This window comes from Ovis aries, chromosome 1, assembly GCF_016772045.2.
Source record: "Ovis aries strain OAR_USU_Benz2616 breed Rambouillet chromosome 1, ARS-UI_Ramb_v3.0, whole genome shotgun sequence".
Classification (NCBI taxonomy): Eukaryota; Metazoa; Chordata; class Mammalia; order Artiodactyla; family Bovidae; genus Ovis; species Ovis aries.
Genome location: NC_056054.1, coordinates 17,445,993 through 17,577,342, shown reverse-complemented (window position 1 = coordinate 17,577,342; position 131,350 = coordinate 17,445,993). Strand labels below are relative to the sequence as shown.

Here is a 131,350-nt window from a genome sequence, read left to right as displayed (position 1 = left end):
CATGGTGAACTCCCTAGAACCTGTCTACACCAAAGGGGAGTCACTTTCCAAACTGTCTTCTGGGCTGTTTATCTTTAATAACCCCATTAGTGTCATGACAAAGGCCATGCCTTCTTGAGGCTCTTAGAAAAGAGGAGGAATCCTGACCCAGTGAAGTCCAGGCAGAGAAAGAAGAAGGTGGAACTGGGGGAGAGCAAGGTCCCTGGGGAAGGGCTCACCATAAACCCCTTTGGCTAAGAGAAGGACCCTGAAGAAACAAATCAGGGAAGAGCAGAGGCAAGAACAAGGAAGCAAAGGGCTCTTTGCTGGCCTCTGCCCATCGGATATAAAACTGAGGCCCCAGGGGCATGGAAATCAGCTGTGCAAAGAGGATGAAGTAGGGGGAGAGGAGGGTAGAGGACGGAACCACAGACCCAATCTGTAGTTTGGAGGGAAATTACTCCCAGCATTTGGATGGGAGTATTAGGCAGAAGAGAAAATGTTCAGAGAGAGTTTTTTGTTGTAGAACTGCCACATGAGGTTCTCAATGACAAAAATCTGAAATGAAATCTGAGTGATTTAAGTTGAAAAGGAATTTGAGGAAGACCATCAGGAGGCTCACAACACTGTCAGGAATGTAAGTGGGAAGATGCCAAAGGAGACCTGTGACCTGAGCCACGGCCGAGCTCCTGCCACAGGGGCAGCCCAAGAGATGGCAGTGTGGCCAGGGAATGCTGCTTTGGCTATTGGGACCACCACCATGCTCTTGTCTACTGCTGCCAGAGCTATTTCTGTCTAATGCTTTTTCATTTCCCCCAGATTCAAAATCATGGATGGGAGCATGCTAGCTGAGCCTAGGTCAGCACCCACTCACTGGCTTCAGGGTCAGGGAAAGCAAGTAACCAACAATACTCTAGCTTTTGGAGTGGGGAGTGAAGTATTGCCTTTCATCAGACCTTACTGTGGTGGGTTCTCCAGGCACAGGAAGCAGGTATTAATGCTGGCAACCAAAAGGCAAAGGCAAGGTAAGCCCCTAAGGGAAGGACAGGGCACAGACCACCTCTGCCATGTGAGCCACTGAACCTCTCTGAGTCTCACTTCCTCAGCTGATCAATCAGGATAATACCCCAGCATATCGTGGCTGACGGGATTAGAGATCGTGTACCTGGAAGCACCTGGAGATTCGTATGTGCATAGAGCATGCAGGAGGCCTTTGCCTCCAGTGCACTGAGAGAGGAATTATTCCCAGGTTAAGGGCGAGGACACAAAGCTTAGTGGGATAGAGTGACTTGCTGCAGCTTCTACAGCCAGGCGTTGGAAGAGAATTCACAGCCAGGACTGCCTGACTCAGAAGTCCAGCTCTTGCCACAGCACAATGCTGCTGGTCTGGAGAGAGAAATTGTTAGTGCAAGTTCCTGTGCCCGACACTCAGTGAGGCCGAACTGAAACATCAAAGTTTGGAGCAGAGAAAGGTTTATTGCAGGGCCATGTAAAAAGATGGGGGCTCATGCTCTAAAAAGCCCTGAACTCTCCAAAGGGTTTCAACAAAGCATTTTTTAAAGCCAGGTGTGGGGCAGAGGGCAGGGGCGGTTGGGTTGCCAGGTCTGTGATCAGCTTGTGCACAGTTCTCTGACTGGGTGATGGTGAGATAACACGTGGTGTTACAGGGGTTAACATTAACAGTTCTTAGGCTCCAGGAGGCCTGGGGCTATATGCTCATGGTCATCAAGTGGTTAATATCTTCCATTTGATGGGGAGCCAGGGGCTCAGATCTATAAAGCAACTCAGGAAATATGCATCAAATACTGTTATTTAGGTACTTCAGGGGCTTTCCTGTGGCTCAGACAGTAAAGAATCTGCCTGCAATGCGGGAGACCTGGGTCTAATCCCTGGGTCAGGAAGATCCCCTGGAGAAGGGCATGGCAACCCACTCCAATATTCTTGCCTGGAGAATTCCATGGACAGAGGAACCTGGTGGGCTACAGTCCACGTGGTCACAAAGAATCAGACACAACTGAGCAACAAACACTTTCACTTTTTTTGTTTTTTCAGGCACTTCAGAGGGAAGCTAAAGCAGAGAATATGAGGGAAAGGCCTGTCCTAGGAAGGCTCCATGGGGTCCTACTTGGTTACAAAATGACTGGCCTGAAAGAGATGGGGCAAAATTTAGACCAAGAAGACACTGAGGCAGGCAAGGTGGTAGGAGCCTATGAGGGCAGAGATGAGCATGGGCTAGAATATTATCTCTACAAAGCTATGCTCCCTCATTTCCTTTCTACATGCTTTCTTGAGGCAAGAAAGAAAAGAGTGGAGTAGTGACTCTTAAAACCAATAGCCTCACTCCAGATCTCTACTACAAATTTCAGTGAGTAACCTTTTCAATTTCTGCATCAAAACCTGGGAACACTCATAGAAGGGTGAGTGCATAGAACAGCTGTATGTAACATATGCCTGAACCAAAGCAACAGTTGAGAATGACTCCAGTAACTCCCAAGAGGTAAAAACATGCCACATTCTACCCCAGAATGTACCGCCCACACAAGCCACGTGGAGGTCTAACTCTGGGAATCCCAAGCCGAAGCTTTACTCTACAAGTATGGGGAATCAAATAAAGTCTCCCTTGGAATCCCAGGGCATGACATCTTCTCTTCCTGCCACCAGGGATCTTCTTAGAACCCAGGGAGTACATCATGGGCCAGGTGCCAGAACTGTAGATTAAGAAGCAAGCTAGAACTTGGAATTGGGCCCCTTCAGATGCCAAGAATCTGTTAACAGGCCTCAGGGGAAAGGATGAGGAAGGAGAGGTGGAGGAGAAGGAAGGGGACCCAATCAGGAACAAAAACTCAGTACCTTTTCACCCTCCTTTACCAAACATTTTATAGTTGGTCTTCCTGCTTGACAGAGAAGGAATTGAGGCTGTGCGAGTGAGAACAATTCAGCATGCAAGTGTAAGCACCCAGACTAGTTGGTCACAATAACAGCCATCATTGTTGAGTCTTACTTACATGTATCACATACATTCATTTTCTAACTGAATCCCCACTCGATCCCCCACAAAAACCAGGCTCTATGAAACAGGCACAACTATCACCTCCATTTCACAAATGAAGGAATTGAGAGGTAGAAAGCTTAGTTTGTTTAGCTTTTATTTGGCTGCACCAGGTCTTAGTGGTGGCTCGTGGGATCTTCATTGCTACACTTGGGACCTTCTTTGCAGCATGCAGAATCCTAGTTCCTTGGCCTAAACTAGGATTGAACCTGGGCCGCCTTGTACTGGGAACACAAAATCTTAACCAACAGACCACGAGGGAGGTCCTAGAAAGCTTGTTTTGCTCTAAGTTGCATCTGACGCCCTGCATGTATTCAAATTTTTAGTTTCACATGTAAATTACAGAACTATGGATAGAGGTTTGTGAATTGTACAGGAGGCAGTGATCAAGATCATCCCCAAGAAAAAGAAATGCAAAAAGACAAAATGGTTGTCTGAGGGGGGCTTACAAATAGCTGAGAAAAGAAGAGAAGTTAAAGGCAAAGGAGAAAAGGGAACATATACCCATTTGAATGCAGAGTTCCAAAGAATACCAAGGAGAGAGAAGAAAGCTTTCCTCAGTGATCAGTGCAAAGAAATAGAGGAAAACAACAGAATGGGAAAGACTAGAGATCTCTTTAAGAAAAGTGAAAATAACAAGGGAATTTCATGCAAAGATGGGTACAATAAAGGTCAGAAATGGTATGGATCTAACAGAAGCAGAAGATACTAAGAAGAGGTGGCAAGAATCCACAGAAGAACTGTACAAAAAAGATCTTCATGACCCAGTAGCCATGATGATGTAATCACTCACCTAGAGCCAGACATTCTGGAATGTGAAGTCAAGTGGGCCTTAGAAAGCATCACTACGAACAAAGCTAGTGGAGGTGATGGAATTCCAGTGGAGCTATTTCAAACCCTGAAAGATGATGCTGTTAAAGTGCTACACTCAATATGCCAGCAAATTTGGAAAACTCAGTAGTGGCCACAGGACTGGAAAAGGTCAGTTTTCATTCCAATCCCAAAGAAAAGCAATGCCAAAGAATGTTCAAACTACTGCACAATTGCACTCACCTCACATGCTAGTAAAGTAATGCTCGAAATTCTCCAAGACAGACTTCAACAGTACGTGAACCATGAACTTCCATATGTTCAACCTGGATTTAGAAAAGGCAGAGGAACCAGAGATCAAGTTGCCAACATCTGCTGGATCATGGAAAAAGCAAGAGAGTTCCAGAAAAACATCTATTTCTGCTTTTTTGACTATGCCAAAGCCTTTGACTGTGTGGATCACAATAAACTGTGGAAAATCCTGAAAGAGATGGGAATCCCAGACCACCTGACCTGCCTCTTGAGAAACCTATATGCAAGTCAGGAAGAAACAGTAAGAACTGGACATGAAACAACAGACTGGTTCCAAATAGGGAAATGAGTCCATCAAGGCTATATATTGTCATCTTGCTTATTTAACTTATATGCATCATGCAAAATGCCAGGCTGGATGAAGCACAAGCTGGAATCAAGATTGTCGGAAGAAACATCGGTAACCTCAGATATGCAGATGACACCACTCTTATGGCAAAAGGCAAAGAAGAACTGAAGAGCCTCTTGATGAAAGTGAAATAGCTGGCTTAAAACTCAACATTCAGAAAACTGAGATCATGGCATCCGGTCCCATCACTTCATGGCAAATACATAGGAAAACAGTGGAAACAGATTTTATTTTCTTGGGCTCCAAAATCACTGCAGATGGTGACTGCAGCTATGAAATTAAAAGACACTTGCTCCTTGGAAGAAAAGCTATGATCAACCTGCTGCTGCTGCTGCTACTGCTAAGTCGCTTCAGTCGTGTCTGACTCTCTGCGACCCCATAGACGGCAGCCCACCAGGCTCCCCCATCCCTGGGATTCTCCAGGCAAGAATACTGGAGTGGGTTGCCATTGCCTTCTCCAATGCATGATCAACCTAGGTACATATTAAAAAGCAGAGATGTTACTTTGCCACCAAAGGTTTGTCTAATCAAAGCTATGGTTTTCCCAGTAGCCATGTATGGATGTGAGAGTTGGACTATAAAGAAAGCTGAGTACCGAAGAATTGATGCTTTTGAACTGTGGTGTTGGAGAAGACTCTTGAGAGTCCCTTGGACTGCAAGGAGATGAAACCAGTCCATCCTAAAGGAAATCAGTCCTGAATATTCATTGGAAGGACTGATGCTGAAGCTGATACTCCAATATTATGGCCGCCTGCTGCGGAGAACTTACTCATTGGAAAAGACCCTGATGCTGGGAAAGATTGAAGGTGGGAGGAAAAGGGGACAACAGAGGATGAGATGGTTGGATGACATCACCGACTCGATGGACATGAGTTTGAGCAAGCACTGGGAGTTGGTGATGGACAGGGACGCCTGGTGTGCTGCAGTCCCTGGGGTCGCAAAGTGTCAGACAAGACTGAGGGACTGAACTGAACTGAACTGTAAATTACATAAAAATATCTCCCAGATTCCTTGCAGTAGAAGTGAGCTAGTCCAAACCAGAGCCAGACCTAGTTGCCATTCCCTTCTCCAGTGGATCTTCCTGACCCAGGGATCGAAACCAAGTCTCCTATGGCTCCTGCCTAGCAGGCGGATTCTTTACTGTTGATCCACTGGGGAAGCCCAGTATTATTTTTAAAACCACTTAAACCAAAGAATCAGAATGCTGCTTCTTCCTTTAGCCTCTGTTTGTCTGAAGGGCTTCCATTCAATACCAAGGATGTGACCCTATCTTTTCAAGGTTATAAAAGAAAGAAATAAAATTTCTGGTGATATTCGACAGAGATGTAAGTTAAACTTCAGGAAACACTTTCAACTACGCTCCAGGGAAGGTTGGGAAATCGCTTTCTCTGGAAATGGTCCCATCTTGGAGCCCTGTGAGCATGGGGGTGGAGGACTGAGAATCAGCCACTATGCTCCAGGCTGTTGCGTGCCAGGCAGGTATTGGAACTGAAGCTTCCCAGTCTTATCCAGTGCAATGGAAGTGCTGATTCCTTGATGTATGGCAGTGCTAGAGTAGGTCATTGAGACTAAGGCTAAGTTCCTAAGCTACTCTAAAGAGGACAATTCAACAGGAGAGTTCTGACCTAACAGCCCATTACCACCAGTGTGCCACTCTCTAAGCCAAGAGGAAGGCAGGGAGTGTTTATGGACTGAGTGTGTGCTGAAAGATCACAAAGCCATTCCCCATTTTTAAAATAAGAAAACTGAAAAAGTCCAGAGGAATTAAAAACACAATCAAGGGAAATAGAATAACTTGCCAGTTTGATTTGAAGAATAACTAAAGAGGACTTTTAGAAGTGAAAAACATAAATTAAACTAAAAACATAAGGAAAGATGTATGAGACTGACATGCTGCCTAATGAACAGGGATAGATTTAATAGAAGGTTAGATGTGATTAAAAACATAATTAGCAAACTGGAAGAAAGAGCTAGAAAAAAACTGTCTCTATTTAGATACAAATTACTTAGAAACAAAGACCTAAAAATATGAAAAAGAACTTAACAGCCATGTAAGGTAGAGGGAGAACATTCTGTGTGAACTTAATCTGATATTCCAGGAAAGAATAGATAGACTGAGAGAATGGTGATACTGAAGAAGTAATTACTGAGAATTTTCCAGAATTGAAGAAAATAACAGTCAACCTAGAGTTCTAGAACTAAAGAAATTATATTTCAGTAATAAAGATAAAGTAAGACATTTCCAGGTAATAGGAGCTGATAGGTTTTACAGTGAGCAGAACCTCACTAAACTATCTTCCAAAAGATGTACTTCAGGAAGAATGATTCCAGAATCAGGATGGGGAACACACGTACACCCATGGCTGATTCATGTCAATGTATGGCAAAATATTATAAAGTAATATTACTTTACAATTTATTTACTTTACAATATTGTAAAGTAATTAGCCTCCAATTAAAATAAATAAATTTTTTAAAAAACAGAATATTCCAAAGAGTATTAAAAGCATGTGGTAAAATCTAAACAAATGCCAACTGTGTAAAACAATAGTAACTGTGGCCATTTTTCAGTGTTAAAATTTTTTAAGATAGAACCAAAATCCCAGACAACAATAACCTATACACCAGGAGGAAGATGATTGGAGATGAAATATAATGTATACCAGTAAAAGAAATAACACAGTACAGCTGATCCAAAAAAAAAGTCAAGTAAAGTCACTGCTGTCAAAGATTTAAAAATCTTTAACAAATAACTTACCCATACTATTATCCCCTTTGTTAGTACCAAATTCTTCTGTTGTTTTCTTTCTTTTTTAATTTTTTAATTGGGGGATAATTTCTTTACAATGCTGTGTTGGTTTCTGCTATCTATTTTACACATTGTGATGTATATATTTCAACACCATTCTCTCACTTTGTCCCAGCCTCTTCTTCCCCCACTGTGTCCCACTGTGCCCACGAGTCCTTTCTCTACATCTGTGTTTCTGTTCCTGCCTTGCCAATTGGTTCATCAGTACTGTTTCTCTAGACCCCATATATATGCCTTAATACACAGTATTTGTTTTCCCTTTCTGATTTACTTCACTCTGTATGACAGGCTCAAGATTCATCTACCTCACTCAGTTCAGTTCAGTTCAGTTGCTCAGTCATGTCCGACTCTTTGTGACCCCATGAATCACAGCACGCCAGGCCTCCCTGTCCATCACCAACTCCTGGAGTTCACTCAGACTTACGTCCATTGAGTTGGTGATGCCATCCAGCCATCTCATCCTCTGTCGTCCCCTTCTCCTCCTGCCCCCTATCCCTCCCAGCATCAGAGTCTTTTCCAATGAGTCAACTCTTCGCATGAGGTGGCCAGAGTACTGGAGTTTCAGCTTTAACATCATTCCTTCCAAAGAAATCCCAGGGTTGATCTCCTTTAGAATGGACTGGTTGGATCTCCTTGCAGTCCAAGGGACTCTCAAGAGTCTTCTCCAGCACCACAGTTCAATAACATCAATCCTTCGGCACTCAGCTTTCTTCACAGTCCAACTCTCACATCCATACATGACCACTGGAAAAACCATAGCCTTGACTAGATGGACTTTTGTTGGCAAAGGAATGTCTCTACTTTTGAATATGCTATCTAGGTTGGTCATAACTTTCCTTCCAAGGAGTAAGCGTCTTTTAATTTCATGGCTGCAGGCACCATCTGCAGTGATTTTTGAGCCCCCCAAAATAAAGTCTGATACTGTTTCCACTGTTTCCCCATCTATTTGCCATGAAATGATGGGACCAGATGCCATGATCTTCGTTTTCTGAATGTTGAGCTTGAAGCCAACTTTTTCACTCTCCTCTTTCACTTTCATCAAGAGGCTTTTGAGTCCCTCTTCACTTTCTGCCATAAGGGTGTTGTCATCTGCATATCTGAGGTGATTGATATTTCTCCCAGCAATCTTGATTCCAGCTTGCGCTTCTTCCAGCCCAGCGTTTCTCATGATGTACTCTGCATATCTATCTCACTAGAACTGACCAAAATTCATTCATTTTTATGACTGAGTAATATTCCATTGTATATCTGTACTAAAACTTCTTAATCCATTCATCTGCTGATGGACATCTAGGTTGCTTCCATTTCCTGGCTATTGTAAATAGTGCTGCAATGAACATTAAGGCACATGTGCCTTCTTCAGTTATTGTTTTCTTAGGGTATATGCCCAGAATTGGAATTGTTGGGTCGTAAGGTAGTTTTATTCCTAGTTTTTAAGGAATTCACATTGTTCTCCATAGTTGCTGTCAACTATGAATGAATTTCCATTCCCACCAACAACAAAAGAATGTTCTCTTTTCTCCACACCCTCTCCAGCATTTATTGTTTGTAGATTTTTTTATGATGGCCATTCTGACCGATGTGAGCTGACACCTCACTGTAGTTTTGATTTGTATTTCTCTAATAATGAGCAATTTTGAGCATCCTTTCATGTGTTTGTTGGCTGTCTGTATGTCTCCTATGGATAAATGTCCATTTAGGTCTTTTGACCATTTTTTTATTGTTGTTTTTCTGATATTGAACTCATGAACAGCTTGTATATTTTCAAAATTAATCCTTTGTCAGTTGCTTCATTTACAATTATTTTCTCCCATTCTGAGGGTTGTCTTTTCATCTTGTTTACAGTTTTCTTTGCTGTGCAAAAGCTTTTAACTTTAATTAGGTCCCGCTTGCTTATTTTTATTTTTATTTCCATCACTTTATGAGGTGGGCCAAAGAGGATCTCGCTGTGGTTTATACCAAAGAGTGTTCTGCCGATGTTTTTCTCTAAGAGTTTTGTAGTTTCTGGTGTTACAATTAGGTTTTTAATCCATTTTGAGTTTATTTTTTGTGTATGGTGTTAAGAAGTGTTTAATTTCATTCTTTTACATGTAGCTGTCCAGCTTTCCCAGCACAATTTATTGAAGATGCTCTCTTTTCTCCATTGTATATTCTTGCTTCCTTTGTTACTGATAAGGTGCCCATAGGTGTGTAGGTTTATCTCTGGGTTTTCTATCTTGTTCCATTTGTCTATATTTCTGATTTTGTGCCAGCACTGTACTGTCTTGGTTACTGTAGCACAGGTCATAATGGCTATCATCAAAAAGGACACAAATAACAAATGCTGGTGAGGATGTGGAAAATAGTATGGAGATTTCTCAAAAAAAAACTGCAAATAGAACTTCCATATGACCTGAAAATTCCACTACAAGGTATATATCTGAAAAAAAAAAAACACACTAATTCAAAAAATGCTGTTCATTGCAACACTATTTACAATTGCCGGTTATGGAAGCGACCTAAGTATCCATCGACAGATGAATGGATAAAGAAGACGTGGTATATATACTGCTGCTGCTGCTGCTGCTGGTGCTGCTGCTGCTGCTGCGAAGTCGCTTCAGTCGTGTCCGACTCTGTGCGACCCCATAGATGGCAGCCCCCCAGGCTCCCTCATCCCTGGGATTCTCCAGGCAAGAACACTGAAGTGGGTTGCCATTTCCTTCTCCAGCGTATAAAAGTGAAAAGTGAAAGTGAAGTCGCTCAGTCGTGTCCGACTCTTCGCTGCCCTATGGGCTGCAACCTACCAGGCTCTGCCGTCCATGGGATTTTCCAGGCAAGAGTACTGGATTGGGGTGCCATTGCCTTCTCCGTGGTATATATACAGGGGAATATTACTCAGCCATAAAAAGGAATAAAATTTTGCCATGTACAGCAACATGGATGGGCTTGGAGGGCATTACGCTAAATGAAGTATCATATGGAGAAAGGCAAATACTGTAGGACATCACTCATACATGGAATCTAAAAAATACAACAAATTAGCAAATAAAACAAAAAGGAAGCAGACATAGATATAGAGAATGAACTAGTAGTTACCATGGGGAGAAGGAAGAGGGGAGGGAACATATCAGGGCAGGGGATTTTTTTAAAGGATTATTATGGGGTTATATAAAATCATGTACATGAAATTTTTGAAAATTGTAAAGCACCATAGAATTTAAGGAATCTTTCATTGAATTAAAAAATTTAATAAAACAATTTCCCTTAAAAAAGAAAATAAACCAAGAAAAACAAATACTATATGATATCACTTATATGTAGAATATAAAAAATAAAACAAAGTACTGAAAATAACAAAAAGAAATAGATTTTAAAATTCAGAGAATAAATTGTAGGTTAGCAGTGAGGAGGGGGCAGGGAAGAGTAAGATAAGGATAGAGGATTAAGAGGTAAAAAAGACTGTTTATAAAATAAATAACCTACAAGGATATATTGTTCACTGAGGGTAATATACACAATATTTTATAGTAACTATAAATGTAGTAAAACCTTTAAAATTTATGAATCACTATGTTGTATACCTATAACTTGTATAATATTGTACATCAACTATATTAGCTCAATTTTAAAAAAAATTTAAAGACATGCTAAGGGAGTAGATTAAAAAGTTCTCACCAAAACAAATATATTGCAACTATGTGAGGTTTTGGATGTATTAACCAACATTATCATGGTAATCATTATGTAATAAATAAATCTCTCAAATCATTGTGTTGTACACCTTAAATATATATAACGTTACATGTCAATTATATCAATAAAGCTCAAAATAAATGAATAAGTAAGTAAAAATTAAAAGTCTTTAAAACTTAAAAAAATGAAACTGTTGTGTTTATTTTTAAAAATGATGCTTGGAACACTGGACAGTTATATGTAAAAAAAATGAGATTAGAACATTTCTTCACACTGATGCAAACATAAACTCAAATGAACTAAAGAGCTAAATGTAAGGTTAGAAACCATAAAACTCCTAGAGGAAAACATACACAGAACACTCTTTGGCATAAATTGAGGCAATATTTTTCTGGATCTATCTCCTACGGCAAAGGAAACAAAAATAAACAAATGGAAAATAATTAAACTTAAAAGCTTTTGTACAGCAAAGGAAACAGTTGATGAAAAGAAAAGATAATCTACTTAATGGGAGAAAATATTTGCAAAAGACATGACCAATCAGGGGTTACTATTCAAAGTTTATAAGCAACTTTTCCAACTCAGTATCAAAAAACAAACAACCTGATTACAAGATGGGCAGAAGACCTGAATAGACTCTTTTCCAAATAGGACCTGCAGATGGCCAACAGGCACAGAAAAAGATGCTCAACACTGCTGGCCACCAGGGAGTTATAAATCAAAACAACAATAAAATACGACCTCACGCCTGTCAGAATGGCTATCATCAAAAAGACCACAGGTAATATATTGGCAAGGATGTGGAGGAAAGGAAACCCTAGTATACTTGTTGGTGGGAATATTAACTGGTACAGCCATTGTGAAAAACAGCATGGAGTTTACTCAAAAAACTAAAATTAGAACTACTGTGTGATCCAGCAATTCCACCCTTGGGTATAATTCTGAATAAAACAAAATCACTAATTCAATCCAAATATTCATAGCAGCACTATTTAGAGTTACCAAACTATTAAGGCAACCTAAATGTCCATTAACAGATGAATAGATAAAGAAGATATGGTATGTATATATATAATGGAGCATTATTATGCACCATAAAAGGAAAGAAATTTTGCCATTTGCAACAACATGGATGGAACCAGAGGGTATTATGCTTAATGAAATAAGTCAGAGAAAGACAAGTACTATATGTTATCACTTATGTGTAGAATACAAAAAATAAATGATAATGAGAGCCCGGATGGGAGGGGAGTTTTGGGGAGAATGGATACATGTCTATGTATGGCTGAGTCCCTTCACTGTTCACCTGAAACCATCACAACACTGTTAATCAGCCATAGCCCAGTAAAAAATAAAAAGTCTTTTTAAAAATGAATAAATATAACAAAACAGAAATAGACTCAGATATAGAGAGCAAACTAGTGGTTATCATTTCCCAGGGATGGAGGAGGGGAAAAAAGGGGGTAAGGAATTAAGAAGTACTATCATATATAAAATAAAGATACAAGAGTATACTATATAGAACAGAGAATAAAGCCAATATTTTATAACTTTAAACAGCATAAAACCAATAAAACTATTGAATCACTATGTTGGACATCTGAAATTAATATTGTAAATCAATTAAGCCTTAATTTTAGAAAAATCATCATATTAAAAACCTTAAGCTTAGATAGACAGATAAAGTCTAGACAGACTGAAAAAGGAAGTTCTTGGGGAACTGAGTGCAGAGGTACATTTAGGTTCTAGGAAATTTTTTTAAATGAGCTTTGTCCCCAGGATATCTATAAACAAGGAAGACATTGAAAGTTTCTATAAATTGAGCTAATGGTTAGATCAATAAAAAAAATAACTTACATGGAACACTCTGTATTCAAACTGTGTATGGGTACAAGGAAAGGGAAGGGAAAGGAAACACATATTTATTTAGCACAATAGAATCCACTGTTCAAACTTGAGTCTGTGTTTCTCAGTACTCCCACCCAGCCATGAGGTTCTTCAAGTTATGCTAAGTGGTACAGTTGAGCTTTTTCTGAAAATTAATTAGGTCAGTCCCCAGTGAGCGTCCAAGGCCCAAGTGGATTACCAGATCAAAATGCTATAAAAAATATTTACATTCAGGAGCACTTACTGAGAATGTACTAATTTCCAGTCACTTTTCTGAATCCTGTACATATATATGAATAAGTCTCTCAATAACTGTAGTAGGTAGATACCACTTGGCCCCTCATCTTATGATGAAGAAACTGAGGCATGAGAGATTAAGGAATTTTCCCAAAGCCAAAGAATAAGAATATGGTGACACTATCATTCAAAGCCAGGCAATCATCTAATACAAATTGGATCATAAATCAAATGTGAATTTAAGTAAAAATAAAACTTTTAGCGTTACCTGATGGTGATGTCAGCAAGACAGCAGAAGGTCCAGGCCCTCTTTCCTCCATGGAAACATCAAGTAAACAACAACAGATTGACCAAAAATAATGCTGTGGGAGCTTGAGAAAACAGTCGAGGGTCTTCAGCAACCAGGAAAATACCCAAGTTTTAAGCAGCACTTAAACAGAATATTTCATGGCATTTCTGTGCACTCTTGGTGACTCAATAATGGGGAAGTCACCTAATACCTGGTTCTTACTTTGAACTTATTTACAGTATTCTGGCATGACCAGGGACTACCCAAGAGACTGATTCCTGCTTCTTCTGACTTGAGCTCAGATGGAAACGGTGACAGAGTCTGAATATCAGGCTGCTGAAAGCAGTGGCAGGTGCCGTGGCACATGCAGACTTCAGAGGCACTGCAGACCCATCAGCGGCTGGAGGCAAGAAATACAGGCAGAGTACTACGACAGAACATTTAAGGCCCTGAGAAGAAGCAGAGGTGAGACTCTTAGGGAAGTTAAGACATTTAAAAGCAGCTGTGGGGAGTTTCCTGGCAGTCCAGTGGTTAGGACACCATGCTTCCCCTGCAGAAGCCAGGGGTTCAATCCCTGGTTGGGGAACTAAGATCCCACAAGCTGAGCATAGTGCAGCCAAATAAATAAAAGCAGTCATGAATGCATATGAAAAGCACACAGCTAACATCATATAATGACAGAACACTGAAAGCTTTTCCTTTAAGATTAGGAGCTAAACAAGAATGTCCACTTCACCATGCTATTCGACATAGCACTGAAAGCCCTAGCCAGAGAAATTAGGCAAGAAAAAGAAATAAAACTCATTCAAACTGGAAAGGAAGTTAAATTACCTCTGTTCACAGAAAGCATGACATTATATGTAGAAAAACCTAGATTGCTTGAACTAATAAATGAATTCAGTAACATTACAAGATATGAAACCAACACAAAAATATCAGTTTTATTTGGACTTCCCTGGTGGCTCAGATGGTAAAGCGTCTGCCCACAATGCAGGAGACCCGGGTTCAATCCCTGGGTCAGGAAGATCTCCTGGAGAAGAAAATGGCACCCCCTCCAGTATTCTTGTTTGGCAAATCCCGTGGACGGAGAGCCTGGTAGGTTACAGTCCATGGGGTTGCGGAGTTGGACACGACTGAGCGACTTCACTTTCACTTTTCACTTTCATGCATTGGAGAAAGAAATGGCAACCCACTCCAGTGTTCTTGCCTGGAGAATCCCAGGGACGGGGGAGCCTGGTGGGCTGCCATCTATGGGGTCTCACAGAGTCGGACACGACTGAAGCGACTTAGCAGCAGCAGCATGGCCACAAGAAGGCTGTGATCTATGAAGGGAAGAATTTTTATTTATTTATTTATTTATTTTTTAAATTTTAAAATCTTTTTTTTTTTAAGTTTTATTTTATTTTATTTTATTTTTTTTAAATTTTAAAATCTTTAATTCTTACATGTGTTCCCAAACATGAACCCCCCCTCCTACCTCCCTCCCCATAACATCTCTGTGGGTCATCCCCATGCACCAGCCCCAAGCATGCTGTATCCTGCGTCAGACATAGACTGGCGATTCAATTCTTACATGATAGTATACATGTTAGAATGCCATTCTCCCAAATCATCCCACCCTCTCCCTCTCCCTCTGAGTCCAAAAGTCCGTTATACTCAGCTGTGTCTTTTTTCCTGTTTGCATACAGGGTCGTCATTGCCATCTTTCTAAGTTCCATATATATGTGTTAGTATACTGTATTGGTGTTTTTCTTTCTGGCTTACTTCACTCTGAATAATCGGCTCCAGTTTCATCCATCTCATCAGAACTGATTCAAATGAATTCTTTTTAACGGCTGAGTAATACTCCATTGTGTATATGTACCACTGCTTTCTTATCCATTCATCTGCTGATGGACATCTAGGTTGTTTCCATGTCCTGGCTATTATCAACAGTGCTGCGATGAACATTGGGGTACATGTGTCTCTTTCAATTCTGGTTTCCTCGGTGTGTATGCCCAGCAGTGGGATTGCTGGGTCATAAGGTAATTCTGTTTGCAATTTTTTAAGGAATCTCCACACTGTTCTCCATAGTGGCTGTACTAGTTTGCATTCCCACCAACAGTGTAGGAGGGTTTCCTTTTCTCCACACCCTCTCCAGCATTTATTGCTTGCAGATTTTTGGATCGCAGCCATTCTGACTTGTGTGAAGTGGTACCTCATTGTGGTTTTGATTTGCATTTCTCTGATAATGAGTGATGTTGAGCATCTTTTCATGTGTTTGTTAGCCATCCGTATGTCTTCTTTGGAGAAATGTCTATTTAGTTCTTTGGCCCATTTTTTGATTGGGTAGTTTATTTTTCTGGAATTGAGCTGCATAAGTTGCTTGTATATTTTTGAGATTAGTTGTTTGTCAGTTGCTTCATTTGCTATTATTTTCTCCCATTCAGAAGGCTGTCTTTTCACCTTGCTTATATTTTCCTTTGTTGTGCAGAAGCTTTTAATTTTAATTAGATCCCATTTGTTTATTTTTGCTTTTATTTCCAGAATTCTGGGAGGTGGATCATAGAGGATCCTGCTGTGATTTATGTCTGAGAGTGTTTTGCCTATGTTCTCCTCTAGGAGTTTTATAGTTTCTGGTCTTACATTTAGATCTTTAATCCATTTTGAGTTTATTTTTGTGTGCGGTGTTAGAAAGTGATCTAGTTTCATTCTTTTACAAGTGGTTGACCAGTTTTCCCAGCACCACTTGTTAAAGACATTGTCTTTACTCCATTGTATATTCTTGCCTCCTTTGTCAAAGATAAGGTGTCCATATGTGTGTGGATTTATCTCTGGGCTTTCTATTTTGTTCCATTGATCTATATGTCTGTCTTTGTGCCAGTACCATACTGTTTTGATGACTGTGGCTTTGTAGTAGAGCCTGAAGTCAGGCAAGTTGATTCCTCCAGTTCCATTCTTCTTTCTCAAGATTGCTTTGGCAATTCGAGGGTTTTGTATTTCCATACAAATCTTGAAATTATTTGTTCTAGTTCTGTGAAAAATATGGCTGGTAGCTTGATAGGGATTGCATTGAATTTGTAAATTGCTTTAGGTAGTATACTCATTTTCACTATATTGATTCTTCCAATCCATGAACATGGTATATTTCTCCATCTATTAGTGTCCTCTTTGATTTCTTTCATCAGTGTTTTATAGTTTTCTATATATAGGTCTTTAGTTTCTTTAGGTAGATATATTCCTAAGTATTTTATTCTTTTCATTGCAATGGTGAATGGAATTGTTTCCTTAATTTCTTTTTCTACTTTCTCATTATTAGTGTATAGGAATGCAAGGGATTTCTGTGTGTTGATTTTATATCCTGCAACTTTACTATATTCATTGATGAGCTCTAGTAATTTTCTGGTGAAGTCTTTAGGGTTTTCCATGTAGAGGATCATGTCATCTGCAAACAGTGAGAGTTTTACTTCTTCTTTTCCAATTTGGATTCCTTTTATTTCTTTTTCTGCTCTGATTGTTGTGGCCAAAACTTCCAGAACTATGTTGAATAGTAGCGGTGAAAGTGGACATCCTTGTCTTGTTCCTGACTTTAGGGGAAATGCTTTCAATTTTTCACCATTGAGGATAATGTTTGCTGTGGGTTTGTCATATATAGTTTTTATTATGTTGAGGTATGTTCCTTCTATTCCTGCTTTCTGGAGAGTTTTTTATCATAAATGGATGTTGAATTTTGTCAAAGGCCTTCTCTGCATCTATTGAGATAATCATATGGTTTTTATTTTCAATTTGTTAATGTGGTGAATTACATTGATTGATTTGCAGATATTGAAGAATCCTTGCATCCCTGGGATAAAGCCCACTTGGTCATGGTGTATGATCTTTTTAATGTGTTGTTGGATTCTGATTGCTAGAATTTTGTTGAGGATTTTTGCATCTATGTTCATCAGTGATATTGGCCTGTAGTTTTTTTTGTGTGTGTGTGTGACATCTTTGTCAGGTTTTGGTATTAGGGTGATGGTGGCCTCATAGAATGAGTTTGGAAGTTTACCTTCCTCTGCAATTTTCTGGAAGAGTTTGAGTAGGATAGGTGTTAGCTCTTCTCGAAATTTTTGGTAGAATTCAGCTGTGAAGCCATCTGGACCTGGGCTTTTGTTTGCTGGAAGATTTCTGATTACGGTTTCAATTTCCGTGCTTGTGATGGGTCTGTTAAGATTTTCTATTTCTTCCTGGTTCAGTTTTGGAAAGTTATACTTTTCTAAGAATTTGTCCATTTCTTCCACGTTGTCCATTTTATTGGCATACAACTGCTGATAGTAGTCTCTTATGATCCTTTGAATTTCTGTGTTGTCTGTTGTGATCTCTCCATTTTCATTTCTAATTTTATCGATTTGATTTTTCTCTCTTTGCTTCTTGATGAGTCTGGCTAATGGTTTGTCAATTTTATTTATCCTTTCAAAGAACCAGCTTTTGGCTTTGTTGATTTTTGCTATGGTCTCTTTTGTTTCTTTTGCATTTATTTCTGCCCTAATTTTTAAGATTTCTTTCCTTCTACTAACTCTGGGGTTCTCCAATTCTTCCTTTTCTAGTTGCTTTAGTTGTAGAGTTAGGTTATTTATTTGACTTTTTTTCTTGTTTCTTGAGGTATGCCTGTATTGCTATGAACTTTCCTCTTAGCACTGCTTTTATAGTGTCCCACAGGTTTTGGGTTGTTGTGTTTTCATTTTCATTAGTTTCTCTGCATATTTTGATTTCTTTTTTGATTTCTTCTGTGAATTGTTGGTTATTCAGAAGTGTGTTGTTCAACCTCCATATGTTGGAATTTTTAATAGTTTTTCTCCTGTAATTGAGATCTAATCTTAATGCATTATGGTCAGAAAAGATGCTTGGAATGATTTCGATTTTTTTGAATTTATCAAGTTCAGATTTATGGCCCAGGATGTGATCTATCCTGGAGAAGGTTCCATGAGCACTTGAAAAAAGGTGAAATTCATTGTTTTGGGGTGAAATGTCCTATAGATATCAATTAGGTCTAACTGATCTAATGTATCATTTAAAGTTTGCGTTTCTTTGTTAATTTTCTGTTTAGTTGATCTGTCCATAGGTGTGAGTGGGGTATTAAAGTCTCCCACTATTATTGTGTTATTGTTGATTTCCCCTTTCATACTTGTTAGCATTTGTCTTACATATTGCGGTGCTCCTATATTGGGTGCTTATATATTTATAATTGTTATATCTTCTTCTTGGATTGATCCCTTGATCATTATGTAGTGGCCTTCTTTGTCTCTTTTCACAGCCTTTGTTTTAAAGTCTATTTTATCGGATATGAGTATTGCCACTCCTGCTTTCTTTTGGTCTCTATTTGCATGGTATATCTTTTTCCAGCCCTTCACTTTCAGTCTGTATGTGTCCCTTGTTTTGAGGTGGGTCTCTTGTAAGCAGCATATAGAGGGGTCTTGTTTTTGTATCCATTCGGTCATTCTGCCTTTTGGTTGGGGCGTTCAACCCATTTACGTTTAAGGTAATTATTGATAAGTATGATCCCGTTACCATTTACTTTATTGTTTTGGGTTCAGGTTTATACACCCTTTTCGTGTTTCCTGTCTAGAGAATATCCTTTAGAGTTTGTTGGAGAGCTGGTTTGGTGGTGCTGAATTCTCTCAGCTTTTGCTTGTCTGTAAAGCTTTTGATTTCTCCTTCGTATTTGAATGAGATCCTTGCTGGGTACAGTAATCTGGGCTGTAGCTTATTGTCTTCATCACTTTAAGTATGTCTTGCCATTCCTTCCTGGCCTGAAGAGTTTCTATTTAAAGATCAGCTGTTATCCTTATGGGAATCCCCTTGTGTGTTATTTGTTGTTTTTCCCTTGCTGCTTTTAATATTTGTTCTTTGTGTTTGATCTTTGTTAATTTGATTAATATGTGTCTTGGGGTGTTTCGCCTTGGGCTTATCCTATTTGGAACTCTCTGTGTTTCTTGGACTTGGGTGATTATTTCCTTCCCCATTTTAGGGAAGTTTTCAACTATTATCTCCTCAAGGATTTCCTCATGATCTTTCTTTCTGTCTTCTTCTTCTGAGACTCCTATAATTCGAATGTTGGAGCATTTCATATTGTCCTGGAGGTCTCTGAGATTGTCCTCGTTTCTTTTAATTCGTTTTTCTTGTTTCCTCTCTGATTCATTTATTTCTACTATTCTATCTTCTATTTCACTAATCCTATCTTCTGCCTCCGTTATTCTACTATTTGTTGCCTCCAGAGTGTTTCTGATCTCATTTATTGCGTTATTCATTATATTTTGACTCTTTTTTATTTCTTCTAGGTCCTTGTTAAACCTTTCTTGCATCTTCTCAATCCTTGTCTCTAGGCTATTTATCTGTGATTCCATTTTGATTTCAAGATTTTGGATCATTTTCACTATCAATATTCGGAATTCCTTCTCAGGTAGATTCCCTACTTCTTCCTCTTTTGTTTGGTTTGGTGGGCAACTTTCCTGTTCCTTTACCTGCTGAGTATTCCTCTGTCTCTTCATCTTGGTTATATTGCTGCGTTTGGGGTGGCCTTTTTATATTCTGGTAATTTGTGGAGTTCTCTTTATTATGGAGCTTCCTCACTGTGGGTGGGGTTCTATCAGTGGCTTGTCAAGGTTTCCTGGTTAGGGAGGCTTTTGCTGGAGTTCTGGTGGGTGGAGCTTGGTTTCTTCTCTCTGGAGTGCAGTGGAGTGACCAGTAATGGGTTATGGGACATCAAAGGTTTTGGAATAATTTTGAGCTGCCTGTATATTGAAGCTCAGGGGAGTGTTCCTGTGTTGCTGGAGAATTTGAGTAGTATGTCTTGTTTTGGAACTTGTTGGCCCTTGGGTGGAGCTTGGTTTCAGTGTAGGTATGAAGGCATTTGATGAGCCCCTATTGCTTAATGTTCCCTGAATTCAAGAGTTCTCTAATGTTTTCAGGCTTTGGATTTAAGCCTCCTGCTTCTGGTTTTCAGTTTTATGTTTACAGTAGCCTCTAGACTTCTCCATCTATACAGCACCGATGATAAAACATCTAGGTTAAAGATGAAAAGTTTCTCCACATTGAGGGACACTCAGAGAGGTTCACTGAGTTACAAGGAGAAGAGAAGATGGAGGGGGTAGTTAGAGGTAACTGGAATGAGATGCGGTGAGATCAAAAGAGGAGAGAGCAAGCTAGCCAGTAGTCACTTCCTTATGTGTGCTCTATAGTCTGGACCGCTCAGAGGTATTTACGGAGTTATATGGGGAAGAGGAGAGGGAGGAAGTAGACAGAGGTGACCAGAAGGATAAGAGAGAGGAATGAGAAGGAGAGAGACAAATCCTGCCAGTAACCAGTTCCTTAGGTGTTCTCCACCGTCTGGAACACACAGCGATTCACAGAGTTGGATAGAGAGAGATGGGGGAGAAAAGAGACAGAGGCCACCTGGTGGAGAAAAAGGAGAGTCCAAAGGAGGAGAGAGTGGTCAAGCCAGTAATCTCGCTCTCAGGTAAACTTGGGTAGCGAAGTTTGGGTTTTTAAATGCACAAAATTGACAACAAAAACCTAAGAGCAAAGATTAAAAATCTAGAGTAGAGGTTGGACTTTCAAAAATACAATATTAAAGAAAAGAAGCAGAAGGAAAAAGGAAGAAAGAAAAAAAATAACAAGAATTATTTTTAAAAGAAAAGAAAAACAACAACAACAACAAAAAAACCACCAACAACCATCCAAAGACTATATATGGTGTTTGCCTTAAAAAAAAAAAGTCTTTTTTTAAAAAATAGTAATAGTAGGTTATAGAAATAAAAATTAGAGGAGAAATAGAAGACTTAACAATTAAAAAAAAAAGTTAGAAAAAAATACCAAAAAAAAAGGAATGATTTTAAAAATAGTAAAAATATGTCACGCCCTTCTCTGATGTTGTGGGCCGTGTGTGATCACTTCCAAGGTGGTTCCCTCTGTTTAACTTCTTCTGTTTGCTGGTTTTTTAGGCTCACTAGTTCAGTCGCGCTGTGGGGAGGGGGGATGCTGCGAACAAATAGCACTGTCGTGTGCACACAGTGTCTCAGTCCCGCGTGACCTGTCCCTTCTCGCGGCGCACAAACCACTCCGGCTCTACGATGCTCAGCCGGGAACCATCTGGGGCCGGCCCTAGGCTGCGTGCACTTCCCCGGTCCAAGCTGCTCAGGTTCGGCGCTCAGGCAGCCCTCAGAGGCACAGATTTGGCTGGGACTGCGCTTTATGCCCTTCCCAGGTCCGAGTAGCTCAGGAGTTTGGCGAGCGCGATCCCCGCGACTTGTCGCCTTTTCTGCCGCTGCTGCTCAGCTTTCTGGGTGAACCACTGGTGCCCCCCGTGAGGCAGATGGTGACTGTCCAGCACCCCCAGAAGTCTTAGCAAAGAAGCCTGCTTGCAGTTAGGTAAGCAAAGTCTCTCCGGGTCTGCAATTGCCCCTTTCCAGTCCTTACCGCTCTGGCTGCCTGTCCCCAGCGGGGGATGGTCTGCAGCCGGCTTTTCCGTTCCGTCTTTTGTTCTGTGCTCGGTCCTGGCAGTGTCTTATGTTCGAGCTTTTTGCATAGCTATCCCACAGTCTGGTTTGCTAGCCCAAGTTAGATCGTTCTGGTTGCGCATGGGGCGTTCCTGCCCGATTCTTACAAAGCTCTGCAGCCCGCGCCTCCCGCGCGTCCCTGACCTGCCCCCACTTCCCAATGGTGGATGCAGGCGTCTGTGCTGCTTTTCCGCTGGGGGAGTTACTGTTGGGCTTGCAATCTCTTGGTTTTAATTATTTATTTATTTTTCCTTCCTGCTATGCTGCCCTCTGTGTTTCCAAGGCTCACCACAGACTCGGCAGGGAGAGTGTTTCCTGGTGTTTGGAAACCTCTCTTCTTAAAATTCCCTTTCCAGGACGGGCTTCCCTTCCTGGGACAGAGCTCCCTCCCACCTCCTTTGTCTCCTTTTTCGTCTTTTATATTTTTTCCTACCTGTTTTTGAAGACAATGGTCTGCTTTTCTGGTTGCCTGATGTCCTCTGCCAGCCTACAGAAGTTGTTTTGTGGAGTTTGCTCGGCGTTGAAATGTTCTTTTGAGGAATTTGTGAGGGAGAAAGTGGTCTTCCCGTCCTATTCCTCCACCATCTTTTTCTCAATTTCAGAATTTTTTTTAATTACACTTTTTATGCCCTTTATATATTTCTGTCTCTACCATGACTTCCCTGGTGGCTCAGATGGTAAAGCGTCTGTCTACAGTGTGCAATACTGTGGAGTTTCTGTTTTGTTTTACTGTTTGTTTAAAATATTTTTAATTGAAAAAGTTTTTTACATTTATTCTTTGGTTGCTTTTCGTATTGTTCTTTTTCCTGCCATCAGTTCAATTCAATCGTTCAGTAGTGTCCAACTCTTTGTGACCCTATGGACAGCAGCACGCCAAGCTTCCCTGTCCATCATCAACTCCTAGATCTTGCTTAAACTCATGTCCATCGAGTCAAGGATGCTATCCAACCATCATCTCATCCTCTGTTGTCCCCTGTCCTCCTGCCTTCAATCTTGCCCAGCATCAGGGCCTTTTCTAATGAGTCAGTTCTTTGAATCACATGCCCAAAGTATTGGAGTTTCAGTTTCAGCATCAGTCCTTCCAATGAACGTTCAGGACTGATTTCCTTTAGGATGGACTGGTTGGATCTCCTTGCAGTCCAAGGGACTCTCAAGAGTCTTCTCCAACACCACAGTTCAAAAGCATCAATTCTTCGGCACTCAGCTTTTTTATAGCCCAACTCTCACATCCATACATGACTACTTGGAAAACCATAGCCTTTACTAGATGGACCTTTGTCAGCAAAGTAATGTCTCTGCTCTTTAGTATGCTGCCTAGTTTGGTCATAGCTTTTCTTCCAAGGAGTAAGCATCTTTTAATTTCATGGCTGCAGTCACCATCTGCAGTGATTTTGGAGCCCAAGAAAATAAAGTCTCTCACTGTCTCCATTGTTTTCCCACCTATTTGCCATGAAGTGATGGGACCGGATGCCATGATCTTAGTTTATTGATTGTTGAGGTTTAAGCCACCTTTTGACTCTCCTCTTTAACCTTCATCAAGAGGCTCTTTAGTTCTTTGCTTTCTGCGTAAGGGTGGTGTCATCTGCACATCTGAGGTTCCTGATACTTCTCCTGGCAGCCTTGATTCCAGCTTGCACTTCATCCAGCCTGGCATTTTGAATGATGTACTCTGCATATAAGTTAAATGAGCAAGATGACAATATATACCCTTGATGTACTCCTTTCCCAATTTGGAACCATTCCATTGTTCCATGTCTGGTTCTAACTGCTGCTTCTTGACCTGCATACAGATTTCTCAGGAGGCAGGTCAGGTGGTCTGGTATTCCTATCTCTTTCAGAATTTTCCACAGTTTATTGTGATCCATACAGTCAAAGGCTTTGGCATAGTCAATAAAGCAGAAATAGATGTTTTTCTGGAACTCTCTTGCTTTTTTGATGATTCAACGGATGTTGGCAATTTGATCTCTGGTTCCTCTGCCTTTTCTAAATCCAGCTTGAACATCTGGAAGTTCACAGTTCATGTACTGTTGAAACCTGGCTTAAAGAATTTTGAGCATTACTTTGCTAGCATGTAAGATGAGTGCAATTGTGCAGTAGTTTGAACATTCTTTGGCATTGCCTTTCTTTGGGACTGGAATGAAAACTGACCTTTTCCAATACTATGGCATTAATACTAAATTTTCCAATTTGCTGGCATATTGAGTGCAGCACTTTCATAGCATCATCTTTTAGGAGTTGAAATAGCTCAGCTGGAATTCTGTCACCTCCACTAGCTTTGTTCATAGCAATGCTTCCTAAAGACCCCTTGACTTCTTCGCATTCCAGGATGTCTGGCTTAGGTGAGTGATCACATCATCGTGGTTATCTGGTCATGAAGACCTTTTTTTATAGTTCTGTGGATTCTGGCCACCTCTTCTTAATATCTTCTGCTTCTGTTAGGTCTATACCATTTCTGTCTTTATTGTGCCCATCTTTGCATGAAATGTTCCCTTGGTATCTATAATTTTCCTGAAGAGATCTCTAGTCTTACCCATTCTATTGTTTTCCTCTATTTCTTTGCATTGATCAATGAGGAAGGCTTTCTCACCTCTCCTTGCTATTCTTTGGAACTCTGCATTCAAATGGGTATATCTTTCCTCTTCTTTACTTTTAGCTTCTCTTCTTTTTTCAGCTATTTGTAAGGCCTCCTCAGGCAAGCATTTTGCCTTTTTGCATTTTTTTTTCTTGGGATGGTCTTGATCACTGCCTCTGTACAATGTCACAAACCTAGGTCCATAGTTCATCAGGCACTCTGTCTATCAGATCTAATCCCTTGAATCTATTTGTCACTTCCACTATATAATTGAAAGAGATTTGACTTAGGTCATGCCTGAATGGTCTTGTGGTTTTCCCCACTTTCTTCAATTTCAGTCTGAATTTGGCAATAAGGAGTTTACGATCTCCGCCACAGTCAGTTCCTGGTCTTGTTTTTGCTGACTTCTCCATCTCTGGCTGCAAAGAATGTAATCAATCTGATTTCAGTATTGACCATCTGGTGATGTCCATGTGTAGAGTCTCCTTTTGTGTTGTTGGAAGAGGGGGTTTGCTATGAATAGTGCATTCTCTTTGCAAAACTTTATTAGCCTTTGCCCTGCTTCATTTTGTACTCTAAGACCAAATTTGCCTATTACTCCAGATATCTCCTGATTTCCTACTTTTGCATTCCAGTCCCCTTAGATGAAAAGGACATCTTTTTGGGGTATTAGTTCTAGAAGGTCTTGCAGGTCTTTATATAACTGTTCAACTTCAGCTTCTTTACTGGTTGGGGCATAGACTTGGATCACTGTGACAGTGAATGGTTTCCCTTAGAAACAAACAGAAAGCATTCTGTCATTTTTGAGATTGCACCCAAGTACTGCATTTTGGACTCTTTTGTTGACTATGAGGGCTACTCCATTTCTTCCAAGGGATTCTTGCCCACAGTAGTATATATAATAGTCATCTGAATTAAATTCACCCATTCTAGCTCATTTTAGTTCACTGATTCCTAAAATGTCAGTGTTCACTCTTACCATCTCCTGTTTAACCACTTCCAATTTGCCTTGATTCATGGCCTGACATTCCAGGTTTCTATGCAGTATTGCTCTTTACAGCATTGGACCTTGCTTCCATCACAAGTCTCATCCACAACCGGGTGTTGTTTTCACTTTGGCTCTGTCTCTTAATTCTTTCTGGAGTTATTTCTCCACTGATCTCCAGTAGCATATCGGGCACCTACCAACCTGGAGAGTTCATCTTTCAGTGTCCTATCTTTTGCTTTTTCATACTGTTTATGGGGTTCTCAAGGCAAAATACTGAAGTGGTTTGCCATTCCTTTTTCCAGTGGATCATGTGTTGTCAGAATTCTCCACCATCCGTCTTGGGTGGCCTACACGGCATGGTTCATAATTTCATTGAGTTAAACAAGGCTGTGGTCCATGTGATCAGTTTGATTAGTTTTCTGTGATTGTGGTAGATTTTCCTGCTGTAATTATTCTTTAACATATATAAATTATTTTATATTCCTCTAGTTAACTTTGCTGTTCTATTCTTTCTTTCTTTTCTTTCTGTTTTTCATGATGTTTGTTAGTTTCTTTTTTTTATGTTCCTAAATTCCATATATATGCATTAGTATACTGTATTGGTGTCTTTCTTTCTGGCTTACTTCACTCTGTATAATAGGCTCCAGTTTCATCCACCTCATTAGAAATGATTCAAATGTATTCTTTGTAATGGCTGAGTAATACTCCATTGTGTATATGTACCACAGCTTTCTTATCCATTCATCTGCTGATGGACATCTAGGTTGCTTCCATGTCCTGGCTATTATAAACAGTGCTGTGATGAACATTGGAATACATGTAGAACTGCCTTATGACCCAGCAATCCCACTACTTGGCATACACACCGAGGAAACCAGAATTGAAAGAGACACGTGTATCCCAATGTTTGTTAGTTTCTTTTGTTTTCTTTGGTTTATTCCCCAGTTGGCACCTTGCTTTGGTTTTGTTTTCTGGTTTGTGTTTTAGTTAGTTTTGTTTCTAATTGGTTGATATTATTTTTGGTTTCCTTTGCTTGCCAGGTCAATCTCCTGTATTTTCTTTTCTTTGGACTGTTTTGGTTTTGTTTGTGTATGTGTGCTCCATTGTTTTTGTTATTATTTGTCTGATTTTGTATTTACCACTTGTCTGGCATTCACCTTTTGCTTCTTTTTTTGTTTGTTTTTGTGTGTTTGTTTCAATCCCCTTTAATGCTGTAACAAATGACTTGTAGAGTCTGGTTCCCCAGCCAGAGATTGGACCTGAGTGGGAGCACTGAGTCCAAGACCCTAGACTGCCAGAGAATGCCTAACCCCAGGGAGTATTAGTTAGTGAGAACTCCCATGAAAGCCTCCACTTGTATACAAGACCTGGAGTCACCCAACTGCGGCAACACCCAGTGCAGGATGCCTCACCCAAACAATAAGCAAGACACAAACCCAATCATCAGTGGACAGGATTATCACCACACACAGCCCTGCCCATCAGGAAAAAAAAAAAAAAAAAAAAAAAAAACCTCACTTCCTCCCTCCAGAACACAAGCACAAGTCACATCCAACATGAAGCCTACATAAACCACTGGCCCAAACTTACCCACTGAGGGCAGAAACCAAAAGGAAGAAGGAATACAACCGCAAAGCCTGGGAAAAGGAGACCTCACACACAGTAAGCAAGAAAAAAATTGAAAAGGCAGAGAAATATTGAGCAAATGAAGGAACAAGGTAGAAACTCACAAGACCAAATAAACTAAGAGGAAATAAGCAAACTACCTGAAAAAGAATTCAGAGTAATGATAGTAAAGATGATCCAAAATCTCAAAAATAGAACAGAGTAAATGCAAGAATCAATTAACACATTTAACAAGGACCTAGAAGAAAACACAGGAGAAGGAAAAGATCTACAAAAACAAATCCCAAAATCATTCCCTCTAAGATCAAGAACAAGACAAGGTGCCCACTCTCACCACTATTATTCAACATGGTTTTGACAGTCCTAGCTATGGCAATCAGAGAAAAAGGAGGGGGTTCAGCATGGGGAATATGTGTATACCAGTGGCGGATTCATGTTGATGTATGGCAAAGCCAATACAATATTGTAAAGTAATTAACCTCTAATTAAAATAAATAAATTTATATTTTTTTAAAAAAGGAATCCAGATTGGAAAAGAAGAAGTAAAATTCTCACTGCTTGCAGATGGCATGATACCATACATAGAAAACCCTAAAGATATTACCAGAACATTACTAGAGCTAATCAGTGAAGTTAGTAAAGTCTCAGGAAACAAAATCAATACACAGAAATCACTTGCATTCCTATAAACTAACAATGAAAAGTTAGAAACAGAAATTAAGGAATCAGTCCCCTTTACCGTTGCAACAGAAAGAATAAAATATCTAGGAATAAGCCTACCTAATGTGACAAAAGTGGCCACAGGGATGGAAAAGGTCAGTTTTCATTCCAATCCCAAAGAAAGGCAATGCCAAAGAATGCTCAAACCACTGCACAATTGCACTCATCTTCAGTCAGTTCAGTTCAGTTCAGTCGCTCAGTCTTGTCCGACTGTTTGTGACCCCATGAATCGCAGCATGCCAGGCCTCCCTGTCCATCACCATCTTCCGGAGTTCACTCAGACTCACGTCCATCGAGTCCGTGATGCCATCCAGCCATCTCATCCTCTGTCTTCCCCTTCTTCTCCTGCCCCCAATCCCTCCCAGCATCAGAGTCTTTTCCAATGAGTCAACTCTTCACATGAGGTGAAGTACTTTGCCAAAGTACTGGAGTTTCAGCTTTAGCATCATTCCTTCCAAAGAAATCCCAGGGTTGATCTCCTTTAGAATGGACTGGTTGGATCTCCTTGCAATCCGAGGGACTCTCAAGAGTCTTTTCCAACACCACAGTTCAAAAGCATCAATTCTTTGGCGCTCAGCCTTCATCACAGTCCAACTCTCACATCCATACATGACCACAGGAAAAACCATAGCCTTGACTAGACGGACCTTAGTCGGCAAAGTAATGTCTCTGCTTTTGAATATGCTATCTAGGTTGGTCATAACTTTTCTTCCAAGGAGTAAGCGTCTTTTAATTTCGTGGCTGCAGTCACCATCTGCAGTGATTTTGGAGCCCCCAAAAAAATAGTCTGACACTGTTTCCACCGTTTCCCCATCTATGTCCCATGAAGTGATGGGACCAGATGCCATGATCTTCGTTTTCTGAATGTTGAGCTTTAAGCCAACTTTTTCACTCTCCATTTTCACTTTCATCAAGAGGCTTTTTAGTTCCTCTTCACTTTCTGCCATAAGGGTGTTGTCATCTGCATATATGAGGATATTGATATTTCTCCCGGCAATCTTGATTCCAGCTTGTGCTTCTTCCAGTCCAGCATTTCTCATGATGTACTCATCTTACACACTAGCAAAGTAATGTTCAAAATTCTCCAAGCCAGACTGCAATAGTATGTGAACCATGAACTTCCAGATGTTCAAGCTGGTTTTAGAAAAGGCAGAGGAACCAGAGATCAAGTTGCCAACATCTGTTGAATCATCAAAAAAGCAAGAGAGTTCCAGAAAAACATCTATTTCTGCTTTATTGACTATACCAAAGTCTTTGACTGTGTGGATCACAACAAACTGTGGAAAATTCTGAAAGAGATTGGAATACCAGACCACCTGATCTGCCTCTTGAGAAATCTGTATGCAGGTCAGGAAGCAACAGTTAGAACCAGACATGGAAAAATGGACTGGTTCCAAATTGGGAAAGGAGTACATCAAGGCTGTATATTGCCACCCTGCTTATTTAACTTATTTGCAGAGTACATAATGAGAAATGCCAGGCTGGATGAAGCACAAGCTGGAATCAAGGTTGCCGGGAGAAATATCAATAACCTCAGATATGCAGGTGACACCACCTTTATGGCAGAAAGCAAAGAAGAACTAAAGAGCCTCTTGATGAAAGTGAAAGAGGAGAGTGAAAAAGTTGGGTTAAAGCTCAACATTCAAAAAACTAAGATCATGGCATCTGGTCCCATCACTTCGTGGCAAATAGATGGGGAAACAGTGAGAGACTATTTTGGGGGGCTCAAAATCACTGCAGATGGTGACTGCACCCATAAAATTAAAATACACTTACTCCTTGGAAGAAAAATTATGACCAATCTAGGCAGCATATTATAAAGCAGAGATGAGACATTACTTTGCCAGCAAAGGTCCATCTAGTCAAAGCTATGGGTTTTCCAGTAATCATGTATAAATGTGAGAGTTGGACTACAAAGAAAGCTGAGTGCAGAAGAATTGATGCTTTTGAACTGTGGTATTGGAGAAGACTCTTGAGTTCCTTGGACTGCAAGAAGATCCAACCAGTCCATCCTAAAGGAAATCAGTCCTGAATATTCATTGGAAGGACTGATGTTGAAAGTGAAACTCCAATACTTTGGCCAGCTGATGCGAAGAGTTGCCTCATTTGAAAAGACCCTCATGCTTGGCAAGATTGAAGGCAGGAGAAGGGGACAACAGAGGATGAGATGGTTGGATGGCATCGCCAACTTAATGGACATGAGTTTGAGGAAACTCTGGGAGTTGGCAATGGACAGGGAGGCCTGATGTGCTGCAGTCCATGGGGTTGCAAAAAGTAAGATATGACTGACCGACTGAACTGAACTGAATGTGACAAAAGAGCTGTATACAAAAAACTATAAGACACTGATGAAAGAAATCAAAGAAAACATAAACAGATGGAGAGATATTCCATGTTCCTGGGTTGGAAGAATCAATATTGTGAAAATGATAATATTACCAAATGCAATCTACACATTCAATGTGGTCCCTATCAAATTACTAATGGTATTTTTCACAGAACTGGAAAAAAATCTCACAATTCATATGGAAACACAGAAGATCTAAATAGCTAAAACAATCTTGAAAAAGAAGAATGGTGCTGAAGGAATCAACCTTCATGACTTCAGATTATACTGCAAAGCTATAGTTATCAGGACAATATGGCATTGACACAAAAACAGAAATATAGACCAATGGAACAACAGAAAGCTTAGAGATAAATCCATTCACCTATGGGCACCTTATCTTTGACAAAAGAATCAAGAATATACAATGGGGCAGACAGTCTCTTCAATAAGTGGTGCTAGGAAAACTGGACAGCTACATGTAAAAGAATGAAATTAGAACACTTCTTAACACCACACACAAACATAAACTCAAAATGGATTAAAGACCTAAATGTAAGACCAGAAACCATAAAACTCTTAGAAGAAAATATTGGCAGAACATTATGTGACATAAATCACAGCAAGACCTTCTATGAACCACCTCCTAGGATAATGGAAATAAAAACCAAAATAAACAAGTGGGACCTAATTAAGCTTAAAGCTTTTGCACAGCAAAAGAACAAGATGAAAAGACAACCACAGACCACAGAATGGGAGAAAATAATAGCAAATAAAACATCTGACAAAGGATTAATTTCCAAAATATACAAGCAGCTTATGCAATTCAGTAAAAGAGAACAAGCCAATCAAAAAGTGGGCAAAAGACCTAAATAGACATTTCTTCAAAGAAGACATCCAGATGGCTAATAAACACATCCAAAGATGCTCAAAATTGCTCATTATTCAGTTCAGTTCTGTTCAGTCACTCAGTCATATCCCACTCTTTGCGACCCCATGAATCACAGCACGCCAGGCCTGCCTGTCCATCACCAACTCCCGGAGTTGACTCAAACTTACGTCCATCGAGTCAGTGATGCCATCCAGCCATCTCATCCTCTGTCGTCCCCTTCTCCTCCTGCCCCCAATCCCTCCCAGCATCAGAATCTTTTCCAGTGAGTCAACACTTCACATGAGGTGGCCAAAGTACTAGAGTTTCAGCTTTAGCATAATTCCTTCCAAAGAACACCCAGGGCTGATCTCCTTCAGAATGGACTGGTTGGATCTCCTTGCAGTCCAAGGGACTCTCAAGAGTCTTCTCCAACACCACAGTTCAAAAGCATCAATTCTTCGGTACTCAGCTTACAAAAACAAATCCAAAATATACAATAATTTTTAACACTCAACATTAAGTAAAGAAACAACCTCCTGGAGAAGGAAATGGCACCCCACTCCAGTACTCTTGCCTGGAAAATCCCATGGATGGAGGAGCCTGGTAGGCTATAGTCCATGGGGTCGCAGAGAGTCAGACACGACTGAGTGACTTCACTTTCACCCTAGTGAAAAGTGCCAACAAGTAAGCCAGCTCTTGGAGAAGGGACAGAATAGGGCTCCCCATAACGTCCTCTGCTAGAGCTCCGGGGTATAACTGAAAGAATGCAAGCTCAGATCCTGCTTCAGAAAACACCACACTGAACACCTTTGTTTTGGAGTAGAGACTGTCCCTGGAGAAGCTAGAAAGGTGAGATGGGCACCGTGGACTGGATGTAAACTGAGATATTGGGGAAAAATGCAAGGACTGAAAATTAAGGGTTGGAAAGGCAGGAGCCAAGAACCCCCGGGCCCTCCTTTGCTCACAGCCAAGTGGAGCAGCCTAAGCTAGACAGGGATGAGGGCAAAGTGGGTGAGCAGTGCTTGACGCTTTCTGAGGGTGAGCAGTCCGATGAGAGGAGATTCTAACCTTGTTCCTGGTGGCTCCAGCTCCTTCAAGGACAAAAGGATTCTGGAACCGAGGAAATTTGTGATGTGGGTCCCGACTAGGTTTGGAGGCTTGGGAACCTTTTCTACAAGAGACCAGCACATTCTGGTACACTCCTAAGTGTGAGGCTGGAGTGTGCTAGTTGTGAACAGGGGCTGCACAGATCACATGAAGGTTCCTGGCTCTCCCACAACTCAGGTTCCAGAATCTTCAGTACAAGTCTGGTCCTACATGGAGGGCAAGGGCCAGTGCGTTTACTGCAATCTGGACAGTTATTCTGCCAACCACACCAAAGCAGAGACCACTGTTCATCCAGCCTCCGGGCTGAGCCGATACCCTCCCTCTAAGCCTGAACTTTTTCTAGAAGAGGGACCAGGATCCGCTGATGTCTTCCCTCTTTCAGAGAAAATTCTTCTGGGTCAGCGTGTGGATGCGGCTCTAGAAGCCGATTCCTGGCTGCACTCAGACTAGATACAGCCCCAGATGAAGAGGATGCTCTTTCTCTTACATTTAGACTTTGCAAAAGGAATCTGCCCTCAGACAACCAGGACTTGCGGAGGGGGAAATGGGCCAGAAGAGGATTTCCGTATAGAGGCCTGCCCACACTGGCACTCGACTATGTAGCCAGTATCTTCTGTGCAATGCGGCTAAATGTTTGCTCCTGGGACAAAAAGCCTTATAGGAAGCTTAAAACATCTGAAAAAGAAGCTTAAATGTATGTCACTTCTTTCTTACAACTCTTAAAGAATAAATATGATGCTTTAATGTGTTTTCAAAAAAAAAAAAAAAAAAACAACCTGATGAAAAAATGGTCCAAAGATCCTAACAGATGTGTAGCTATTATACATCTATTATATATAACTATCACACATAACTGACACCATATATAACTGTCACACATAACTGACACCATCTTGGGCCCTTACAGTTTCTCCTGTCTTTCCACTAATCCTAACCAGGACTGTACTGTGTAGTAAATGGCTCCTTTGTCATCATGGACTTTATAGTTAATAGATATTGTTTAATAATCATTAGGACCAAGAGGACTCTATGCTCTGTTAGTCTCTAAATAATGAAAACCTTCACAGCATATTCCCAGGACCCATAAGACTAATTATCCATTCATAAATCTTGGCTTAGGAATGCACGTTCTCTTTCCAAGCACCCACCCCCATACCCTAGGCTAAATATACAATTGTCCCAATTGCCCCTTGGTGGAGACAGAGTACAACTGCAAATGCTTCTAGGTCATTGATCGCTGGATGACAATCCCACCCTGTGACAACTTATCAATAAACTGATTCACTGCTTATATAGAGCTGTTTGCCTCACTTTTCAGTCTCAAGATGCCTTCTCATTTCAGTGGGCACTTTTCTTTCCCTTTGTCCTCCAACAACAAACACTCCACCCAAGAAGATATACAGATGGCAAATAAGCATAGGAAAAGATGCTCTGTATCATATGTCTTTAGGGAAATAAAACAACAATGAGATGCCACTGCACACCTGTTAGAATGGCCAGAATCCAGAACACTGACAACACCAAGTGCTAGCAAGCATGTGGAGCAGCAAGGGCTCTCATTCATTACTGGGGGAATGCAAAAATGGTACAGCCACTTTGGAAGACTGTTTTGTGACTTCTTACAAAGCTGAATGTGCAGCCCATCAGTCACATATATTGGTGTCTATCCCAAGCTGTTGAAAACTTATTTTTACACAAAAACCTGCACATGATGTCAATATCAATTTTATTCATGACTGCCAAAACTTGAAAGCAACCAAGATGTCCTTCATGGGTGAATGGACAAACTGTGGTATATTCAGACAACAGAGTATTATTTAACACCATAAAAACATGAGCTATCAAGCCATGAAAAGACATGGAGGAAACTTAAGTGCATATGACTAGGTGAAAGAAGTCAGTCTGAAAACGCTACATACTGCGTAATTCTAACTATATGACATTCTGGAACAGGTAAAACAATGGAGACAGGTAAAAAGACCAGATGTTGCTGGGGGAGGTTTTAAAATGTGATTTTTCAATAGCAATAAAACAAATCTATAATTTTAAAACCTTTGCACAAAAGACAACTTCAGGTACAAATGCCTTCAATCATAAATTCTACTGAATATTTAAAGAAGATACATTAATCTTACACTAACTCTTCCAGAAAAGTATAAAAGATGGAAATACTTCCCAATTCATTTTATATGGTTAGCATATTACTGATATTAAACTTAAGGGTATAGTGAGAGAAGTAAATTATAGCCCATTCTCACTCATTAACATAGATGCAACAAACCTTAAACAGGATATTAATAAACCAAAAATAACTCTTGATATAGTAAAGATATATAGATTATGACCAATTTGGTTTTGTTCAAAGAATGTAAAGGTAGTGTAACACTAGAAAATCAATATTTTTCTATATTAACAAGAAAAAAATCAAATCATCTAAAAACTGTAGGAAACAAGTACCTATACCTCAACATCATTTATAGTTTTGAACTGCGATGTTGGAGAAGACTTTTGAGAGTCCCTTGGACTGCAAGGAGATCCAACCAGTCCATTCTGAAGGAGATCAGCCCTGGGATTTCTTTGGAAGGATGACGCTAAAGCTGAAACTCCAGTACTTTGGGCACCTCATGCAAAAAGTTGACTCATTGGAAAAGACTTTGATGCTGGGAGGGGTTGGGGGCAGAAGGAGAAGGGGACGACAGAGGATGAGATGGCTGGATGGCATCACGGACTCGATGGACGTGAGTCTGGGTGAACTCTGGAAGTTGGTGATGGACAGGGAGGCCTGGCGTACTGCGATTCATGGGGTCGCAAAGAGTCAGACACGACTGAGTGACTGAACTGAACTGAACTGAATCTTAGGAAAATAGGAATAGATTATATAACAAATATCTATGAAATATCTACAGTAAACATCACATCTAATGATGAAGGAATGAGATTGTTCCCTTTGAGACTAAAACAAGAAAAGAATACCCACTGCTATCACTACTTCTATTAATATTACGCTGTACTAGAAATCCAGCCAGTTCAGTAAGGCAATAAATAGAAACAAAAACATAAAGATAAGCAAAATAGAAATGTAATTTTGAACATTCTTAGATATGACTGCATACATAAAAATCTAAAAAATTATTAGAATTAGCAAAGTTGCTAGAAATAGGCCAATACTGTTGTTCAGTTGCTAAGTTGTGTCTGACTCTTTGCGACCCCGTGAACTGCAGCATGTCAGGCTTCCCTGTCCTTCACTATATCCAGGAGATGCTCAATTCACATCCATTGAATCAGTGATGCTATCTAACCACCTCATCCTCTGCTGCCCTCTTCTCCTTTTGCCTTCAATCTTTCCCAGCTTCAGGGTCTTTTCCAAAGAGTTGGTCAATATATAGAAATACTAATCATATTTCTATACCAGCAAAGAACTATAAGATAAAATTTTTTAAAAATACATTTTATAGTTGTGTCAGACTTTATTTTGGGGGGGCTTCAAAATCACTGCAGATGGTGACTGCAGCCACGAAATTAAAAGACGCTTACTCCTTGGAAGGAAAGTTATGACCAACCTAGATAGCATATTCAAAAGCAGAGACATTCCTTTGCCAACAAAGGTCCGTCTAGTCAAGGCTATGGTTTTTCCAGTGGTCATGTATGGATGTGAGAGTTGGACTGTGAAGAAAGCTGAGTGCCGAAGAATTGATGCTTTTGAACTGCGGTGTTGGAGAAGACTCTTGCAAGTCCCTTGGACTGCAAGGAGATCCAGTCAGTCCATTCTGAAGGAGATCAGCCCTGACTGTTCATTGGAAGGACTGATGCTAAAGCTGAAACTCCAGTACTTTGGCCACCTCATGCGAAGAGTTGACTCATTGGAAAAGACTTTGATGCTGGGAGGGATTGGGGGCAGGAGGAGAAGGGGACGACAGAGGATGAGATGGCTGGATGGCATCACCAACTCGATGGACGTGAGTCTGAGTGAACTCTGGAGCTGGTGATGGATAGGGAGGCCGGGTGTGCTGTGATTCATGGGGTCGCGAAGAGTCGGACACGAGTGAGTGGCTGAACTGACTGACTGATAGTTGAATAAAAAATTTCAAATACCTAGCAACAAATCTGACAAAGATTGTGCAAAACCCACATACTGGAAATAATAAAACATTGAGTGAAATTTTTAAATTTTTTATTTAAAATTTTTAAATAATTTTATTGATTTATTTTTTGCAGGGCTGGGTCTTCATTACTGTGAGGGCTTTTCTGTAGCTGTGGCAAGTGGGGGCTTCTCTCTAGTTGTGATGTGCAGGCTTCTCATTGCAGTTGCAGAGCACAGGCTCTAAGGCGCAAGGGCTTCAGTAGCTGCAGCAATGGGCTCAGCAGTTGTGGCTCCCGGGCCCGAAAGCACAGGCTCGTCAGTTGTGACCCACAGGCTTTGTTACTCCTTGGCATGTGGGATGATCTTCCCAGATCAAGGATTGGACCCATGTCTCCTGCATTGGCAGGCAGATTCTTCACCACTGAATCACCAGGGAAGCCCGAGTAAAATTTTTTAAACTTAAAAAAAATGGAGGGATGTGTAAATGTTCATAGATTAAAAGACCTAGTTTCAGGAAGATATGATTACTCCCATATTAATTTTCAGTTAATGGACTCCAAATCCCAAAAGAATGTACATTTGTCAGTCAGTCATTTCACAAGTGGAATCTAAGTTTAAATGTAGAAGTGCAAGGGCCCAGGAATAGCCAACACGTGGTTGAAGAAACAAACAAGGTGAATAGACCTGCTCTACTGGATATCATGGGCTTCCCTGGTGGGTTAGAGGTTAAAGCATCTGCCTGGAATGCAGGAGACCTGGGTTCGATCCCTGGGTAGGGAAGATTCCCTGGAGAAGGAAAATGGCAACCCACTCCAGTACTCTTGCCTGGAGAATCCCATGGAGGGAGGAGTCTGGTAGGCTACAGTCCATGGGGTCGCAAAGAGTCGGACACGACAGACGACTTCACTTCGCTTCACTTCACTGGATATCATGACCTAATATAAGCTACAGTGATTAAGACAGTGTGGAACTGATACAAAGGATAGACAAATAGACTAATGAAATAAAATAGAAAAGCCAGAGAGAAGCTTGATTTATGACTAGAGGGAAGTGGAGAAAGGATGTTCTTTAAAGTAAATGCTATTGAAGCAAATAGGTATGTGTGTGGGGAAGAACTTGACTCCTCTCCCACATCAGACACAAAAAAGTCAGTCTTAGACAAAACGATAACATAAAAGAACACCTGCATTTCACTGGGGTAAGGAATGATTTCAAAAGCAGAAAACAAGAAAGATTAGCCATTGATAAGTTAAACAGCATTAAATGTAAGATCTGTTCATCAGAAGTTAAAGGGGAGGAAATACTTGAAATACATATAACAAAAGATTCATATTTAGAATATATAAAGAATTCATACAAATGATAAAAGAAAATCCAATAAAAACATGGGTAAGAGACTTCAACAAACACACAAAATAAGAAATATAATTTTCCAGTAAACGTGAAAAAAATTCCTTAACCTCAGTAGTCATTAGGGAAATGCAAATTAAAACTATACCTCCCCCTCAAACTAACCGCAATTTAAAAGTAAAAAAAATACCAAATACTGAAGAGGATGTAGAGCAACAAGGGTTCACTGGACACTGTAAGACTTTTAGGGTGTAACCAAAACATAATGGGCATAAAGGAGTCAACCAACACTTATTGAAACCTAACTGTATCAAGTTCTGTGCTGGGAGTAAGACATATAATGCAAGACAGTTCCTTCCACCAAAAATCTAACCATCAGGAATCCCTCACCCCTCAGTGCAAGTAGATGTGGGCTTTGGCTAAATGTTAAAATATGTTTATGGGTTTATCCACCCAACTATATTTATAAACTCCTGTTTCTTTGGTGGTCTTAAACGATCCTAGGTAGATAGCCTATTTCACTATGGATACATATCTTTTGAGGGTTCCAGAAGAAACTATACAGGAAGCAAACACAAAAAAATTAAAAGTATTAAAGGCTTTCAGCCTAATACTGGGGTGAAACAGTGGGGAAGAGGCACTGAGCCATTTAACAACATGAAGTGTTATGCTGTGACTTTTACGATTACGGAGTCAAACTCATGATATTGCACAGGGAATGCTGCTCAACGTTCTGTAATAACCTAAATGGAAAAAGGACTTTTAAAGAACAGATATATATAACTAAATCACTTTGCTCTATACCTGAAACTAACACAACATTGTTAATCAACTATGTTTCCATATAAAATAAAAATATTTTGAAAACCTTGTAACTCTAGCAGCAACTTGAAAGCTTTAATAGAGAGCTCTGGCATCAACATCAGGAAAAAGAAAGATAACAAACAAAAAAAATGATTGTCAAGCTTTGAGTTGAGGTTCAGAGAGGAACGTACGGGGACAACACAATCACCAATCCTATCCAAACACCTCACTTCCAAATTAGGGACCACCTTGGACAACCTCAACTTCTGCCTGTTTAAACATTCTCTACAACAACGTAATTGATCACAAGGATAGAGTCACAGGAATCATAAGCAAAAGTCACAGATCAAGTTGCTAAACTCAGAGAATCGTAAATGTCCCAGGGGCATTCTATATTAACTGACTCATTACTTGCAAGTCACTCATTACTTGCAAGAGTATTAGCTCTGATTTTTATAACACCAAGAATTTATAAATGTTAGAATATAGGCACACAGGCTTAAAACAGATTCAGGATTGAAAATTACCTACTTGCTTACATCTCTACTGTACTGAGTGTGTTTACGTGGATACTATCTAAAAGAACATGACCGTTCTTAGCTATCTACCTCAGAGGGAGGTTCTGCTACTTTAAGGAATTGTTGACTGGGCTTTGGGGTTGAATTCCTTTTAAGGAAAGAAAATTTAACCCTGGGATATATCTGTATTTTATTTTATTTGGGGGTGGGTAGTTTGTTGCTGGTAGTATTTCTTAATTTTTAGCTTGGGGAAGTAGTAGATGTTTTTATAAATATTTTTTTTAATTGTTTATCTTCCCATAGTAGAAGTGACAGCCAAAGGGGTCAGAATAAGAGAAAAGGGAAAAAATAGAACCGTTGAAGAGGGCTGCCTAGCCCCAGTCCTGTCCATCAGGAAGTACATTCAGCAGGGCACCAAGACAAAATCACTTAGACTTTCTCCTTTGTTTGTAAAGTCACTTAGGTGTTCTTTGATTGTACAAGTAGCTTTCTGCTGCATTTGGTATGGAGGCAGTCAGGGACTGGCACCCCAAGCCTGTCCCTGCTCTTCTCACAACCCTTGAGCAGGGCTGAACTCAATAATTTTGAGCAAATGTCCCCTTCCCCTGTGAGTGACATGTCTAAAATCTTTTTTAAAAAAACTATTGCTTGCAGATTAAAGGTGAAAGAATGAGGAGGCGCTTTTGCCAAACATGCCAAATGCGTATTAGGGTGTTTGTGTATGTATCTCCCTCAATTGCCTCAGAAATGAGATATCTTTTAATTCTCAGTCCAAAATCAAGAGGGTGGAATGAGAGTGGAGGGATGTTGCAAAAAGCAGGTATAGAGGAAGGTAAAATTACTGTCTTACCCTTCGCCCTGAACCCTACAATCTGAACCCATCCAACATCCTCAGCCATGAAATCAAAAGATGCTTACTCCTTGGAAGAAAAGGTATGACCAACCTAGACAGCATGTTAAAAAGCAGAGACTTTACTCTGCCAACAAAGGTCTCTCTAGTCAAGGCTATGGTTTTTCCAATGGTCATGTATGGATGTGAGAGTTGGGCCATAAAGAAAGCTGAGTGCTGAAGAATTGATGCTTTTGAACTGTGGTGTTGGAGAAGACTCTTGAGAGTCCCTTGGACTGCAAAGAGATCCAACCAGTCCATCCTAAAGGAGATCAGTCCTGGGTGTTCATTGGAAGGACTGATGCTGAAGCTGAAACTCCAATATTTTGGCCACCTAATGGGAAGAACTGACTCATTGGAAAAGACCCTGATGCTGGGAAAGATTGCAGGCAGGAGGAGAAGGGGACGACAAAGGATGAGATGGTTGGATGGCATCACCGACTCAATGGACATGAGTTTAAGTAAACTCCGGGAGTTGGTGATGGATCAGAAGGCCTGGCATGCTGCAGTCCATGGGGTCACAAAGAGTTGGACACAACTGAGTGACTGAACTGAAGTGAACATCCTCAGGCTGTTACAAGGATATAATCAATAAAGTAACAATTTCAGATTTAAGATATCTGTTTTAGAGAGTTGGCTATAATTCAGGGTAGTCTTTATACATAAGTAAGACACTTCAGAGAGAGACACATTGTCCATCGAGCAAACAGGATTTCTATCCTATAATTAGTCCATGAAGCTGCAAGGTGTGTGTGCATGTTAGTCACTCAGTCGTGTCCAACTCTTGCGACCTCATGGACTATAGCCTGCCAGGTTCCTCTGTCCATGGGATTTCCCAGGCAAGAATACTGGAGTGGGTTACTATTCCCTCCTCCTGAGGATCTTCTCGAACCAGGGATGGAACCCAGGTCTCCTGCATTGCAAGCAGCCTCCCGTGTTGCAGGCAGGTTCTTTACCAACTGAGCCCCCAAGGAAGACCCCCACGCTGGGAGCAATGTTGTGTTTTTTCAGCTGTGTGGGTTCTCTGACGCACTGCAATTTAGGAGCTATTATGACTAAACCTCTGACCACACTCTGGGCACTCATGGGCACTCATGGGGCCTCACTCATGACACACTAGTATGTGTCAGCTGGTGCCAGAGGAAGCTGGAACTGTAGCTTCAGTGATTCCATTGGTGTCTAATAAAATTTGAGCTGTTACTGAAATATTTCCCACAGTCTGGGCAATAATATTTCTCTACTGGGTGGATCAGCTGATGCTTCATAAGGTGTGAGCCCTGAGTAAAATTCCTTCCCCACTTAAAACATAAATACACAGTTCCACACAGGACCACTCACGACTTGCAAATAGCCTTATGTTGTCCTCTTCAGGGGTAGTCATTCCCTGTTGATGTTCCAGAGATGGTATTTCATATTCAGTTTCAAAGTCCTCTCTAATAATCCTGCGCTGAAGGCAAGAATGCACCATCAATCAACTCTTTTTTCAAAAACATAGTGGAATTTTTTTCTGATGATAAAAATAACATATAACAGACCCCATGGATTGTATAGTCCATGAATTCTCCAGGCCAGAATACTAGAATGGGTAGCCTTTCCCTTCTCCAGGGAATCCTCCCAATCCAGGGATCAAACTCAAGTGTCCTGCATTGCAGACAGATTCTTTACCAGCTGATCCACAAGGGAAGCCCAAAAACTACATTTGCTTATTATTGAAAACATGCAGACAGTACCAATATAGATTCCTTCTATATATGCTATTTGATAATCTACTTTCTCCCCCAATGTATAGTGGGCATCTTTCCATGCCTAAAATGTAGCTTTACATCATTTTTCACTTGTATACTGGTATTCTATTATGCAGATTAAAATGAAGTGGTTATGAGCATCTCCTTTGGAATCAGATTGTCAAGAATTCAAATTCCAACTTTACCATCCACTGGCAGTACGACCTTAGACAAATTATTGACTGTCTCTCAGTCCTATTTCCTTTATGTGTGAAAGGGACATTTATAACATCCAACACAAATGTGAAAATCAAATGAAATAATGCCCCAAAAGAAATTTCAGAATACCTAATGCATAATAATGGGTCTTCCTGTTGGCTCAGATGGTAAAGAATATGGCTGCACTGTGGGAGACCCAGGTTTGATCCCTGGGTGGAGAAAATCCCCTGGAGAAGGGAATGGCTACTCACTCCAGTACTATTTCCTGGAGAATTCCATGGACAGAGGAGCCTGGTGAGCTACAGTCCATGGGGTTGCAAAGAGCTGGATGTGACTGAGCGACTAACACACACAACACAATGCCTAGAAGGAAATTTCAGAATACCTAATGCATAATAATAGCTTAATAGATGATAGGAACTATCTTTGGAAGGATTATATTTTATTTTAAATAATGACCTATCAATGGACACATAGATTATTTCTAATTTTTCCTTAAGAAACAATGACACAATACAATCAATTTTTTCCCATTTGTTGGTTTTTAAAGTTTAATCTATGAAATGAAACTCCTGGGTCAAAAGATATCAACAACATAATGTTTCTAACCTCTAACCTCTACCAAAGGTTTCACAGCATTAAAACTGAGAGAACAATAACACATAGATAGTGCATGGACAAGGCTGAAGCATAGGAGCCATGCAATGGAGAAAATCAGGAAAAGACATAGTCTATCTTGTAGGAATGGTTGAATAGCATCATCGACTCAGTGGACATGAACTTGGGCAAACTCCAGGAGATAGTGAGGGACAGGGAGGCCAGGCATGCTGCAGTCCGTGGGTAGGAAAGGGTCAGACACGACTTAGCAACTGAACAACCACATCTTGTAGAAACTTTATTGTACAGGAGAGACAGAGGGAAGAAAGTATAGCAGAACAAGCTCAGAAGTCAGATAGTCTAGATTCAAACCCTTATCTATCTATATCAGCTGTGTAATCTTGGACAAATAACATTTTCCAAATCTAAACTATTTTAAGATGATAACAATATAAATTTGTTAACTGAGGAATCAGCTAGTATATGTGAAGGGTTTTTTAAAATTTTGGCTGTGTTGGGTCTTCATTGCTGTACATGGACCTTAGTTTTGGTGAACAAATATGTCTACTCTCCATTGTGGTATGCAGATGATAGCATGCAAAAACAGAGAGTTGCAGACCGGTTTCATTTATGAATATAGAGAAGAAATTCCTAAACAAACTACAATCAAAAATTGAAAGCCAGTCAAGTTCTAAAAGAATAATGTCATACCCAAGAAATAGTTAAGTAATGTGGCAAATTTGAAAACTTTCACTGTCTCATTTTCCTTTTCTGTAAAACAAGATGGTAATAATAAAAAAGGAGCTAATTCATAGGGATGTAGCATTGAGTTGAACCTAAAGAACTAAGAACACTGACTGGTATATACCAAATGCATAATAAATGCTAATTATTAATATTATCATCATCACCACTTATTACCACCGCTGGAACACAAGGATGGTCTGAATTTAGATAAAGAGAAAAACCCTAACCTTAATCTCTGTCAAAAGTCCTTTCATAAAACTCAACTTTCATTTCTTTTAAAAATACTAAACCACATTGGGAATTTCCTGGAGGTTCAGTGGTTAAGACTCTGTGCTTCCACCACAGGGGGCACAGGTTTGATCCTTGGTTGGGGAGCTAAGATCCCACAAGCCATGTGGCCAAAAAACTAAAACTAAACATAAAAATACTAAGCGGTCTAGAAATATAAATAAGTCCAATACATACCCGTAAAACTACAGAAAAATATCGTTCTTGAAGATACAGGAATACTTCAGAGACATTGAAAATTTGGTTTCAGATCACAACAATAAAACAATTGTCACAGTAACATGATTCTCACTATAAAGCAAGTCTACCTGAATTTTTTTGCTTCCTGATGCATATGAAAGCTGTTTATCCTATACTGTGGTCTATTAAGTTTGCAATGTCACATTATGTCTAAAAAAAAAATGTACCTAATTTAAAAATAATGCTGTTGGGGGAATTCCCTGGTCATCCAATGGTTAGGATTCTGTGCTTTTACTGCCAAGGTTGAACTGCCAGGATTGAACTGCCAGGGTTCAATCCCGGGTGGAGAACGAATACCCCACAAGCCACACGGTACACAGCCAAATAATAATAGTAATACTGTTGTGGAACTGGCGTCAATAGACGCCAACACAGAGTTGTGCTCAACACAGAGTTGCCACAAACCTTCAGTCTGTAAAAAAAAAAAAAGGCAACACCTGTGAATCACAATAAAGCAAAGCACAATAAAACAAGGTGTGCCTGTATCTACTATCATTGTTATTCTGCATTTTCCTGGATCTGTCAGCCAATGCAATAAGTCAGGAATAAGAAACAAAAGGTATAAATATTAGAAAATAAGAGGCAAAACTGGCTTTTATTTGCAGGTAATCTAAATAGAAAACCTGAGACAGGACAATGAATTGGGAAAAGTATTGGAATTTCTTTTTTAATTTAGGACAAGCATGGAAACAGTGCTTAGTGAGATGACCCAATACAAAAGAAAGTAAAAGTGTTAGTCGCTCATTCGTGTCCGACTCTTTGCAACCCCACAGACTGTAGTACACCAGCCTCCTCTTCCTCTATACCGGAGTGGATAGCCATTCCCTGTTTCGGGGGATCTTCCTGACCCAGGGATTGAATCCAGGTCTCCAGCATTGCAGCCATATTCTTTACCCTCTGAAACACCAGGGAAGCCCAACTCAATACAAAAACAACATACAAAATCTGAGCCTCAGAATCCACACCAACAAAACAGAGATTATGAGATTGTAATCATAAAATAAATGTAAATACAGTATTTAGCAAAATGCTTGTCATATAGTATGCCCTTGATAAATAAATCATTATGAGAATTCAGTCATTTATTTGAAAGCTTGCTCTGGAAATAACACACTTATATACCTAGTATACAATAAAGTTGTTCAGATTTGATTAACAGAAGATACTACATTTTCATAAATTTGTTTCTTTAAATAACTGGAATATTTACAGCAATAAACAACTGATATTTCACATAGTTCAGATCATATGCTGAAGGCATTTTGCTGCCATCTGGTGACTGTATCTTTTTAAAAGTGCAGTCAAGTCTGGAAAGCTCTTCACAATACAAACTGCAAACATAACTCTGAATTATAGCAAATCTAGTGGCACATTTTTGTCCACAGACAAACTGACCTTACAATGTTAGGAAATTCAATTACTAATCAAAGACAGAAATTTTAGAGTCAAAATTACCAAACAACTTCAGAAAATAAAAGAAAGCTCAACTCTCTTTGTTACTGCTCACGGGCCACATTCTAAGGAGACATGGCTAAGAGTTCATCCAGCAAAAGACATAATTATTCTGGGATGGAGAAGATGATGTTGAGACATAAGGGAAGTCTGGTTGATGTGGGCTTTACGATATAAATGCACAAAGCTTGGGCTCTGGAGTTAAGACCTGGGTTTGATTTCTACCGTCATCATCACTTACCAACCATGTGACCCAAAGCAAGTTTCTGATTCTCAGTTCATTTTCTTACCTGTAAAATGTGAACAGTACCAACTTGGCAAGGTTACTAGGAAAAAATGAAAAGTTCAGTCTGTTCTGCTCCAAAAGTTCAGTCTGTTCTGCTCCAAAAGTTCAGTCTGTTCTGCTACAAATTAGCTCCAAAACTAGTTTCTCAAACACGAACTAGTTCTTTTGTGACTAGCTTATGGGGAAATAATGCCATTATTATTCAAAAGTTGTATTGGTTCATACATAATTTTCCAGAATGTCAATGCTTTGCACTACCAGCTAACAACATCTGAATTTGAATAAACTCACATGACTGAGTGCAGCAAACTAAGGGATAAATGTGTATGATCTATCTTATACATCATAGCTGTTTTTTCCACATTCTTCCTTGTGGCCACAGCTTTGTCATGGATATGAATGATGTGAAGTTTTCCCAATATTTGTGTATCTTTCCCTTATCTCCATAATTCAGCACCTACATCCCTTTTTTATATCCCATTCTTCAAGTTACCTCAGCTTTGTAGGCTAAAGTCCTAAATTCGTCGAGGTATTTATTTATTCATTAGGAGTTTAGCATATCTTTTTAACAATATTAGTATATTTATTAGGATCATCTTTGTATTGCTTTTTCACAGTATTAATTCTTCAACCCAAGAGCATGGGATATCTTTCCATTTCTTTGTATCACCTTCAGATTCCTTCCTCAGTGTTTTGTAGTTTTCTGAGTATAGGTCTTTCATCTCCTTGGTTAAGTTTAATCCTAGGTATTTTAATTCCTTTTGATGCAATTTTAAACAGGATTTTTTTTTACTTTCACTTTTTAATAGTTCATTATTAGCATCTGGAAATGCAACAATTTCTGTACATTAACCTGTATCCTGCAACTCCACTGAATTCCGTTCTAATAGTTTTTGAGTGGAAACTTCAGGGTTTTCTATGCAAGTATCATGTCATCTGCAAACAGTGAGTGATAGTTTTACTTTTTCCCTTCCAATTTGGATCCTTTTTTTTTTCTTGTCCAATTGTTAAATTTTTGATATTTACAAATGCACATATAGTGACTTTATCACCACTGCCACCTGGCCAACACAGATTGTAAGCTTTCATCAACTTCAAGGAACATTCCATTTTCAAAGGAATCTAAAACATGAAAAAAATGTGCATTTTAAAAAATCAATAAAATAACATTTTTAACCCTTATAACAACCCTATGACAGAGGTATCACTATTATCTTACTTTTGTAAGTGAGCTAAAGCACAGAGAGGTTAAGTAATTGGACCACGACCACAGAGTTAATCAGTGTTAGAGCTGATTAACAGAGTTCAAAGCCAGGAGTCTGATTCCAGACCCTTTTAAGTAGCCCTCGACATCAGGGCTCTATACCCAAAGCCAATACAATATTGTAAAGTAATTAGCCTCCAATGAAAATAAGTAAATCTATTTAAAAAAACTGCAGACTGTTAAAAAAAAATACAAATAAATAAATAAAATACCCAAGCCGCAAACATTTATACTATACACCCAAGGAAAACTACGTAATGCAGGTCATCATCAGAAAACCTCAAGGCCTCCAGCTATGTTTTAAGGAATTTGAATACCTTTATAAAAGGCCACTAATTTACCATATCTTAAAAATCAGAAATGGTAGTTCATTCTTCTGGCTGTTTGTTCTTTAAACCCTTACCTGGGTACATTTCCCTTCGGAGCATCAACTCTCTTGAGACCCAGTGCTTTCCACTGTTCCAGCCTGGAGAGAAGTGCATCTTTAGAAAACAGGATACATGCATACGGGGAAAGACGGAGGATATAACTTTCCCAGAGCACTGTTTCTAGACCCAGGGGTCAGGAACAAGCTAAGACAATCATGCCAAGCAATTTAAATCACCACTAATTAGTCTTAAATGAAATACTCCACCTTAGACAATCTGGACTTTTTTTCCTTTGAAAACCTTCAGTTAACATCTATCTTCCCCTAAAAAACTGTAAGCTCCCAAGAGCAAGAGCCAGGTTGCTTTTCTCACCACTAACATCCCCAGCACTTGGAATGGTGGGTGGCACAAAGCTTTAAAACTAAATAAAAACTGAAATTGTCTTTAAAGACACTTACTCAGGCAAATTTACTCTGTAAATCAAGAGCATAAGGAAATGGACATTTTTCTGTAAAAATTGCTAAAGGGACTTCTCTGGTGGTCTTGTGATTAAGACACAGTGTTCCCAGGGCAGAGGGCACACACTCCATCCCTGGTCAGGGAACTAAGATCCTGCATGCCACGCAGCACTGGAAAGAAAAATACTGCTAAGGTTCTGTGGAGATCCAACCAGTCCATCCTAAAGGAAATCAGTCCTGAATATTCATTGGAAGGACTGATGTTGAAGCTGAAATTCCAATGCCACCTGATGTGAAGAACCAACTCATTGGAAAAGACCCTGATGCTGGGAAAGATTGCAGGCAGGAGGAGAAGGGGACGACAGAGGATGAGATCACTGACTCGATGGACGTGAGTCTGAGTGAACTCCGGGAGTTGGTGATGGACAGGGAAGCCTGGCATGCTGCAGTCCATGGGGTCGCAGAGTCGGACATGACTGAGCAACTGAAATGAACTCAAGGTTCTATGGAGTTTTAAAAAAAGACATTCTGCAGGAGCTTAAAAAGAACAGATAGAACAACATAGATCCCTCCAAACTTGAGTCAACTAAATACACCAAAGGTTATCAAATTTATCTACCCCTCATAGCAACCCCCAAAATCTTCTGACATCACACTGTTTTTTGCCGTTCAGTCACTCAGTCATGTTCGACTCTTTCAGACCCCATGGACTGCAACACACCAGGATTCCCTGTCCTTCACCATCTCCCAGAGTCTGCTCAAACTCATGTCCATTGAGTCGGTGATGCTATCCAACCATTTCATCCTCTGTTGTCCCTTCTCACACTGTTTACATATACTTTTTATTACTGTAACATACACATCCACTCTCCCTCAACCAAGTTCCCTGGCTGCCCATGACTGAAACTTTGAAGCCAGAGGTAAACTCAACATCCAGAGCTGACTGGTACAAGGAGCCAGAGCCACTCCAAAACACAGAGCAGGTACTTGATACTGATCAATCAAGAGTCAGCCCGGGGACTCAGAGATAGGGCAGGGAGCCAACCATCTTTGCCCCAGCCAAGTTTTCCTAAATACAAATGAATAAAGCTCTAGGGTAGAAAATCATTTTGTATGTCATTCAAGTAGAAACTGTTTGCCTATGGTACAAGATGAGAACAACACAGCAATCATAAGATACAAACAAACGGCTACCTAAATTCATCACACATTTTAATCAGAGTATAATTGCTTTACAATGTTCTGTTAGTTTCTACTGTACAACAAAGGGAATCAGCTATATGTATACATATATCCCCTCCTTCTTGAGCCTCCCTCCCACCACCCCACATCCCACCCCTCTAGGTCATCACAGAGCAACATAAGTTCATTACATTTTAACTACAGAAGTATCCTGGGATACCCAGATCACTGAACTAGAAGTTATATAATTATTGTTAGCATTTCTATTTGAATATTTATGAGTTGAGTTAGTCTCAAGGCTTCACCCCTTGACTGGAACACACCTGACCAACCATCACCTGTGGGTCTTGGATGGCATCTCCCTGTCACGGGAACTCCGGGACTCCCAGAGCCATGGCCCTTCCCCTCCTACCTTCCCCTCGTATTAACTCTACTATAATCCTGCTTTGTAGTGATGCTGGGAGGGATTGGGGGCAGGAGGAGAAGGGGACGACCAAGGATGAGATGGCTGGATGGCATCACGGACTCGATGGACGTGAGTCTGAGTGAACTCCGGGAGTTGGTGATGGACAGGGAGGCCTGGTGTGCTGCGATTCATGGGGTCTCAAAGAGTTGGACACGACTGAGCGACTGAACTGAACTGAACTGAACTGAATCCTGCTTTTGTCCCATGTTTTTATTCTCCTTTTCTGAGTTTGGAAGTCAGAGAAATTTATAATTCCTTCCAGCCCAGGATCTTGTAGACTAGTAAATCAGGATAAGTTCTTAAAGTCCACAGAAAATTTTTACAAAATACACATACTTTCATCAAATCAAAACCTCCAAGATGAAATTGGAAAAACTCTCCAGGTATGTGATGGAAACCCTGATTCAGAGTAGTTAAAATGGTGGCTACAGATTGTTAGTCTGCAGGCAAACTTTATCTGGGAAATACTAAAGGCAATTAAGGGTAAGTGGCAAAGCAATGGGTAATTTCCTCAACACGCACTCACCTGAAATGCTCCTCCATACCCATTGCATGTATTAAGCATCCTAGTGAGGATGGAGCAACTGGATTTCATCTACCCCTCCAAAATCTTTATCTACTCATTTTTCTCTTCTCCCAAATCCATCTACCAAACAAGAAAAAAAAAAAAAAACCAAGTAGAACACACTAAAGTTTAAATGCCAAACATAAGTTGGCATAGCGTTTGGCTGTCTATAAATTCATGTCCATGAATAGTAAAGTGTGCCATCCTCCCTTACTTCCTAGAAGACATGGGTTCAAAACGTAGTTAACTGTTAAGCATTATTATATTATGACAGGAAGATGGAAAACTAAGACGCCTACCCCTTTCCATAGCTGAAGTCCTACCTGAGCTTCCCAGAGAGGCTGTGAGATAGTTGTGAAGTAAAACATAAACCAGGGTGGGGGACCTTGAGCTAAATTCACCTCTTGCCTTGTTCTACATCAAAATATCCACAAGGAAGACTGAAGACCATTTGTGGCCTAAGAGTTCTCACCTCAAGTTTCAGAAAATCTAACTTCAGAGCTCAAGCAAAATTTCTCCTCTGCCTTTTGTTTAAAAAGCATAGCAAGATTGTGGTACCGTGGAAAAGTAGAGAATAATCCTGGTACAGGTCAAAGTCCATGAAAGGGACAGAATTACTTGTTCATCTTTGTATCCACAGAACTAAATTCAGTGACCTGACTTAATAAATGCTTAATGGATGGACGGATGGATACATGGATGGACAGATGGTTGAATACATGGCATCTGCCAGAATAAGAGATGTGTATGGAACAGAAAACTGCAGTCTCTGAAGGAATTCAAAAACAGGTATGAAACTAACTTCTTCTTGAGGTCTCTTTGTTTTGCCTGAGCACAGAATAAGGTCTCCCTCTCAGCTGTGACCTACCATGATCCAAATCTGACCTTTAAAAGCAAAGGAAGACAAGAAAGAAATGGGAAAAGGGACCACAGCAAGACAAAGGTTAAGGAATCTATTTCCTGACATGCTGGTGCAGAGGAACGATACATGATAAAAATCTAAGAGAACACTTTCAATACCTATTCAACAAAAATTCAGTGTAATAAGCAAACTTGGTATTACAGTTTAACTGCCAGGGTTTTTTTTTTCTTAGTGGTACATAAAATAATGCATATATAAACCGGACAATTTACTCTTAGGTGCAATCCAGTTTCATTGCGTGCTTAGTCGCTCAGTTGTGTCTGACACTTTGCCCATGGACTGTAGCCCTCCAGGCTTCCCTGCTCGTGGGATTCTTCAGGCAAGAATACTGGAGTGGGTAGCCATTCCCTTCTCCAGGGGATCTTCCTGACCCAGGGATTGAACCAGGGTCTCCTGCATTGCATGCAGATTCTTTACCATCTGAGCCACCAATTTCATTAGGAGCACCCAGATGACCATCAGCTTCGGAGCCCATCCACACTTATGCTTAAGCATTGCCTTCTGATGTCTGGATTAAACTGAAGCTCCAGAAATGAGAATTCCTCCTCCTCAGGCCTTGGACATAGATAAACTCAGATAACCCGGTCACTGGCTCAGCACTAGCCAAGCAAAATTATTCTTCAAATAACTTGGCTCTCAAGTTATTTCACTGGTACAAGGCCTGACACAACCTGGATCACCCACTTAGAAAAACAAATTCTAGAGAAAGTGTCTTGTGACCTTAACAGACATTTCTGGTCAGGGTTTCAGGAGAACAGAGGAGGGCTCACCACCCATCAAAGAGAAATTAAAGACAGCAAAGATTATCGTTTGTACAATAAATAGAAAAGACATAGAAACCTTCCTTTTAAAAAACAAGCTATCTGGGGACTTCTTTTAAAAACAGGTCCCGTGGTGAAGGTTTTGTCTTCTAATGCAGGGGGTGCAGGTTCAGTCCCTGCTTGGGGAGCTAAGATCCCACATGCCTTGCAGCCAAAACACCAAAACATAAAACAGAAGCAACAGTTCCCTGATGGCACAGTGGATAAGAATCTGCCTGCCAATGCAGGAGACACGGGTTCGATCCCTGGTCCAGAAGGATCCCACATGCATTGGAGCAGCTAGGCCAGTGCACCATAGCCACTGAGTCTGCACTCTGGAGCCCAGGAGCTGTAACTACAGAACCCATGTTTCACAACATGAGAGGCCACCGCAGTGAGAAGCCCAGCACATCACTGCTGGAGAACAGCCCCCACTCACTGCAACCCAAGTGGAGGCTGTGCAGCAAAGAAGACGCAGCACAGCCAAAAATAAAATGCATATTTTTTTTAAATCTGCTCTACATAGAAACCAAGAAATGGGGTCCCCCACCCTTGCCCTGCCTGCTTGCCTGGATGTCAACTTCAGTTCCTCCCTTCCCCTCAGACTATATCTCATCGATCACCAGGTCTTGCTGATGCCTTCCCCTTAGCATTTCTTACATTTAGCTGCCTCTTTCTATCCACGTTGCCGCCTGTATATTTATGTCAGTAGAGCAATAGTATAGATTACTGGTCAAGACAGTGGGTTTCGAAATTAGACACCCCAGGGTTTAGAAACCTAGCTTCAAAGTCATCATCTGTGTGTGACCCTGAGCAAACTGCTTACTTGGTTTACACCTCAAGTTTGCTACATATAAAACAAAGATAACAGTAATCTCATAAAGCTGTTGAGAGTATTAAACAAGATAACATCCATAAAGTATTTTGATAATGCTGCTGCTAAGTCACATCAGTAGTGTTCGACTCTGTGCGACCCCACAGACGGCAGCCCACCAGGCTCCTCTGTCCCTGGGATTCTCCAGGCAAGAATACTGGAGTGGGTTGCCATTTCCTTCCCCAATACATGCATGCTAAGTCGCTTCAGTCATGTCCGACTCTGTGCGACCCCATGGACAGCAGCCCACCAGGCTCCCCTGTCCACAGGATTCTCCAGGCAAGAATACTGGAGTGGGTTGCCATTCCCTTCTCCATTGTCTGAAAGGTAACCAAAGGTAATTAAACCCAGAAGCAAGCTGAGGAAAAAAAAAAAAAAAAAAAAAACAGAACTACTTCTATCACTGCTTCTTGAGTTAGTATTCCCATGCTGGTTCCAAGGGCGGGGAGAATTTCCTGACAGCCAAATGTACATCTTTGTTATAGATAAAGTTAGCTTTAACTCTTGGAGACTCTCACCCCCTTTTCACTAGATGATCATGGTCAGGAAGCCTACAGCAGAGTAAATCTTTCCCTTTTCTCTAGGAAAATAATTTGCACATCATGCCCAGGAAAGTCCAATGGTCTGTTTCAGACTTTTTCAACAGAATTGTTTCAAGTGAAATTCTTACCCAGCACCATCTCTTCTGGCAATAAATAAGCCACGTCTGACTATTCTCTTAAGTTTCCTTTTCTTACGCTTCTACTCTGTCTAGAACAAAAATATTTCAGCTCCTCCAAGTTTCTATTCCCTCTTTTCCTGAATTTATATAGAAGGAGTGAAGAGAATCTGTGGAAAATAAGTTTCATTTCAAAAATTGTGCCAAAACTTTCCCCTAGAAGAGTTTCTCTTCTTTCTCATTCATGTGGACTGATGGGGCACTATTTCACGGAGCTTCTCCAATTAACTTAAAATACTTTGAAGTAATACATACAATATTAATATTCTTCAGGCTCTGATGCCCATCTTATGGCTTACAATGGTGAATTATTTGCCAGGAATTAAACATAAATAAGTTTAGTAGGTAAAGAGGTGAAATTTGGCCCTGTGGGGCCCTGAAAGTCAAAGATAATAATTATAAAAGCAGTAAGAAGTGGTGAAATCAATTGTGACATTTGTTCTTCTGAATATATAATTTACAAATAAGTTACAAATTATATAGCGGTATTTCATATAAAATATACACCTCCATTCTACTCATGTATAGTTGAACAGCAGTAAGAACAAAGAGATAGACTATGCATATGAAAATGTCCCTATTTTGTTCCAAGCATTTCTAAGTAATACAGGTAAACTCTCCCAATAAGGGTGAACTGAGAGGAATTCTCTTCCACAGACCACAGGGGTTTCTTTTGCATAGCCCTAGTTTCAGCTTGACCAGCTGATTTCATGAGCAGGCATTAACTACAGATTTATAATATTTTTTCTACACGTATTAACCCCACATTGGCAGAGGATTTCTTTCTCAGGCATAGTCCCAGCTTCATAACCATAATCCCATGTTAGTTCTGATTTGCTTTCACATACCTGTTGCTGAAGTATTTTGATAATACTTGACCATAAGGATATCTTCAGATCTAGAATTAATCTCTCCCCTGGACTACTGAAACAGCCTTCTAATTGGCCTCCCTGCATGTACATTTACTTGTCTACCTAACTTTCCACATTATTACCAATGTGAGTTTTCTAGAATCTGATTCACTCCCTACTTTAAAATCCTTCTATGGATCCTACTGCCCTCAGAATAAAGTGCAAGCTTCCTAGTGGTACACAAGACCCTTTATTACCTGACCCCTGCTAACCTTCTCAACTTCAGGTCCCATCATTTACTCCCTGGACCACTCTCTACAGAGCCAGACACGAGCAGGATCAGACTGTGAAGCCATTAAGATTTTATCCTATCTGTATTGACAAAAGCCCTCCAGGAGAATATGATCATAATTGTATAAATACAATCTCAAAGCAAAACCCTTAAGTGTCAATGATCTCATCAACTAACATTGATTTTTTTTTTTTTTTGGTTAGAGTTACTCCTATGCATGTTGATATTATTATAAACAATCTCTCTTTATATAAATTTCCCAATTGGTTTGACACAATGCAAAGTAAAAATCACGTCGGAAGCCGTAACATAAAATTTGACCAACTTACAAGATACACACACACATGCCCCCATGGGTAGCATTTCTCTGACTATAATATGGACAACATGATTTACCTCACTTTCCTATATCAAGTTTTTTCTTAATATTTATTTTTAAGTGTATAACTTTCTAAATTTTTTCAAAAGAAAAATGCTTGAAGAATTTAAAAGAATATTAAAATTCTAATCCTAATGTAATTTTAATTCTAACCCAATAGTTACAATAATAGTGTTAATAGTAGCTAATGCTTGTGTTTGTTGTTGCTGCTGAGAGGCTGAATTTCCAAGTCTTGATGGGGAAATAATGTATTGCTATGAATTCTGGGACATACCCATTTAAGAGCATAGGAGCTCTTTCCTGTTTCCACAATGAGCTGAAAACTGCCAATGCCTGCTCTAAGCAAATCCTTCCCTGTGCTAGCTGGGGAAGTTGGATTAAGTCTTCATTTTCCACTTTATGTGTTTGGAGATGGCCTCCTTTCTCTGATATAGTCATGTGAAGAGCGATCTTTTACATAAGGTTCTGAAAATGGATAGATGATACAATCATATTAAAAGCCCCTCCAGCATCTTAAGGAACAAATACAAATTCATACATCCTGATCCTGACCCAGGAAAGTTCTTTACCAATGTCATATATACCCTTTCTCTAGAGAGATATTGACTTCACCTACATTTAGAAGAGAGTTCTCTGATTTTCTAAAGATATCATTCTCAACTGAAACTTATCTCTTTTTTTCTTTCTTTTTTTAAATTTAAATTTATTTATTTTAATTGGAAGCTAATTACTTTACAATATTGTATTGGTTTTGCCATACATCAACATGAATCCACCACGGGTGTACACGTGTTCCCCCTCCTGAACCCCCCTCCTTCCTCCCTCCCTGTACCATCCCTCTGGGTGACCCCAGTGCACCAGCCCCAAGCATCCTGTATCATGCATTGAACCTGGACTGGCAATCTGTTTCATATATGATATTATACATGTTTCAATGCCATTCTGCCAAATCATCCCACCCTCTTCCTCTCCAACAGAGTCCGAAAGACTATTCTTTACATCTGTGTCTCTTTTGCTATCTCATACAGGCTTATCATTACCATCTTTCTAAATTCCATATATATGTATTAGTATACTGTATTGGTGTTTTTCTTTCTGGCTTACTTCATTCTGTATAATAGGCTCCAGTTTCATCCACCTCATTAGAACTGATTCAAATGTATTCTTTTTAATGGCTGAGTAGTACTCCATTGTGTATATGTACCACAGCTTTCTTATCCATTCATCGGCTGATGGACATCTAAGTTGCTTCCATGTCCTGGCTATTATAAACAGTGCTGCGATGAACATTGGGGTACACATGTCAACTGAGACTTTTCTAATGAAATGGATGTTTTCATTTTTCCAATTAACCTTTACATGAACAATTTCTGATAAAATACAGCCAATTAGTAAATAAACATATGAAAAAGCATTAACAGTGGCAACTGAGGAGAAACAAACGATAGTAACATTCGCTTTTCCCTAATGAGTGACAAGCTAAATTGGAAAGCAATTTGGTACATTAAAGTAACACGTTTAAATACCTTGACCTCTCCTAGGATTTTATCCCATAATAGTAATCCAAAATAATGGAAACATCATTTGCACAATGATGTTTGATGTCCATCCAGTATATAGTAAGTTAAAAGCCACATAGATGAATAAGTATAAGGAAATATCCATTCAATGGAAGAATATTAAACAGTAGCTAAAATTTTTATTAGTGGATGAGATTTTCAAATGTTGATTATCAGTGTTCTTGTAGCTGAATGACAATGATGGTTTATTTTAAAAGACTATGCAATGACATGGGAAATGGTTATGACACGTTAAATAAGAATAAAGGGTTAAAAGTTATATTGAGCTAGGATTGCAATCCATTCGCTTTTACAGCAAACACATAACCCAGCCATGTATAACCAGTTAACTGTTGAGTTAACATTCGAAATACAGTAGCCATTTCAATGTTGCTAAAATCCGTTAGTTCTTTTTTTAAAGTGTTTTTTATTATGGCAAAAGTCACACCATATAAAACATACTATTTTAACCACAGTTACCTGTGCAGTTCAGTGGCAATAAGTACATTCATGTTGCTGCGCAACTCTCACCACCATCCACCTCCCTAACGTTAAGGCCTGCCCTCAAGGCCACAGAAGCGGAACCTGGAACCAAGGTCACCTCCGAACCTGACTGAGCCCTTTTGTGCATGAGTGCTAAGTCACTTCAGTCGTGTCTGGCTCTTTGTGACCCTATGGTCTGTAGCACACCATCTCCTCTGCTCATAGGATTCTCCAGGCAAGAATACTGAAGTAGGTTGCCATGCCCTCGTCGTGGGGATCTTCCCAACTCAGGGATCGAACCTGCATCTCAGGCAGATTCTTTACCACTGAACCACCAGGCAAGTCTGAGTCCTTTTGTAAAGGGGAAAGTGGAAGTGAAGTCACTCAGGTGTGTCCAACTCCTTGCGACCCCATGGACTGTAGCCTACCACGTTTCTCCATCCATGGGATTTTCCAGGCAAGGATACTGGAGTGGGTTGCCATTTCCTTCTCCAGGAGATCTTCCCAACCCAGGGATTGAACCCGGGTCTCCCGCATTGTAGGCAGATGCTTCACCATCTGAGACATCGGGGAAGTCCTGCTGCCAAAAGCCCCTCTGATCATCACTAACAAGCTCCAGCTCAGTTCAGTCGCTCAGGCGTGTCCACCTCTCTGCAACCCCATGAATTGCAGCACGCCAGGCCTCCCTGTCCATCACCAACTCCCAGAGTTTACCCAGACTCATGTCCATCAAGTCGGTGATGCCATCCAGCCATCTCATCCTCCGCTGTTCCCTTCTCCTCCTGCCCCCAATCCCTCCCAGCATCAGGGTCTTTTCCAATGAGTCAGCTCTTCTCATCAGGTGGCCAAAGTATTGGAGTTTCAGCTTCACCATCAGTCCTTCCAATGAACACCCAGGACTGATCTCCTTTAGGATGGACTGGTTGCTGACTCCCAATTAAGCTAAGGTGCCCACTCCAGTAAACACTCTATTGTGCCCCAATCAATTGCCTAACCTTCCAGGAGTAATTTTCTTTGTCTTGAGGTTATAAAAATTGGCTATTTACCCCCTAAAACTGTCAACTCAGGAGGTTGGCCCACTGTGCTCCCAGTGTCCACATTATCTCTGCTCTTTGTTCTTAATAAACTCGCTACCTTCTGAAATGCTCTGTGTCTGGAAATTCTTTTCCAATCCATGCTCGGAATGCCTCAACACCTAATTTTTTACCTTCCTAAACAGAAACTCTGTCCTCATTAAACATCAACTCCCCATTCCCCTCCCCTACCCCACTCCCACCCTCTTGTCTGGCATCTACCATGATACTTTCTGACTCCATGAATTTGACTATTTTAGGTATCTGCCGTAAGTGGAATCAAACAGGAGTAGCCTGCACCTAATGTATATTGGAATGCATTTTTAAATTTTATATTTACTTATTTATTTTTGGCTGCGCTGCATCTTTGTTGCTGCACACAGGTCTTCTCTGGTTACTTCGACTGGGGGTTTCTCTCTAGTTTCAGTGCGAGGGTTCCTCACTGCAGTGGCTTCTCTTGCCGCAGTCCATGGGCTCTAGACACATGGTCTTCAGCAGTTGCGGCACATGGGCCTAGTTTCTCCAAAGCATGTGGGATTTTCCTGGACCAGGAGTTGAACTCATGTCCGCTGCAATGCCAGGGGGATTCTTAACCACTGGACTAGTAGGGAAGTCCCTGGAATGCATTTGAATATATGTCCTACAAACAGATATTACCATTTTTCCCTCTATGCTATAAGTAGGTTCTCATTAGTTATTTTATATATACTAGTATATACATGTTTAAAAAAAAAAACTGGTTTAAAATTCACCATTCAAAAAACAAAGATCTTAGCATCCAGTCCCATCACTTCATGGCAAAATTTGTTGTTCAGTCTCTCAGTCATGTCTGACTCTTTGCAACCCCCATGCATTTGCAGCATGCCAGGCTTCCTTGACCTTCACCATCTCCAGGAGTTTGCTCAAATTCATGTACACTGAGTCAGTGATGACATCCAACCATCTTGTCCTCTGTCGTCCCCTTCTCTTCCTAGCTTCTCTTTCCCAGCATCAGGATCTTTCCCAGTGAGTCAGTTCTTCACATCAGGTGGCCAAAGTATTGGAGCTTCAGCTTCAGCCTCGGTCCTTCCAATGAATATTAAGGACTGATCTCCTTTAGGATGGACTGGTTAGATCTCCTTGCAGTCCAAGGGGCTCTCAAGAGTCTCCTCCAACACCACAGTTCAAAAGCATCAATTCTTTGGCGCTCACCCTTCTTTATAGTCCAACTCTCACATCCATACATGACTACTGGAAAAACCATAGCTTTGACTATACTGTTGGCAAAGCAATGTCTCTGCTTTTCAATATGCTGTTTAGGTTTGTCATAGCTTTTCTTCCAAGGAGCAAGCATCTTTTAATTTCATGTTTGCAGTCACTGTCCATAGTGATTTTGTAACCCAAGAAAATAAAGTCTGTCACTATTTACATTGTTTCCCCATGTATTTGCCATGAAGTAATGGGACTGGATGCCATGATCTTCATTCTTGGAACGCTGAGTTTTAAGCCAGCTTTTTCACTCTCCTCTTTCACCCTCATCAAGAGGCTCTTTAGTTCCCCTTCACTTTCTGCCATAAGGGTGGTGTCATCTGCATATCTGAGGTTATTGATAGTTCTCCCACAAATCTTAATTCCAGCTTATGCTTCATCCAGCCCAGCATTTTCACATGATGTACTCTGCATATAAGTTAAATAAGCAGGGTGACAGTATACAGCCTTGACGTACTCCTTTCCCAACTTTGAACCAATCTGTTGATCCATGTCTGGGTCTAACTATTGCATTGCAAATAGATGGGGAAAAAATGCAAACAGTGACAGAAAAAGCTCCCAAGCACTTACCAAAGCCAAACTTCCACAAAAAAAAAAAAAAAAAAGGTCATGGCCACAGGTGATCTGCTGCCTGCTTGATCCACTACAGCTTTCTGAATCCTGGCAAAACCACTATATCTGAGAAGTATGCTCAGTAAATCAATGAGATGCGCCAAAACTGCAATGCCTGCAGCAGACATTGGTCAATAGAAAGGACACAATTCTTCTCCACAATAATGCCTGACCGCAGGTTGCACAATCAATGCTTCAAAAGTTGAACGAATTGGTCTACGAAATTCTGCCTCATCTGCCATATTCACCTGACCTCCCACCAACCGACTACCACTTCTTAAGCATCTTGACAACTTTTTGCAGGAAAAAATGCTTCCACAACCAGTAAGAGGTAGAAAATGCTTCCAAGATTTCATTGAATCCCAAAGAATGGATTTTTACGCTACAGGAATAAACAAACCTATTTTTCAAAATAGGCAAAAATGTGTCGATTTTAATGGTTCCTATTTTGATTAATAAACACGTGTTTGAGACTAGTTATAATGATTTAAAATTCATGGTCCAAAACTGCAATTACTTTTGGACCAACCTAGTAGTTCTCCAACCAGGGATGGAACCCAGGCCCCTAAAGTAGAAGTTCAGAGTCCAAACCACTGGACTGCTGGGGCATTCCTTGCTCTAATCTTTATTATTCCTTTCCTCTCAGTAACTTTGGTTTTAGTTGGTTCATTTTCTAATTCCTTAAATTGTAAAGTTAGGTTGTTAATTGGAGATCACTCTCCTTTTTTTACTGTAGACATTTATAGTTATAAACTTCTCCTTAGCACTGCTGTCACCATCACCATATCTGATGTTTTTTTCTTTTAATTTTAAAGATTAAGGTATGATTGACATAAGTTTTGACATGTATTTTTGTTTTCATTCATCTCTAAATATTTTCTAATTTCTCCTGTGATTTCTTCTTTGATCCATTGATTGTTTGAGTGTGTTAATTTCCACAAATCTGAGAATTTCCCCATTTTACTTGTTATTGGTTTCTAACTTCATCCTGCTGTGTCAAAGAAGATATTTTGTATGATATCTCAAATTCCCTGAGACTGCATCTATGGCCTAACATACACTCTGTCCTGGAAAATGCCCCACATGCCCTTGAGAAGAATGTTATACTGCTGTTGTTGGGTAGAGCATGCTGTGTACGTTATTAGGTCTAGTTGGTTGACTGTATTTTGTCTTCTTTTTCCCCCATCTTCTGTCTGGTTATTCTTGTGACTTTCATTCCAAGACAGTTTGCTCTTATTTCAGTTCTTGCCAGCCCACATTCATGCCTATAATTGGCAATACAGTTTTATACCAATTCTTATCTAACCATAAACAGAATCACAAGGAGCAAGATAATTTCTAAGGCTACAGTCTATTTTGGGTCTTGCCTAATCATGTGTTTCTTCTGCTTCAAGAACCCTCTTCGCTTAATACTAGAGTTCCCAGGCACATTATTATCATCCATTTGATCTTAATTACGTGTGTCATCAGAGCCTGCTCACCGCTGTCTCTTGGACTGTTCTCCTTTGCATCTTCAGACTCTATTCTAATTCAACCTTGAATTTGATAAAATATTTTCCTTAGGTGGAGTCTATGTGCGGTAGTTTTTCTGAATCCTTGTATGTTTGAAAATGTTTTCCTTTGAAACAAACCCACAGGTATAGAGAACAAACTAGTGGTTACCAGTGGGAAAAGGATGGAGGGACAATAGAGGGATGGGAGATCAAGAGGTACAAACTATTGGGTGTAAGATGAGCTACAGGAATGTATTGTACAACACAGGGAATGTAGCCAAAATTTTGTAATAACTGTAAATGGAGTATAACCTTTAAAATTGTATAAATACATTTACGGAGGAGAAACAACTAAATTTCTTTTAAAAGAAATAAAAATGTTTTGTTTCATTTTTGTACTGCCAGATGGATCCTGTCCTTGTTGGATTTAGGATTATTTAATCACAGAGCCCATTTCCCTCAGTAGTCTGTAGACATTCAACTACATTTTCTCTTTAATTGTTATAAAAGAAATATCCAGGGCTTCCCCGGCAGTACAGTGGCTAAGACTCTGCTTGGAAATGCAGGGGACACGAGTTCAATCCCTGGTCTGGAAGATTCCACGTGCCTCGGAGCAGCTAAGCTTATGCGTAGCAACTACTGAGCCCATGCACCACAATTACTGAAACCTGCATGTAGAGCCTGCGCGCACAAGGGAAGCCACAGCAATGAGGAGCCTACGCACCGTAACCAAGAGTGTCTCCCTGCTCACCACAGCTTGACAAAGGCCGAGTGCAGCAACCAAGACCCAGCACAACTAAAAAATAATAGTTATTATAAAATAAAAAGGAAAGAAATATTCGATGTAAGGCAGAGTCTTTTTTCCTTCTGTAGGTAACCTGATCTTTTTATAAAAGTTTGTAAGATTTTTTTTCTCTTGATCCTTAAAATTTAATGTCTTTTTGCCTTTAAAAAAAATCATGCCTAAGATTAGCTGAGCACTTTGCATCTAGAGGCTCCCTTTTCTTAAAATCCAGGAGGTTTTCATCTAAAATCTATCTTTTCCACTTGACTATCTATACTCATATGCATTTTTCACATATAGGCCAAAGGACTGGAATTTGCCTGGGTTTTTCAATGGCCAAGTACGCCCACATTCAACTGGACAAAGCTGTATTTTTCTATTTGTGCTTTAAGTATGACTTCTCCTTTTTCCTTTTCTACACTCTGTAATTCCTATTATTAGCATGTTCAAGCTTCCCAGTCCTATCATTTGAGTCAGCCATCATTTTTCACTCATGATTTCAATTTCTTTGTATTTTTACTCTGTATCATGAGAATTTTTTAAGTTGAGCATCAATCAGAATGTTAAATCAGTTCTCATCTCGGATCATAGTTCTTAATTAATTTGCCAATTTTTTTTTTTTGCTTGCTTGCTCTTTGTTTCGTTTTTCGCTGTGCTGCATGGCCTGCGGAATCTTTGTTCCCCAACTAGTGACTGAACCCAGGCCACCGCAGTGAAAGCCCTGAGTCCTAACCGCTGCACTGCCAGGGGATTCCGGACAAGTTTTTTAATTTAGAAATTATGTCTTGCAGTGCGGGAAAATCTGTGTTGAAGTTCAGCTGTATCACCCTTAGAGTTCTTACTGTACCTTTGTTTCAATTTATCACTCACGGGCTCCACCTCAAGAGGACCCTCTGTTGTGATTGCTCAGCTTTGTCTCTCTCCTCTAAAATACTGTCCCCCTTAAATGGACGACAATTCATGTGTGAGCTGGAGATTCCCATGTAGGTCTGACAATCCAGCAAAAGGTGAAAGCCATGCAATTTCGTGTTCTGAAAAGCCAATAACAAACTGGCTAGTAATAATGACCGCTCCTTTGCTTTCTGGCCTCTTCTCGGGTATAAGTTAAGACTACTGTTCATCTCTCAGCTGAAATAGGTACCACCCACCTTCCAAGATTGCCAGCAAGATCAGACTTCCCCCAAAGACCATACATAGCAGGAAATAGAGCAAATGAAAAGCTCGATCACTCTCACTTAAAAATTTAACATCATGAGCGAAAGACCTCGTTAAACAAAATTAGAATAAACAACATATATTGAAGAAAGATTTGTAATATACGTTAGAATATAGATACCATTAGCACATAAATAAAGCACACAAGTCAACGGAAATAACCCTATATCCCACTTTTTAGATGAGTGTTCCTTAATTCAACAAACAAGACATACAAATGACCAATACAACATGGAAACATATCCAGATTCACCAGTAAAGAAGTATAGGCATAAGCACCAAGGTATCATTTTTCACCCATTAAACTGGCTCTTCTTTTCTTCAGGATACTAGCAGTGTTGGCAAAGGTGGAGTGAGGAGGATGCTCTCATGTTGGCAGAAGCATATATATATTGATACAACATTTTTGGGGAAGCCATTTGGAAGCAATTTTATGTATAAGAAACCTTAAAGTATCCACACCCTTTGTAGTTAGTGTTGCTTTTGCTTGTCTGGCAACAGCACCTTAATTTTCTTTGAGGAAATACAGACCTGGTAGGATTTTCCATCAGTGCCCTGTGCTCCTTTGCTCAAGAGGAAAGCACATAAGCCAAGCTAAGTCAACCAGATTCTCTTTCTTAGGAATCTGAATCTTGAGACGACGATGATGACTGCTTATAGCAGCAGTAACATCTACTGAATTCTCACTCTGTTCTAGGCACTATATTGTGCATTTTATACCTTGTAAACAACTCTTGTCAGTGAGGTACATTACTATGTCTATTTTGCAGATGGAACTAATAATACTAATTATTAGTATTATTACTAATTATTACTAATTAGTATTATTACTAATTATATTATTAGTATAATAATTAGTATACTACTACTATTATTATTACTAATAAGATTACATTACTATGATATTACTACTACTATTAATATTACAATTAATATTATTAGCAGTTACTAATAATATTCACCAAGATCAATAATCACTGACGATATCTTAAAGATACTGTATTCATTATCTACTGCTGCAAAACAAATTACACCAAAACTCACTGGCTTAAAATGACAAACATTAACCTTGAAGTTAACATAAATCATGAATTCAAGAGGTCCTTAGCTGATGCTTCCTGCTCAGGGTCTCTCAGGATTGCAGTCAAAATGTCAACCAAAGCTGCAGTCATATGAAAGCTTGACTGAAACTAGGGAATTGCTCTCATGATGGCCCACTGACAAGGCTGTTGGCAGGAAGGACCCCACCACCCAGGGCCTCTCCATGGCGCTGCTAGATAGCCTCAAGACATGGCAGCTGCAGGCTTCCCTTAGATCAAATGATCAATGAGAAATCAAGGTGAAAGTCACAGTGTTTTCTGTGCCTAGATTCAGAAGTCACAGACCATTATTTCTGCCATATTTTACTCATCAGATGTAAATTGCTAAGTACAGCCCACATGATATAAGATGGGGTTGGGCTCCACTTCTTGAAAGAAGGATTATCAGAAAAATTTGCATGCATCTTTGAAAACTGCCACAGATACCACCCATTAGTTCTGCTTCATAGATCAGCAGATCTTCCCTGGGTCCCAACCACTCTATGGCTTGTTCAGCCTTTTGTTTCTTTGAATTACATTCCTTGAAAATATTCCCTCACTTTTGTCTTAGTTACTCAAGCCATTTCTGTTGCTTTCTACAACAGCCTTCTTTAAAATACAAAAAAAAAAAAAAACCTGGGATTTCTCTGACATTCCAGTGGTTAAGACTTTGCCTTCCAATGCAGGGGGTGCAGATTCGATCCCTGGTTGGAGATCTAAGATCCCACATGCCTCACAGCCAAAAAGAAAAAAAAAAAAAAACAGAATATAAATAACAGAAGCAATATTGTAACAAATTCAATGAAGGCTTGAAAAAATGGTCCATATTTTTAAAAATCTTTAAAATATAAAACAAACAACTCTCACCCAGTCTTCCTGGGTGAGAACTCCCACTGAAGTTCTACTTGTCTTAGCCTGGGCCCCCTACAAATCAGAATGTAAGGCAAAGTTTACCTGATCAGTCTTACCTTGGAAGTATAATCCCAGGCAGCAAAAGTGAGGGGGAAAAAAGCAGGGGAGAAAAGAAAGCATATACAAGGCAGTATATTACAAAAGCAGCCACACTTTTCCCAGAACAGGCGACTGCTCAGTCACGCGGAATACCTTTCCAGCAGGTTGTCGAGAACACCACATCCTGAAACAGGAAGGAGGAGGCGTTGATCTGCTGTCTCTCATTATTCGAGGTTTGTCCCATGGAACACTTATCATCTCATGGAGCATTATGAACTTATTGTGGTGGTCATTTCATAACACATAAAAATATCGAATACTATGTGGTACCCCTGAAACTAAAATAACCTTGTAAATGAATTCTATTTAAAGTTTTTTCAAAAGACAATGGCTAGATGTGATATCCCCAAATAATTTACATAAGGTTAGCAAACCAAGATACAGTCTCCAGTTAAAGCTGCAGTTGATCCTGAGGCTATTTGATAGTCATCATCATTCATTGGGTTTCTTTCACTTTCAACTAGTACTCTGGTCTAGGTTGCTTGCCTAGAGGGGTGACCCAGAGCTGCTTCCTTAGAGGGTGTTAGTCTGCAGTTGCTGTGCCTTTTTCAGGTCATGGATGCGGCAACTGACCATTCATAGTTATCACTGGGCATTGAATTACCGAGAGATGCCCCATGATTCTCCTGAGTTCCAGATATATTGCTTTCTACCCTTATTGTGTAGTAGCAACCCCAAGTCCTAATGCTAATCAAGGCAATTACCACTGCTTCTTTGGCACTTCTTTCTTTACTGCTGGTCCACTGGCATGAGGAGCTAAAACTGCTAAGTAGGGACCACAACTTCAAATATGATGAAATTTTTACTGTGCCCCCTGGAGGAAGTGTTTTCCTCTCCCACTTTTTTTTCAGAGATGGTAAATACAGATTTTCATAATCAGGTCACTAGGATTGATAATGAGAGAGCCAGTCCAACATATACCCCTTTGTTCATGGACCGGCGTATTTTAAGGACACAGGTCCATGATGCATGTTAAGGACGCAGAAATACATTGATTCAGCACATATACCGCATGTAAGGAACAACACTATAACCCCATAAAGTATTTTCCCTAAGCTGGCGCCTTAGCTGAACTTTTACTTGGTTGTTTCACTGTTACGTCAGACCAACTACTCCTAGGTGATGGGTTATATTTACCAATGAATCATGTGGTGATGAGTCTATTGCCTACTTTCCTTTGCTATAAAACAGGGCCCTTAACCTGAGACAGTATGTAAGAGATGAACATGCTGTGAGACATCAGATAATAGTACTGGTGAAGATTATGCAATCAGAGAATCCAAATCTATCAAATCATCGATTTTAGTGAAAAGAAACTGCTGCCTCCTCCAAGATACAAGATATCCAATGTGGTCAATCAGCCATCAGGAAGGTGGCAGGTCTCTCTGGAGAATGATGCCATATCAAAGGCTCTGCAACACTCTCTGAGGCTAGAAATACAAGTATTAAGTCAACCTTGTTGAGAAGAAGTCAGTGTAGTTGAGCCCACACAAAACTCTCATCCATGCCACATGGCCAACATCTTTGGGCTCACCTGGAAAATTCTAGGATGGCCAAGGAGAGAGGCAAGGGTGGAGGGGATGTGGGGAGAGTGGTGGTGATGGTGGTTTTTAAGTCTCTTCTGAAGGATATTAATGTAAGACTCAGTGGTCTGCTCACCCCAGAAGTACATCCACATAACTCTTCACCAAAACTTCTGGTCTTATTCCTTCCTAGCCATTGATTAATTGACCAAGTCATGGTTCATGGCCCAGAAATTAGCATGTGAAGGTATCTTGGGCTACACCGCTATAGGAAATCATGGCCAAGTGTACCGCTTTTAGCTCTGTTCACTGAGAGCATTCACCTTCACTCTTTCGACTTTCAGGACCATCCCTGAAAGGTCTGTAATCAGGAGCAGTCCTTTTCTGGCATGCCCCAGCAAATCACTGAACCATCAGTGAACCAGCCGAATCTTTCCATCTGCCATCAGTTGTTCATAGGGACCCCTTCAAGATACCGTAGAATAAGCTGCATTGGTGGGTGACGTGAGAGTCTGGGACACCTGTCTTTGTAATTTACTCATGCCTCCTAAATGATTACTTTCATCAGACTTGCAGTGCCTACTCAGTCTTATGACTCAATGGATATGTAACGATTCAGCGAAATCAGTTCATGATAGGCAGCTACACTCACATGGTCTCTTGATGTCCTGTGGTTAAACATTGTCTCTACCAAATTCTGGTAGCAGGCCAGGAAATATTTTTCAAATTGAGAGTGTCTCTCCAGCACAGAAGTCATAGCCCTGCTTTAAAACCTAGAAATCTGCACAAGACTGTCCACTGGAATTTAGCAGTCTACAGTGTCCTCACCATAGGCATAGACACCTTGGGCACTATCATATCGGCTGGTCAAATGGCTGACACACCAGAACGGCGGGCATCACAGCCTAGATCAGCTGCCAACCCTCTGTTCCATGATCCTAGTCAAACCAGTGGAGAAGGCAATGGCAACCCACTCGAGTATTCTTGCCTGGAAAATCCCATGGACAGAGGAGCCTAGTGGGCTACACTCCATGGGGTTGCAAAGAGTCAGGCATGACTGAGCACAACACAAGTCAAAACTGGAAGTCTTCTGAGTCACCTGATAAAGGTTAAAGCAACATCCCCAAGTGCGAGAAATGCTATTAATAACATCAAAATACAGCCAAGTGTTGTGCCCCTTTCTCAGCAGTGAGAGGTATGAGGAGCAACAATTTGTCCTTTCCCTTAGAAGGAATGTCTTCTCTAGGACAGGGGGTGGCCAAAACTGTCCACAGGCCAAATACGATCCCCCTCCTATTTTTGTAAATGAAGTTCTACTGGAACACAGCCACATCCATTTGTTTTCCTATTGTCTATGGCTGACTTCACACTATAGTGGCAAAATTGAGTATGGCGATAGGTACCTTATGTCCTGCAAGGGTTAAAATATTCATTAACCATCCCTTTAAAGATAAACTTAGCCAACTCCTGCTCTAAGATAAGAGGGTCCCTAAAATACTTCACCAAGTAGCAGACACCTGAAACTTCATGAAGTTTATCTCCCATCAAGTATTTAGACTACTTGACATTTCCTGCTCATGGGTCTATGAGCAGAAGGCCACTAATACAGTGAATGGGGCTTCCCTGGTGCTCAGGATCCCTGGGTCAGGAAGATTCCCTGGAGAAGGAAGTGGCAACCGCTGCAGTATTCCTGCCTGGGAAGTCCCATGGACAGAGGAGCCTGGTGGCCCACATTCCATGGGGTCACAAAGGAGCTGGACATGATTCAGAGACTAAACAACAATATAGTGAACATCAGGATACTCCGCAAAATTCTTGCAGACTGTATACCAAGTCTACCCTGGTGGCTCAGACAGTAAAGCGTCTGCCTGCAATGCGGGAGACCTGGTTTCAATCCCCGGGTGGGGAAGATGCCCTGGAGAAGGAAATGGCACTCCACTCCAGTATTCTTGCCTGGAAAATCCCATGGACGGAGGAGCCTGGTAGGCTACAGTCCATGGGGTCGCAAAGAGTCAGACATGACTGAGCGACTTCACTTTCTTTTCATATACTAAGTCAGAGAAAAGCAGAGCCAATTAACTTGGCCCAAAGGCAAAAGAGTGAGTATGCGCCTCTGCCTTTGCACGAGTGCATGTCTGTATTCAGTCCATTCTATGACTGGGAACTACATTTCCTGGAATCCCCTTTCCTATATGGTTCCAGGTTAGAATCTGCCAAATAAGAGAATTCACACAAGATTTAGAAGGTACAGGCAAAGTAGAAACCATTATTCCCTAGTGATTGCAGCCAAACACATGACTAGAAAAGAATGTCACAGAAGCTTCACATAAACTCTTGAGAAGTGCCCCCTGTGCCACTTCGACTGAGAGGACTGGAGCTTCCCCGAGGCTTCTGGGACTGGCAGCGGTTTCCAGGCAAGCTTTGGAGAACCATGCAGTGCTTGAAGAAGAGATCTGGTGTGTGAGCTTCTCTGACCTTCAGCAACAGTTGCCTTGATTTCCACTCCCCCAGCTTGACTGGCTCTTTCCACAGTTGGGTAAGCTCCTAATTCTGTATTGAAGCTTTTATTCCCAGAATACATCGAATTGCGTCTATCTTCCTAACTAAGCTCTGAAAGTCTTCAATGCTGCAAATAGTTCTGGAATTTGTTTTGCAATCTGTTTGGATGCAAAAGTAGTAATGACCTCATTGATATTGGAAAAGGGGACACTACTAGCAGTCCTTGGCATGCAGTTACTTAAATGATCACCGGTAAGGTATTCAGTTTTTTACATCAAGTATGATATTAACTGTGGGGACGTTTTTGTAGCTGGCCCTTGTCTGATTAAGGAAAGTGAAGTGAAAGTGAAATCGCTCAGTCGTGTCTGACTCTTTGTGACCCCGTGGACTGTAGCCCACCAGGTTCCTCCGTCCATGGGATTCTCCAGGAAAGAATACTGGAGTGGGGTGCCATTTCCTTCTCCAAGGAAATCTTCCCAACACAGGGATCAAACCCTGGTCTCCCGCATTGCAGGCAGACACTTTAACCTCTGAGCCACCAAGGAAGTCCCTGACAATTTCTGGCTTTTTGAGTGACTTTATCATGAAAAGATATAAGGTTTTGAAATGTGCTTTTTTTTTCTTCTCCTGTTTCTATTTAGATGATTAGGTACTATTTGTCCATTTTTCTGCTAATGTTGTGTATTACATAAATATCAGGGTATTAAACCCACTTTCCATCCCTGGGATAAACTTCACTTGGCCATGTTGTATAAGCCTTTTTAAATGTAGCCGAATACAATTTGGTAGTATTCTGTTAAGGATTTTTTTACATTTATATTCATTAAGGATATTGTCCTAAGGTTTTCTGTGTTTATGATGTCTTCTGTGCGGCTCTGGTATAAGAGTAACACTGCCTCATAGAATGAAGTAGAAAGTGTCCCATCCTCTCTTATTTTTTGAGAGATTTTGTGAAAAAATGGTAAATATTCTCCATTAAATGATAGAATTTACCAGTGGGGAAAAAAAAATCACCTGTAATTGGCTAAAGTCAATGGCCTATAGAAGTCAAAGCTTTGGAAGACCGAGTAGTTACAGTAACAGGATGTTCTGGAATACTCCCTCCAAGGTGAAGCATAGTGACTGCATTAGGCACCTTCAGTCACAAAGAAAGAAGCACATCTTTGCATCGGGCAGGCAACTGGACAGGCTGGTTAGCCCACAAGGCTGCCACAGGGAGGCAGTGTGGTATCTTGCAAAGTTCTTAGGCTTCAGACAAGTCCAGGCGGATCCTGAGCCAATCTCCTCATATGTAAAACGATCATAAAAAACTTCTTCATAAGGTTACGGTGACTATACAATGAGCTAACATGTGAGAAAGCCCTTTCAAGCACACATCCTTGGATGTGGCCCCCGTCACTTTGCAATCTGATGCCAGTCCAATGACAAAACTTTCATCGACAATAAAAACAGCCCCACAAGGATGACAACAATTCTAATTTTTTCTAGCGTGTGTAGATACAGAAGAGCCTGCTGCTGCTGCTAAGTCGCTTCAGTTGTGTCCGACTCTGTGCGACCCCATAGACGTGCCTATGAAACACTAATGCAGAGTTTAAAGAAGAATGCAACACCCTCCTAACTAGCACTCAAGTCAGAAACAGCATGTGGCCACTTACCTGCAAGATGACACCAGATGAGAGGCAGATGCAGGCAGAAATCAACGGAGCTTCTACCCAGAGCCCTCAGTGGAATAGCCTCGCATGCAGTGAGATTGAGTGTGCACTAACTTTCCCTGAACCTCTAAACTCTGAAAGGACGAGCTGGGGTTGTTCCAAGCTCATCCCACCCCACTTCTGAGACAGGCAAGTTGTCAACTCTCCTCCTTGTCGGGACAAGTCACATTGAGAACACCAGAGGGCAGCCACTCCCCGCAGATGGTGGTGCCTGGGGAAAACAACAGCAGAAACGAGGGTGCAACGGGCCACCGTCCCCCAGAGCCCTTCTGGTCCTCCTCCTGCTCAGGCCTGTGCCACACAGCAGAGTGGTGCAGTGTGAAGACCCATGGTGTTGCTAACTGGGAGCCCTGGGCTTGAATCCAACTTTGCCACTTCCTATCTGTGACCTTGAGCAAGTGACCTTACCTCTCCAAGTCAATTTCCTCACCTAGAAAAACAGGGCACAAAAATAACCTGCTTCATAGGGTTACTCTATGACAAGTGAGATGGGTGGGTCCAAATACTGTCCAAAACAGTCATTGTTCTTGTGCATCATAACTGTTCATCTACCTACATTCTCAGCAGAGTCCTGGCAGGCAGAGTGGATAAATGTGATTCTCATTTTTCAGATAAAGAAATTGAGACTTAAAGGAACTATCTGACCTGCAGGATAATGATGGCCAGAGTCACTTGATTTTTCTCAGCCTCTCTTTCTACCATTTCACAGTGATGGCAGCTGGCCTGAAGAGTTCAGTTCAGTTCAGTCACTCAGCCGTGTCCGACTCTTTGTGATCCCATGGACTGCAGCACACCAGGCTTCCTTGTCCATCACCAACTCCCAGAGCTTACTCAAACTCATGTCCATCGAGTCGGTGATGCCATCCAACCATCTCATCCTCTGTCATCCCCTTCTCCTGCCTTCAATCTTTCCCAGCATCAGGGTCTTTTCAAATGAGTTAATTCTTCCCATCAGGTGGCCAAAGTATTGGAGTTTCAGCATCAGTCCTTCCAATGAATAGTCAGGACTGCTCTTCTTTATGATGGACTGGTTGGATCTCCTTGCAGTCCAAGAGACTCTCAACAGTTTTCTCCAATACCACAGTTCAAAAGCATCAATTCTTTGGCGCTCACCCTTCCTTATAGTCCAACTCTCACATCCATACATGACTACTGGAAAAGCCATAGCTTTGACAAGACGGACCTCTGTTGGCAAAGTAATGTCTCTGCTTTTTAATATGCTGCCTAAGTTGGTCATAGCTTTTCTTCCCAGGACCAAGCATCTTTTAATTTCAAGGCTGCAGTCACCATCTGCAGTGACTTTGGAGCCCAAATAAATAAAATCTGTCACTGTTTCATTTCCCCATCTATTTGCCATGAAGTGATGGCACCAGATGCCATGATCTTTTGTTTTCTGAATGTTGAGTTTTAAGCCAACTTTTTCACTCTCCTCTTTCACTTTCATCAAGAGGCTTTTTAGTTCTTCTTTGCTTTCTGCCATAAAGGTGGTGTCATCTCCATATCTGAGGTTATTGATATTTCTCCCAGCAATCTTGATTCCATCTTGTGCTTCATCCATCCTGGCATTTCACATGCTGTACTCTGATTTAAGTTAAATAAGCAGGATGACAATATACAGCCTTGATGTACTCCTATCCTAATTTGGAACCAGTCTGTTGTTCCATGTACAGTTCTAACTGTTGCTTCTTGAACTGCATACAGATTTCTCAAGAGACAAGTCTGTTATTCCCATCTCTTTAAGAATTTTCCACGGTTTGTTGTGATCCACACAGTCAAAGGCTTTGGAGTAGTCAATAAAGCAGAAGTAGATGTTTTTCTGAAACTTTCTTGCTTTTTCTGTGATCCAATAGATATTGGCAATTTGATCTCTGATTCCTCTGCCTTTTCTAAGTCCAGCTTGAACACCCGGAAGTCCATGATTCACGTACTGTTGAAGCCTGGCTTAGAGGATTTTGAGCATTTCTTTGCTAGCATGTGAGATGAGTGCAATTGTGCAGTAGTTTAACATTCTTTGGCATTGCCTTTCTTTGGGATTGAATTGAAAACTGACCTTTTCCAGTCCTGTGGCCACTGCTGAGTTTTCCAAATGTGCTGGCATACTGAGTGCAGCACTTTCACAGCATCATCTTTTAGGATTTAAAGTAGCTCAACTGGACTCCCATCACCTCCACTAACTTTATTCATGGGGATGCTTCCTAAGGCCCACTTGACTTCAAATTCCAGGATGTCTGGCTCTAGGTGAGTGATCACACCATCTTGGTTATCTGGGTCATGAAGATCTTTTTTGTATAGTTTTCTGTGGATTCTTGCCACCTGTTCTTAATACCTTCTGCTTCTGTTAGTTCCAGACCATTTCTGTCCTTTATTGTGTCCATCTTTGCATGAAATGTTCCCTTGGTATCTCTGATTTTCTTGAAGAGATCTCTAGTCTTTCCCATTCTGTTGTTTTCCTCTATTTCTTTGCATTGATCGCTGAGGAAGGCTTTCTTATCTTTCCTTGCTATGTATTCTTTGGAATTCTGCGTTCAAATGGGTATATCTTTCCTCTTCCCCTTTGCCTTTCTCCTTTGCCTTTAGCTTCTTTTCTCAGCTATTTGTAAGGCCTCCTCAGACAACCATTTTGCCTTTTTGCATTTCTTTTTCTTGGAGATGATCTTGATCACTGCCTCCTGTACAATGTCATGAACCTCCATCCATAGTTCTTTAGGCACTCTGTCTATCAGATCTAATCCCTTGCGTCTGTTTGTCATTTCCACCCTGAAGAGACTTGCTCATAAAACCCGTTTGTGATTCTGGTACTCTGAGGTCCAGAGAGGGCAAGTATATTCCCCAAGACTACATGGCAAGCAGGGGGCCCATCTGGCCCTCAAGGAGCCAGTCCTGTGGGCTCCTGGTCTGCTGTCCAGCTGCAGCCCAGACACTCTGATTAGACAGTCTCATTGTTCTGTCCTGATTGATTGTCAGAGGATCCCAGCCTTCTCCTGACTTCCTGACCAGTCTATGAGCTGGAAGAGAAAAGAAGTCTTTGGACTATATATTACTATGGAAAATCATCCATGACATGTTGCTAAATGAAACAATTCAGTTCAGTTCAGTTTCAGTTCCTCAGCCGTGTCCAACTCTTTGCGACCCCATAGATAACAGGACGCTAGGCTTCCCTGTTCATCACCAACTCCCAGAGTTTACTTAAACTCACGCCTATTGAGCCGGGGATGCCATCCAACCATCTCATCTTCTGTCATCCCCTTCTCTTCCTGCCTTCAGTCTTTCCCAGTGCCAGGGTCTTTTTAAATGTGTCAGTTCTTTCCATCAGGTGGCCAAAGTACTGGAGTTTCAGCTTCAGCATCAGTCTTTCCAATGAATATTCAGGACTGATCTCCTTAATGATGGACTGGTTGGATCTCCTTGCTGTCCAAGGGAGTCTCAAGAGTCTTCTCCAACACCACAGTTCAAAAGCACCAATTCTTCAGTGCTCAGCTTTCTTTATAGTCCAACTCTCACATCCACACATGACTACTAGAAAACCCATGGCCTTGACTAGATGGACTTTTGTTGGCAAAATAATATCTCTGCTTTTTAATATGCTGTCTAGGTTGGTCATAACTTTTCTTCCAAGGAGTAAGCGTCTTTTAATTTCAAGGCTACAGTCACCATCTGCAGTGATTTTGGAGCCCAAATAAATAAAGTCTGTCACTGTTTCCATTGTTTCCCCATCTATTTGCCATGAAGCGATGGCACCAGATGCCATAATCTTAGTTTTCTGAATGTTGAATTTTAAGTCAACTTTTTCACTCTCCTCTTTCACTTTCATCTAGAGGCTCTTTAGTTCTTCTTCACTTTCTGCCATAAGTGTGGTGTCATCTGCACTCAATGAAACTATGAACCATGCCAGGTAGGGCTACCCAAGAGGGATGAACCATGGTGGAGAGTTCTGACAAGGCGTGATCCACTGGAGAAGGGAATGGCAAACCACTTCAGTATTCTTGCCTTGAGGACCCCATGAACAGTATAAAAAGGCAAAAAAAAAAAAGAAAAAGAAAGAAACAAGTGCTCTACAAAACAGTAAGTACCTGACCCCTGTGTCTATTTTGTGTATCCACAGAGGGGAAAGTGGACAGTCATAACATGCTGTGCTGTGCTTAGTCATGCCAGACTCCTGTGACCCCATGAGCTGTAGCCCACCAGGCTCCTTAATCCATGGGGATTCTCCAGGGAAAAATTCTGGACTGGGTTGCCATGTCCCCCTCCGGGGAATCTTCCCAGTCCAGGAATCAAACCCAGGCCTCCTGCACTGCAGGTGGATTCTTTCCCATCTAAGCCACCAGGGAAGCCCAAGAATACTGGAGTGGGTAGCCTATCCCTTCTCCAGGGGATCTTCCTGACTCAGGAATCAAACTGGGGTCTCCTGCATTACAGGCAGATTCTTTACCTACTGAGCTACCAGGGAAGCCCAGATGGTGATATACGTAATGGTAAATATGCTTATCTCTAGGTGGTAGAATTACAGGTAAGCTTTGTATTTTCCCCTTGTATCTTTGTGCATGTGTTTCTAGGTTTATGCAATAAGCATATCTTATTTTTGTGATCAAAACAAGTGTGTGTGTTGTTGTTTAGTTAGTAAGTTGTGTCCACTTCTTTTGCGACCCCATGGACTACAGCCCACTGGGCTCCTCTGTTCATGGGATTTCCCGGGCAAGGATATTGGGGTGGGTTGCCATTTCCTGCTCCAGGGATGTGTGTATTATACTATTGTGATTGTCCATTTTTAAAAATTGCTATGTGAAGAGTCAGGGATCTTGGGCTATCTTCCACATTAATTTACTGTGTCTTTGTACAAGTCTCTTAAGCCCCAGGAGCCTCAGCTTCTCCAACTGAAACATAAGAAGGACCCCCTGCCCCTTTCACACAGAGGCCCAGGGCCTTCCTGGTCTGGTTGCCTGGTCACATGGCTCCCTCTTCTCCTCAAACAAGCTTCCGGGCAGGATGACATCTACCTCTGTCTCCATCTCCCTCACTCTATTCATTAATCCCTCACCTCCCTGTAGCTTGGGTTTTGCCCCCTATTCTCCAGCCCACATTCTCCGTTCTGGTGATGGTGGCCTCCTCACTGCCAAAACCAATGGCCTCCAAGCCTCAATCTGCATCCCTGCTCTCTCTCTCCCCACACCCCTGCCCAATCCCCCAGCATGGGGCTCTCCTGATCCACCTTCCACCTCGGAGCATGGTCGTCCCTCGCCCTCTCGGCCTAAAGCTCACCTCAGTTTCCTCATCCCTCTGGTTGCTGCTTCTCCCAGGGGTCTGCTGCGATCCGAGGCCCCCCTCTCTATCTTTGGCCTCCCTGGGATGACCTCGCCCATACCATGGGCCTATCAAGTAGCCTCCATACCATCTCCAGCCCAAACCTGGCCCCTGAGCTCCAGGTCTGATAGCAAATCCCCATGGGGCCCACCTCACCCTCCACACAGCTGGGCCCCTTCTTCCCTCCATTCCCACCCACATCTCACGAACCTCCTCCATCGTCCACTCTGCAAATAGCTTCCCAGGTGCTGGCCACTCAGAACCGCAAATGTACAGCCTGGACTCTGCCTCTCCTCCTCTCTGGCCACACAGAGTTGTCCCCAGGTCTTGGTCAGCTCGTCTCTAAGGACTTCTTCCACCTACCCTTCTCCCAAGCCCTGATGAAGGCCCCACCACCACTCCCACAACAGTGAAGCCATGCTTGACGGCTCGCTCACACCCCACAGCTCACCCTGCGAGCGTTCTGCACACCTTCCTGCAACAGCCCAGACCCTCTGAGCACTCCACCTGGGCCCCTCTCTCATTCAGAAGACATCACCATGGCCCTCCATACCTCTCATCTGCAGGGCACCCCTGAACGTCCCACTGGTCTCCAAGCCTTCACTCTCTTTCCCTCCAGCCTGGCCCCAAATGCAGGTTATATCATCAGTATCATTATAACTATTACTGAGTGTTTAGTGTGTGTCAGAGGGCTTTACCAGTACTCTCATTTATTCATGTGTTCCTCACAACAACTGCCTAAGGAAAATACCTACTGTTGTTATCTCCATTCCAAAGATGAGGAAAGTCAGGTATATAGAGTTGAAGTAACCCACTCACGGTGGTATAGTTAACTATACACCTTACTAAAGTCTTGGAACTGGGATTTGGATACAGAGTCTGATCTGACTGCAGAGCACCTGCCTTTAACCACCATAAGTGAAGTCGCTCAGTCGTGTCCGACTCTTTGCGACCCGGTGGACTGTAGTCCATCAGGCTCCTCTGTCCATGGGATTCTCCAGGCAAGAATACTGGAATGGGTTGCCATTTCCTTCTCCAGGGGATCTTCCCAACAAAGGGATCGAACCCAGGTCTCTTGCATTGCAGGCAGACGCTTTAACCTCTGAGCCACCAGGGAAGCCCATTGACCTCTTCTGCCAGAAACATCTAGAGGATAAAGTTCACGTGCCTTTGGGGACCCTCAGACACATCTTTTTCAGTCCTGTCACCTACCGTGCCCAACTGGTGCTTCCTAGCTTTCCATCCTGACTGCCCTCCTTACCTGTTCTCTTTCACATTTCAACTCATGTCTTTTTGCCACTGAGTGTTGGTGTGGCTTGACCCCATCTCCAAACGTCAAAGCCCTCCCATCCTTCAAGGCCATCTCAAAAGCTTCTCCCTCCATGCTAAGCAGGTCATGTTGAAAAGCAGCTATGATGGGGGACTGGCCAGCAACTGAGAGACAGGGGACCTGAAAGCCTGATCTTTGCCATTCCAGAAGGTAAGGGGGCGGGGTGGGGGTGGGCTGGAGACCTCACACCACGCCTCACTTTTCTCATGAATAAGATTGTGGGGGTGGGCGGGTGGCGGTCAGGGGGAGGGGTGGAAGGGAGCGGGTCGGGGCGGGTGGCTTCCCTGGTGGCTCAGTGGTAAAATATCCGCCTGCCAATGCAGCAGACACGGGTTTGATCCCTGGTCCTGAAAGATCCCACATGCCTTAAAGCAACTAAGCTACTGAGCCCATACTCTAGAGCTTGGGAGCTACAACTACTGAGACCAAGGGCCACAACTATGGGAGCCGTCTTGCCTGGAGCCTGTGCTCTGCAACAAAAGAAGCCACCAGAATATTCTTATTCAGCATCTTCAGAATATTCTCATGCACCACAACTAAAGAGTAGCTCCCATGAGTTGCAACTGAAGAAAAGCCCTTGCAGCAACTGAGACTCAGCACAGTCAAAAGCAGATAAATAAAAGGTTGCCAGGATAAGACAAGACCATCCTTGGGGGCCCACCTTGCTCTAACAGTCTGAGGCCCTCTGCGTTCACGGCCCCTGGAATGGTGGTAAAGTTGCCCTCTTTAAATCCCTCTAACACTCACACAATGGAGAGAATGTCAGAGCTGGGAAGGGCTTCAGAGAAAAATAATCCCACCCCTGCTCCCTCCCCCCGCCCCCACTCCAAGGGATGCTTAGGCCCAGAGAAGGGCAGAGGCCTAGCTAGCCATCGGGGAGTGGTGGAAGGGAGGCAGCGCTCCCTGCTTAACGCAGGACCCATCTCAGCAGGTCCGCAGCCCTGCAGAGAAAGGAGGGGAGGAGCCTGGAAGGGCAAAAGCAGCTGAACCTGGCTCTGGGCCGGCTTGGCCTGCCCATCCCCAGGAGGCCTCAGTAGTTTTCCATCCCCGGCAGGCCTGTAGCCTAGGACATGTGCTCCCCTCTCCCCTTACCCCCCACATTCCTCCGCACACTCAGGCAGCAAAGTGGCATTCAGGGCCTGATGGGGAGGGCCAGCAGGGAGGCCCACACACAAAGACTCACAGATACCAGTAAAGCCACAAACATGTAGATCCAGAAAGATAACACACATCCAGATGAGACAAAAGGATCCAGACGCAAACAACACATGCCAAAACAATATGCCCACCCGCCAGACACGTAGACCCATTCTCAGAGGCACACACAGAGATATGCATCCGTGCGCAGGCACACACAGGCACGTTCACACTCGGAGACTCACGTGCACACTGGGCAGACACCCACCCCCCAGCCCCTGCCATGCTCCCTCCTCCCCCTGAGCTCCCATGCTGCTTGTCTACATCAAATATCAGTTAGGGAAAGGGAGAAAATTCCTGAGCTGCCCCAGTCCTGGGAGACAACAAGCGCTAAACAGAACCCAGAGCCCAGCCAGGCTCCCTCGGCCCAGAGAAGGCGCCAGGTTTTAATTCCAGAGAATTCACCAGACAATCCCCACCCTGTTCCCAGAGGCCAGGGTGAGGTTGGTTCTAGAGCATCACCCCTCCATGACCCTTTCTCCAGCCTCTCAGACTCCATCTGTGTCCCCAGCTGTTAAGGGCAGAGCAGAGGGGGCTCCCAGCAGCGGGACATTTCCCTCCAAGCTCCTGTCCACCCCCACACCTGTCTCCCTCTCTCTGCCCCCTTCAGCCCCACATCCGTCCACTCGGGGATTAACTCCACCTCTTCACTGGATCCATCACATTCAAGAACCCAGAAACACAGCTCCATGACCGGACGGACCCACCATGACCGGACGGACCCACTGGTTTACACCCCGTGGGATGCTCCACGGCTGCCTGGTGGCCAGGGCTCCAGCCCACGGACTGCGTTGCATGCACGTGGTGTCCGGTGCTGTCCGCAGAGGCGGCTCGAGTTCCAGCCTCACCCCAGCTGTCTGGGAACCTTGGACCGGTGGCTTCAACTGTTTTGAGCCTCATTTCCTTCATTTATAGAATGGGGACCATGATGCCTCCCAGCTCTCCACAATGTATGTAGGTTATCACGGGGCCTGATTAAGACACCTGGTTTTAACCAAGAACTAGGCTGTGAGACTACGCTCTAGTGATGCCAGCGTCAGGGTTCCTGTCTGGGTATGCGGTAACTCTTGCTACCCGGGGTGGGGAGTGAAATACCCTGTCCGTAGCAGACGGCTTCCAGCGGGAGCGCCCGCCACTGGGTTCCGCTCCCCCCGAACCCACCTGGCCCCCGGCCCCACTCGACCCGGTTCCCACGCCGTCTGGCCCCTGCCGGCGCGGGCTGTCAGCCGGAAGGGATTTAGGATCAGCTGCGTCGGCACAGAGGCCGCCTTGTCCCGGTGGGGACCTGAGGCCGCAGTCGGGCCGCGCGGTCACGTTGCTCGGCGGCCGCGGTGCCAGCGGCCCCCACCCCCACCCCGCCCCCCGTCCGACCTGGGGCCGCTTCAAGGGCGGGCGCCGGATTTCCCAGCCCTGCGCCCAACGCCCCGCTGGCAGTTTGGGGGCCTCGCAAGGGGGCACAGTTTCCGCCCAGCGCCAGAGGGGGGCGGCTGGCGGGTCCGCTCCACCCCGCCCACCCACAGGCAGCCGCTGAAGCCCACTCAAGCTGGGTCCCCGGCCCTCCCGCGCAAAGGGCGCGGGCCTGGCCTCCTCCCCGCTTCTCCCAGGCATCTGGAGGATGACCACAGATTTCCCCAGAAAAAGCCTTGGAACCTGGGACAGGATGAACTCAACTGAAGATGGATTGCTGGACCGCGACAGGGCGCGGGGGCGGGGGTGGGCCGGGGGGCGGTGCAGGGAATGGGGTGCGGATGATGCCTGGCTGTGTGTTCGGTGTTGGGACCGGCTCAGAGCGTGCTGGGTCAGGCTGCTGGATACAGTCACACTGTTCTGGGGCTGAGTTGGAAGCCAATCAGATGTTATCAAGTGCAGGGTTGGGATCTGCTGGGTGTTGGGACCCTCTCTGGATGTGGGATCTTCACTGAATTTCTGGATGCAGTTGTAGGGATTCATTCAGGCCAACTGTGCAATGGAAGCCGATCCAGAGGTATGTGGTCCAGGTGTGGGGGTTGTTTCCCTAGTTTCCCAGTCTGGGTGAGGTGTTCCTCTCTAGGTCAGGTTGTTGGGGCCCTCTCTGGTGTGGCTGTTGCAAAATGTTGGGGAATCTTCTCTGGGTGTCAAGGGTCTGGGTTTGGACACCTGCCCAGGCAGATTAGGTCCACGTGTTATCAGCCACTCTAGATTTGTTTGGACAAAATGTTTAGCCCCAGAGCCTCCCACTGGTCTGAAGGCACACCTCCCGGCTCACCATCCGCCCCAGTTCATCGAGACTTCTGTGGGACTAGTTAATGGAGGGCCTGTGGCAGCTCAGCTTGACACCCCTCTTCAGAACCCAGGAACTGAGGGAGACCTGGACTCCAGTTGGGAAGTGGAACGACGGCAGTCTGTCCAGATGTATGTCCTTTGCCTTCTCTATCTTCATTTCCTCACCAAGAAAATGAAGAGTTGGATTTGATATTCTCTGAGGTCCCCTATACTGCCCTCTCCCTGTCCTTCCCTACACACACACACACACACACACACACACACACACACACACACACGGTACTCATTCCCATCTCCCCACATTGGTTCACATTGGTCTTCCCGCCCAGAATGTGTTCTCTTTTCCCTCTCTAGCCTCTATGAGAAGGCCTTCCTTACCCCAGCCCCACTTTCCAGCCTGATTCTCCTGACTCTCTCCATTCAGCTAGGAGCTCTCTGAAGGCAGGGCCCTATCTTCTCCTGGCCCGCCACTCTGAAGCCTCGTTCTAGATGAACATGGGGCTCAGGGACTCATTCTCAGCTCAGCCACCATCCCAGGTTGGCAGTTGACCCTCTAAGAAGAAGAAGAATTTCTTTAGTCTCTAATACCCCAAATGGTGGGGTGGGCACTAAGCGGATTTAGGCGGCCTGTCTCCTGCCCACACCAATCCTTCTTTCCAGGCCACTGCACCCATGTGACAGTCAGTCTGGGGCACCAGGGAGCCCTCAGAATCACATGGGCCCAGGCGGGTGGCTGGAAACTGACTGCCCAGCCCTAGGTCTCCTGGCAGCTGTGTCCCAAGCAAATGGAAATCAGAAACCCCAGAGGGCAGGCGTGATCTAGATCACTCACCCTGTTTCCCAGACCAACTTACATAGTTAAGCACGTGAGCATGACCATCTACATACACTCAGACGTGCAAACACACACACACACATGCATGCACACGACAGAACTAAGCCAGATTCTGAGCCAGACATTTCCATCACCAACATTTCCTAGTCCTCAGAACAGCCCTCTGAGAATCACTAGCCCCATCTGCAGATGAGGAAACTGAGGCTCAGAGAGGGGAAGGGACTGAGACCACACAGCTGTCAAATGTGGAATCAGAACTCAAAGCCATGCCCTTTGCATGGCACCACTAGGATGCACACACACACACACACACACACACACACACACGCAACTTTCACACATTTGTGCTCAACTCCTAAACCAGTCATTGAATACCAAAGCTAGCAGGGGACTTAAGAGATCATCTTGTCTATGCCATCCCACTTTACAGAAGGAGGGGAAGGGATTTATTTAAGTTTTCAACACATTTAGGAAGTGGCAGAACCAGGACTCAGATTCACATCTCTGTTGTCACACAGAGTCATGTGTACCCACATCCACGCACCGCACAGCTTATCCAGAGACTGTTACACACAAACCCATGTATGTACACATAGACACAGCCAGCCATTCCCACCACACATGTCCCCAGTTTGTTTGTATGTCTGCACATGTCCCTTCATCACACACACATACTCAGTCATATGTGGTCACACACAGCACACATTCACCCACACTCATCACACACCATCCTTTCACTCATCTATCCACTCACTCACATGTATTCACACACCCACGTTCTCTCACTCTCACGCTCGCATGTACCACCCTCCTGTTGCAGAAGAGATGAGTTGACCCTGATCTGGGACCCCACGTAGCTAAGGCTATAGACCCTGGGTTGGGAGCTACGCACTGAGCCTTTAAGAGGGGGTGCCTGCAACCAGCATGGTGTTGTGTGGGTGCACCCTGGCATCACCATCAGTAGTTTGGGGAAGTGTGCACTGCCAGCAGTTCCCCACAGGCCCAGGCAACTTGTCTTGGCCAAACCCAGCAGGTAGCCCCAGAAAGTGCCGAATCATGGGCCAGGAGTGGCCTGGCCAGGCCAGGCTGGCGGCAAAACTGGTCCCAGCTTGCAAGCTAATATTTTTCTTCTGCCTGGAGCCACACTAGGGATGTTCTTCTCTGAAAGGGCCAGACCCTGAGTCATGAGGCCTCTTCCAACACCCACTGAAGATGAGGATCAAGACGCCAGGATTTGGGGGCAAAGTACCCAGAGCTGCTAATGGGATTTACCAAAGTTGGTAAGCCAACTAATGTATATATCTAATACAGACTAATCCCAAACCCTAGTCCATGAACAGAGACAGCTGTCAAAGTCCTCTAACAGATGCTCTGAGCTGGATAGACCAGACACATCAACAAACAATTACAATGCTGGGGCTGAGGGGGCTGTCACATAGAGACAGACATAGCATATGGGAGCTTGGGGCAGGGTGCAGCCACCTTGGACCAGTGGTAGGGCCACATGATCTGGGTCTGAAGTGGTGAGTAGGAATTCACCAAGATACTTTTTTTCAGATGAAAAATTGTGTTTCAGGGAATGGAGACCAGCATGAGTGTGCACTGAAGTGGAGGAGTAGAGGGTGGGCTAGAGGTACAAGAAATGAGGCCAGTTGAAGTCAGCTGTTCAACACGTATTTATCAATATCTACTATGTGCTAGATGATGTGCAGAATGTACAAGCCTCTCCCTCGAAGAGCTCAAGTTCAAGGGTCCCAAATTCAAGTGCTTTCTGGTGATAAGCAGGTGGTATAGATGGACAAACAGGAATGTGAACAACAGAGAGTGGTGGGGCTTGTGTCTAATAGGAGAGTCCATGTCCTGTCATTGAAAGCATTTCTGTTCAAGAATATGCGTCAATCCATGACAGTCAAAAACACTGGTTTATGGATGGGTTCAGATGATAGACCCGGAATTTGGAGGAAGCCTACATGGGGAGCGAAGGAGTTTGAGCCTCGCCCTGTAGATGGGCCTAAGGCCCGCAGGAGATTCTTGCCATGAAAAGGCATTTGTCACAGGAGCCTCCTGGAGACGCTCTCACACTGTGGTCTCTGGACCAAAAGGGGCTGCGTGCCTGTTGCCCATGACTCCCAATGACAAGGACAACGTTCTGCTTTGCCCCCATCACAACTCTTCCCTGGCAAGGGCCGCTCTGTCCTCACACGCATGCTCATCCTCGGCCCCTCCTCCTACCCTACCAAAAATCCTCCTTTCTCTACCCACATCTTGCAGAGAAAAGCTGATGACATTAGGTCCTCCCACATTTCTCTTTCTGACCCAAGCCCCTCACAAAAGGACAGCGCACAGTCACACTCACACACAACCTCTGTAAGGCAAGGGGCTTAGACGAGTTGACCAGGAAATGATTCTCTGTGTATTCCACCTCATGGAAATGTCAGAATGGCCTGAAAGATGAGAATGCCTGACTTGGTGTCCTAGTTCCTCTGAAACCAGGAAACTGGTAGCTAGGTTGGCATCCAGGCAGGAGTGGGGAGCTTTGAACTTGGGCTTCAGAAGCAGCTCTCCCACTGGCTAGAGAAGGAGGGCAGCGTGGCCAGGTGCCCAGTGTGGCCCGTCCCCTCCCTGACACATTTGCAGACCCCCACGTGCTTGGCGGTAGAGCCTGGGAGCTGCCCCAGGCACATCCTGGCAGCCCCTCCCATTCCCCACCAGCCACAGCCTCCCTCCTGGACCTTCATTAAATTATTCTGCCCCACTGGTCCCAGGCTCAGACTGCCTTTGATGTGCGTCCTTTTAGCTTCTAAGGCCAAGCCCAGACCCCTCACAACAGGCCAGGATGATGGTCTCTGACAGCTTCCCTAGGGCCCCAGGATGGCAGGACACCAAGGCCTACTCTCATGCCCGCAGGACACACGCCCAGGCCGCCATGGGCAGCCAGAGATTCCCACATTTACATGCAACACTCTTCCCTTGCACACTCACCTAGTCCTAGTGGGACCTACCCTGTAGCACAGAAACGTCTCCCCTGCACACTCAAGCACACCCATGTGGACACACTCATGCACACAGATATTTGCACACACCCACCTATAACACTTACAGCACACACACCCCTCACACACTCCCCTCTCGCAGGCTCATACCACAGCGCCTGGCTCTCACATGAGGCTCTGGTGCATTCTTCTGCCATCTCACCGAGCTCCTCACCTTCCTCATCATTTGGGGGTCATAACATTGTGACTGTGAACCCAGACAGCCTGGCTTCAGTTCTTAGGGATCCCACTTAAAGCTACGTGTCTGTGGGCAAGTTACTAGCCTCTCTGGACCTCCATTTCTGTTCTTGTCAAAGGGCAATGGTAGTGGTGTCTTCCAAGGGCTGTTGTGTGGCTTAAATGAGGTTGTGTACTTATCTGCTTCAACAATGCCTGGCATGTTGTAAGAACTCAACAAACACAGCTGTTGCCGCTTGCCTCTTCCCTTTTCATTTCCTTTTCCTCAGTTGTACCAAAACCATGACTTTTTCTAAAAGTGCCGAGCTTCTTCATGCTTCAGACCCTTTGCTTAGGATGTTCCTTCTATTGGAACCAACTCTGCCCCATTTCTCCCCCTCCCATCCACTTGATGAGCTCCTCCTCAACTTGTTAAACCCTACTTTAGGGGGCCCTGCCCTCCACCAGCAGAACTGATTACTGACCACTTTGCATCCCACCCTGCCCTGAATTCATCTCCTAAACCTGTGAGCCCCTGGAGAACATGGGGCCTCATGAAAGTCATCTCTTTGATCCTGTACCCAGCACTGGCCATGGGTCACTGCAAGCGTTAGTGGTATGTGAGGAAGAAAATTGTGTTACATCATAATGAAGAATCAACAAGAGGCACTTGTGCAACTGATTATTAAAGGTTATGGAAACTATGTAGCCTAGAGGACAGATAGAAACAATCATAATATTCCTGTAATGATAGCTGACTACAGGGAATGGGAACTTTGGGCAAGCTCAGCATTAAGGGCTTTCTGCTTAATGCTTCAGCAATGCTGTGAGGCTGCGCTGGTGACGCGTCTATTGCTCTGGGGAGTGAATGAGGGAAGCATGTGGATGCTTCCAATGCATTACTATGCAGGAGCAATAAGGAACAGAGCAATCTACCTCCAGGAACTTGGACAGACCTCAAAATCACGGTGTTGAGTAAGAAAATTAGGGACCAGAAAGATTTATGGCCCAGTATCATTTTTGCAAGTGAACTCCCCAAGGCATATCTATAAAGACAAACGCTTTTTAAAATATATATTTATGTATTTATTTGACTGCACTGAGTCTTAGTTGCAGCATGCAAGAGCTTCAGTTGCAGCATGCGGGATCCAGTTCCCCAACCAGGGATTGAACTCTGGCCCCTTGCATTAGGAGCACAGCATCTTAGCCACTGGACCACCAGGGAAGTCCCAAGACAAACATATTTTTAAGGACATATTTTTAAAATACATATTGGAGTGGATTCCTAGATTGGGGAAGGAAGTACGGAATAAGAACAGGATCTGGGAAGAGGGGAAAAATTAAACTGGCAGAGAGGACTCAATCCTGTGCACCTGAAGTCCAATCAAACAAAAAAAATCAGATCCATGGGAAGTGTATCATCTTTATCTCTCTTACAGTTGAGAAAATAAACTAGTCATATTGTCTGTCTTTTATTTAGATGTTGATTTTAGGGCATCTAAACAGCATCATTGTTGATAGTTTTCCTTAATGCAAAGACAAGTTTAATTTTCGTCTGATTCTTTCCCTTTCTTCTCTGTCTCCTCCCTGGAAAACCCCCTCTTATTCTCTGGTTCTTACTCTAAGAATCATTCAGTGAGGCCCTGATTGAAGCCTGAACTAGATTGAACCTTGAAACAAGGGCAGACCCCACAACCTTCATACCCTGCATGGGAATGAATGAATGAATGAATGAATGAGTGAATGAGGAAGGGAAGGAAGAGAAACAGAGAGAGAGGTAGGGATGAAGTAACAAGATTCCTCAGAAGCCTGAAGAATGGGTGGACTCTCCTAGAACACTCTCTTTTTTTCTCCACCCCTATCCTAGGCGTACGTCCAGGGCTGGGGCAGGGGGAGAAGGGCAAAGGGCTAAAAACTAGATGGCTGATCTCTTCAAATCCTCCCATCACGAGGAAGTGTTGCTTCCATTATCAGGAGGCAGCTGGCCCTGGCACAAGTTCCTGGAGCCACAGGTTAGCATCCGTCGCTTCAGGGATTCCCAAATCCCATGTGATGTGAGAGCCCTGCTCTGCACTGGCCCTCGTACCAACAGCAAGCACAATAACTACTGATGCCTTCATCTGTTTATTCCTTTTCAATTCTCATATCAAGTATGCACATTAAAGATTATCCCCATTTTGCTTCTGAGAAAACTAAGACTCGGAGAGTTTAAGAGTCTTAAAGTGACTCAACAAGTACTTTCTGAATACTCGCTCCATATCAACACCTCCAACACTCTGTAGACCTTAACACAGCTGATCCCACCACAGCCTATGAGCTGTGCGGTCGCTGCCGCATCTCACAGTTGATGAGCCAAGATGCAGAGAGGGCAAGTGACTGTCCCAGAGTCACACAGTGAACACGTGGGGGACACGGAAGTTGAGATTAGATGGTCTGGTTCCAGGGCTTCCTTTCCCCACTCCCACGCCATGCTGCATTCTGCAGGGTAAACCAGTCATGTGGAGTGGGCTAGGAGGTGGGGGGTAGGGTACTGGATTCCTTGGCACCTGGGGACCCTGGCTTCCTGCCAGTCAAATGGGGGCCCACTGCAAATGAGGTCAAGGACACACAGGGTCAGTCTACCCATAGCTTCCCCAAGGGCCCCTAAGCCCGGGGAGATGGGAGAGGCCACCTCCCTCTTGCTTTCCCCGCCAGAGCTGAGTGAGCTAATCCTGGGGAGAAGACACATTAGTCCAGAAGAATCAGTCCCAGCCTGCTGTGCTGAGTCAGCAGGAAGTACAGCCCTGGCTCTGCCAGCTACGTGAGCCCCTGCACGGCCACCACGGCTGCCCGCCCACCCTCCCTGCGCGGCCCGCCGTGGGCACGCCCCCATGTGCCTGTTCCTGCTGACCTGCCCACTAGAGCACTCCCCAGCTCAGCAGTCCCGAGCCTCCCGCCCTGCCCCCTTTGCTAGCAACAGACCTGTTTCTCGTGCCATCCCCACTGGCCCCCATAGACAGCCACCTCCTCCAGCACAGATAATGAGCCCTCACCAGGACTGCCTCAGGAGGAAGGAGGGCTTGGGGGAATATAGGGAGTCTTTTCCCCACATCCAGCCACACTGTCAGGTCCAGAGAGGAGGGCTGCGGGCAGCTCAGGTAATCTAGGGGAGCCTGCTAGCAGTAGTGCCGCTCTCCAGGTAGTCAACGCCATTCTGCTCGTCATCCCTGCCTCCAGCCTCCCTATTCCTGCCACTATCACCGGGACCCTCACTGTCGCCGCTGCCCGATGGTGAGGCTACTATAGGTTCTCCACTGATGCCACCGCCTGTACCACCACCACTTCCATTGGTCAGTTCTACCAGCTAAGATAAGCAGGTGTCAGCAAGACCATCAAAAAAGTACTGCCACCAATATCATAAGACATCAGTAAAATCACTTTGACTAACAGCATCACACCATTCTTATAACAACTGTACTCACGGTCACCACTATCCAAGGCAGCTGCCATTTTACCACCAAAAATACGACCATCATTTGCAACTCCAGTACCACCCTTGCCTTTACCATGATCACCAACACCAACATCATTTATGCCAACACCATCACCATCACTCTTACCGCTACCATAATCAATACCATCATCTCTGCCACTTTTCCCACCGCCACCATTATGCCTTCTGTCCTCACTGTAACTCTACTCAGCACTACTAAGCTGGACACCACCAATGCCAGCATCACCATCAGCGTAATCACTACCATAACTGTAAACAATGCCAATGTCACCATAACTTCAGGCAACACCACTAAACATGGTACTACCAACATCTATATACCACCATCTCTATAACTGCGACGGTCGCCACAGAGTGGTCAGCAATACCTTCCCCAACAGGAATACTCTGTCACCCCCAAACTGTCACTACCATCACCTCTTTATTAAGATGAGAAGCATTTGCTCTTTACCTGAGCCTGTTTCTATGCCAGGCAGAATCGAAAACAACCGTTGAAGGAAAGCAGAGTTCTTCTAACTTATTGTTCTGACTATATAATCATTTGCCCACTCACTTCCCATTAATGTCCTCCTCTGAACAGGCTTGATGGTTTGCTAAAATGGTCCATTTAGCGATTCACAGAGGAACAGCCATGCATGCCTGAAAAACAGGAGCGGTTACAGGAGTCACTCCCTACTGTCTGTGACATCAAGGAGTCCAGCTCCCAACACCACACACCTTTTTCCCTCCGCACCTCCCTCAGACATTCTGGGGCTCTGTAGATGTGTCTGTCTGTCCAAAGAAGACTTGATCCCTTCCCTTACCCAACTTTGGTTCTGCTCTAGAAGAACAGAACAGAATGTAGCAAGAGGGCTGGTCTGAGAGCCCTAGATCCCAGCCTTGGTTCCACCACTAACTCTCTGTGTGGCCTTAGCAAACCCACTTCCTTCTCTCTGCCCCAGTTTCCCCACCTGTAAAAGAAGGAACTTCGACTCTGGTGCTTGAAAGGTGTTTTGAACTGAGACACTTCTAGGACAAATTTGAGCCCTTTATCCAGAAGGTCCCTTCAAATGAGAAAAACAGAGGCTGCAAGTCATCTCTTGGTGTCTCCAAAAGACTCCCCTGACCAGCATGTCCCAGGATCTCCAGGGAGACCTCCTGGAGCCCTGAGATGCTGCTGCCTGGGTGGGGTGGGATGTGAAGGGTTAAGCAGTCAGGGCTGTGCGCGACCAAACCTCTCAGATGAAAGACTGGTCCCAGAGAACGCCATGTGGCTGTTGTGGTTGGCAGGCCAGGGCAATGGGACCAGGCTAGGTCCCGAAGGAAATCCCCTCCTGGTCTCACCAGAACAAAGTGGTGTTTTACGAAAACGCCATTGTTCTTGGGCAAGTCTTTCCCATCTCAACATAAACCAGGAAGCAGTGCTTCCTTTCCTTGGGCGAGACCCCAAGGTCCCCTCCACCGGTCGATGTGGGGGGAGAAGAACAGAGTTTTCCTGCCTGGAGTGATCTGCCACAAAGCCCCTGCCCAGTGATAGCCAAGGCTCCCCAAGGCTGGTGTGTGTATGAGCACGGAGGGCAGGCACATGTGCATGTGTGATGGAGTGAGGAGAGGAGAAGAAGCAAAGGGACACCCAGCCCAGTCTCTTGACTCCAAACAGAACTCTGTAGCAGGAGCCAGACTATGAAAGAGGTATCACTGCCCATCCATCTCCCTGCACCCCTGTGCCCCTCAGGCTTTCTTCCGTGCCCATCAGCGTGGCAATCTTGTTTCTGCCTACGGCCTTGGCACGCACTGCTCCCTCTGCCTGGAACCCTCCACCCTTCACACCCTTGCTCCTTCTCATCACTTTGGTCTCTGTCCTAACATCATTGAAGACATAACTGTTGATTACTTGCTCAGTGTCTGCCTTTCCTGACTCCATGAGGTCAAGGACAGTTGTGTCCATCTTGCCATTGTTGCATCCCCGGCACCTACCATATGATAACCTCAGGGTGTGTGTGTGTGTGTGTGTGTGTGTGTGTGTGTCCCCAACCTTCACATCACCATTTCCACCCCATATAGAAAACATATAGAGGTCACAGCAGCCTCTCAGGCAAGGAAACCAAACTCAAGCTGGAAAATCAGAGGCTTTCAGCCCTTGGAGAGCAAGCATCCTGTCTAAACACTCCATTTTGCTGAAGGGAAAACGGAGGTGTAGAGCCTGGAAGGTCCTGGCCATTGGTCAGTAGGAACTGCTGAGCTAGACTCCAGGTCTCCTGATGCTAGAGCCATCAGACAGGACTTCTTACCTGCTTTCCATGCTTGGGCACAGCCTGGTGCTATTTCTCTCACCTCTTCAGATGCAAAACCCGGCTTCTGCCACAGCTGAAATGTGCTCAACATGACTTTCCCACCTCCCTGAGAACTGACTTGCTGAAAATCCAAAGATCCAAAGAAATCCCTCCATGGGGCTCGGAAACTTCCTTCTCCCCATCATCACCCCTGAACTTTCCGTCGGTCACGTTTATCAAGAGAAGGGTGAAACCACCCTCTGGGCATCCCTAGTGACCAGGGAGGCACGTTTCTGGCTTTCTGTGCCTTGCCACTTCATTTTTTTCTTTCTTGCAATGAATACTTCTGCTCTTGTTTCTATAGCTTTTGCTTGAACAAGGAAGGCTTATTTGTTTAAATCTTGGTGGATACATAGAGAAGGCATAATAATACCTCTTCGTAGGAGTTGTTGGGAAGATTAAACAGGACGCTGTCCCAGCACAAGTAGATGCTTGATTAATGCCAGATTGTTTCCAAAGTCTAAAAAGCTATGTAAACACAAGGAGTTACTTTCTAGGCAAGGAGCATTTACAGACTGTTCCTTTTAAAAATGTGTGTCTAGGCCTTCTGAGGAAAGGAGGCAGAGTCCCTTTTAATAAGAGTTCCCCTGAGGTTGGCTAGGCTGAGAAGTGTTAGGTATTGTTTTTTGTTTTTTTTTTTTCTATTCTTTGCAAAATAATGTATATTCCCAGGTAAGACATGAAAGCAAGCAAACGAAGTAGAGATGAACAGGTAAACAGGGTTGATTGATACTAACACCAGTTCCCAAAGAGACAAAGAAACAGAGGCGCCTGCTGTGTTCATTGCATTCCTCTGAGGCTCCTGGATTTATCTCTTATCCCAGGCTAGTGGAGAGGACGCAAACAGATGGACTCTGTGCCTCTAAGCAAAGCAAGATAGGGAACAGATAAAATTCCTCCCAGATAGACTCAGATAAGCAGCTAGTAAGGGATTTAACCACCACCCACCATCCACCCCGGGGTGGGAAAGAGGGGGATGCAAGAGGGCTCTTCTCCTGCTTCAAGTGCCTCTCAGAAAACCAAACAAAGAACTGTGATTTCCCACCTGAGAAGGAACAGCGGTTAGACTTCAGCCTCAACCCTCGAATTTCCCATGGAGATGCAGCCTAACCTGCAAGGGGCCTATGGGTTTGCAGTCGCAAGTTCAAAGCTGCCTGTGATTCTTCCAAATCAACTAACGGCGCATCTCTTTACGCTATGCTGATGGAAAATTCCAGTCCCGTTATCAGTGGGAAGGTCTTCCCTGCTGGAAGGAGGCACAGGGGTCTCAAAGGCTTAGGTTATGTCCAGAAAACAAGGGAACAACCTCTGGAGCTCTTTGTAGCTCCAAGTGTGGTCTGAGGACAGGCCTTATCAGAGTCCCGGGGCGCCTGTTAGAAGAGCAAAGTCTCAGGATCCACTCCAGGCCTGCTGAATCGGAATCTGTGTTATATCAAGATCCCCAGGTGATTCACATGAACGTTAATGTTTGAGAAGCACTGCAGACTATCTCCAAATACCCACCAGAGGCTGACAGCACTGTGGTTTTGGTGGATCAAAGGAACGTGGATGCCTGGGGCTGGGCCTCCTTAAGGGAACACCACAGCAGACACTGCCCTCCCTAATTCTGCTGGTTCCTCATTCCTCCCAGAACCTACCCAACCATCTCCCTTTCACTCCTCCTTCCCTGTCTTTCATCACAGCCCTCTCCCTAATCTCAGGCTTTCAATCAACAAAAGCCTGAAAGACCAGTTATCTACTGGGGACTTGGAACTGCAGCCTCACCAACACCCCCTGAGGTGATGGAGCATAGAGGCACTGGCTCTCTGCTCTCTGCCTGGCAGGGAGGATGGCCGGATAGGGAGGAGGGACGAGGAGAAGAAAAACCACCAGCACAAATAACACCTCAATCCATTATCCTGCCAGCCTTGTCACTCTTTAACTCTCTCTCTCAATTATATCTAGATTTAAGAGTATAAAACAAAGGCTTATGCTGTAATTTTAATGGACTTGTTTTTAAGGGAAAAAATGAGTCCCAGAATCCTAGAAATGATTACTTCTAAGACTCACAGGGACTTAATGTGCTCCTAGTTTAAAGATTAAAAGAAAAATTTTTAGCATCATTGGAACGTGTCTCCTGCCCTTCTTCTCTTTTATACAGAGAATCCCACTGTGTAAAGCAGAGATGGAGTTGCTTTAGCTGTCAGATGGGGAGTACAGAACCCCAACTAGATGGTTTCTTCTCCCACAGTCCCAGCAGCCCTTGCAGCGAGGAAAACAGACCACAGGATCCATGGAGCAAGGGCTGAAGAACCAACCTCAGCCCTCCCTCTACCCAACAGTGGAAGTCCCCTCATGGCCCCATTCCTCCCACCTCCAAACACTCACTCACAGAGAAAAGCCTCACAGGCAGCCAGACCCAATGCCCAGTTGTATCCACTTCCTAAGTGATACCCCAGTTCACTTCTCTGTCACTTTCACCCAGAAATCCCAGTTCTGCTTGGGGGACTGCAAGGAAAAGGTCTAGTTCCTCTCTCATATGATTTACAGAGCAAGTCTCTCCTGGAGTCTCCTAACCAGATGAAACAGGTGCTTAAACCTATCTATGATAAATGGGCCAATGGATGAAGAAATAACCAAATGACAGAGTGGATTGGAGGTTGGAAAAGGAAGAAAGAGAAAGAACAGCGGAATGAAATACCCTCCCCATTCTCTTTTAGACATCCTGTCACTTGAAAACAGTCCTCTTAAAACATGTATAAGAAAAGTACAGCTTTGGGATCTGAACACAATACTCCAGAAAGACCTTAACCCAGTGTTTTTCAAATCCGTGTAACTAGTGAAAATCAATTTAATGGTTCTCAATCATCAGTTTGTTTAACGGAAGAACAGAATGGAAAAGAGAATACCATAAATCATCAACTTTTTCCATTTATACATACGTGTGTGTGTGTGTGTGTGTGTGTGTGTGTGTGTGTGTGTAGGAATGTGTGTGCTGGGTCATGATGTAGAATGTATTTCTTACTGTCGGTCACAAGTCAAAACTAAAATGGAAACCAGTGCTCTAACTCCATGAGTGTGTGTGTGTGCTCAATCTGACTTTTTGTGACCTCATGGACTGTAGCCCACCAGGCTCCTCTGGAATCTTCCAGGCAAGAATACTGGAGCCAGATGCCGTTTCCTACTCCAGGGGATTTTCCCAACCCAGGGATCGAACCTGCGTCTCTTGCATCTCCTGCACTGGCCGGCAGATTCTTTTACTACTGTGCCACCTGAGAAGCCCCAATTCCATGAATAAGGCATCACAATGACCCCCATTTTCAGATGGAAAAACTGAGACACAGGTCAATTACTAACTTGCCTAAGGTCACCCAGCCAGTAAATGGCAGAGCTGAGACTGAAACAGGATGGGAGGGTGAAGGTTAAGAGGCGGTGTGATCCCAGAGCATGAACTTAGAACCTCTCCACTCCATGGGCTCCAGAACAGGGACAAGCATGCCTGGGGGAGGATGCAGTCAGGGGGAGGATCGTGCAGGACCACGCTTGGACCAGGGGCACCTAGAAGGACTTTCCTCTCACACACTAGACTCACATTCTCTTCCTCTGCTTGGGGCACTTGTAGACACCAGTGAGCTCTATTGGAAGGACCATACTGCCAATACTCTGGGTCATAAGAGGCAGTGTCCTACCTCACAGAATCAACCTGTTCCTTCGACCCTGGGCAGAGGGCTTCAACCAGCCATGTGAAGGCTGAGTTACCCTACGATTTGGTCCATGTTCCTCCACTGACTGGCAAAGATATGTGTGGAAGGCATTTCAAAAGCCTCATCAACAGCAAAGTTGACCTCAGTGCTACTGGTACCTGACAAGAAAATCGGCTCCTCCATAATCCATGTCACATATTCTAAGGGATTCTTGATGCTTTAGTCTCATGGACATGCTAAGACTTTCTAGATCCTAAGTGCTCTATCAGACAAACACTGTAACTGTCTCTCAAATGCATGTTACCGACAACCATCGTCTTAGAACATCTCAACTTCTTCACCCGTGTGTCCCAAGGCCCCTCCTCCATTGTCAACCACGAGATAAATTTTAACAGCACTTGAATCTACTCCGCTATAAAGAGAAGCCTACGATTTCGATGTATAAGGAAATGGGGTGCGGTAGATTCCAGACCCCGGCTGATGAACTCTTTTTTCCTTCCTCAGTGCAGTTCTTATAACAGCAAAGTCTTATTTTAAGATTCTGTGTCTGTGGTGCTTTTCCCACAGTGTGCTCGGAGAGTCCTTCCTAGAGGGGAAATCTGGAGAGTTAGGTATGCCTTGACCTACACGAACCCATCTTGGCTTCCAATAATCCCTTCTTAGAAAAGGAACTTCTGGAATTTTGCCTAGGATTATCATAAGCTCAATGTACCATATTTTTCCCATGCTCAAATTGAGGCAGCATTTTTTTTTAAATTCCTTCCTGGAAACTCTCACCTCCCCAGAAGGGCCCCTGGAATGACCCATCTCTGCCCAGAAGGGCCTGGAACAAAGCAAAGGAAGCTGGGGGGTAGCTAAATCTTGAACTTACTGGTAGCCGGGATTGTTCGGCTTCTCTGGTTTGAAGAGTGTTTTTCTTCATAGAGAAGGCAGGGCCCACTGGGTTCTGTTCTCTTCTATAAAGATTAAGCCTGAGCCTTTTTTCTTTTCCTCTCTCTTGTTCCCAACAGGGTTCAGAAATTCTCTTCCATCTTCTTTAGGTCTCAGTGGTTCAGGGAGATGCGCCTCAGCTATACCTAGGAAGGGTTTATCCTTTCCATAGTCTAAGCCCCAAATCTGGGGCTGGCTCTGAGGAGCCCGAGCAAGGGAGGAGTGGGAGCCAGACAGGCACCTGGCCGTGGCACTGCCCGCTGGGGCGAGGGCCCGTCAGTCTTTATCAGGGGGAGATGCAGAGCTGCATCAAGGGAAGTGCGTGAGGGGCATCCCTCGTGGGCCAGAGGGTAAGAATCTGCCTTGCAATGCAGGGAATGCTGATTCGATCCCTGGTCTGGGAACTAAGATCCCACATGCCTCAGGGCAGCTAAGCCCATGTGCCCCAACTAGACAGCCTGCGTGACACAACGAAGATCCTGCATGTTACAACTAATACCTGAAGCGGCCAAATAAATAAGTATTAAAAAAAAAAAAACCAGGAAAGTCCATGAGCTTTGGAGCCACACAGGCCCAGACAAATAATTTCAGATAACAATGTCTCCGCTCTCAGAATTGCTGGGAGGGTTAAATGAGATCTTGTTTGTTAACCCTACACACAGTAAGGATTTAACAAATTGCAGTTGATCTTGTTTTAATTATTTTTGCTGTGATTTAAAGAGCTCTGATTATCCCAAACTCTCCAGCAAGCCTTCCGGGCCTACTGTGACTTTCCTGACCCCAAGATCTCCTCCCTCTGTCTCCTCCAGCACATAAACACCACAAGCCAGAGCAGGCTGGGCTCACTATGGCCCTGGCTCCCAAGTTCCCTAGTGATGAATCAGGCTTCTCAGATCTCTGTCCTTACAGATTTGGGCAGGGACCTCATCCAGCCATACTTGTATTATAGGAGGAGCATCGGGCTCGGGGGACAATGGACTAGGGGCCCATCCTGACTTTCCACTAAGCCTCAGTGTGCTCAAAATAACAGACCCCACTTCACTGGGTTCCTATGAAAGTTATTAAGGGAAAGTACCCAGCTCAGGATCTGATACAAAGTGGGAACTCAAGAAAGCTGGCTCAGTTTCAACCTTGATGTCTGAGTGCCTGGCATCCTTCTGAGAATTATAGGAGGCAGGTATTCTGAGCTGTGGGATGGGGAGGGGTGTGTGTGTATGGAGATGAGGGGGCAGAGAGAAAGTGAGTGGTCTTGGAAATAGAGACTTTTCCTCAATAACTCACTGGCAGTTCCTGGCAGAAAATCTGCCCCTAAGGGACTCTAGCTGGGCCTGTGATGTGGATGAGAGAGTGGAATTGAGAGGTGATAAAGATGAGGCCTCTTCAGGAAGCCCAGAGACCAAAGCTCCATGACCTGTCAATGAAGAAGATGGGATTATTGGAGCCCAAGTATGTCTGTCTAAAGTCCATGCCCTTTTAACTTCCAGAGGCTGTTCAGGCAGAAGGTGTGGCCTTTCCAAGGGAACCAAGGACAACTCTCTTACTGTCCAGATACATCAGTGGACACCGAAAACCCAGGTTGGCTGCTGTGATCGCAGACCTTACAAGTTACTCAGGCTGCTGTCTGACTGTGATGCAAACAACGCCGACACGATGGGGAGCTCCCAAGCAAAGAATGCCCATCAAAAAGAGTCCCACATTGGGTAGAAATGGCCAGATCCTAGAACCCACGTGCTTCTCATTGGCTTAGATCTGCCCAGAGAGCACAGCCTCAGCCTGAAGTCTCTACAGCTGGAAGCTGTCACCTCTCGCTCCCCTCGCAGTTCAATGGCATGTTCTTCACTGCAGGGAGGTCTGTGTACGGCACCACCCTGGCTCACTCAGTCCACCTTCTCCCTGCAGGGATACACTTCTCCAAGCTTCCCATGGACCGCTCCTCCTGAAGGGGAGAGACTTGGGAAAGGGAGGTTAGTGGAACAAACTTCAGCTCCCATCAGTAGAGCTGATCTTAAGAGTTTCAACTGGTGCTCATCATCTCCCTCCTACAATGCCCATTTTGAATTCCCCCTCCCCTCCCCTGAGCTATCACCTTGAGTGACCCAAGCCCTCCACCCTCATCCCAGGGCCTGTATTGTGATTCTTCTTCTGGGGCTCACCATAAACTTCACACCACCTTTTTTTCTACACTGGCACCTCCAGCAGCCGATCTGCTAAATTACATGGCCCAAGTAGCTGAGCTGCTTGCCCTGCAGCCTTGCTGCAGAGCCCTCTCCAGTTCTGGGCCCCACTCAAAGCTGGGAGCCTTTCATGTCACTCCGTATATGGATTGGAGCAGGATCTCCAGGTATGGAATGTGCGCCTCCAGAACCCAAAATGGCCTAACTGGCACTGTGCTTCCTTCTTTATAGTAAAAAGCAAAAGGCAGCCATTCATGAATCTTTGCAAGGCTTGTCTCCCACTTTCTAGAACAAAAGCCTCCAGTGTACAAGCCACCTCTTGCTCATCCTCCTGGTTAGTATGACGTCGCAGTCTCACAGGTCAATGTGATGCTCTGCAGGGTGCCCCAGTGGTCCACAGCTCTTTGGACTATACTGGGATAAGGAGCAAGAGAATTAACATGGCCCTGGGATAAAACTACGGATGCATATTCTTGTCTATCCCATGTGAATGTGGACTGTTCCTAATCTTCTTTTCTGATTGGAATCGAAAATAACACATTGATCAAGTCAACAGCAGCACGCCATGAACCTGAAGCCATGTTAATTTCCTGGAGCAAAGACTCCAGTTGAGCACAGCAGTGGCATTTGGAGCTACTGTTTAGCAGAACTTCCAGCTGTCTACAGTCATACTTGAGAATCCATCTGGTTTCTGCCAGGACTAGACTGATAAATTAAGCACAGAAATTGTAGGGACCACCACTCCTATATCTTGAGATACCTAAGTGATAGCATTAATATCTGCCACCTCCCCTGGGATACAATATTGATTTTGATTTACTCTCTTGGTGGGGAATTGGGTATGGAGAAGAAGGAGGACAGATTCAGAGGCTTCCACTTGGCCTTCTCCACTGTGATAACTCTTACTCCACAGGTCAAAGGCCTCGTGTAAGAATTACATTATATACCAAGTATGTCAAGCCTGGTTAAACATTCAGAGATCAGAGAATTGAGTGGTCAGTGGTCTCACATCCCAGCAGGTCTACTCTAAGCTGGACCCTGATGAGGACTCCATTATTACCTGACCTTCAGAGTGGGTCCATAGTGACACCTCCAGTTTCCGGGTGTCAGTGTCGACTCAGACTCTGGGCCTAATAGTCCTAGAAGTGTCTGGGTATTCTCATTTCAACTGTAAATTGATTCTGAGTAAATAGCCATCAGTCTCTCTAGGGAAGGACTGGGGAGATCCTTAGAGGACGTGCTTGCCGTTCAATCCTCATTTGGATCACAAATTATTGCTACTCTCCCTCTGCAGGAAATAAAGACTTATTTGTAAACCACCCAAAAGCCCTTCATGCTTCATTTTTGTTTTTTAAGTTTTTTAAGCCATCAGCTTTTCATGATCTCTCTGAAGGGTCAAGATAACTTAGTACAACCAATTAATTCCTCCTGAGGCACAATACGTTCTTCCTTCTACTAACATAAAAATCTAAAATCTGGATCAGGCCCAAAACTGGGCAAAGGATTGTGACATTTTATTGGAGCAACCTTAGACCTACTGCTTAAACACTTGCATTCCTTTGATGATACTCTTACTGATTACTCATCTACTTTGCCTGTCAGGTAACTTATTCCATTAACTGTCTCCGCAGCTTTCTGCAAGTCAAGCTCTGTTGGCTACCACCCTAAGTATGCTGTTTAACAATAATTGGGACCTTCCGGCTTTTGTAGGCCAGAAGGCCATTGCTCCCCAAAGGCCGAGCTCCAGGACAGTCTCTACCATCAACTCCTCTTGCAAAGGAGAGAGCCGTCATTGAGCTTAGTGACACTGGTGCCCTCCCACCAACACACTCCCAGTGAACTTGAAGGATCATGTCTCCTCTTGGTCTGCCTGTGGACTATCATCCTCCGATGGGTCTTCCGACATCACATAATATATTCAGTCTAGCACATCTGCTTCCCTGGGACTTTAAATCCCTTTTTCCTCCATTTGTGCTTGACAGCTCAGAAATTTCAATTCTGTCTGACATACACCATCGTTTTCTCCAAGTTTCCAGGAGTTTCTCAAGCAGCAAACTTGCACTCTCCCCTCAGGTCACCTTGCCAGAGAGTTAAATCCCGTACCCCAAGTAAATACACTTCCTTTCCCAGTCATCTGTTCTGGATCCCTTGATCCAGCACCCTTAAAATACAGCCTATTGTATACTTCCTATAATTATTCTGGGGTAGAGTCCCTTTCCTCCCATATAAGACTGGTGGGTCATGGGTATAGTCCCTTTCCTCCCATATAAGACTCTGGTGAGTCATGGGTATAGTCCCTTTCCTCCCATATAAGACTCTGGTGGGTCATGGGTATAGTCCCTTTCCTCCCATATAAGACTGGTGGGTCATGGGTATAGTCCCTTTCCTCCCATATAAGACTCTGGTGGGTCATGGGTATAGTCCCTTTCCTCCCATATAAGACTGGTGGGTCATGGGTATAGTCCCTTTCCTCCCATATAAGACTCTGGTGGGTCATGGGTATAGTCCCTTTCCTCCCATATAAGACTCTGGTGGGTCATGGGTATAGTCCCTTTCCTCCCATATAAGACTGGTGGGTCATGGGTATAGTCCCTTTCCTCCCATATAAGACTCTGGTGGGTCATGATGCAACTTGGTTCTGATTATCAGCCTGGCAACCAGGGAAGGAGCTAGAGGAAGAGTCTGGAGAAGACCTCTATTGCAGGGTTGGAGGAGAAACCTCTGCTGTGTCTTCCTGTATGTGGGGAGGGCTCCCTCTTATTTGAGAGGAGTGGGCTAACTCTGCATGCTCTGACAGTGCAGAGTCTAGGGAACCAGAATACACAGGTGTCCCCAACCCAGGTGTCAGGCCCCAGGTTTTCCCAACTAGGGCCCTGACCTTAGTGTAGAGACTTGCCTCAGCTAAGCATTCTTCATCTTTGAAGCTCCATACTATTCAATCCTGATTTGGATCATAAATTCTTACTGCTCTCTCCCTGTAGGAAATAAAGGCTTATTTGTAAACCACCCAAAAGTCCCTTCATCTTCATTTTCGTTTTTCAAGTGCCCTCAACTTTTCATGATTTCTCTTAAAGGTCGAGATAACTTGTATAAGTTAATACAACTAATTAATTCCATTGTCTTTGTATGTATTGTCCCTGTGCTTTTCAAACCCCTGCAGCATTGCATGGCCAGGCTGTCCCCCCTGCTGGAACATTCTTCCAAGTCATTACCAATGAAAGCTTTAGCAACTGAGCTGCCATCTTGTACCAGGGACTATTGTGCCTCACATAGCCCCAGGGAGGGGCAGCATCCTCAGCAGCAAGGGATCCAATAAACAAATCCATCTCACCTCTGAGCCAGTTTTGGTCCTTCAGCAAACACACACCGTGATGCAGCAAGGAGTCAGAATACTTACTAGGAGACAATGCCTGTGAAAGATGAAAGGAAAAGAATGGTATCAGGCTTTCTGATTGTGCTGCAGACCTGATAAGGCCTCTTCCCACTGGCTGAGAGCTGCCCAGGGAAAGTGCATCTACCCAAAAGTGCTGCAGTAAGGGGGGATCCACTAACTGTACTCCTGGTAGCTTGACATGGGTTGAACTATGTCTCCCAACCCCTCCACAGAGATGTGCTGAAGTCCAAACTCCTTGAATGTGACTTGATTTGGAAATAGTGTTGCAGATGTAATTAAGAGGTCACGTGGGAGTCGGATGGGTCCCCAGCCTACTATGATTAGTGTCCTTATAAGAAGGCCATATGAAGGCAGGGGCACACAGGGAGAGCGCCTCATGAAGACAGGGCATTGGAATAATGCAACCACAAGCCTAGAAGCGCCTGAGGCTTCCAGAAGGTAGGAGAGAGAGTACATCCTTCCCTGGCGGCTTCAGGGGAACGTGGCTCTGGTGAGCCCTTCATTTCAAACTTCAAGCCTCCAGAATGGTGAAAAAGTCAATTACTGTTATTTAAGCCACCCCGTCTGTGATACTTCATTATGGCAGCCTTAGGAAATTCTTACATAGCTGACTAGCAGGTTATCTTTTGAAGGGCAAGCTGAAAGACTTCCCTGGTAGTTAAGAATCTGCCTTCCAAAGCAGGGGACCTAAATCTGACCCCTATTGGGGAACTAAGATCCCACACGCCATGGAGAAAGTTCACTTATGCCACAACTACTAACCCTGTGCCCTCTAGAGCCAACACACCGCAACTGGATAGGGGCCCGCCTGCAGCGATGAAGCCCCATTGCAGCCAAATAAAGAAGCAAAAATAAAAAGAGAGCTGAGTGGCGCATCTTCATGGTTGACACAAATCTTAAACTGGCTCCAAAGCCCACATTCTTTACCTTCCCTGAGGGGCCCGTGAACTGGGGGAAGTGAAGGCCAAGGCCCTAGGCTTTTGTATGAAAGCCCTCCCACCACCACTTCCCCTCCCCAATGGTCCTCTGCTGTGTGGACTCAAAGACTGGGTGCTAGAAACTTAGGGAAACCATCGTGGACAAGAGAGCTCAGGCTCTAAGAGGCCTGAGCCCCATCAAGACCACAGCTGCTCACCTGGCCCCATCCCTCAGGAGACAGGAAGGAGTCTGTTCAGCCACCTCTCACCTTGGGGTGTCTGTCTCCTGTGAATGAGTGAAGTGTGAGTGAAAGTCACTCAGTCGTGTCCAGCTCTTTGCGACCCCATGGACTGTAGCCCACCAGGCTCCTCTGTCCATGGGATTCTCCAGGCAAGAATACTGGCATGGGTTGCCATTCCCTTCTCATCTCCTGTGAGGTTGGCCCCCAATTCCTCTGAAGTTGGAGACAGTCATTGAGGGGAGGACAAATGGGTACAGAGAGTGCCCCATTCCAGACCCAGCACTTCTACGGAAGAGCTTGCTATGGTCCTTTAGCTGACATACATGTATATTTCTGGGGAGGTTTCTCAAAGACGTCTCTGATCAACCCCCCAGAGGTAGGAACCCCTGGCTTATTCCATATCCTCCTCTCAACCACATCTCTTCTGAGCTCTGTGCTTGGCTCACTGAATTCCCACCCCCGCTACCCCAGTTCCAGAGACCTGCTGTTTGGTGACACCCTGGGGCCAGGTTCCATTTTTCTCCAAAGAAGACCTTGGCCACAGGCTTTTCCTGGTGCCTTTGGAGGTCTCCACAGACAAAACTCTGCTTGGGGTTTCAAGGGTCTGGAAATGCCAAGTGACCAAAATGGGCAGCTTCTGCAACTGACATGACTTGAGTTGCCTTTGGAGATAGTTTTAAGAAGTGGAGAAGGAAGTCCCCATGTCCTGAGTTCCCACTTTGCGCCAGGCCTGGTGCCAGTCCTTTGCCTTCTGCAGCCTCATGTTATTGGCCCCATCGTGTAAGTCAGAAACCATGGGCTCAGAGAGAAGGGAATGGACCAACACCACCCAATGACAGAGCTGTGAAGCTGGACCTGACCCAGATCTGCTTCCTAACTTGACAGCATGCTGCCCTCTCTGGAATCATCCATAAGGTGAAAAGGGTAGAGATCTGCAATGATAGATCTTCCCTGGTGGCTCAGACTAAAGAATCTGCCTGCAATGCAGAGACCCAGGTTTGATCCCTGGGTTGGGAAGATCCCCTGGAGAGGGGAATGGCTACCTACTCCAGTATTCTTGCCTAAGAAGTCCATGGACAGAGGAGCCTGGCAGGCTACAGTCCATGGGGTCGCAAAGAGTTGGACACAACTGAGCAACTAACACTTTTACTTTCTTTCTGCAATGATTCGTCTCCCAATCTGATGCAAATACAATCGAATTTTTCATCAAGTTCTTTGGATGCATGGGCCAAACTTATTTTTCTGATGTCAGAGCAAGCTGTTAGAAGGACTTTGACATGGGCATAGAAGACGAGTGGGTATCCTATCCAGAGTCCTCTTCCAGGTTATTGTCACATTTTATTATCCTTGAGATAGCCTACAACTCTCTAAGTAGTAGAGAATTGATCATGCAAATTATTCTTTTCCATGGAAATGCAAAGGAATTGCATCCAGTGGAATGACTGCCCCATGGATAAACCAATTTTGTAAACATTTTAAAATATACTGGCATTCTTATAACGTATGTGTGTAAGGTTCTCTTAATTTCCCTTTGAGCCAGTGGTACCATCTTACTGGTTCCCTCATTAGTGGGTTAACTGTTACATGTTCACCACGTATCTGTAAGTGGCTGGGAAATTCATACGTATTGGGTGACTGCCTCTTGACTCAAATCTGCTACTCGTCACCTGTTATTCATCACCTGACGTGTGATAAGCTTCAAGAGGCTGGACTTTCTATTACTCAAAACACGCTTTTTAAGATCTCTTCCAGAATTCATAAAGAGACATTCTCTTCCTTTTCGTTCTTTGTTTTTGTTACAGTTTCCTGACTTCTTAGTATTTATTCTTGTGTGTATCATAGGAAGAGCCACGAGCACGAGTCTACCTGCGCCTCTTAGTGGGAAGGCATGTGTGCTCGCCAAGGCCACACGGGAGACATTTATTGACACTGTCACCTCCTCTGTTTACTCTCACTCCGAAGACAGACTGTAACCCAGCAGGATGGGAAGGGGCAGGAGGTTCACACTCCTTCTTACACACTTGGGCTCTGATAACAGGAAAGGCTGTTGGAGGCTACAGTACTGATAACCTCCTGGGCCAGCGGGAGCCAGACAGTCCAGGAGCTGGGGAGACCACACAGCTCTGACTAAGCTGAGGATCCACCAGTGCCTGAAAGATGATGCTTTTGGTCCCCTGCAGGGGCCCAGCCTGAGCTGAGCCCCAGAGCAGGAAGGAAGTCATCCTGAAAGGCCAAGTTCAGGATGGTTCCCCTGAGCTGTGGTCTCCTACCCTCTTTGATCTCATACCATTCCTGGTTAAAAATAATCTCAGCATGCTGTTTCAAATATGTGTGTATTTTATTTTGAAATATTATATTTGTTTATCTCTATATTAAACAGTGATAAAGCTTCCCTCATAGCTCAGTCGGTAAAGAATCTGCCTGTGGTGCAGGAGACCTGGGTTCGATTCCTGGGTTGGGAAGATCCTGGTGAAGGAAATGGCAACCCACTCCAGTATTCTTGCCTGGAGAATCTCATGGATAGAGGAGCCTGGCAGGCTACAGTCCATGGGATCACAAGAGCGGGACACAACTTAGCTACTAAACCACCACTACCGCCAAACAGCGATAAAACTTAATGACTTTTTTGTTTTAAAAAATGCATATAAAGAGAAGTTCTCTGCAACCCAGAGAACTGGCCTGCTCTCTCTTCGGAATCCGCACTGCCCCGGAGCAAGCCCTTCTCCACAGCACAGAACAGTGTGGAGTATGTAGGGAACTCACAGCCTGGCTTTATTGATGACTTAAGACAAGCTGTGTCTCCTCTCTGGACCTGAGCTCCCCCATCGATTTAAAGTCAGGATTACAGTACCCACCATCGTCACTGTCATGCCCCCTCTTACAGTTGTAATAGAAACACCAGCGTATGTGAAAAATGTAAGAGAAGTCGCTCAGTCATGTCCGAAAAGTCGTGAAAAATGTGAAGTACTATAATTATCTATTGTGAACTGTCATTTCCAGGAGCCTGAAAGGCTCATGCTTTTTGGTTTTGGTTTTGTTTTTTTAACAGCACACAAAACCTTTGTGCAGGAATGAAAGTTCAGGTCTAAACAAGGAATACCCCCTGAGGGTGGCACCTGGACGCCCAAGCTCACCAGAGCAAAGCCGCACTAAATTACCATAAACAGATCCTCTTCTGAGGGCGAGGGACTGCCGGAAAAGCCAAGGGGACGTCATGGGAGCCACAGAGTTAACGTTATTGACTTCACTTCTTTACCCCCAGCAACAGCTACAACTTTGCACTGACATTGTTTGCTAAAAGTAGTAACAGTAACTGCAATTTACTGAGCACTCAGGATCCTAAGTGCTTTGCATGTATTATTTCATCTTTTTTGGAAATAATACCAGGGGTAAAGCATGATTATCCCATTTTACAAATCGGGAGGCTGAGACTCAGAGACATGGAGTAGGTTGGCCAGAGTCACCTGGTTCTCAAGTCTGAGACTGAGGTCCTCTGTCCCCAAGGCCACCTTCACCACCATGCTCCAGCACATCACACTGCCTTCCGTGCTGGGAGCCTCTATTTCTGGGGAGGCCTGGATGATGCCCTTCTAGCAGTTTCCCTTTGTTTATTTATTTATTTTTGGCTCTGCTGGGTCTTCGTGGCTGCGCTGGCTTTTCTTTAGTTGTGGCGAGTAGGGGCTACTCCCTAGTTGCAGGATTTGGGGGAGGGGGGTACATGTGTTACCATCTGAATTTTCATCTGGATAGCTCTGTTAAGCCTTTGGGAAGTCACTTCACGTATGTTTCCTCCTATTTGCGAAGAGAGGGCTGGCTTAGTTATTTGATAAAGCCCCTTCCAGGCCTGAATTCCTTGACTATGATTTACTGTAGTGTCTTAACACTCTTTCATGGCACAGTTGTGAAGAGCATTAGAGAAAAGCCTAGGCTTTTAGTTGATAATGAGCCATCTTATCAGTGAGACTCCACGTGGACCCTATCATACGGCATGTGGGATCTTCCCAAATTGGGGATCAAGCCAGTGTCTCCCGCATTGACAGGAGGATTCTTTAGCACTGAGCCACCAGGGAAGTCCCAGTTTCCCTTTAGACTCTGCAATAGAGATGGGGGAGAAGTGAGCCACGGGCAGCAGCCCAAGGCCGACAGAGCCCTGATTGCAGCTGCTGCAGAGCTTGCAATGGGGAGGAGGGGGGCATTTAAACTTGTGGACTCCCAGCCACTCTTTGACTGACCTCTCAGACTGAGGCCCACGTAGGCAAAGCACTCTACTTGGGAACCGCCACCCTGGGGTTGGCAGGTTAAAGAAGGCAGACACTGCCTCCTTTGTTAGCAGCACTGGCCTTGCCACATGGTCACTGTGCCCTTCTGAGCAAGGAGCTTCATCTCTGAGAACCTTGGTTTCCCTATTGGTAAGATAATATCTGCCTCATGATTGCTTTGCAACTTGTTCTTTTATTCATTCAACTAATATTAGGTTGAACCACTTGAAATTGCTGATATTTAATACTTTTCTTAGTTTCAAAGGCATTCATTTCATGTGGTTCAATTCTAGTATTTTTTGCATGCTGTATCAATTAAGATTCTACAGAGAAACAGAACCAACAGGTTTCAAATAGAGACAGATTTTAAGAAATTGGCAAACTCCCCTTCTTTTAAGGGGCTGGCAAATCTGAAATCTGTAGGACAAGCTAGAAGGCTGGATATTTAGGCAAGAATTGAGATAGCGGTCTTGAGACCGAATTTTGCAGGCCAGGAGGTGAGAAATTCAAGCAGGGTTTTTGTGTGACAGCCTTGGGGAAGTTCCTGCTTCAGGGAACCTGAGTCTTTGATCTTAAGGCCATTAACTGATTGGATGAAGCTCATCCATATGTGATGAAGAGTAATCTGCTTTATGGACCATCAACCAATTATAAATATGAACCATATCTACGAATACCTTCACAGCAACATCTAGACTAGTGTTTGACCAAACAACTGTATCCCATAGCCCAGCCAAGTTGATATAACATTAACTTTGCAAGTGCCAATTATGTACTAGGCTCTGTTGTGCTGGAAAAAAAAAACTCTTGAGAGTGCCTATGACAGCAAGGAGACTAGTCAACCCTAAAGGAAATCAACCCTGAATATTCACTGGAAGGACTAATGCTGAAGCTGAAGCTCCAATACTTTGGCCACCTGATGCGAAGAGCTGACTCATTGGAAAAGACCCTGATGCTGGGAAAGACTGAAGACAGGAGAAGAAGGTGACAGAGGATGAGATGGTTTGATGGCATCACTGACTCAATGGACACGATTTTGAACAAACTCCGGGAGATGGTGAAGAACAGGGAGGCCTGATGTGCTGCAGTCCATGGGGTTGCAAAAAGTCAGACGTGATTTAGTGACTAAACAACAAGGGTTCACAAGTTGATAAAACTGACACAGGTGCCTGACCCAGCAGAGCTTACATTCTAGTTGAGAGACAGAAAGTCAATAACCAGAACAATAAATAAGTAATTGAGTATTATGTTAAGAGGGAAAAAAGTGGGCTAAGGAAGGTGAATGTTTGGGAACTGGCAGGTATGGCTTGCAGAGTGGTCAGGGGAGGTAGGCCTCACTGAGAGCCACGGCATGAAGGAGTGAGGGGTCAGCCATGCCAGAGCATTCTGAGCAGAGGGACCTGCCAGTGTGGAAATGTTAAGGGCAGAGCATGCAGGCGTGTTCTGGAACTGAAAGGAAGCCAAGTAGCTGCAGCGGAGAGTGACAGGAGGAGGCTTCAGAGAGATCCTGTGGGGCTTTAGAGGTTATTGTCAACTGAGAAAGTGAGGATTAACTCAGAGACACCTGCATGTCACATACCCAGCATAGTGTCTGGTCTAGAAGACCTAGGTCCTTGAGTGCAGGCCACTAGACTCTGGGTGAGAGCTTTTTCTTCCCCACCTCTTGGATTCTCTGTCCCAGACTTCACATTTTACCCACCTCCTTCCTAAACAGCTATTTCAGGAGCCAGTGGACCACCATGACACCTGAAGTTCTAACAGCACCTGCCATGTATGTGGGAGCCAGGACCCACTGTGAGAGGAGGCCAGAAACACCCTGTATGATCCAGGCTGAAGGGGGCTGGTCCGAGACACACGGACCACTTCCCCTACTGGCATCCCAGCCCTGACCTATCCACCCGGCCCGGCCTGCAGCCCTGGCCAGCTCTGTCCCGGGCTTTGTTCCTGAGTTTCCAAGGCCCCTCTTCCTGCCAAACAAAGCCCCCAGCCCCCGCCTGCCGCCCAACAGGCACCTGGGGCCTCCGGGCCTGGGAATCAAAGCCTGTTTTGCAAAGGAGGCCCTGTGTTTGGAGAAACACCCATCCCCTGCTGCCCAACCCTTCAAAGAGCTCACATTGTTCTGTGCTGAGAAGGCGCCTCCTGACGCGAGGGCAGGGCCGGGGCTGACGCGGGTGGACCTCTGATCTCAGGCCAGGCCCCCCACACCACTCAGGGGGGACGCAGGGGCCAAGCCAGGGGCGGTCTGTCTAGTGGCACTGTGCCCCCTCCAGTCTTCTGCCCACCTGAGCCCCCAGCCCTTGCTTCCCCACCGAGGCCAAGACCCTTCCATCTCCCCAGATAGCAAGGTGGACTGAGAGGGCCATCAGGACAAAAACTGAGGTAGGCCTCCCAGGGGAGTGCCCGGGCGCGCGTGTCAGATGCCGCATGAAAGATGCCCTCATTTCACAGATGGCGAGAGAGGCCAGAGATGAGATGGCACTGCATCTGGGGGCCCAGCTACAGCTGGAGGAGACTGACTTCACTCCACACCCTCGGTAAGGAGGCCCAGGCCAAAACACAGACCTTCTGACCCAAAGCCAGGTGCTTTTTTTTTTAAAAGAAATATTTCGCATGTACTTTTTTTCCCCAACCAGCATTGTTTTTATTACAACTTAACTTCAGGTAGAAGTAAACTTTAGATAAATCCTCTTAACACAGATTGGGCCCAGGAGGCCCCGATCACTCACTCACTTGGCCCAGGTGTTCTCCTGCACCTGCTTTCCTTCTCCTGACGTTGACACACAGCCCAGAGGTGGCCGTGGGGCCTCTTAGTGTCACCCCTGTCGTGCTGAGGTCTCTCAAGACCGGAGAGGTTAAGTCATCTGCCTAAGGTCATCCAGGAAGCCAGGAACAAGCCACAGCTCAGAAGCCCATTTCAGGGGCTTCCTCCGTATTCCTTTTTCCTCCAACTGCACTTGTGAAGCTGTGGCATCTCACGTCCCTTCGCCACAGTGTCCCCAGTACCCATGTTTGACTTTGCAGTCCTGGATACTCACTAAGATCAAGGGCACTACAGTCAGACAGAAATGAGGTCCAGCCATGGCCCCATCGCTTAAGCAAACCACTTGCTCATTCTGAGCCTCAGTTTCCTCCTCTGTTCAACAGAACAATGACAGCCCCACTCCTTAGAGGCTACTGCAGAGACGGGCGGCAAGTGGAACGTGTGAAAAGCCCCTAGCACACGATAAATAATAAACACTCAATAAGTGTTATTGTGATCATTATTATTCCTCCTACTTCCACTATTTGGAGTAGAGGGAAAAAACGAGAGCCCAGGGAAAGGTGTGGCACTGTCTCTTTGTGTGAGCTCTTCCTGAAACAAACAGCAGCAGCCCCTTCCTGCCCCCTTCCTGCTGGGCTAAAGGGAGAGGGAAGGGCCGGGCAGGGCAGGGGGTGGAGGTTGCAGAGACAGACTTCTGATCTCCAGCCTAGGATTCTTGCACTTTACCTACTCGCCCTTCTGGGCCCCCAAGTGTGATCTTCTGACAGTCAGGATATTGCTGTCCTGGTCATCTTCCTCCAGTGTCTAACAACCCGGGAGGTCACTTCCAGCCCCAGATTCCTGGAAAATTCCACAGGACTATTTGGAGGAGGTAGTCTGGCTGAGTAAAAACACCTTGAGCAAGCCACTTCCGAGACTTGCTTGAAAGGCTGGGAAGCACTGGAGGTTCCAGTCCCTGCCTTGTTATTTGCTCACTGTGTGAACTTGCGAAAGTCCCTCAACTTCTATGGGTCTCAAGTTCTCTTCCACCAAACAAGGACAACAATATCCATGCAATAGTGTGAAATAGGATATTCTATGTGCCATATTTGCAGGACCCTAATTGAAGCAAGGGGACATCATCCAAAATTATGCAAAATGCCCACTGTCGTACGTTGTATCTTAAAGATGTTAAATGGATTCTAGTTCATTTTGGAGCCAGAATTTAGATTATCCTGAAGTGTGTTAATAAGCAAGTCATTTCAGCTATTTGTGAGGTGATCCCTCACCTATCAGTTGGAGCTAAGCATTACTTCCTTACTATATTAAGAATAATAGCTACCATTTGTTGACTATGTACTTCATGCCAGGCATTCTTCGTGCTTGGCACTTTTCATATATTAATCATCTTCCTGACAAGTTCATAAAAATGTATTTTTGTCCCCGTTTTACAGATGGGGAAACAGAGGAGTGTCTGCTGGGCATCCTGAGGGTATCCTGGGGGCATCCTGGGGGCATCCACAGGCAGCCTGATGTCAGAGCAGCCCTGCTCTCTGCTACCATACATACCACCTGTTGCTCAGCACCTGTGGGGGGGGGGTCAAAGAGGGGCTTGTGTGTAAAGTGACATGGCGTCCACCAATGCTATTGCCCTCTGGCTTTGCTAGAAACCAAATCAAATACTGAGGAGACAGAGCTAGAGATTCAGGTTGGAAAGGATTTTTTAATGTTTGCTTTTTAAAATGATAGGGCTTCCCTGAAGGCTCGGCTGGTAAAGAATCCGCCTGCAATGCGGAAGACCTGGGTTCAATCCCTGGGTTGGGAAGATCCCCTGAAGGAGCGCATGGCAATCCACTCCAGTATTCTTGCCTGGAGAACCCCCACGGACAGAAGAGCCTGGAGGGCTACAGTCCAGGGGGTCGCAAAGAGTCGGACACAACTGAGTGACTAAGCACCGTACTGCACATGGAATATTCACACAATGCAACATCACACAAATAGTGAATCCAAAGATTTCTCACAAGAATCCACAATGACACGGAGAGACATCCACAACATTCCAAGGTGGAAAGGAAAATAAAGCCAGTTCTCAAAATATGAAATTCCCACAACAACTGATATTGGAATGCGATTGCTTAGAAGAATGCCTGGAAGGCTCTATACAGTTATTAACACCAGTAGGTATGGCTGGACAGTAGGATTGCATGGGGTTATCATTTTTTCCTTTTTGATCGGTTGTATTTTCTAATTTTTTTTCTAGAAGCAACAGGCCTTTCTTTTGTAATTTAAAAATAATCACAAACGCAAGATGAATAGTGGCTTAGGCTTACTAGTTAAAAAAAAAAAAAAGACTGAGTTTTATCCTGTCACATTCATTTATTCATTCAATAAATATTCACTTACATACTAGGTGCTTCTGTTCAGCAGCAAGTTCAATCAGTCCAGAGCATCATTATGAGGGGAAGATGGTGGGAGGCTCCAGGTAATGGGCCTCAGGAGACAGGTGGGGACCAGCCTCGTGCTGTAAAGGACACGAGGCCTTCCTTGTGACGGCCCAGCAAACCTGCACTTCTTCCTCCGCAGTTACGTACCTCCATGTCTACCAAGGGAATCAGACCTCCCTCCTGAATGACTCGCTGAGAGGGAGACACGGGAGCTCATACCACACGGGAAAGGACCAAGAACAAACCTCTGTTGAGGATCTGTCACCATGCTGGGGGCTTCCAAGCCACCCAGTGAGTCCTCCCAATTACCTTGCATCTCCATTTTGGCGGATGAGGACAGAGAGGCTCAGAGAAGTAAAGTTGCTTATCCAAGGAGACCAGCCTGTCAGAGAATGAGCTGGGATTTGAAGCCAGCTCCTACCCACTGAGATGCCATCACCCTTCTACTTCAGGACCTGCAGCCTCCCCTCACCTCCTTCACCATCATCAGCATTCTGGACACCAAGTTCTGGCACCCTGCTAAGGGTATTGTCTCAGATATCAGTGATCTCATTTGCTCTTCCTCTGAGGTAGAGGCAGGAGGTAGATGATGTATTTACCAACGAGGAATCCCAGGCTCAGACAGGTCACTACCTGCCCCATCACATAGCACTGGAGCTGTGCCTAGAAAATTCTACGAACAGAGGAGCCTGGCAGGTTAGAGTCCATGGGGTCCCAAAGAGTCAGACACGACTGAACACGCACGCATGCAGCCCTGCTGGGCTCCAGAGCTCTGGCCTTAAACACCTGCACGCCCCACTCTCCTCCTATCCTAGGTTAGACTCCTGTGAACAGTGTGGAACACCTTGGGGGTAGCACTAGCGAACATAAACAAACGCCAGCTCTTCTTTTCTTTCTTCTTGCTTTTAAACATTCGGGAAGTGTGTAAATGGAAGGGAAAAGCAGGTAGAGGAGTACTGAAAGAGGGAAGACATAAGAGAAATGTTGGACAATTTGGCACGCTGTAAAAACCAGCTGAGCTATTGAAAATCCTGAAAGATAATGCCGTTAAAGTGCTGCACTTAATATGTCAGCAAATTTGGGAAACTCAGCAGTGACTGGAAAAGGTCAGTTTTCATTCCAAGTCCAAAGAAGTTCAGTTCAGTTCAGTTTAGTGGCTCAGTCGTGTCCAACTCTTTGCAACCCCATGAATAGCAGCATGCCAGGCCTCCCTGTCCATCACCAACTCCCGGAGTTCACTCAGACTCACATCCATCTAGTCGGTGATGCCATCCAGCCATCTCATCCTGGGTCGTCCCCTTCTCCTCCTGCCTCCAATCCCTCCCAGCCTCAGTCTTTTCCAATGAGTCAACTCTTCACATGAGGTGGCCAAAGTACTGGAGTTTCAGCTTTAGCATCATTTCTTCCAAAGAACACCTAGGACTGATCTCCTTTAGGATGGACTGGTTGGATCTCCTTGCAGTCCAAGGGACTCTCAAGAGTCTTCTGCAACATCACAGTTCAGAAGTATCAATTCTTCAGCGCTCAGCTTTCTTCACAGTCCAACTCTCATATCCATACATGACTACTGGAAAAACCATAGCCTTGACTAGACGGACCTTTGCTGGCAAAGTAATGTCTCTACTTTTTAATATGCTCTCTAGGTTGGTCATAACTTTCCTTCCAAGGGGTAAGCATCTTTTAATTTCATGGCTGCAGTCACCATCTGCAGTGATTTTGGAGCCCCCCAAAACAAAGTCTGACACTGTTTCCACTGTTTCCCATCTATTTCCCATGAAGTGATGGGACCAGATGCCATGATCTTCGTTTTCTGAATGTTGAGCTTTAAGCCAACTTTTCACTCGCCTCTTTCACTTTTATCAAGAGGCTTTTAGTTCCTCTTCACTTTCTGCTATAAGGGTGGTGTCATCTGCATGCCTGAGGTTATTGATATTTCTCCCGGCAATCTTGATTCCAGCTTGTGTTTCTTCCAGTCCAGCGTTTCTCATGATGTACTCTGCATAGAAGTTAAATAAGTAGGGTGACAATATACAGCCTTGATGTACTCCTTTTCCTATTTGGAACCAGTCTGTTGTTCCATGTCTAGTTCTAACTGTTGCTTCCTGACCTGCATACAGGTTTCTCAAGAGGCAGTTCAGGTGGTCTGGTATTCCCATCTCTTTCAGAATTTTCCACAGTTTATTGTGATCCACACAGTCAAAGGCTTTGGCATAGTCAATAAAGCAGAAATAGATGTTTTTCTGGAACTCTCTTGCTTTTTCCATGATCCAGTGGATGTTGGCAATTTGATCTCTGGTTCCTCTGCCTTTTCTGAAACCAGCTTGAATATCTGGAAGTTTGTGGTTCATGTATTGCTGAAGCCTGGCTTGGAGAATTTTGAGCATTACTTTACTAGCATGTGAGATGAGTGCAATTGTGCAGTAGTTTGAGCATTCTTTGACATTGCCTTTCTTTGGGATGGGAATGAAAACTGACCTTTTCCAGTCCTGTGGCCACTGCTGAGTTTTCCAAATTTCCTGGCATATTGAGTGCAGCACTTTCACAGCATCACCTTTCAGGATTTGAAATAGCTCAACTGGAATTCCATCACCTCCACTAGCTTTGTTCGTAGTGATGCTTTCTAAGGCCCACTTGACTTCACATTCCAGGCTGTCTGGCTCTAGGTGAGTGATCACACCATTGTGATTATCTGGATCGTGAAGATCTTTTTTGTAAAGTTCTTCTGTGTATTCCTGCCACCTCTTCTTAATATCTTCTGCTTCTGTTAGGTCCATACCATTTCTGTCCTTTATTGATCCATCTTTGCATGAAATGTTCCCTTGGTATCTCTAATTTTCTTGAAGAGATCTCTAGTCTTTCCCATTCTGTTGTTTTCCTCTATTTCTTTGCATTGATTGCTGAAGAAGGCTTTCTTATCTCTTCTTGCTCTTCTTTGGAACTCTGCATTCAGATGCTTATATCTTTCCTTTTCTCCTTTGCTTTTCAATTGTCTTCTTTTCACAGCTATTTGCAAGAAAATATTCTACACATGGACATCACCAGATAGTCAACACTGAAATCAGATTGATTATGTTCTTTGCAGCCAAAGATGGGGAAGCTCTATACAGTCAGCAAAAACAAGACTGGAAGCCGACTGTGGCTCAGATCATGAACTCCTTATTGCCAAATTCAGACTTAAATTGAAGAAAGCAGGGGAAACCATTAGACCATTCAGGTACGACCTAAATCAAATTCCTTATGATTATACAGTGGAAGTGAGAAATAGATTTAAGGGACTAGATCTGATAGATAGACTGCCTGATGAACTATGGACAGAGGTTCGTGACATTGTACAAGAGACAGGGATCAAGACCACCCCCATGGAAAAGAAATCCCAAAGAAGGGCAATGCCAAAGAATGCCCAAACTACCACCAGTTGTGCTCATTTCACACGCTGGCAAGATTATGCTCAAAATCCTTCAAGCTAGGCTTTAGTAGTATATGAACTGAGAACTTCCAGATGTACAAGCAGGATTTAGAAAAGGCAGAGAAAAAAGAGGTCAAATTGTTAACATTCAATAGATCATAGAGAAAACAAGAGAATTCCAGAAAGACATCAATTCTGCTTCATTGACTATGCTAAAGCCTTTGAATGTGTGGATCAAACAAACTGTGGAAAATTCTTAAAGAGATGGGAATACCAGACCACTTTACCTGTCTCCTAAAAAATCTGTATGCAGGTCAGGAAGCAACAGTTAGAACCAGACATGGAACAATGGACAGGTTCAAAATGAGAAAGGAATACAGTAAGGCTGTACTTTGTCACCCTGCTTATTCCTCTTCTATGCAGAGTACATCATGTGTAATGTCAACCTGGAGGAATCACAAGCTGAAATCAAGATTGCCAGGAGAAATATCAACAGCCTCAGATATGCAGATGATATCTCTCTAATAGCAGAAAGTGTAGAAGAACTAAAGAACTTCTTGATGAGGGTGAAAGAAGAGAGTGAAAAAGCTGGTTTGAAACTCAACATTAAAAAAATAAGATTATGGCATCCAATCCCATCACTTCATGCAAATAAAAGAAGAAAAAGTGGAAGCAGTGATGGATTTTAATTTAAGGGGCTCCAAAATCACTGCAGACAGTGACTGCAGCCATAAAATTAAAAGATGCTTGCTCCTTGGAAGGAAAGCTATGACAAACCTAGACAGCATACTAAAAAGCAGAGACATCACTTTGCCAACAAAGGTCCGTATAGTCAAAGCTATGGTTTTTCCAGTAGTCATTTACAGATGTGAGAGTCGGTCCATAAAGAAGGCTGAGTGCTGAAGAATTGCTTTCAAATTGTGGTGCTGGAGAAGACTCTTGAGAGTCCTTTGGACTGAAAGGAGATCAAACCAGTCAATCCTAAAGGAAATCAACCATAAATATTCATTGGAAGGACTGATGCTGAAGATGAAGCTCGAACACTTTGGCCATCTGATGTGAAAAGCTGACTCATTAGAAAATCTTTCCCTGATGCTGGGAAAGATTGAAGGCAAAAGGAAAAGGGGGCAGCAGAAGATAAGATGGTTAGATAGCATCAGCAACTCAATAGTTATGAATTTGAGCAAACTCCCAGAGGTCATGGAGAACAGAGGAGTCTAGCTTGCTGCAGTCTTTAGGGTCCCAAAGAGACAGACACAACTTAGCAACTGAACAAAACAAGAACCAACACCTCATTCTTCAATAGAAACAAAGTTTCAGTTTCTGAAAAATGAGCGTGGAAGCATGGTGGGGAAAGAGAAGGGACAAAAGGCTTGAAAACAAGTTCTTGGAGGTATAGTTAAAGGAACTGGAAATGCTTGACCTGGAGAAAAGTAGTTTTGAACATTCAACTAGAAAACATGTGAAAAGCTTCTCCTCTGGGGCAAGCAGTGTACAAGGTGCTGAGGGCAAGCAAAAAAAAAAAAAAAAACAAAACAGGACAGATACGGCCTCTGTCCCCATGGAAACCTGAAATGGTTGGGATGGTTGAGGCCTCTGCCTGCAGATATCTGAAGCGGTACTGGGGAAGAGTGAGTGGCCTTGTTCTGTGAGGGGCCCAAGGACAGAGCTGGGATTGTTCTGTGGATGCCTTGGTGGGTAGATTTCCTCCCTGAAGATGCAGGAACTTACCCACAGGCAGATGGATGGCTGCCTCAGGGGACAGAAAGCTCGCCATCACAAGGGGAAAGGAGGTGTGAGCACTTTGAGAGGATACAGAAGAGGGGCTGTATCTGTCTGCCCAAGTTGCCGCCACAAAATGCCACCAAGTGGCTTAAACAGTAGACATTTATTCAGCACAGCTCTGGAGGCTGAGAAGTCCAAGATCAATGTGCCAAACAGTTTGGTTTCTGGTGAGCCCTCTTTTCCTGACTTGCAAAGGGTGACCTTCTCACTGTGTTCTCAGATGGCCTGTCCTCAGTGCATGTGTATGGAGAGAGAGAACTCTCACTATTGTGTTTCCTCCCACAAGGGCACTAATTCCATCAGAAGGGCCCCACCCTCATAATCTCATCTAACTCTAATGACCTCCCAAGGGCCTCATCTTCAAATGCCTTCACCTTGGGGGTTAGGGCTTCAACATATGAATTTGGGGTAGGGGGGAAACAAACATTCAACCCAGAACAGGGCCTCAGCATGAGCAGGGCAGCTGGACTACTCATTGCCGAGTCCTTCTAAACTTAGCTCTCTGCTTCTGTACAAGCTGAGGGCACGTGGACCCTGTGCTGAGAGCCAGCTGTGACTTAGGCAGCTGAACCTGGGCAGGGTGAGGAGTTGGGAACCAGATAGAATGCCTGGGTGGTACACACATCAGCCCCCTCTGCTCTGGGAGTAGAGATGCAAAGATGAGCAAAACCTCTATTTGCGGTGACTCAGTTCTGGGTAAGGCACTTGCCCCCTTGTAGTCTTAACTTCTTCATCTGATAAACAGGGTGTGATAGTACCACACACCCAGAAAACTATTGTGAAATGGGGATGAAGTATGGAAATGTGTGGTCCAGCCCAGCACAGAGCGCGATGCATAAGCAATCGGTAGATGTGAGCTGCCATTTATGATTGTTAATAAGAACAAGTGCCTGCCATGGGGTTTCAACCAGAGTGGGGAACAAACAGGAATACAGATGAGGAGATTATTGTGTAGGGGGGTCTCTTTACTTCAGGTGCTTAATTCTCACAAGTATTGCTCCTGGAGTAGGAATCAGGAAATACTTCTTAGTGGAAGGGACAATGGGAGCTGAAACATGAAGAAAGAATGAAGAAGTTGAGGGGTTTGGGGCCAGGATATTTTGAATCAAAGGATGAAAAAAAGAAGACAGGCTGCTGGGCTAACTGGAGAAAGAAGATGGCTCAGGTGACCACATACATGTATTCACTCATTCACCTGCTATATCATTCACCACTTCCAACAGCCCCACCTGCCACAACCATAATAGTTTCAGCTCTAAAAGATCACCACTCACGCATCCCACCACCTGATCACAACCTCCAGTCTTCCACTACATGACGTACTACATAGGTCCCCTCCACCTGCTCATCACTGCCTTCTCTAGCCCCTGGGACTCTATTTTCTTTCAGCCCATCACCCTCTTCTTCCTCAGGTCTTTCTTCTTCTCTTCCTCCTAGCCCCTCACAAACACTTTTCTACTGCCTTAATATTTTGACTTTGTTGTTTTATTCTATTTTTAGATTACTCACATAAGTGATACTGTGGAATAATTGTCTTTTCCTGACATTTCATTTAACATGATGACCTCAAAGACCATCCATTGCCATCACAAATGGCAGGATTTCCTTCTTTTTCATGGCTGAGTCATATTCCGCTGTATATATACCACATTTTCTTTATCCATTCATCCACTGACAGGCACTTACCCTGTTTCCATATCTTGGTTATTGTGAATACTGATGCACAAACATAGGAGTGAAGATATCTCTAAGATCTTGTTTTTGTTTCCTTTGGACATACACCCAGCAACAAGATAGCTGGATCATATGGCCGATCTAGTCTTAATTTTTTGAAGAACCTCCACACTATTCTCCATAGTGGCTATGCCAATTTACATTTCCATCAAGAGTGGACAAGTGTTCCCTTTTCTCCACTTCCTCACCAACATGTGTTGTCTTTTATCTATTTGATCATAAATTCTAGTAGATGTGAGTCATGTCCTTTATTACAGCTCAGATGGTGATCCAGCATTTTAGTAACAGCTGTTTGTTGCTACGAATTCTCTTGCCCATTGGTCTTGAGATCTCACTGGTTGAGCAAACCTCTCCCTTCTGTTCCTGCGGTTTCCTTCCTGTACCTAGCAGCCAAACACTGTTGAGAACAGCATACCGCAGGGCAGAGGGCTTCCCCTGACTCTAGGTGTTCACTTCAAATGGGCCTTGGACACTGCCCATCACCATCCACCCTCCCGTGGCCACTTCATGCTTTCATCATGCTCCTCAAACCTGCTTCCTCATCCTCAGCCATGACCCCCCCTTCTCCTCTACAGAGAAAGAAAATACCGCCCCTTATCTTCACACACACACACACACACACACACACACATGCACACACAACCCCACACCCATCCTCTTCCCTTTCCCCTTCTATTTCAACACAGGAACTAGTATTCTCACCTAAGGCCAGTTCAGAGAAGGTGATGGCACCCCGCTCCAGAACTCTTGCCTGGAAAATCCCCTGGACGGAGGAGCCTGGTGGGCTGCAGTCCATGGGGTCGCTAGGAGTCAGACACAACTGAGCGACTTCACTTTCACTTTTCACTTTCATGCATGGGAGAAGGAAATGGCAACCCACTCCAGTGTTCTTGCCTGGAGAATCCCAGGGACAGGGGAGCCTGGTGGGCTGCCGTCTATGGGGTCACACAGAGTCAGACACGACTGAAGCGACGCAGCAGCAAGGCAAGTTCTCCACCTGGATTTTGGTGCCCTGCCTTCTCCCCTTCTCAGGAATCTTGTATTTTTCAATTTTTAATCTTGTATTTTAATTTTTAATGGAGTACAGTTGCTTTACAATGTTGTGTTAGATTCTGCTATACAGCAAAGTGAATCGGACATACATATACATATATCCACTCCTTTTGGACTTGCTTCCCATTTGGGTCCCCACAGAGCATTAAGCAGAGTCCCTGTGCTACGCAGTATGTTCTCGCTAGTTACCTATTTCATACATAGTGTTTATAGTATACGTGTGTTAACCCTAATCTTCCAATTCCTCCCACCCCTTCCCTTTCCTTCTTGGTATCCACACATTTGTTCTTTACATTTGTCTCTATTTCTGCTTTGCAAATGCGATCATCTATACTATTTTTCTAGATTCCACATTTATGCATTAAATTTACAATACTTGGTTTTCTTTCTGACTTACTTCACTTTGTATGACATACTCTAGGTTCATCCACTTCTCTACAAATGACCCAATTTCATTTCTTTTTATGGCTGAGTAATAGTCCATTGTGTATATGTATCACAGCTTCTTTATCCATCCCTGAGTCGGATATGACTGAAGTGACTTGGCAGCAGCTGGACATTTAGGTTGCTTCAATGTCTTGGCTATTGGAAATACTGCTGCTATGAACATTGGGGTATATGTATCTGTTTGAATTATGATTTTCCCAGGATATATACCCAGAAGTGGAATTACTGGGTCATATGGAAATCCCATGGACAGAGGAGCCTCATGAGCTACAGTCCATGAGGTTGCAAAGAGTCAGACACAATTAAAGCACACTCTCTGTATCTGTACGTTAGTTCTAAATTTTAGGGACTTTTGTCACTTTATTTTTTAATTGAAGGACAGTTGCTTTACAAAGTTTTGCTTTCTGTCAAACATTAATAAGAATCAGCCTTAGGTACACCCATGTCCCCTCCCTCTTGAATGTCCCTCCCATCCCCCTCCCCATCCCATCCTTCTAGATTGTCACAGAGCCCCTGTTTCAGTTCCCTGAGTCATACAGCAAATTCCCATTGGCTGTCTATTTTATATACAGCTATGTTTTTGTTTTTAAAGAACCTCAACACTATTCTCATAGTGTATCACTCTACATTCCCACCAACAGTGTAGAGGGTTCCATTTCTCCACACCCTCTCCAACATTTATTGTTTGTAGATTTTTTGATGATGGCCATTCTGAATGGTGTGAGGTGGTAACTCATTGTAGTTTTGATTTGCATATCTCTAATAATCAGTGATGTTAAGCATCTTTTCATGTGTTTGTTGGACATCTGTATGTCTTCTTTAGAGAAATGTCTATTTAGGTCTCCTGCCCATTTTTTAAATTGGGTTGTCTGTTTTTTTGATATTTAGCTGCATTAGCTGCTTGTATATTTTTGGAGATAAATCCTTTGCCAGTTGCTTCGATTGCAAATATTTTCTCCTATTCTGAGGGTTGTCTTTTGCAAATTTTGTAATTTTTATTATCCTATCTTCCCCTTGGGGTGGTTTTTTTTTTGTTTTTTTTTTTTTTTGGCCACACCACATGGCTTGAAGAATCTTAGTTCCCCAATCAGGGATCAAAACTGTGCCCCTTGCGGTGCAAACATGGAGTCCTAACCATTGGACCACAAGGGAATTCCCTAACTCTGCTTCTCCATCACATCTTTCCTGTTAGCTTTTGAACAAGATCAAATCGCCTGCTAAACAAAGAGAAAAGCCAACATCCTCAACCTCACATCTCCTCCAGCACCCACTCTCAGCCTTTCCTGCTGACCTTCTCAAGGAGGCTGCCCGCACTTCACCTCACATCCTCACTCCACTCACCTTTTCTGACAGCTTCTGAGATATAACTGACCTGCTATAAACTGCACTTACTGAAAGTGTGCAACTTGATAAGTTTCATGTCTACACCCATGGAACCACCACCACAATGAAGATAATAAACATCTCCATCACCATCACGAGTCTCTCTGCCCCTTGACAAGCTTCTTGCTCCATCACTCACTGAAAATGCTCTTGATAAATGTGCTTGTGAGCTGCATCTCACTAGGTGCAGTGAAAAATGGTAACTGCTTCCTAGACATCTCAGAAATACCTCAAATACAACCTATCCAAAACCATACTCAAGGGCTTACTCCTTCAAACCAGCTGCTCTTCTGGTAGTACCATTCAAGTGCGCATGCAAGCCAGGAGTCTAGATGTGTTCTTGACACATGTGGGCAACACTGCACCCAGTACTGCCCATTTCTAACCCTTGATTACCTCTGTGCTCTCCTCTCTGTCTCTGTCATCACCGCCTTAGTACAAGATTCCTTCCTCAGTTCCACACCATAGCAAGGGTCCCCCAACAGGCAACACTATCCATTTCAGCGCTCATACTTCACTTCCCAGCTGCAGCCAGAGGGATCTTTTTTGAAAACAAGAATGAGGCTCTGGAGTAGAACCAAGAGCCTGGGGCTGTGGAGCTGCATGGGCCTGACCCTCCCTGTCCGCCCTCTGGTAGGTGGGAGAGGCATGTCAGCTGCAGCAGCCTGCACTAAGGGTGGGGCTCCTAGGAAGAGCTCCCTTGCCAGCAGATGACAAAACCCTGAGTGGCAGGATGGACAGTCAGCCTCCCAGGGCCTCCCTGTGAAGGACCCGCTAGCACCACCACGGTTTCCTTCGCTCTTGTCTTAATACAAGAAATAACCAAGGACATTTCTCTAAGGAAGACAATGTTGTTGTTGATGTTTATCACTGTCATGTCTAACTCTATCGTGACTCCATGCACTGTATTCCGCCATGCTCCTCTGTCCATGCGATTTCCCAAGCAAGAGTACTGAAGTGGGTAGCCATTTCCTTCCCCCACAGGATCTTCACAACCCAGGGATGGAACTCTCATTTCCTGCATTGGCAGGCAGATTCTGTACCACGAGAAACCACGCAGATGGCCAACAGGCACATGAAAAGATGCTCAACATTGCTAGTTACTAGCTAAATAAAAATCAAAACTGCAATGAGGTATCGCCTCACACTGGTCAGAATGGCCATCATCAAAAAGTCTACAAATAATAAATGCTGGAAAGGGTGTGGAGAAAAGAAAATCCTCCTACTCTGTTGGTGAGAATGTAAACTGGTACAGCCATGGTAGAGAACAGTATGTTGTAGGTTTCTTAAAAAACAAAAAAAAATAGAACTACTGTGTGACCCAGCAATCTCACTCCTGGGCATATATCCAGAAAAAACTAGAATTCAAAAAGATACATGCATCTCAGTGTTCACTATAGCCTATTTCAGATAGCCAAGACAGGGGAGCAACCTAACTGTCCATTGACAGAGGGATGCGTAAAGAAAATGTGATACAGATACACGATGGACTATTACTCAGCCATTAAAAAGAATGAAATAATGCCATTTGCAGCAACATGGAAAGAGAGTATCATCTTGAGTGAAGTAAGATAGAGAAGGAGAATTATCATATGATATCCCTGACATGTGGAGTCTAAAAAGAAATGATACAAATGAACTTCCTTACAAAGTAGAAACAGACTCACAGACTTAGAGAGCTGAACTTAGGGTTGCTAAGGGGAAGGATGAGGGGAAGCGATAGTTAGGGAGCTTGTGTGTCAGTACACACTGACATATTTACAATGTAACCACCACGGACCTACTGTAGAGTGCATGGAACTCTACTCAATGTTATGTGGCAGCCTGGATGGGAGGACAGTTTGGGGGAGAATGCATATGGCTGAGTCCCTTCACTGTTTGCCTGAAACTATCATAACATTATTTGTTAATCAGCTATACCCCAATACAAAATAAAATGTTTAAAAAAAGATAACAAAGATACATGCACTCCAATGTTCATAGCAGCACTACTTCCAAAAGCCAAGATATGGAAGCAACCTAAACGCCCACTGGCAGAAGAATGGATAAAGAAGCTGTGGTACGTATATACAATGGGATATGACTCAGCCATGAAAGAGTGAAATACAGTAATGCCATTTGCAGCAACATGGATGGACCTAGAAGTTATCATACTAAATGAAGCAAGCCAGAGAAAGAAAAATGTCATATTATATCACTTAAATGGTAAAACCACAAAAAGATGCAAATGAACCTATTTACAACACAGAAAAAGACTCATAGACTTCAAAAACAAAATTATGGTTACCAACGTGGAGGTGGGGAAAGTGGGATAAATTAGGAATTGGGGATTAAAATATACACACTACTATATATTATATTAGTATTATAATATAAAATAGATAACCAACAAGGACCTACTATTTAGCATAGGGAACTATACTCAATATCTTGTCATATAACCTATAAACGGAAGAGGATGCAAAATATTTTTTTAAAAAGAGATGACCAAAAAACAAAAAACAAACAAACAACAGAGAGAGAGAGAGATAACCAGATAGAACCACACTTCTCAAATTATTTACAACATATCTCAGACCTATCTTTTTGTATGACCACACTTGGATGTCAAATTGTTGCAAACTTTTTCTAAATGCTTACTCAGAATGTTGTTACTTAACACACAATGGACTGGTAACAAAGAGTTTGCAGACCCAGCACAGTTTGTGGACCACACTTTGAGCAGCACTGGAATAGAGGACCCATTATGGGCTAAGATCTGGAGGGGGCATGCAGGGCGAGATCCCAAGAATGAGAAAGACCCTGCCCACTGACATGGAGGAACACAGATACAGAGAAAATTCTGGGTTCAAATTCTGCCATACCAGACGTAGAATAAACTTTGGCAAGGCACTTTGTTGTTGTTGTTGTTGTTGGGTTTTTTTTGCAGAGCCTCCGTTTCTTTACCTGGAAAATGGATAGTGGGGGGCTAGGATAGAAGATGTCTGTTTTTTCTTTTTGTTCCATGTCCAGAAAAAAGATAGCATCTGACTTCCCTTTGGGTTTGGATGGGCTTACCTCTTCTCTTAGTTTCAAGGCTGGGTACATAACCTAAATGTGACCCATTACCAGGTTCAATCACCCTACATATGATAGGCTTGGTCCAGAGATGGGCACATAACCCACCTGAGCTACTGAAAGTCTATCTTGGACCCCTTGCTGGATGTGTTAGGGGAAAATTATCTTTTTGTGTGAGCTGCTAAGTACAAAGGGAACCCCCTGAAAATGAAACCAATACCGAAGGGAGCTGAGACAAAAATTGGAGAGAAAAGCTTCTGATAATAGTGTTTGAGTGCCTGGTCCCAGGTCAGCTTCTACCCCCTCCCTCCTCTCCTTCTCCCAGTCACTGTCCTTGGTCAGACTCCACTGGCTCTCCCTCCCTTCTCTGACCTCCCTGCTGACCTGTGCGTCCAGGATGGGAAAGGTCCAAGAATGCGATTCGGGTTAAGAGGCAGAGACTAGCTATGTGACCGAGAAGCCACTTCATGTCTCTGGACCTTGGCCTTCCCATCTGTCCAATGGGGATGGCTGTCTGTCTCAGACTCTCAAAGTTCTCTCTGTGACCTGGAACACTCCTGAGCAAACATGATTTAGAAGCGTAAAGTGCTGACGGTTTCACTCATTTCCCTGAGGCCAAGTGTCATGCGCAGATAGACGAGGGATGGAGAAAGGGCTTTGGCGAAAAGGTTGGTCCCCACTTACTAGCTGTGCGGCAGGTGTGAAAGGGGCACGTCATGTATGTGCCCGTGACGCAGCTTCTCCAGGGCTTTGTTTACCCGCTTACTAAATGAGATGACGGTACCTATCTGCCAGTATATCTGTGAGGCAAGAGCGACAATACGGACAGAGTGCGTCAGCTCAGTTCAGTCACTCCGTCACGTCTGACTCTCTGTGACCCCATGGACTGCAGCAGGCCAGGCCTCCCTGTCCAGCTCCAGCAACAACTCCTGGAGTTTACCGAAACCCATCCAACCATCTCATCCTCTGTCGTCCCCTTCTCCTCCTGCCTTCAGTCTTTCCCAGCATCAGGGTCTTCTCAAATGAGTCAGTTCTCTGCATCAGGTGGCCAAAGTATTGGAGTTTCAGCTTCAGGATCAGTCCTTCCAATGAATATTCAGGACTGATTTCCTTTAAGATGGAGTGGTTGGATCTCCTTGCAGTCCGAGGACTTTCAAGGGACTTCTCCAACACCACAAAAGCATCAATTCTTTGGCACTCAGCTTTCTTTATAGTCCAACTCTCACATCCATACATGACTATTAGAAAAACCATATCTTTGAATAGACAGACCTTTGTTGGCAAAGTAATGTCTCTGCTTTTTAATATATGGCACATAGAAATTACTTTTAAAATTGACTTTTAGGGACTTCCCTGACGGTGTAGTGAATAAGAGTCCATCTGCCATGCAGGGGACACAGGTTCAATCTCTGGTCCTCAGAGCAACTAAGCTTGTAGTGGCAACTACTGAGCCTGTGCTCTAGAGCCCACAAGCTGCAACTATTGAGCCCAGGAGCTGCACCTACTGAAGCCTGCACACCCTAGCGCCTATGCTCTACAAAAAAAGCCACTGCAACGAGAAGCCCATGTACCACAATGAAGAGTAGCCCCTTCGCCACAACTAGAGAAAGCCTGAGCAAAGCAATGAAGATTCTGCACAGCCAAAAATACTTTTTTATCTTTTTAAATAAAAAACAAATGAACTTTTAAAATTAAAAAATTTTAAGGATGCCAAATATAGGTGGAACCCAGCTGACTACCTCAAGAGAGGATTCTGGCGTGTTCAGCATAGTGTTCCTCTTTTGATGCTTCCCAAACCGAACAAGGCATGTTCCAGAGGTGTTGCTATTCCTATCTGAGACACGCACCCTCTTGGTAACTTCCTCTCTTCCCCCAGCTCCACTCTGTCCACTTAAAGCCTGCCACACTCTTTCAGCGGCCCACCTTTTTCCATCCATCTTCCCCTTCCCTCTGCCCCGTCACACACCCTCCACCCTGCATCCTTTAAGTTCCGTTCACTGCCCCTCCCCTGCAGCACATTCGGGGACTTGGCAGGAGCTGTCAGAAACAGATCCCTAAGCTCAGAATATTCCCCTGGCTTGCTATTGCCTAACAAGGAAACAGCACATCTCTAACAGGAACTGCGAGGCTCCCATAAACTCTTTTCAGCTTTCCTTTCTACAACAGATGCTACCGGTACACCCCGCCCCCACACCCCCCCAACCCCCCCGCCGCCACCACCACCTGTATCCCTTTAGTGCACCTTGAACATCACCTACAGATTTGGGGAGGAGTTCCTGTACACACTGGTGGTTCCTACCCCAAGCACCTACACTTCTTTGTCCAAAAGTTTTCTGTGGTGGGTTCATCCATCTCGGCAGGACAGCGAAATTGATCAGATTTGATGGACAAATACTCCAGCTTTCTTGTCGCTCTGTGAGACATTTCTTTTTTTTCTTTTCCTTCTATTTGGCCTCACTGTGTGGCTTAAAGGATCTAAGTTCCCCACCAGGCTGGGGCCCTCGGCAGTGAAAGTTCAGAGCCCTAACCACTGAACTGTCAGGGAATTCCCTATGGGACGTTTCTGATGTGTGTCCTACACAGTCTTTCAGGGGGCTCCCAGTTCCCAAAAAGTAACATTCTCATCTTTTATTGGTTTTCCTCTCTTTTCTTTCTCCTCCACCACTTCACTATGCTTCCTGGGGACATCCTCTCAAATAAAGCACTTACACCTAAATCCTTGATCCAGCATCAGCTTTGGAGCATACCCAAATTAGGACATTTTCAAAGCTCAAGTCCCATCACACCCTACTATGCACCCTTAACTCTAGCCAACTTAAACTACAAACCAGATGCCCACACCTTCCCTCTCCCACGCCTTCCCTCTTTCTGGGCCTGATACCCAGAAGCCCTTCTTGCTTTTGCGTCTGTCATCCCCTATTTTTCAAGAACCAGCTCAGGTTTCACTGATTTCACGATAAGCACAAACAATGATTGCTTACCCTCTGAATTCCTGAGCAGACTCTCAGGTCCCTTGGAATGCAATTTGCCCTCCAGGTTTCTTAACCTAGCCGACTATACTCACAGTCTCCCCACCCCCTCTACCCACTACCTCCACTGCCCCAGTTTGGTTCAATGGCTTACTCCCATGGCCACAACTAGACCTTTTCATCACCCAGCACTGCACAGGCTCGGTTCAGTTCAGTTCAGTCGCTCAGTCATGTCCGACTCTTTGCGACCCCATGAATCGCAGCACGCCAGGCCTCCCTGTCCATCACCATCTCCCGAAGTTCACTCAGACTCATGTCCATCGAGTCCGTGATGCCATCCAGCCATCTCATCCTCTGTCGTCCCCTTCTCCTCCTGCCCCCAATCCCTCCCAGCATCAGAGTCTTTTCCAATGAGTCAACTCTTCCCATGACGTGGCCAAAGTACTGGAGTTTCAGCTTCAGCATCATTCCCGCCAAAGAAATCCCAGGGTTGATCTCCTTCAGAATGGACTGGTTGGATCTCCTTGCAGTCCAAGGGACTCTCCAGAGTCTTTTCCAACACCACAGTTCAAAAGCATCCATTCTTCAGCCCTCAGCCTTCTTCACAGTCCAACTCTCACATCCATACATGACCACAGGAAAAACCATAGCCTTGACTAAACGGACCTTAGTCAGCAAAGTAATGTCTCTGCTTTTGAATATGCTATCTAGGTTGGTCATAACTTTTCTTCCCAGGAGTAAGCATCTTTTAATTTCATGGCTGCAGTCACCACCTGCGGTGATTTTGGAGCCCAAAAAAATAAAGTCTGACACTGTTTCCACTGTTTCCCTGTCTATTTCCTATGAAGTGATGGGACCGGATGCCATGATTTTGGTTTTCTGAATGTTGAGCTTGAAGCCAACTTTTTCACTCTCCTCTTTCACTTTCATCAAGAGGCTTTTGTGTTCCTCTTCACTTTCTGCCATAAGGGTGGTGTCATCTGCATATCTGAGGTTATTGATATTTCTCCCGGCAATCTTGATTCCAGCTTGTGTTTCTTCCAGTCCAGCGCTTCTCATGATGTACTCTGCATATAAGTTAAATAAGCAGGGTGACAATATACAGCCTTGACGTACACCTTTTCCTATTTGGAAATAGGATCTGTTGTTCCATGTCCAGTTCTAACTGTTGCTTCCTGACCTGCATACAGGTTTCTCAAGAGGCAGGTCAGGTAGTCTGGTATTCCCATCTCTTTCAGAATTTTCCACAGTTTATTGTGATCCACATAGTCAAAGGCTTTGGCATAGTCAATAAAGCAGAAATAGATGTTTTTCTGGAACTCTCTTGCTTTTTCCATGATCCAGTGGATGTTGGCAATTTGATCTCTGGTTCCTCTGCCTTTTCTAAAACCAGCTTGAACATCAGGGAGTTCACGGTTCACGTATTGCTGAAGCCTGGCTTGGAGAATTTTGAGCACAGGCTCAGGGACCCTAAATTCCAGTGTCCCCAGGGTGACCACAGACGCTTCTCACACTCTTGCTTCAGAGGCATCCGCTGTATGAGGTTATCAAGATCTCCAATCTCCTCTTCCCTGTCTCTCCATTCCTCCAAGCCACACAGACCCTGCCAGCCCCATAGATCTTTCCACAAACTCACCAATCCCTTGGCCCTTACACCATTCCAACTATACAAAATCCAATTCTGGGTCAGTTTACCCCTGAGCCTTCCTGGATCCTTCTCCCTCAGTGGCCTGAGAAGAGGGGCAAAGTGGTTAAGAATACCCACAGGAATCATCAGGGTTGCAATCTTGGCTCTACTACACGCTTATTGTGTAACCTTGGGCAAATTACCTAAGTTTTTGGTCTGCAGGCTCTTCATCTATAAAAGAGAAAAGTAATAAAACATACTCCTCAGGTGGAAGGTTCAATTTTTAAATGCCAGAGACATGGCAAAGCCTCAGTATCTGGTTACATGTTAATACTGCTTTTTATTACTGTACATCTCCTTCACTGGGAGGAGAAAGTCAATGAAGCAATGCACGAAGGCACTGAGAACCATGCCAGGCCCAGGATAGGCACTCCATAAGGTTGGGGGCTATTATTATTACTGAACTGAGTTTCCTTCTTTAAAACTTTTGCCTGCACTGGATCTTCACTGTTGCGTGAAGACTTCCTCTAGCGGAGGCAGGTGGGGGCTACTCTCTCTTTGTGGTGAGCGGGCTTCTCATTGTGATGGCTTCTCATTGTGAAGGCTTCTCTTGCTTCAGAGCACAGGCTCTAAGCGCATGCTCAGTAGTTGCAGTTGGGGGGCTTTAGAGAGTGGGCTCAGTTGTTGTAGTGAGTGGGCTTAGCTGCCCCGAGGGATGTGCGATCTTCCCAGACCAGGGATCGAACCCGTGTCCTTTGCACTCGCAGGTGGATTCTTTACCACTGGGAAGTCCTGAACTGGTTTCCGGGACTGCTGTCATAAATCACCACAACTAGGGAGCTTAAAACAACAGCAGTGTACTGTCTCACAGCTCTAGAGGCCAAAGTCTAACACATGAAGTCGTCTTCCAGGTTGGCTCCTTCTAAGCCTGAGCCCATCCCCTCGTGCCTTTCTCCTTGCTTCTTACAGCAGCTGGCAATCCTTGGTGTTTCTTGGTTTCTGGGTGTGAAAGTCCACTCTGTGTCTCTGCACTCATATGGCCTTCCTGTCTATGTCCCAGTCTCATAACTCCCCTTGACCTTCTCTTGTAAAGATACCTGTTGTTGTATGTAGGGCCCACCCTAAATCCAGGCTGATCTCCTCTTGAGGGCCTTCACTTAACTGTATCTGCAAAGACCCTTTTTATTCCAAGTATGTTCACGTTCACAGGCTCCAAAGGTTGGGAGTTGGACATATCATGTCAGGGGCCAGCATTCAACCTTCCACAGTGATCTTTATGCAGTTTCAGAAGAGGGGTGGGAGTGGAAGCCAGGTTGCAAAGAATTAAGAGACAAAGAGGAAATGGAGAGAAAAGGAAAAAAATTCTTTTAAAAAGGACAGTGGGGAGGTAAAGAAATGTAGATAATTATTGACAGAGATTTGGTGAAGGATGAACAGAGAGGAAGCTGGAGGGGGAGTAAGTAGAAGAGGAATTTTTGTTCCAATTTTAAAATACTGTAGAAACTTGAGTCTCTTGGGGGCCAGGTGAATAACTAAGAAAGGGAAGATCTTGAAGATCCAGGAAAGAGAGCATTCGTGGCAGTCTTGTGGTTAAGAATTCGACTGCCAATGCAGGAGATATGGGTTTGATCCCTGGTCCAGGAAAACCCCACATCCCACGTGCCACAGGACGACTATGCCCACGTGCCACAAATACTAATCCAGCGCTCTAGAGCCTGTGAGCCTCAACTTCTGAGCCCGGGTGCTACAACTCCTGAAGCCTGGGCTCCCTAGAATCCAAGCTCCGCAACAAGAGAAGTCACCTCAATGAGAAGCCCACGCACCACAACAGAAAGCTCGCCCCTGCTAGAGAAAGCCCATGAGCAGCAGGAAAGAACAGCAAAAAATAAAAAAGATTAAAAAATGTTAAAAAAAAAAAAAAAAAAAAAAAAAGATGCAGGAAAGAGAGAGGAGGAGGAGGAGAGCAAGGAGCAGGCCCCAGAGCAGGGTCACCTTCAACACATCAGGGCTAATGTGGATGACTCAGTAAATCCAGAGATAGGTCAATCACAGACCAAGAGCAGTCATAGAACAAGTCAGAACAGACATATCGCTGGAGGAGAAAAAAGCTGAGCCAAGGAGCTACAGAGACAAGAGAAAACATAACCACTGAGCCTCTGGAAGAGCCTAAAACATAAAGGGACTGAGTCAGAGATGATGGTGGGGTGGTTGATGAAGCACTTTCTCCTGCTTTTTCTCTTCTGAAGCTCTGTCTACCGCTGGAGGGCAGGCAGAATTATGATGCCCCTTGGGTGGAGAAAGAAACCAAGACTCAGAAAGCCCTTGGGGTTACTGAAGGACATACAGGTACTTGGGGTTACCAAAGGACACACAGAGGTCCTGGGTGAGGAGGCAGGGGGCCCAGAGAGGGTCTGGGGGAGTCTCCACCT

General features: G+C 43.9%; 2 long non-coding RNA genes across 4 annotated transcripts; both read right to left on the bottom strand.

Annotated features, from left to right (window-relative positions):
• Positions 1 to 14,309: 14,309 nt before the first annotated feature.
• On the bottom strand, positions 14,310 to 28,442 carry LOC132657859 (uncharacterized). Its single transcript, XR_009596590.1, has 2 exons — positions 22,340 to 28,442; positions 14,310 to 14,715 (listed from the first exon to the last, which is right to left on the bottom strand). It is a non-coding gene; the product is annotated as an uncharacterized LOC132657859 (long non-coding RNA).
• Positions 28,443 to 36,270: 7,828 nt separating this feature from the next.
• Positions 36,271 to 128,660, bottom strand: LOC121819112 (uncharacterized). 3 transcript variants are annotated; one of them, XR_009596588.1, is made up of 7 exons: positions 127,469 to 128,660; positions 100,796 to 100,874; positions 100,343 to 100,439; positions 46,979 to 47,041; positions 45,267 to 46,433; positions 41,097 to 41,205; positions 36,271 to 36,655 (listed from the first exon to the last, which is right to left on the bottom strand). It is a non-coding gene; the product is annotated as an uncharacterized LOC121819112 (long non-coding RNA). The 3 variants fall into 3 exon arrangements; XR_009596589.1 differs by lacking the exon at positions 100,343 to 100,439 and having other exon boundaries at positions 45,267 to 45,315; XR_006059312.2 differs by lacking the exons at positions 36,271 to 36,655; positions 41,097 to 41,205; positions 100,343 to 100,439 and having other exon boundaries at positions 44,215 to 46,433.
• Between the last annotated feature and the right edge of the window lie 2,690 nt (positions 128,661 to 131,350).